General features: G+C 39.9%; 7 protein-coding genes across 20 annotated transcripts in view; 3 read left to right on the plus strand and 4 right to left on the minus strand.

Moving 5' to 3' along the window:
- The window catches only part of LOC111251762 (cAMP-dependent protein kinase catalytic subunit alpha-like), a 1,999-nt gene extending 263 nt beyond the window's left edge, over positions 1 to 1,736 (plus strand). The window contains exon 1 of the mRNA XM_086990242.1: positions 1 to 1,736. This exon is cut by the window's left edge and continues 263 nt beyond it. Coding sequence (XP_086846368.1) covers positions 1 to 953 — 953 coding nt within the window. The 3' untranslated portion in view covers positions 954 to 1,736.
- Positions 1,737 to 2,181: 445 nt separating this feature from the next.
- Positions 2,182 to 4,310, minus strand: LOC111251746 (cAMP-dependent protein kinase catalytic subunit alpha-like). Its single transcript, XM_022808676.2, has one exon. The coding sequence runs from the start codon at positions 3,836 to 3,838 to the stop codon at positions 2,711 to 2,713; it is 1,128 nt and encodes a 375-aa protein (XP_022664411.1). The 5' UTR covers positions 3,839 to 4,310; the 3' UTR covers positions 2,182 to 2,710.
- A 19,244-nt stretch (positions 4,311 to 23,554) lies between these two features.
- Positions 23,555 to 42,629, minus strand: Tsf2 (transferrin 2). Of its 5 annotated transcripts, none has more exons than XM_022808041.2 (15): positions 41,084 to 42,610; positions 36,600 to 36,866; positions 35,866 to 36,026; positions 35,554 to 35,647; positions 33,989 to 34,172; positions 33,297 to 33,441; positions 32,719 to 32,891; positions 32,404 to 32,442; positions 31,168 to 31,426; positions 29,951 to 30,037; positions 29,385 to 29,553; positions 28,608 to 28,768; positions 27,206 to 27,501; positions 25,639 to 25,822; positions 23,555 to 25,368 (listed from the first exon to the last, which is right to left on the minus strand). In XM_022808041.2, exons 1-15 carry the CDS (start codon positions 41,151 to 41,153, stop codon positions 25,156 to 25,158), a joined length of 2,502 nt encoding a protein of 833 aa, XP_022663776.1. In that variant the 5' UTR covers positions 41,154 to 42,610; the 3' UTR covers positions 23,555 to 25,155. The 5 variants fall into 5 exon arrangements, 4 of the variants coding, with proteins under 4 accessions (XP_022663776.1, XP_086846466.1, XP_022663778.1 ...); XM_086990340.1 differs by having other exon boundaries at positions 41,375 to 42,608; XM_022808043.2 differs by lacking the exon at positions 36,600 to 36,866.
- Positions 42,630 to 48,870: 6,241 nt separating this feature from the next.
- Positions 48,871 to 54,636, minus strand: sotv (exostosin glycosyltransferase sotv). The gene is made up of 5 exons (XM_022808856.2): positions 54,221 to 54,636; positions 53,103 to 53,264; positions 52,460 to 52,648; positions 51,650 to 51,832; positions 48,871 to 50,975 (listed from the first exon to the last, which is right to left on the minus strand). The coding sequence occupies exons 1-5, from the start codon at positions 54,343 to 54,345 to the stop codon at positions 49,553 to 49,555; spliced, it is 2,082 nt and encodes a 693-aa protein (XP_022664591.1). The 5' UTR covers positions 54,346 to 54,636; the 3' UTR covers positions 48,871 to 49,552.
- Positions 54,637 to 55,206: 570 nt separating this feature from the next.
- On the plus strand, positions 55,207 to 63,978 carry Rif1 (Rap1 interacting factor 1). 4 transcript variants are annotated; one of them, XM_022808709.2, is made up of 5 exons: positions 55,207 to 55,396; positions 58,157 to 58,202; positions 58,329 to 60,017; positions 60,235 to 61,814; positions 61,977 to 63,978. In XM_022808709.2, exons 3-5 carry the CDS (start codon positions 58,339 to 58,341, stop codon positions 63,020 to 63,022), a joined length of 4,305 nt encoding a protein of 1,434 aa, XP_022664444.1. In that variant the 5' UTR covers positions 55,207 to 55,396; positions 58,157 to 58,202; positions 58,329 to 58,338; the 3' UTR covers positions 63,023 to 63,978. The 4 variants fall into 4 exon arrangements, with proteins under 4 accessions (XP_022664444.1, XP_022664445.1, XP_086847297.1 ...); XM_086991171.1 differs by lacking the exon at positions 55,207 to 55,396 and adding an exon at positions 55,423 to 56,236; XM_086991172.1 differs by lacking the exon at positions 55,207 to 55,396 and adding an exon at positions 55,423 to 56,236 and having other exon boundaries at positions 60,241 to 61,814.
- A 1,710-nt stretch (positions 63,979 to 65,688) lies between these two features.
- On the minus strand, positions 65,689 to 96,697 carry LOC111251051 (putative serine incorporator). Of its 7 annotated transcripts, XM_086991177.1 has the most exons (8): positions 91,957 to 92,241; positions 87,921 to 88,095; positions 72,612 to 72,699; positions 71,687 to 71,882; positions 71,231 to 71,379; positions 70,312 to 70,755; positions 69,818 to 70,115; positions 65,689 to 69,463 (listed from the first exon to the last, which is right to left on the minus strand). In XM_086991177.1, exons 3-8 carry the CDS (start codon positions 72,668 to 72,670, stop codon positions 69,197 to 69,199), a joined length of 1,413 nt encoding a protein of 470 aa, XP_086847303.1. In that variant the 5' UTR covers positions 72,671 to 72,699; positions 87,921 to 88,095; positions 91,957 to 92,241; the 3' UTR covers positions 65,689 to 69,196. The 7 variants fall into 7 exon arrangements, with proteins under 7 accessions (XP_086847303.1, XP_022662970.1, XP_022662973.1 ...); XM_022807235.2 differs by lacking the exons at positions 87,921 to 88,095; positions 91,957 to 92,241 and adding an exon at positions 95,235 to 96,697; XM_022807238.2 differs by lacking the exon at positions 87,921 to 88,095.
- On the plus strand, positions 77,129 to 86,913 carry LOC147755333 (uncharacterized). Its single transcript, XM_086991181.1, has 2 exons — positions 77,129 to 78,369; positions 86,418 to 86,913. Exons 1-2 carry the CDS (start codon positions 78,285 to 78,287, stop codon positions 86,687 to 86,689), a joined length of 357 nt encoding a protein of 118 aa, XP_086847307.1. The 5' UTR covers positions 77,129 to 78,284; the 3' UTR covers positions 86,690 to 86,913.
- Positions 96,698 to 102,468: the final 5,771 nt, after the last annotated feature.

Here is a 102,468-nt window from a genome sequence, read left to right on the forward strand (position 1 = left end):
ACGAGCCAAAAGTTCCTGGGGCACATCTCGATGACTTCGAGATCCTGGGCTTTCTCGGCGAAGGCGGCTACGGTCAGGTCTGGCAGGTGCAACATAAAATGTCGATGGACCTCTTCGCGTTGAAGGTGCAATCAAAAGAAAAAATTATGAAAAATCGGAGACAGATCAGACGCTTGCTCAACGAGAAAAATATCCAGGGTGTGCTTGATCACACTTTTATCGTAAAGTTGTATTACAGTTTTAAGGATAACGCCTGCGTGTACTTTGGTCTGGAATATGTCTCTTGTGGTAATCTCTTTCAAGCGAAAATACGACACGGACAGTTCTGTGAAGATAAAACAAGATTTTTTGTTGCCCAAGTCGTACTAGCTCTCGAGTATCTTCACCGCTCAAATCTGATTTATCGCGATTTGAAACCGGAGAACTTACTAATGGACAAAAAAGGTTTTTTAAAAGTTGCTGATTTTGGTTTTGCGAAGCGCGTCACAGGGCTAACATACACTTTCTGTGGGACTGATGAGTACATGGCGCCAGAGGTGCTCACGAAACGAGGATACGACCGAAGTCCCGATTGGTGGGCGGTTGGAATACTTACGTACGAACTCATGCTTAAGTATTCACCATTTTACAGTGACGTTCCCGAACGACTTTATTATCGCATTAAAAATGATCGAGTCAGCTTTCCTGTGGGAGTCACCTTAAGTTTACCCGTACAGGACTTTATGTTGCGTCTCTTAGAAAAAGATACGTCAGAACGATTGGGGGTACTATTTGGCGGAACAGACGATGTCAAGCACCACGATTGGTTTCGTGGTATAAACTGGTTGGCATTATACCAGCAAAGATGCGAGGTCCCGCACACGCCGGAACCTTACGAGGCCAGGTATGCCGATATGAGTAAGTGGCCTCGGGCGAAGAAGGTCATGTACGAAAAAGAATTTGAAAAATTCTAGTAGAAGTAGCAGTATTAACGTTTCGCAGACGGAAATAGTCTTCACTTATATGACAAGTGGGAAAAATACGGCAATTCTAGGGTCTTCACGTTTCGTATGATCCGGAGGAACTGCAATAGGAAAACGCGAAGCTGGTCAACTGATTAATGGAAAGTCTTTGAAAATCAACTGCTAGTATCGTCCATGAATAGCAGTTCATAATTCGTGCACATCCATATATACATATGGGGTTCCGCAAGTAGTGCCTGCAAATATACTCTAGCCAACAGTTACCGACTTGCACAGTTAAATCAACGAAACTCACTGCTCCGATGATGGGGTATAAAGAAATTCGAATCGTACTAACCTCTGGATACGTTTTTTCCTCGGCTAATGTATATTATCAGCGTCTGGTGTATATATCGACAAGCGAGCTTACTACGGAACCCTTCTCCAGGGTATTCGAAGTCTAATGTAAAGTTAAATCTCGGAATAATGTTATACAGTAACGTCGCAAGTAGCTCAAATTATTATATGTAAATAAAAAAAAAATAGCTTATTTGAGTCAAAATAAGGATGTGGACTGAACAGGTTTACTTTTCCGCTCTAACCGCCATGCGCGAATTATAATCTGCCACTCAAATGTATGTTCCATATGGTAGGCATGGCATAGTAAAGCCTAATCCGCTCTCGTTGAAAACTTATGGCAGGGTCATACAACTGAATACCTCGAATATATAGAATAAATAAAAATGTGTTGCCCGCTTGTCACGATGGGTTTCGTTTGCAAATAGTGCGGATAATTGTCTGTGAAATGTTACGCGTTTCAGCTGGTCTGGGGTCGACACATACGAGAGGCGCGCAGTGTTATGTTATAACAATGATTATTAGAGGATCCAAAAATCAGTCAAGCAGTCCGCGTAGTATAGCAATAGAGATACGTCGCGTAATTTGCTCACGAGTGCTTTTTTCCAAATAAATTTCTTTCAGGCGCTATATTCGAAACGTACATTATTGTTAAATCGAACGGTTCACATCTAGAGCTTTGTTCAGGAACAAACTTCGCCAAGCGTTTTTACTACGTACGCCCTCCGACTAATGCAGAGCACTTATATATAAAGGCAATGTGTTGGACATGTTGCATTGATGAGGGTTAGGATTACCTTGAAACAACGATGCTTACATTTATTACTCTAGCTTTTCCTATAAACTTCAAGAAGTTCATACTGGAGAGCGCGACTGAAGCCAAAGCAAAGCACGTCAACTTCGTTGATACCCGAAAGTGTTACTTAATAGGTTTTGCTTAATAGATGAGAGATCATGAACAGAAATACTTTCAATAGGAACTCTAGCCATTTATTGCCTGCTTCGCAAATCCGACTGGAATCCGTCCTCGGAAACGGATGTTGTGGTAAGATTGACACATCCCTTCTAACCGATGCGGGTCACTGCAGTAAAGCACGTGTTTATCACTCATAACAAATAACTCGTATGACGTAGAGCATTTTTCATTAAAAGCACAGCGAAAGAAATCTAACGATGAATGGTTTCATCTATGTGAAATGTCAGCTATGTGAAATTCGTTTTCAGGAAATTTGTTCCGGGCTACAAAAATGGGACGGGGCTTAATCCGTGCAGGATTATGACCAAGCGTGTCGTTTATCTAACCTCGATAGATATGCACTCTGTGTGTCATGTCATATCGCTGATCTAGTCGTATACAGTCAAGCTTCTTATTATATCGAGCACCACGTAATTGGAATTGTTACGACATTTGGTTAAAATTTTTTAAACTCTTGTTCATACAGAACTACTGGTGAGTGAGGCAGTTTTTTTAGATCAAAAGATTTGGGCGAATACATCGCGGGCTCCAGCGGCGCTGGGTATCGTCGTTCATATAAGGCCATCCAGTTCATCCCACTAAACCACGGATGATCCTTGACATCGTCAGCGCCATTACGTAACACGCCTAATCTCTTGGTAAGGTCCTTTTGAAGCAGTCGTGTTATGACACAATGTGCGTCTGTGGTGACCCTAGAATCCAAAGGGAACACTGCAGTTTCGTTCTGAATGCGGTCGTAGATAGCTTCCGTTGAACGAGCGTAAAAAGGTGTAGTTTGATAGAGGATTTCATAAAGAAGAATTCCTAAGGTCCAGTAATCGACGGATTGCGTATATCCTCGTTTCGTGAACACTTCCGGTGCCATATACTCGGGGGTGCCGCAGAATGTGTAGGTAACGTTCTTTAAAGGTTTTGCATAGCCGAAATCGGTCAGTTTGAGGTAGCCGTCAGCAGCAACGAGGAGGTTCTCCGGTTTCAGATCCCGGTAAATGATTCCGCCAGCGTGAAGGTATTCAAACGAAAGCAGAACCTGCCCCGAGTAAAATCGGGTCATGTCCTCATTGAAGTGACGGTATTTTTCCTTTAGATCGAAGAAGTCGCCACAGGGTACCAACTCCAACACGAGATAGACACACGCGTTATCCTTGAAGGTGGAAAACAACCTTACAATAAACACGTAATCCGTCGCGGCCAGAATGTGTTTCTCATTCATTAGTCGCTCGAGCTGATTTCGAGATTTTATGATGTGTTCCTTTGACTGCACCTTCAAAGCATAGCTTACCCTGCTAATTTTGTGCTGTACCTTCAGAACTTGACCGAAGGCCCCCCCGCCCAAATATCCGACCACGATAAAGTCGCTGAAACTTGTCGTCTGTATCCGTACATTTTTTAAGCTGTTGCGCAGATTCGTAACTTTATTGGTAAGAATTTTTTTGTATTTTACAGACTGTTTTCGGTCGCTTCTTTTGAATCCAGTGCGTGAGCATGATCTACTCGGCGTGTCATTACGACAAAAATGTTCGATACCCTGACCGCGTGACCGCGTCGAACTGAAACTTCCCATCGTTGTTGCCGACAGAAGAATGATTTGATGGAAGTCCGAGATCACCGAAAATCGATATCGTCAAAAAACTGCAGCTATAATGGAGTGACTGAACGTTGAGCTTAGAAGCATTTCAGACTCACTGCCCGGCTAAGAAAAACATGATTCGATTCACGAGCGTATTAGGTTATTATGCAATAACGTTTGGCGGGATAGAAAATCGCGTTACACATACTTATCAACATGTATTCCGAAGTAGTCACTTTACGGGCAATGGGTGGATGTCGCCTATCACAAACAAATCGTGTTATTAGGTCTCAGGCCTTACAAAAGCAATAGCGCTAATAGTCTTATAAAGACTTTGATCTGCTGTTGCGGCAAAACTGCTCACTATTCGAAAAAAAAAAATCACAAATTATTATCAAAGAATTCGTCTCTACCAAATCAGATCCACTAGGTTCAAATTTTGTCTATTAAACTATTCAAAGGAGCAGTCTCGATAAAGGCGTACTTCTAGTAGGTTTAATAACGGCATGCTGCTTTGTAAAGTTCGTTTTATCCTTAAAACGCTACTCCGAACCGCGCTAAATTTAAGCTATAATAAGATATTTTTGACAAAAAGCTGAGCCATATTTATTTTTTTTATCGTTTAAAAGCGCTGCTTAGAGTAATGCTCAGATTTAAAGTTACGTTTGTAATGAATACAGGCTTAAGAATTGACGGCGTTTCATTCTATACGATTAGCCTAAAAACCGATGGTGCTCTATTCAGCATATGTTTGTACAACGCCCCATTATACCTCCCTTGGTTTCGCCTTCTCGGAAAAGACGCGACCATTAAGTGTTACCGTCAGAGTGTACGTGCCTTCGACTAGGACTATGGTTAAAAAGGTTAGTTCTTGCAAAAACGACATTGTTTTTCTGTCGGTTCTATCGTCCTTAGAGTTCTGCATCTGCAGTAAAAGTTTTCTCGTCGGAAAGCAATCGAAGATGGCCGGGTTGTTTGTACTTAAACTTGCTTTAAGGAGTTATGCAACAAGTTTGTTTCTTGGTTTTTGTCCCTTCTGAGAGTATCTGCGTAACGTTACATAGTCACTCTTTTGTTCAAGCGGCGTGTTTTTTTCGTCGTTTTTAGATGATCGTTGAATCTGCATTTTTGTCGTCATTGAGACATGCTGTTGGCTCCTTTAAATCTTTTTCGCTGACATATGTTAGTATCCTTTGGACTTTCCTGGAAATATTGGGCAATGGCTGATTATAGCAGATGTCCCAAAAATGAACTTCCAACATACGCCATGGCGAGTTTCTGTAATAGTTTTTTTTTTTCTACAAACAACTACAAAGAGCCAAAGATAGTGCAATAAGAATATCGAATGAACGCATGCAGGGTTGTCAGGATATGTCCTAACAGCCTGCTACCCGGGACTAAAAGTTATTTTTGAACATATATGCATATTTATGTCTATATATGTGTACAAAGTTGAAAATGAAGCTTTTGCGGTTGTTTTATTTAATACCACATTTTTAATCCGCCATCAAAAGATTATTACGCTACGTATGTTCCATTATTGTTCACGATTGTCTTACATTTTTCTACTAAACTATATGCTGTCTCGCCAGAATGTTCTACCACGTTTTGAGTTGTTGGCCCGCGTCGAAGATAGCGACATGAAGATGATTTTTCAAATAAACGGAAAAGGCGAAACTCCGTTAGCGTGAGGTCTGGAGAATATGAAAGCAGTAAACTACTTATTGGAAGTCAGCTTTGACGACATTTGCCGTGTGTGGCCTTGCGTTCTCCTATAGCAGGAGGATCAGACCTCATTTATCGAATCTGCCCTCTTGAACAGCCTGGCAGGTTCGATACAACTGGGCCGAGTGACTGTTCGGACCAATTATTTGGTTCGCGAGAAGTAAACCTGAGCGAATCAGGCCCTTGCAGTGTAAGCAAACGTAAGATATAGCGCTTCTTGAACCAAGACCTTGGCTCCTTTTGCGGAACGACCCATTCCGATCTGTAACAATCTTGTGTCAAAATTGGTTATTGCGGCCGCGCGACGCTTGATACCGAGCGAGATACAGCATCAAGCGATGATTTTTTGTGGGGTGCAAAAAATTTAAGGTACCCAAGCCCCAAGTTTTTGTGTAGATCCAAAGGATTCAAAGCGGTTAACAATGGTTGGATGGTCGCAGCCCATCTTTTCGGCAGATTCCCCTACCGTTTGTCGGCCATCTTTTTTCAAAAGTGCTTTAAAATGTTCATCATAAAGGTCAAATGGTCGGTCAAAGCAGGAGGCCTTTTCTAGGCACTGACTGTCATTTGTAAATTTAGCAAACTACCTTTTAGCGATAGCGTCACTAGGGTGTACAAGGAAAATGCCATGTAATGTTTCAGCAGCGTATCAACGAAATGAATGCTACGCAAGGTGCCAAAAATGCATTTTCTCCACCTGGAGCACCCATCTTCGAATAGCTCTTCCTGGATAGGGTTCAAATTTCACTCATAACACAATACATATAAAATATATGTATGTATGATATAAGGATGGACGACAGAAAGCCTCCAACAAAAACTTTAGTATCTTTTTTCTATCGTGATGCTTGCGGCACGTTGTCTTTCGAGTGTTGTCATGTAACAATAGTTTACCTCCCTAAACTTAACTGGCTGTTCAATACAGAGTTTTTCATAGTCCCCTTCAATTGATAACAGCCCTGATTAACAAATTAGTATTTATGCAGCTGTAGTAAACAACACCTGCATTGAATTACCGAAGAAACACCACAAGCTTCCGAAGCTTTACGATTGCTTTAGGGGTTTGCAGCTGTGACGTGTGAACAAATAGGACAAGCTTTGTCGTCTCTCTCTCTTTGATTTTCGTTAAAACGACGGGACATGCGTTTGCTCAGTTGTCTACTTTATTAATCTGACTGACATACATCAGACCTGGGTGCTAACGCTTGCGCACTCTGAAATTGATCGGCTTTGACTTTCAACGCATCGCTTTTGTGAAGGGTATTCAGCGAAGTCCACGTTCACGTTAAAAATCTCCTTTCTTCTTCTTCTTCTTCTTCTTCTTCTTCTTAATTCTTAATTTTTTACAACAGCCTACGGTGTCTATAGTGTACATGATAGGCGAAACATGAAATTTATCCCGCAGACCATCCTCACCGCTGCAGTCACAATGTAAAAGTTATTTTTTTGAACTTTTTCCATTTTCGAATTTCCCATAAATAATTACATTATATCGCTACATTATGCCTGCTAGAAATCCGAGTTATAATATCTGTGTAAGTAGCCTCAAATTTCAAAGTGTACAGAAACATCTCGAATACAGAAACAAAATATTGCTAAACGTTGTATCGTAAAATAGTGTCATCTTGAAATAGGAGATACATTTTTGTCAAGTTCTATATATATATATATATATATATATATATATATATATATATATATATGCATTATCGGAGATCTTTATATATATAAAGATCTCCGATGATACATGTTTTCGGTTGCACAGTTGCAACATGTTTGCTTACTAACAATAGGAACACCGAGGTGATCTATAGCCGAATCCGAGGTCGGACCTATGTTAATCGTTTAGTAGAAATAGGAAAGGCAAGAGAGATAATAATCCCCACACTTACCCAGTTTCTCCAAGTTTCTCTTAATGAGGCTTCTGTCTTAACAGGTCCCTGAAGCAATACGAAATAACCGTACTAACGTCTTTTGCAGAAGGAACAATTGATAGCCAATTATGGAAAACGTTTTCAATGACCTTAGGCCTAAAATTTCTTAGATCTAATAAGTATCTAAACTGAAAAAGCGAAATTTGATTTATACGTTGTCTGAAATACAACGTAGATTAGACGCTCGACCTGATTTTCTATAGCCCTCTACACATCCTTAGGAATCAGCCTTATTTATGGAATTCTGGTCCTCATAACTCGACATTCACTTATAAACACACAAACACATGGGTGCTAGATACATATTAAAGGCTGCTACAGGGTTCAGGTCACGGGTGGCTTAGCCTGACGTCGATGTGTACAACCTCTATCCACCAGCGATGAAGGATGGATGTGTAAGCATCTGACCAAGAACCACACTTCTAGAGTTTGGCATATTGGCACAAACAATTTTTGATTGGAAACGCATCGATCTGGCAATGTTTGCTACCGATAGAAGAAGTAGCAGTAGCATTAGTACGGAAACTATCGTATCCCAGAATCTCTGACCAATTCAGTGTTTACTTCAGCGATTCAATGTCCGGCAACTATTGCTGTCTCGCTGGTGACCTTATCGTCCGTTCAGTGAGAAATGTGTGTTGCCTCAACCGAACAAGACAAGACTGTTGATACTTTACGGTATCCAACCGTCATTTCACACTAAGAACGCACACAGCCCGAGTAGGATCGACTCCGTCGGTATGAAGGACGACGTCGACGACGGCGGCGTGCCTTGCCCTGATACGTATAATGCGAGCAAACTCCATATCTGTTTGAGGAATATAGCGATTTTATTCGATAAATATACCTTATTAAGTGTTATTGTGATGGTTTACAAAGTTAGGAATATAATCTATAAATAATTAGGCAGAACTGAAGTATGATCTTTTTAGAAACATGGGTCGCTACATGGTTAGTCCTGAAGCCATCGAATATTTCAATGCAGTGCGCATAGGAGAATTGGACTAATGACTCCGATTCTCAGATGCTTGTAATCAGAGTAAAAAAACAGCATTATGCAAACTTTGTTCATTCAAACTTCTAAGATCTAGCATGTCGCTCCGTCTGCGTAACGGACCACCTGAGTGCGTCTCAAAGGTGAGCCTCTCCCACGACGGATAGCGCGCTAAAGACCTTCGTTATGCCGTTAGAAACAGGGCGAGACAGGACACTCAGGAGCCCATATAATTTCTAGCTAGCAAGTCTACGCCGTTAATGACCACTCGATCTGTATGGACGCACTTCAGCATTCGAGATGCGCATTGATTCCTCGCTAATATCGCGTCTTCTTGTTAAGTTACGTAAGAAGTACTTCGAAAGTGGAACTTTTATGTCATTATTTTCTTGATTATTTAAGAAATATTTGCTTTTTTACGGGACGCTTTGACTTGAACGAGATGGAAAAAAAATTGTAATTACATGTTACCCATCCCGTTGCATAAATCCGAAAGAAGTAAAAGAATTCTACTCTTCAGAACGCCTCCTAGCTCCCGTTAATGAAAGAGCAATACTTCGTTTAGGGGTACAGATGTAACCATCTAGGCACTCCGATCCGAGTTTCGGGTCCAGTATCGCTTTTCCATCAGACGACTGGCTTCTTTATCCAATTTTTAAGCCACATTAATTTTACGCCAAGTATATACATACAGTTTAAACGTTTACACTATTCTGAAATATAGAACGATACATTTTTTTCACGAATACACAAGTAATAATTTTTGCTTTATACATTTTCCTTAGAACGCTTTCGAAGTTATTTCTACCAGGACAGCATCGTTACGGATAAGGTTAACTTCGTAATCTCGATGCACTGTTCTATGAAGTGAGTTTTGTGCCGTGTGTTCACATTATTCAATGTATTATCTAGAATTAAGCGTACCTTTGATTGTGCATCCAGCAGAGATTGGGGTAGTTATATTTCAATATCATTGAATAATCTATATACAGCAACTACGTATCGTTAGATTAGATTCAATTAAATCTGTGCTTATTTCCCCTTGGGTAACGGCTACTGTAAAGGTAGCCCGTACCGACAATGCTGAATGTCCTATTGCCTGACGCTTATTAATGCCGGTACTGCAGATAACAGAGGACCACTTTTAGAGGGTTGGCTAATGCTGAACGACCCCGTGACTGCACGTTAGGGTTACTGGTCCGAATGCTGTGTCCCATAACGAGTCCATGATGGATGAGGAACGATGCCGAAAGCGACCTTGCTACATCTGGCATTCCTCGATGGCTATGTATTAGGGGTCTGCCTAACTCAGTGTGGGCTTTGCCAGTGAAATACAATGCTTTGCTTCCCAGAGAGCAGATCAGGTGGCAATTGCGTTAAAACCAGCTAATCTGACTAGGTTACATCGAGTCGTTATCGGCTATCGTTGCAACACCTAGCTAATTGCAACAGTAACAACAATCATAGCAATGATGCGTTTATCAATTTTCCTAAAAAATTAGCCATGAAACACGGAGCCGCAGGAGTTTTCTCGAAGTGCGAAGCACGAAGCAATTGCTGTAGTAAACCAGCAGCAGGACCAGCGTGGCTATGTATTTGATTAACTGTTACGGTATCGGCTTAACGCATTTCGGTCGACGGAAGCTGTACGTTACGTTAAAAAGAAAAATATTGGTTCAGCACTACAAATATCAGAGCGTTCAATTCCCCTAATACCATGTTATATTATGATTTAATCAATAAGACCATCTAAACAATCACAGCAGTCACTGTTAATTGTCGCATTTTAGACATATGCTAACGCTGCAGAATGATAACATAGAGCTACAGTAATATAGAAATAGTGTTAGGATACTTCTGTGACAAATGCGTGATATAATTGGATTCGCTTTTGCTCTAATCATCTGAACAAAGGCCGTGATCGTCACCAGACCTTCTTCAAACCCCACCCTGTATTTGTACAACGTATCAGAGGTGGGGATAATTAGGCTAAGAGTTATTTATATTAAAAAAAAAAATTATTATGATTTTCCGTTGTAGTACCGAAAACTCGGACGCGTAGATACTGCAAGCGGCCATCCTCACCTCGCACATCCTGTTAACCAGCTGTCAACACTCAAACGTACATAAATTTCTATTGCTATTAATCCTCCTACATGTATTTGTAATATATAGTGCGAGTTGATCTCGTCGAAGAAAACCTCGTGCTTTACAAATATCTAAATGAAATACCTGCTGGAGTGGGATTCGGTGAGTGCGGAAACCACAACTGCTTGGCCTGATTAACTTAGTCACAGTTGCACAACTTTTGCCTATTGAAATACGATAGCTGACGGCAATAGTCAGAGAACAAATGATTTTGCCAACGTTTAAAATAGGCTTAATTGTACCGGGCAATTATTTCGAATACCTGATAACCCTGACTTTGATCAGTGTGTTACATTTTGGAAACGACGGTCCGACAGACAATTGAGTAGGAACTTACAACTTAAGTCAGGCTATATCATTTGGAAAAAAGGCTGTTCCACTACCATATATACACATACTTGCTCATAATTCTGTGTCGATATGTTGCTCAGTACTAACTCATTGCGATAATTCACATAGATTTTACTTATTGTACTCAAATGCATGTCAGGGACTCGATGGCGCAAGGTCCTACGGGGCGCATAGAATGAATGGGGCGAGAGGATTTCAGTATGGTCTATATTTCGCTCACTTTTCGGGATAAATGATATGCCTAGAAAAGTTGTCCCTGGTTCAACATAACGGCGAATCAATGTTTGTTTCGTTCATTGTACATTTCGTTATTTTGCTCAAACACTCCGGATCCAGCATCGAGCTGATGGTGAAATTTTTGAACTTTTTTGGTAAACGCGTGTGTACGGATGGTATCACCGGACGATCGTCAACCTCTTCTGGTATAGGGTCGAGTCGACCTCGTTTCGTTTGATCAATTTCAGGCGACAGATTTCGACAAGGCCGTTGATCGCCCATTGCGTCCATAGTTTCGTCGTTTGATGCTACTAACAGCAGTTGAGCAAATACAACCCCCATAGTTGTTGTGATGAACTTAAATTCACTTTGTTATTGTCCTGTATAGCCCCAGTTTTATTTCGTCAGTGAGCAGAATTCGTGAGAGGGCCTTTCGCGTACGTGGGCCATATTTTTATATCGGTCAAGCGAAAGCAAACGATTGTAGATAGATTATCGTCAAAGTTCCCGCGCTATGCATCTTGAACAAAAATCATTTTTTGATAATCAATAACTAAGTTCAATGGTCTTTGGAAAATTAAACACCGCCAATAGGACGTTTTAATGTCAAAATTAGCAACACCATTCTGCTACAGAGTGTTAATACAATATGATAGATGGTAGAATAAATGGCGACTCCTGTTTGACGAAAAGCACATGATTTGTTCTTAGAAATTGCATCTTTATATGTCTTTTACGGTATTTGAATCACCGACCTTTAGGCCCGAGTACTGCTCGTGTTGATATTTTTTTGGTCGACAAAATGGAACAAGCAAAAAATGCTTTTCAATAATATTAATAAATAGCGTAAAATTTGAAATACTAAATTAGTGCCAAGATATAGTGCCGCTTGTTCGTTTCGTAAAGTTAGACGTGTAAAGTAGCACAAGTTTCTAAAAGACCGCACGTTTTAAAAACCACAGACCTATCCGCGTTTACGGAGTAACTATGTAGTCAAAACAATAAGCAAGATAGTTTATGTCGGAAAAATATTCTAAAGAAACAACAAATGAATCAATTGATTCACTTCCCTGTACAAATTATATTATACTTAAATATCGATAGCAAAATTCAAGATTGTAACCCTTTCCTCCAGTTAGACGCTTTACTGTCTAGGCCATTACATCAGTTAGAGATTGGTTCATTTCCAACCTCAAGCGACTTTGATTTTCCTACTCGGGCTGTTAGTACCAACTAAATCCAAAAATAAATACATTGCTTTGGTTCGACATTAATAGCTAAGAAGCTGTTAACGGTAAGGACATGGTATGAGAACGTTCGCAACTTCGATTCGGCCTGCTAACTTTCGCATATTTCTTTGGGTTTAAAATCTCCTGCAGTTTTATACTATATTCTTCAAAATATTTATACGAATGTACTGAAACAATAAAACGATACTCAACCATTAATTCTGCCAAAAAGTCAGTGATAGCAATAGAATCCTGTTTGTTTTTCCCTATCGACGCTTCACTTCCTGCCAAACAGGTAATTCACGCGCGTAAATATTTATGTGCCACTCTATATGGCTAAGCAACTTTCCTCTGGCCCTCTCACGGTAATCCCTACCTCGACGGATGCTTTTTTCCTTCCAGAATTCACAAGCAATCTCACACGCCAAGCAAACTCATTTGGTTTTCTGCAGCCAGAGTTCTGTGAAGCATCTAAGGGCCGAACAGAGTTGCGGGCAAGGGGAGGAAGGCAACCCTTCCTTGTCTTCACTTACATTTTAAACATTAATAATGCTGTAACTAGCCAAGTGGAAAATTTTGATCCTACTCAGCCTTGCGTCTAGACCCTTTTCACTGATTCATTGATTCACCCCGGTGTCCTTCGTCCGGTTTGGGCAGAGTAGCATCTCACTGTCGTCGCCGCCGTCGCCCGAGAAATCAAATTCCAGTTCAAATTAATTAGCTAACCTCTGTCTCCTTATTCCTAGGACCTTTTTGCCTGCCCTAGCAACTCCTGGCCATGCTATCAGGATTTTACTTCTCTTTTTTTCCTTCCTTTGTATTCTTGTTGAAAGTTCCTGACGCAGACGAAGCTATATATAATCATGTATCATCCACAGTGGGTCAACACAAACCAGTAGTAAGCTACGTATCTGTAAGCGATAGCGCACTGTATGCTATGTATACCGTTTTATAGGCATCAGTCCACGAAAACGACTCACATATTTTTTAACTGCTTTTTCCATATTACGTACACAGTGCAAAGATCATAGCTACAGTTATTAAGCTGCTTCTGTTTATTACTATTTAAGACACTAAATAAGCCATCCGGAGGCATGATCTACATCTAAGACCACATCTGTGGGAAAGCAAAAGCTGCACAGACAAACAGAAATCTCGCTTGTATGTATACATAGCAATTGTATGAAGAGCTAGATTGCAAAAAACAATTTGGCGATGAACTGGCTCCAGACGGAGTCATAATAACTAGAAAGGAAACGTACTGATGATACCGAGAATGTTAAATTCACATTTTCAACACAGGTCACAAAACAATTATCGCAGACAGGCCGCGTATCGGTAAGGGAGGCATCTTGAAGGTATTTTTTAGAGTCTAATTTGAGACAGGTCACTATGCCAGTCCTACTCTATTTAACCTAACGCAATGTGCGAGACGGACATGAAATACTTAACGAATTTAGAACTAGGTCGAGTGCATTATGCAAGATACACGGTGAGGTTTCACCAACAGTTAGCGATTACTTGAGGTTCGACCTAATCAATGAATATTTTGACGGTGCTATTTTATTTCTTTTCGAGGCATTTCTCGAAGTAAGGAAATTCTTTTTTATGTTTTGGCTTATCTCTAATTTTCTTCTCATGAAAGTCAACAAAGAGAGAAAAACATTTCGAGCACCTCATGTACTTTGAAGTTGTTATGTAGTCGATAGCATACAAGGTTGTTCCTACATAAACTATCAATGAACTAACTACCTTTTCGATGGCTTTGCTGTCCGTGCCTAGATAAAAGTAAGGAAGATCACGAAATGATATGTAGTGCTTCTGTATAAAGATTCTGTGAAGATTTTTTCAGATGTAGGTTATTTCTTACTTTTAAAATCCCTTGTTTTTCTGCAATTAGCCAGTTTATTTTGGTGAAATCAGTAGCGGGAGCATGTTAACAGTGGATTATAAATTGTGATTAACCTGCCAAAGAGCTCTAGTCCAAAAAATTTCCATACATAGCTTTCTACGGAATCCTTCCTTCCTTCCTATCCATGTTAACTTTCTGATATTTTCGAATATAATGCAGCACTAAAGGGGAATCTGAGTATTGGCAAAAAAAGTCAGCGAGAGACCTATCCTACAAGTATTGCCGTTGTCTAAACAGCACAAACGTAAATCTATAAAACTTGTTTGTTACTTATCAATTAAGCTTACCAACAAGCCAAGCTTGCAAAGGTCTGACGTTCAAAAAAAGCAAAGCGTTCGAAAGGTTTAGACAGGTAAGCTGCTAGGGCGTGTCTAGGCAATCGACGAACGAAAAAAACGCCGAATCCGCGTGTCCTCCGTAACCATAATGATCAACCAAAATAGCCACTAATACCTGCACCAGCGGTTCAAAGCAATGGCATTGTTTTCGAGTCTGATGGACTTCCGGGTCTTTTGAGTGGACACCCAGTGTTAAATCTCTCTTCCTTAAATTATGCGGAGTCCAATAACAAGCGGCTAACACATAAACATTAGCTTTGGCTGACCAAGAAGCTAACAACTGGTTTTCGGTGATTCCGACATGGGGATTCCAGAGCCTGTTTTCGGAGCCTAGAGAAAATACAATGTTTCTGCCTTAGGTATGACAGTACTACGCTTTTGTTGTCTTTATCTGACGCTTTTCTAAGAAGCATCCATTTAGCGGCTATTTGCATTCTCATGTTATTGTATTCAGGTTCTAATCTTGGGCATCTGTATACAGTTCCTCGCTTATAACCTCCCAGGTTAGTAAACAGCTGAAACAAATATTTATTTAGCATATTATAACACAGTCACGATAAAATCCTCCTCCATATTTAGTTTATAATAGTATTGCGAAGTACACAATGCTTCGCATGGTCAAAGAACGGAATAAGCTAGACTATGTCTATTACCATGACGTTGCATCATTTACAGGCTTAATTAGCCCACATATTTTTTGCACTTCGATAAGGTTACAGATAGTATGCATAGTATGCATATAGACTTTTGTAACGTGCCTGAAAACAACTGTTTAATAAAAAAACAAAATGAATAATTCGTAACCTATTTGTTTAGGTATACACATTGAGAAACATGCTTAGTACAAATTGTTATGCAGATCCTTCTTTTTGCTCTTTACTGTTTTAAATTGTGGTAGGTAGCATAGTAGTACAGATAAATACTGCATGCTGTATCGAAGAACTCAGCGTGCCAAAAAAAAGAGCGTAAAATAGGGGCAAGGCCATCCAAATACACGAGAACGGGCCCGAGTAAGCTCGAGAAATCGACGCTAACAACAATTGTATAGAAGCAACTTGATCGGGCAGCACTGTTTCAACTATAAGACAGCCCCCTAGAGGCCTTCGCCTAAATATTGCCTAGAGAATGGCAAAAAAATCTACAAGGACTAACCGTAAACATCTCAGAAATATCGTCTAGCGTCCCGGAAAGGTCGTCCTTGTTCTTCACTAACACCTTAGTTTAGCCAAATATACTTCTGTGCCTTTCTGTGATCGAAAGTGAACCAAAAGACGTTAGCGTTTTTATAGAGCCTTTTCACAGATAATTTCGTTATACTCTCAAATTTCAGTCATAAACTACATATATCTGTAGCTTAAACGTTACTGTCTTTCACACACAACAGAAAGATAAGCAACCAAGACATACTTTCTTTATAACTCAACAACAGCATCGTTCCTGCACTGTGTCCAGTCCAGCTTTATTTGAATCTATTGGAACATTGTTTATATTCTATGTAGAGATAAAATAACGTTGTAGCAATGTTTCTTAGTTCGAAACGAAGAGCTCGATTTGAAAAAACTATCGAAGGATTCTCGAGATGTAAGGAGGCTCTGAATACGTTCGAGTAACAAGACGCGCCACCTCGAAAAATTTTATTTTCTCATTAAGTATTGGCGACGGATTAGGTGAAATACACTGTATTAAGTATCGAAATCGAACGCTGCTAACATTTTCGGCGTTCGGGAAATGCGTTTCTTTCAATTAATCTTCATTTGATTCTGTGCGCCGAGAACGCTGAGGTCTTGTTTCGAAAAACCCTTTCAGCCAAATTATGACACCCATTTTACGGCTGAATACATAATGATTCATTCCATTGGCGTGCCACCGGAAAAAGGTAATCCGTACGTGCAAAGTGCGGAGAATATGGCTGGTGCGAAAGAATCTTACGCTTGAGTTCTCACAATGGGACTTTCATCATTTTTGCATGCGCAATTTGGCATTGTTGTGGAGCAAGATAACTTTACGCCATCTATTTGGGTCTTATCTTGTTCGATCGATAAAACTAAACTGGGTACTGATTCGTTCCGTATTTCCTTTGCCTAGTTCATAGATTTTCGCCAAACAACGAATGCAGCGTTCTGGTCGAAGATTTCATCTTTGATCATGGAAAATCTTTTTAAACAAGGAAGAATCCTTGATGCGTCAAATAGCCCAGGCTACGTCGACAGCTTTTGACTTGGACAGAATGCAGAGTGGGTTCTGTCCCACTCTGTATATATTTTAGGTGCCTTTATGTCAATTTACAGCTGGTCGTATGATTTGTACTCCTGATATTTTACCAAATGTGAGCTGAAGATTCTCAAACTGTGTTTGCTTTACCTTGTGACGAAAAATATTAATCTGTCTAGAGTTACTTAACGACTTGAAGAAATCGTAAAGCTTTCAAATCTACGTATCGTTAGGAGACACAAGTTCGTAAGTGCTTATAATATGTCTATCGGCGACTACAAGCTGCTCGTCGAGAACACGTTTGTGATGATGATAATTTCTTCGTATGGCACCTAAGTTATCACATCGATAGACAGAAATCTAAAAAAAAAAATGGAAGTTTACGGTATAGTTGCTCAATGTACGATAGCAACAGTGCGTTAGCCTCCTAGGCAAGGGCACCGTTGCATAGTATTTATCACGGTTTCCCCCGCATCTATTGCAAGCGCACCTTTCGATCAGTTGATGGAACTACATAACTTATAGTGGAAAGCGTAGATTACAAAATGAGTGATTACACGAGGGTTTGTTTGCTTCGCTTCCACCAGTCATGGTCTTGTGTCACTTCCGCACTGGCTAATTTGGCGACTTCCTGCTCCTTCCTGCCAAAACGCCTACCTTGCCTGGGTTCTAAAACAAGATGTAAGATCCTCGATAAGCAGTGAAGTATCAACAAGGAGGTAAACTAGTCGATTTCTTGATCTGGTGAAGGCCCAGGGTATGCTTTAAAAAAGAGATATTCGTTAAGCAGTGTAAGATTCCCTGCATTGAGGCCTTACGCTTACATTTATAAACTATAGTTATTCCGTAAGCCACTACTGGTGCCTCTTTAAAGTCTGAGTATTACGAGAGAATATTAAATTTAGGAAAACTATATCGTTTAGTGCCCAAAAATGCTCGTGCAAGAAAGCTTCTGAACAAAGTAGAGCACGTGTTGGCTGTCTTTATGAAGCATGTGTTACGAACAGTGAGATCCAATACAGATTGAACCATGTTTGATGCAATTAAAGGGTAACCATTACCAGCAAAAAAAAACTGGCCCAAAGCACATCGTTACCCTATGCATTTGCCAGGCTTAAATGGTTACGAAGGCTCACCTGCTAGAAAGCTGTTTTACTGAATTGACAGGAACTAATCAAAGCTTTTGAAACACAAATATATATATATATATATATATATATATAACGTTAAGCAGTTTTAGCGTACCGTCAGCTTTGGTGTTGAGTTGATCAATCGCGTATTGTCTCTTAGTTTCCTCAGATTTCTCTTAGTTTCCTTATACGGATAAAAGGTGGCCAATAAATAACTAACCGACATAGCTCAAAAATCAAAAAAAAAAACACTAATGTTCTATGCATCCATAGAACCCATCCAGTTATGCAAGATAGTTAAACAGTGCTCTCTGAGCTACAAGTTTGATTGTGCTGCTAGCTCTGGTTGCAGTTCAACCGCATACGTTGTTCTTACATATGCTTTCATTTTTCCCTACTGCCAGTTAACATAAAATGACGACGGTAATTTTTTACATCAAATAAAATTATTCCTTTGTACAGCGATGCTCCTTAGATTTGCCGCCACCTTTCGCAACGAGATAATTACTGTTTGGACCAACAAAAACACGACGTTTCACTATGACGTCCACGGCAAGTCGAACTAATAAGACTTATTAACTCGGGCCGCAGAATGCATAAAGGCAGTCGTTCGCTTTCTATGATCATTTGCGTGGCCAGCCAAGACCACCCTGAGGTTCTTGGCAGTACGTAAGATTCAACTCGAATGAAGTTACTAATGTTAACTTTCACATTGCGCTGAACAAGGTTATCACACGCGGCGGAAATGGCTAGTCGGTCACTTTGGAAGATAGAGAAGTCCAGCTGCTGATACTACTACTCCATCTATTTTATATTATGGAATATAATGAAAATACGAAAAGGAAATGGGCGTCTGATTGAAAGACTATAAACGCTCGTTGATTCTATATTGATGCCTACTAACAACACGTTTACTAAGTATTACACCAATCCGGTTTGAGTTTGGGAAAGAATTGGGAGTTTGAAAAATTTGAGAGAGAGAGAGAGAGGCAAAGGGAGAGAAGTTTTGAGGTTTTGTTTGCTTCCCCACAGTTGTTGGTGTCTAAAAAATAAACATGTTATGTAAAAAGATCTAACTGAATCCCCACAGAAAATACTTTGGGCTTTGTACGTTGTAAAGCGCAATTCTTTTTAAAGAAAAAATCAAAATTGCCGTTAGAACATCTCCAAACTCTGTCGAACATTGCTCTTGTCAATACTGAGCAATTAAGATTTTAGGATGTTCGTTCTATGATTAAAGGTATCTTCGTCCGACGTTTTCATTATTGTCATTCCGTCGGGTTTGTTGGCAGCTTCAGCTGGCGAAAAAAATGCTTCGCACAGTCGTTATTAACGCTATACATATACAAACAATGACCGTCGAATCACTACATATAAAAAAAAGTACAACACAATTTTACTGGCTGAGCTTTTTGGTTGATTGTCCGCGTATGCAGGTCTAATAAGATGCTGTTAATTACTGATATAGCACAAATGGTCAAAAACAGACAGAAAAAAAAAAGAAGACTTTAACACCTTAGGACAACTCCTAATGTAATTCTTTTCTCTGGGATCTTCTCCCTATGGCCGCAGCAGTGCCGTTAGTTTTTCACAATAGGTACCAATCGTGATAACGTAAGGCCCACCAGGGGCCCCCGCCTATCGACGACACGCTCATTACGTGATACGCATGAAATTCACAATGCGTGGAGGTCGTGTCGTTTTCGTACAAACGGTTACAAACTTCAGAGATTTCACGTTATAGCCTGGCGGTTAAAGACATATCTCTCTGATTTAGCAGCCATATACTTTTGTTGCAGCGTGTTGCTATTACAGGTATTATATCATAAGAAATGTATCTGTTACTCCTTAGCAATTAATGCCTTTAAGAGTTCGGCGGTTTTACAAGCAGAACAAAAAGTAGGCTTGCTTCGATTCATTTTATATATCGTGTTAGAACGTACCCTTCTTAGTGATAAGATATTTGCGTAATGCTGAAGGCCTAAAAATAATGGCCTAAAAAACATTATTTAGTCAATGCTAATTTGATTATAGTATAGGTGACGTCTTTTCAATTGGGCGACCTGCAGGAGACACATCCTACAACAGCTGAGGCTTGTCTAGCCGTGTTGCATTTCGTCTGTTAATTATCCCAGTTCAGTAGTCGGGTTAAAGCTCAAGCTGTAAGCCATATAAATAAGCAGTAAGGTTCTTAGTTGAAATACAATGCCTGATTGCGATCGGAGATACAAACCCAAAATTTCGCAATGAAACATTTGATGCAAATGATCAGGTTGTGACGGCTCAAATTAGGAGCGGTAATAATCGACGCTTTTCCTTATCGCAATAGCCATATGCCTCGACGCACATTATCTCCTCGAATCCTTATCAGCGATACGAAATTGTTTTAACAGGATGACCTTGACCTTTCTCCACAAGCTTCGACGAGACTTTGGCCCTAGAACATTTCATGGTGGTTAAGTTGACCAGACATCCTTGTTAAATAGAAAAACAAGGCTTATTTACCGTGCAAATTATTTTCAGCCTTCTGGATCCTACTTGAGGGGCCACTGAACACGTCACTAATTGTAAATGCGTAAGCATTGTGCAGACGCGGCCGCAGATATTCGAGCCTCAAGTTAGTTTATCTACACGATACCGAAAAGTTACATGAGGTGCAAACAATGTGAAATTAACCAGTGCTGCAACTGGTTAGAGGGCTTTAACGAAGCAGCAAGTTAAACCTAACGGTTTGGCGGCTAGTTCAGACCATCCTCGCTTAATTAACCAAGTACAAATCCGTCGAAACGATCTGATTGAGGGGTGCGAAGCCAAATACGTGTGCACAGATTCTGAACGCCCCGTACTAGTACCATGTTTTTCATCAATGTGCAACTTATATTAATGTGGGCATCAATTGTAAAGATGATCAAAACTAATCGAACATCTATCTACGAAACACGTAAAATTACATATGTAAAGGAAGTTATAAACTAACAGACAATCCACATACCCGGCTGCGCCGTAAACAGCATACTAGCTATATTGTCATCGATGCAGATTAGATGGGATATGGGCCGTAAGGTTGCCCCAGAATTTCTGTCTTGCAACCAAATACCACTTACACACTGAAAAGTTGTCGACGTGTTAACATACAGGAGAATAGTTTAAGGGGCTCAGCGAGTCAGCGTTTGAACAACAGAGTCTGAAAATAATCAAATGAATCAGCTGGTAGCGATCTTTCGCGGCAAACTGACAAAACAATCAACATCTATCTCGTTGCAACAATTGCTTTAAAAGGCTCTTCGTCCCACAGAGATGCCATGTCTTGACTGTAATTACGTAATTATCTAAATTGTGCTAGAATTAATCCCGCAAAGCACAGCGAAATGAGACGCTAAAAGGCCAAGGCGAAAATCACCGTTGCCAAATATAATTATCTTTATTATCTTTTACCCAAACAGCTGCTGAGGGTGGCCAAAAAAGGAATGCAAATAGGTTCCGCCGTAAAAGTTCGTTTTCGTAACATCTCGCTAGAATAAAGATCAACCGTAGGTTAATGGATAAATAAATTTTAGCTTCAATGTAATGTTATACCTTTCAATGATCTTGCTGTAGATTTTATCAGATTTCCAATACAATCTTTTTTAAGAAATAAAATAGCTCCGAAAATGTTTGTCACAGAACATGTATAGTACACATTCAATATGCCTGAAAATATTTCAGACTCACACTACTATACGGTGTACTAAGTCCTTGATAAGGGCACATTTTTGTGTGTCCTTGTTCACAACGAGAGTCAATATGGCGAACCCTAGGCGTTACACTAACAATTTAGTGCGTTAATAAAATTGGCCTCGAAGACAGCGAAAAAGTCCGGCTGGACAAAGTATGGCGGTAAAACTCTACATACCATATGATCACTTGCTTAGCTTTCTGAATTGGTAAACTAGGGGCACGTAGTAGGCGGCTTCGTTTCGCTGTTGTGCCTGACCACAGGATCCTTTTTACGCTTACAGGCTTTCTCTGTGATGATTTGGACCTTTGGCCAATCGAACAGATGCGACGCATTTCGGTTAATTTAACTTCGACACCTAGGTTTTCTGAAAGCGTAGGTAGAGCCACAAACGAGAAAGCAGGTTCCACTGACTCTGCGCAATATGAGCACCCCTTGAGGTTTGGCATCCGTTAGCTACAATTTTAGCGATTCGGTAGCTGAAATAACTATGCATACCTTCTGTACCGAGACCTTGACTATGCACGTAACTCACCGTAAACATTTCAAAACAAATGTGCATTCGCTGCAAAGATCATAACCACAGAATACCAAGCTGTACAATAATTCGTGACCACCGAGAATATTTAGGAATGGAGAAGATTTCAGATCTTACAAATAAATCATATATTTTTATGGAGAGACCAAGAAACCACCGTTGCTATATCGCCCCAAGTTTATTTAGCAAAAAGACATTTCGGACGGCACTCTATATTCTTAAAAAAAATATTTGCCGTTCAAAGATGTCAAGATTGCGAAAGTATATCATCTCATCCTTAAGCCGCCGGCGAGAGTCCGCCGTGTTGTCGCTGGCTCGAGGATCAGTGACCTGTGTCTGTGTGGTTAAACTTGGAGGCTTTTAGATTCTGATTTAGACTGGAGTAGGAACTTGAGTTCGTTCATGCGGTCGTTGGCGTCTTTGTCTAAGCAGAAGTACATCACAACGCTGGATATACATAAAAACTATATTTGATCAAATTACCTTTGCTTTGTGCTATATACATACATACATAAGGGATTTTTTGATCGGCACCTCTTTCAGGCGCTTTAACGTTAAACAGTAATAACGTCCCGTGATGGCATGTGAGGTTGTTCCTTTGAAATAGCATTGTGTTTTTGCTCAAAGAAGTTATGCTTAACCTAACTGTAATAACGACCTAACGTAAGCTTAAAGGCTAGCGGGTAATCCTTAGAAATTTTTATTTAGACTAACTTTTTTATACAGTTAGGCATACTATATATTTTAATCGAAAATCAAGCTCGTATATCACTTAGGTGATTTTGACATTGTAATCAATCTACACAGGTAGATCCCTGCCGAGCCTAGTTGATATCCTTTATTGTTTGTTTCGACAATTAAAAAAGAATAGCTGAATTCAATGGTTTTCGCTTGTTATAAGTTCTCAAGAGTTATCTACAAACTTCTATAACGCGCAACTTCTGAAAAGTATCGCGTTGCTTCTACAAGAGCTACCAAGGTGAGCACCAACGTTTCGTTGCTCCTACATGTATCGACACCACGGACAGTTGAGTTTCTTTTTTGCATGTGTCCAATTGGCTAAAAGTGCTCTGATTTTAGGTTTATTGGAATTGTCGCTCGTTTCATGATGTCTGCAAGTTTTTTCTAGCTGCTATTACTATTACTAATAATATTGCTGAACGTCCTCTAAACATCAAATGAATATTTATTATACCGTACTAATATGAAATTCAATAATTATTAACTACGGTAGCGTATTATAGGATGAAAAACGTATCATAAGGCAACTGACTTGGTACGACGGACGAAGAGTTCGTTTATTTACATTTAAGATCCGATTATGTATCAATACCTAAATTTAAAAAAATCGTACCGAATTATTTTAGCTTTGCCAGAGTTTATCTTCTAAATGATCTTCAATCATTTCTCACCATCCGCACTAATCCATCTGCTCTTTCAGTGTCACCTAGTATCGCTACGTTGAGATGATTCCAGATATTACTACCTGATTCTAATGAAACAGTGGTACGTCGAAGGTTAGTTTTTACATTTGAAAAATATTTGTAGTGTCATAGCAATCTCATCAACACGGTATCATAATAACATTTCTAAAAAAATATTTTTCATAAAATAAACACATGGATGAAACACAATTTACCTTGAATCTTTTTCCAGTGATAATAATTATATAACAGAGTCTCGTAATGTTTTTCTTAGCTTAGACTGAGGCCAAAGTTCTCAAGCGCGACAGTGCTGGACATAACGCTTATGATAAGATAATAACATTCATGTATTATCCTTTTCTTATGTAAGAGACGCAGCAAGAAAGAAAAAAAAAAAAAAACAGGGATTATCGCTAGACTCTAATGTAGTAGGATAATTAATTGCAAAACGTTCTTTGTTATAGCTTTGCCGCTCTTGCGAGTCCCCGCAAATGTATATTCTGTGTTCTCTAGTTCAGCCCGACAGTTGGAAAATTTCCAATCGTCGTTTCGAACGAATAGCAACTAAACAAATAGAATGAAAAATCAAGCACAAAAAACATCGACGATTGCGAAAAAATCCGCGTTTGCTCCTTTCCACAATGGATGCGTCATTAACTTAGTTCCGATTTAAAAATAGGACGATGATATTTTATACGGTGTTTACTGGCTCACTGTAAGCACAGAGCTGATGAACAAGTTAACCATTTTTCTACTTAAAGTTAACCAAGTTCACCTTGCAGGACCGGTGCTTACGTATTTGACAGTTACGTCTACATCTTACGCTTGCGCGTTAAAGAAACAATGTACGTGCAACTGCGTTCTACAAAAATACTAAAAATTAATGGCAATCAAAAAAGTATGGCGGTATATCGTTTTGTTCAGACTTTTCATTCTAAGCGTGTTCCGTATTCGGTATCGAGCGGCGCGTCTGTACTAGAAAAACAGTTTCAAACGCCGCTACGGTTTCGTGCAGTGTTACGGTTGCTCTCAAAAAGATCACAGCGATATAGAGAGAACGTGTTCTAGAAAAACTCATGGTTCTGGCTGAGTTGATTTGTCTGCTGATGGGGAACATGCGTAGAGTTCTGCATTTGCCTTTCCAATAAATACAGTAGCATTAGACGTTAGATTACCCGATGAAAGTGTTAATCAATCACGTTTTTTTATACACTCTTCATAGCGGTACATTCACACAAACAATTTTCCTTTCTTTAATTCTTTCCATTTCATCCCTATGAAAGATCAGCTAAGCAAATGCTCTCAACTTACTGTATAACTTTACACGTACACGTTACGATGGGTGTGTATTTCTACAGCACTGGTAGCAACGTTATATTGAAATGGAGAGGTGATTGTCCTTCTGCGTAGTTTTCCTATAGAGGCGCCTATAGATGGACGGTGTAATTATGCTATCCGTCCCACTGTGAGCAGTAACAATTGTACGAGGATCAACAGCGCCGTGATCAAGTAGGCCGAAGTTCCCTTGTAAAGCGGGAAAGCCCCGTTAATTATAACGTTGCAATCGACAACTCGAATGGCGCTAAGGAAGTCAAGGCCAAGATATCTTCTGTAGTTGCGCTTTTGCTCAACTATCGGGAGAAGCTGTTGTGTTGAGTCCTATGACAAAAACGGAAGAGGTTTTTGAAAATATGATTAATATATCATAAATATCACTGTCGTGCCCGGGGTATTATTAACAAACAAGGACAAAAGCTTAGTATAAGCACGATTTCTTACTCGCAGTATTTAACGGTAATAGCTTGTTTACGAGCTCTACATATAAACCAAACTGGAAAACAATACAACATTTAGGTATACTGATAGGTCTACAGCGTTTGTATCGGATTCAAGGGAATCTGACAAGGATATGATTCATGAAAGTTCTACCTGGAATATAAGGTCACGATGATTGTACTCCGAGACGAACATCTTGAAAGTAAATTCTTCACTATATTTCGACCCGTAATGTTGTTGTGCGTAAACGAACAGCGCGATATAGGCTTCGATCTCCTGAGTGAGTTTGTGTTTGGACGTCATCATAGCGTTGGCAGCGACTTTTCCGAGGTTACAGCTGAAAGTATTTAATGCGTACACTTGAAGCATAGCAAAGCAGGTGTATCACTATAAAAAATAATTACAGAAAACTCATGATCTTAGGCTTTGGCGATATTGACGTGTCTTTTTTTTTTTTTTTTCTATTAGCAGTGACATGTTGGATGATGTTTGCATTGTAAACAACAGACGCGCACTACCGTCCTTGTCATGCATAGGCTATCTCGCTACTGTATCAGAGCAGTATTTCAAAATGGATCCGCGTACAAATGCTTTTAAACCTACTCATTTTTAATCTGTTGAATATTGGATTTGTAAAGCTTAACATGAAAACTCAGCTATTTCTTCTTGTATAAATTTAAGCTTCATTTGGCGATTTACTTAATACTATCCATTACGTTATTATTGGACCAGATAAATAAACTACAATAGAAATGATCCCACATGCTACACAGTTTGTGTGAACGCTACTTATATATGATGTTTCAGTTTTTTCTTTTTGCAATCCTCAGACAGAAAAAATCGTTGTCAGCTAAACGTAATAGATCATGACAATGCACGTCGCCATGGCGGGTTCAGCGCGCTGGTGTTTCACAAGCGGCACGTTTAGTAAGCCATACATTTTCGACCTCTAATGGATGTTTGCATACGGGAAAAGCGAGACGACGATTCAAAAAAACAATAGCCAACGGCATCGCGTGATGCGCCCATGGTGGCGGTGTTGTTTGTTTTGCCTCCTTTTCGTAGCCTTATAGGTGATTCTGCGCCAGGTTCTGACACGGTACGCGTTTCGGTCACGTCTCAGGCCGACTGTACTCTGGACAGAAATCCGAAGGTATCCATTTTCGTGTCACCCAACTCATAGAATGATAACGCCTTTTCTATTGATGAAAGCCGTAGTCAGAACAAAGCCACTCGTTCATGAAAGACTTGAACTGATCACATGAATGACCACTGCTGGCCGTACGGCCAATTAGAATCAAAAGCACCTTACTAAAAGCATTTTCAACGATAAATTGTGCTTTACGTTAGAGTTAGTAAAGGTGTCACACTGGCGGACGGCACGTTTAATGAGCAGGCCCGGTAGCAGTATACAGGACACATTAGTATACGCACTGCTCGACGTTGATCTAAACGATCTTTCTCTTTAAAGTACTATGTTGAATAACAACAACGTTAGTAGGTAATATGTTAATTGTCAGGGCACAGGTTCCTCGAATATGCTAGATTCATCAAACGTCATGAACTCAAAAGTTTGCCTGCGCAACACTTGATTCATTTTTCCGAGTTTATCCGCGCACCGATGATTTCACTTGCGTCTGGACTATTGGCCATTTGGTAAGTGACTATCTATAGATAGTAACTAGTTAGACTGAAGTGTGTCTACAAAAATGCTACTCACTCTTTGTACTTGTCGAATGTTTGACGACTTCCGTCCCGGCATAGCAACTCAAAGTCCTCCGGAGCCACGTTTCTAGCCCAGGGCAATGGATTGCGTCCGGCAGTATTCTCAAAGATGGTTGTATGCTTTACGAAAGCGATCTCCCCACCGCCCTCGACCAGGCAGCGGAATGCCCCGGAGTGTCCATAGAATTGTTCAGACGCGTCACGGCTACAATAGTTTCGACTCTCGCCATGGCAAAGATCACATAGGTTACGATAGCTTTTGTACTCATTTGAATGCGGCGCGGCAAACTCCTACAGAAATAAAAGCAGAGGAAATACGAAATCTTCGCAAAGAGTATGATTGATATATTATGCTTGTATGATACGCGTTTCGAGGTACAGTTTCATACGATGTTGTTTGTCTCGAGATTCAATTTAGACACGGGATTCTATAAAAGAGTATTCTATCCGGATTAGCTTGCGGCTGTAATACACATGTAAAAATGAAGATATCAACAAATGCACAAAACAAATATAGTTCCATTATTTGTAGGCAGTTCGTTACTTGAAAATAGACTGCATGTTGCTTTTTCATGAACAGCAAGATCGATGGACAAACTCACGTATTCTGCCCGTAACTCACGTAAGCCGTTCCGTCCATTTGGTGTGTCAGCTCATTACCCCGTTTCAGTTATTTAGTCTAGCTATATTAGTAATTTTGTAAACTTTCCATTATTTCACTTCCCTAGCGAACGTATTCCTCTACCATGTTATAATTATCATGTAGCAGGTATTCAAAGCCACGGCGTCAACTATGTCACTATTGCAGGTCCAAATTGCTTGATATAAAGGTGAATTTGATCTGGGAAATTTTACGTAAATATATATATATATATATATATGAGACACGAAGAAGTAAACAACGTGGACGCAGAAATATTTTTCAGAAATTCTTAATCTTTTCCCTTAGACAAGCTCAATACGCATTAAAAAATGTAGTTCTTTTTTTTTGAAAATCCAATGTTTATAGTCTGTAAAAATATTCTACAAATTCTCAACTATTGCTGCGATAATTATCGAAGCAAATGTTTTTTTAACTTGACTCAAGCTGACAGAGGTAACAAAGACGTGCTTCTACTTTCAACAGAAATAGACTTCGTTTGACAGGCCTAATTCTCCACAGCGTTTTTCTATCAGCAGAGACTTACATCCTAACAGAGATACAAATATCACTGAAAGCCTTCTTAGAGGTGGTTGCCACATATAAAACAAATCACGCAAAGGCCTTTGTGTCTGTCTATAGCAGTATCAGATTTTCTGATAGTTCTGACCTTCTACCTCGATGCTGTATACGATTACTCCTTGTACACACAGGCAATCCCTTCATAATCCCAACGTTCGCACAGCGAGACCCATACCTTGTTAAGCGCGCCTGGTACGCATCCTTTAGCGAAGAACTCAGACATTGCCCGGGCGGAGTCGCAGCCGTAAGACCTCATGCGGTCGTTGGTAAGCAAGAACGCCAACGGGATCACGTAACCAACTGCAGTAAACATTCCCCCACTACAGACTCGTTTACCTTTGTTATAATAGACGTAGGCGGGAGAACAGCGATTGACGACAGCCGATGGTCATAACGGTACGAACACCATTGGACGTTTATATTGCACAAACAACACAGGCAAAGGTTAATAACTAGAAACGCTTAGAAAGTATCAGTAAATAAAAACTGGTAGTCTTAGATCAAACGCAATCCTGGTTCATTCCAAAGAAGCCAACTAATTCAATCAAGACGCAGAGTCAGACAATTACAACATTGAGAACAATATAAGCGGAACCATTCGATAATAATACCGAGAACAGAAGTCCTGGATGTCTGTTCTCCTAACGTATTGTATATATTTATTTGTTTATTATCAGCTTTATCATTTAATATGCTTCAGAATTCACATGTGACCGCCAGACGGCCTGCCGTTAACAACAACAGAGCCATAAGGTGCACGGAGAATAAGCTCGTCATTTTATATTAACCAATAAAACTATGTTCAGGTCACTCTATCAAGGACTCGCCAGTAAAGCCATGTTCACAAAGCGATTACCCGTATACGACGAGATTTGAATACGCGTTATTACTTAGACAAAAGCTTTACTCACACATCATCATCATCACACATCGTAATGCGATTCTTTCTTACCTTTAAGGTAAAGCAGATCTGTGTCTTTGTCCTTCTGCTGAGCAACGCCAACAGCGTAATAATAAGGCTCATCTAGGTTATACTGTTCAGCAAGGATAGGCACGAGACCAAAACGAGAACCAGCACGATAGATGTCTCCGGCTTCGAACATGGCCAAATCAGCATTACCCTATTATTTTTTTAAGCAAAAACACAGCCCTCATAATTATTAATTGGGTTTAGGAAGTTTTCGTAAATAGGGGCTGGTAGCTCTAACGCGTCAAGAGCGTCAACGCATTCTCTTATTATTTTTACATAAGTGCTTTTTTACGGTGTGTCATTTCGAACGAACAAAGTGCCATGAGATAAACAAAAATAAGCGTGATCGTAATTTTTTTGTTGTTCGCTGCAAACAAAGAATAGTAAATGCATGGGGAAAGGCCGTAACATGTACACCAATATACGCCTTGAACTGCGTGTCTGCAAAAAAAAGTCCATAGAGAAATATAGGACAAAAACATTCTCGTATACAATAATGACTAGTATGGGTGTCCTTGCACAAATCAAAGAAGCTCAATGGTACCTACCTGATGTATCATGTGCATACAGACGAGTTGGGTAGGTGCCAGGACACAGTGGATGTCCGGCTTAAGGTTCTGCGCCTTGAAAGCCGACTAGAAACGGGTTAATAATCAGCACGACAGATAGAAACTGATTGAGTTACGTAGAAATGTACACAATGTATAAAACAATCTATCGAATTATGCGTACACTTATAAAATGAATGCATAATAAAAACAATGTCATCACATAGCATACAAGGATTGATAAATTTATCGACCTATCTATTGCAGTAATCCAAGGTCTATAAAAAGTTTGTTTCAACGCTCATATTGTCCAACATGGACGTTACAAATAGACTTTGTTGTAGATTTCATAAACTACACTTACTCTACCATAGGAAGATCAATGAGTACAGGCCGAGACTGGCGACAAAATCTGGTTTTACATATAAAACATACAAAATGATAAAGGCTCATCGAAGCCCATAATGTTTAGATTTTGCAACCGATTTTCAGCAGAAATCAAATAGTCGAACTTGGATAGTTATTGGGGGTCATTGAACAAACCCAAAGCGAGTGACATAATGATTAATATAATTAAATACTTTGGATACGCTGAAGTCTGCTTGGAATAAGTTTCTTTTTTGTGAGATGTCAAAATCGTAGCATTTAAACACGTGTTCGGCTGGTTATGTACCATAATTTCACATTTGCATTTGCTTTTTCCTTTTTTTTTTATAACGCAGAGTAGTTGTTGGTCAAGTAATACTTAATAGCTAAGAAAAATTTTCCAGTTGCCTATTTTGTGCAACGACGCCCTAATTATTATTGCTCTCAGCCTGACCTCAAGAATCTATCTGCAAGGTTCACCTCGAGATCAAATAATAGTTGACTGTACTAGAAGATTAGGTTGCTTGCAATAAGGTCTAAACGCAAAAAATTAATACACGGATCTGTACGACGAGATACTATAATTTCGCTATTAATTCACTTAAGATTGCTTCGAATGAAAATGGTTACAGCTTTCAAAGACATCATTAGCGGCCGTAGCTTTTATTATCAACTGGCCTAAATCCTGAGCACCAACACTGCCTTTAGCTTTCCAGGGTTTCGCTACAAATCATCTTCGAACATATCTATAGTGTACATATAGCTAATGTTCCGCGCACAGTTGACACCGTTTCTCTCTTTAGGAGAAAGCATCCGCGACTTTCACTGCAGTTTTTATTGAGCCTACTCACTCGCATCCGTTGGCATTTGTCGTACTCCTGAGAAGACACGACACAAAATCCGGCGGATGGTACGGGACATTTCCCCAGCTGCTGGAACACCTCGATGTGAGCGCCTAAAAAGCCTGCGTAGGTCTGCCTCTGACCATCGAGACGTATAAAACGAGTCGTACGATCCTGCAGTAGTAGATTCGATCCGTTCCCATACTTCCGGAACAGATTAAACTGTGTTTTTGGCAGGCGTGACTCCCAGGGAGGTCGGAATTCAGATCTACTCATGACAGGGAAACAATAAGGAGTAACAGTTTGATATTGGCAGGACGATTGTAAATTTTCAACCAGATGGGAAACAGGCCATCGTACGGTACCAGTTGAATAGAAAAACAACAAATATAGAATGTACGATGTGAGTGTTGGAATCAAGTTATAAACACAGACCAAATGAGCACATCACTCTGGTAGGGTCATGTAAACTAACGTGACATAATTCATAGGCATGCTTGCGTATCTTGACATTGGCGTGGACTATAACAACAGTCATCAACAACCATTCGGACGAAGAAAAGCTCAAAAAGGAAAATCCTTGCTTAATGTGTACTCTCATAAAGTTGTTTTCATTTTGTTGTCTCGGTTTTCTTTCATTTGAGGATCGTCAAGGTAAAATTGAATACTAATCGTTAACAGGATTGAAATAATAGCTGCCCGATACTAAAGTTAACAAAATCCATGCATAACGTGATGCGGTTTTTTTAGATGACTTCAATATATATATATATATATATATATATATATATATATATCACAGCGTTTTAGCGCTACATAGAAGCAGCAGAGCACAACATATAAATATCTTTTTCTCTATTCAACTTATTAAAAGTACAAAACAGATAAAGTTTTGGTCAAAATAGGTCTGGAAGCAACATCAGAACAAAGTAGTCGAATGGGCTCAACTACAAACATTTGTCTACTAAGGTAGGACGTAAGGTCACAATCCAAAAACGTAGGTTCACGGGTTGCCACTGGACCTGCTATTGCAGAAACCTTCCAACTGACCATTATTTCCCTAATGACTCTCACGTCGTTGCCAACCATGCGCGACGCTCGCGTTTCTGTCTCTACAATCAGGTCAGATCTCATTGGGGAGTTGAACCTTTACTTGCAAATTGCAATGACTACAAAATGATGTCTTTATACCTAACGTATAGAATGATATTTGCTATATATATTAAAACATTGAACAGTGTATACCGGTGGTGTGGCGCTCGCCGAATTTGGCGATTCCGTAAGCTTAAAAAGAAACACGGGATTTATTGCCGTTAGCTATTCGATCTATGAGGCAAGTTTTTTTCAACTGATGTTTGTAAGAGCAATATCATTTCCTAATGTGTTTTTTTTTTTTATTATACTATTATATATATAAACATTACTGGTAGCTATATTTAATTACGTTCTACTTTAGACAAACGATACCATTGTGTCCTAAAATCCACTTGAAAAGTCAACGTTATTATTAGAGCAGGCGAAAGGTACAAGACATTCTATCTCACTAGATTTTATACGTACGAATTTATCGATTGGTAAAGGTTGTTGTTGAGCTGGTTTTCTGTATTTGTATACGAAGTAATACTGTCGAAGCTGGAGTCTCTATTCGGATTACCGTTGAAATCACCAGGGTTGAAACCTGACTGCGAGTTAAAGGCGTTCGGCAAAGGTTTCCCGAACAACCGCAAAGCTTGCTGGAATTGTATCGGTCAAAGACAAATTAACTTACTTTTTAGTTAAACTTAGCCGCTGAGAGCATGCAATGCTTTTTCATAAAGTAAAGTACATATTTCGAATTGCAAAACCTGTCATTATGTACAACTGCTTTACTATTGAAACAGAGCGCAAAAATAATCGTTGAAGGGTGCTTTTTTTTTCTCATACTCTCATGCTTTCTGTCTATGTGCAGCGGTAAATCCCGTCGGCCTGAGACTCTTTTTAACCATCCTAAACATTTAGCTAACGAGATCCTACGTAACTGAATGATTGGCAATATTTTACGCTAAAAAACACAGCTTTCCACTTTTCCTCCGTGCTACATATAAGCTAAAGTAATGTAAGAAGTTGAAACGAATACTAGTCTCTTGATAGCTGCTTACGATCATAAAATCCTGTATAATTTTTCGCCGATCACTCGACGTCTCGGACGTCGTAGCGATAACATTCGGCTGGACAAAGCCCCAGTTGCAGTTGTCGTGACGATCTATCATCTCTACGCGGCCATCAGGACAGAGCAAGCGATACCTAAAGGCAAAGACCAAGCAAAAAATAGACAAATACACGATTTTTATGTGGTGCATTGTACACACCTATATCTGAGCGCCGATTACCTATTTGTTGTTTTTCGCTAAATAAGTCTATGTTAGTAAGACGTTCGAGTGCAGTTTATCATAGTTACTGCGCTCGAAAAAACTCGTTCTTACAAATGATTGTGTTTACATCATGCGATAACAAAGCAGTCGTTCTTTTAATAGGGTTAACTTGCTCACTAAATTCCAATGCCTAAACGCGAACAGAGCCCTCGTCAGATTATAGCAGCAGGACGTATTCTAAATGCGAAGCCCTGAGACAAAGTAACAGACTCAGCTGTTCCGTGCCATTAGCGAAAGCAAATACCCGAATGCTAAATAGTCACATTAGACTGAAACAGCACGTGCGTGCCTGTTTTCCGTCTATAGCATCTAGTTCGTCATTCTGATCATTGACGGCCTTGACAACCCACTCAATCCGACGCAGATTGCCCTTCCTAATACAAGTGTCACGCTTATTTACGTGTAAAACAGGTACTTGCCTTGATTTCAGTGCAGGATTGTCAAGGGTAGCCTCATGAATCGTCGTGTGTTTAAGGAAAGCAATTTCACCGTCTTTTTCAAGACAGCGAAAAGCTCCATCGTAATTAGCATACGGGTCATTCCCTGAACATCGGTCTCCGCCCCGACCCGCACAGATCTCACACATTTTCTGCGGGTTGTCGCCTATTTAACAATCGTACCACACGAATCATTAAGGCTTAGCTATTTGAACCTTTCTTCTAAACAGCATAGTTTCCTGTATCACGGAATAGTCTCACTGCTACTACTACTACCATTAGGAGTTGCTAAGTTAAACCAGCGAGCGGTCAAGTAGTACAGGTTTCGATTAGCAGCTCAACTATTCTCGGCAGTAGCTCCCTCTTTTAACGTAACTGAAGTTTGGAAAAGTTGTATCGATTTGACGATAGTATAGAATCTTACTGTTCGCCAAGGCTTCGTTAGGGCTTAGCAAAGCGATTTCTTTTTCCACCTCTAAGGATGCTCTATGTATGAACATTTTTCTCGAAACACACGGGAACGTATTAATAGGTTATGTAAACAGTGATCAGAAAAAACAAACAAAGACAACGACAAAAAAAAGGTCACATTTTGACAATGCGAGTTCACTCAGTCGACGACGCTTGAAGTGGCAGAAGGTGACTGCCGCTACCGGAGCGAACGGCCTATCATTACTTACAGATCTGTGCAAAAAACCAAGAAGCAGCTTAAGGAAAAAGAGACGAAGGGGGCTGTTAGAAAGCGTCCATTTTATCCGCGCAGGCACATTAGGTCCTTTCCAATTTGTGGCATTTTTTTTTTGTGTACACCGGCGAAACTGGCCCTTCTAACGACTATCGAATGAAAAGCTGACTATAGGGAGTTTGAGTCGGCAACATTCAGAAGCTCGTTTCTGAATAAATTCAACCAGAACGTCCCGATGGTTCCTGTTGAACTGAGATTTATAACAATCATAGAAATCACCCTTGATAAAAAATCCTACATCATCTTTTGCTATATATAATAATGGAATACTCATTTAAGGTGTGTGTCTGTCGCGTGTCAAGAGTTGTTACTTCGCTCAGTGTGAGCGTGTTGGTACTGGAACGTATTATTTCTTATGATATAAAATAAAAAAATATTGGTTGTCCTTTTTCGCTTCAGAACGTGTTTGTTCAGTACTAAGTTAATCCAAGATCTTGGATATACTAATAAATGTGTCAAATCATCGCTGTTTAATAATTAGAGGGGAATAACCTCCGTCAAATTGTTTGCGACTATTGATCCGTCGGAATTATTACGTAAAGCGTCATCAGCTAAAGCCATATATTACATATTTTTATCTAACTGCACCATAACTGCAGAGAAGATCATGTGCTTCGAGTCACAGACAACAGAGGTATCGAGAACTAAATCACATCTTCTAAACGGAAAGAATCATTACCGATTTGTTTTGCCAAAACGAGAACGGTAAATATGCACTTTTTTTTGTCTGTTTAAAACATATCGAAGACCAGGCGGATTCACGTCTTTGCCTGTCTAGCTCATAACAATATGGGTCACTTACCCGTCGGGTTATGCTTGTCCAGAAGGGAGTTGGGTGCACAACTTGCCCCGAAAAAGTACGAGGCACTTTTGACGAGATTGTTGCAGTCTAGAACCTGAAGCGAGAGCGAATATTTTAAATTAATAATGCACAAGGGTAATTAAAGCCAATTGAAACTACATGATAAACACAATAAACTTATTACCGGAGTGTAGCTTCTACACAGAGACGAATTATGAACTTGTCTTTTACAAAAGCTGAAAGAAATGTTAAAACTCTTATCGATTTGGAAAAGTGATGGTGGAGTAATATGCTTATTTCGTTACTGCTTACCTCAAGGACACGATTTTCAATTAGATGTGCCATTGGCACCACCCATCCGGCCATGTCTCCCACTGACGAGAAACATGCTCTGCGACCTCGCAAATGAAGTAGATCCGAAATATTAGCAAATTGATGGATTGCAGCTACCGAATAGAATCCCGGCTCTTCCTCTAAGGAGCGGAAACAAAACGCACACACAATGAACAACCGAATTATCACATATACAATATCTTTTCTATAGAAGATTGAATATAATTAATATTTAATATCCCTATAAGCGTGCCCTAAGGAAGAAAGAACGCACAAAATATACTTTATCAAAATAATTAGTCGTATTGAAGTTAATAATATGTTTCGACAAAACGATGAAAAACTGGCGCTTTTATGGGCTGCTCAGAAGTGAGTCTAAAATAATTTAAAACACAAACAGAGCAAGGCATAGGCATTTATCTATATCGCGGCGTTTAACGATCATAAAAACACAAGAACCCTAATAGTCGAATTTGGAAATATGTATCCTACACTCTAAGATGAAATGGTCAGAACAACTTCAAGCACGTATGTTTTACTCATACATACGGGCTCTTCTAGCCCGTTCTGTGGCTTAATATAGTAATAGATGGCATCATGTCTCGGAAGTGCTTTGAACGTGACACAAAAACTTCTATTACAACCAATCTGGAAAAATTAGCTCGATTAATGATGATTGCGAAAGTTGAGCCTACGGTATTCGTTCAGTTTACCTGGTCCATAAAGTTCACTAAGTATCGGGATTACAGAATGATGTCCGCCACCCTGGTACATTTCGCCGGGATCGAGCTCAACAACGTCGACCTTCTGGTTGTCAAGGAAGTTCATACACTGATCTTTTGATGGAGCCTGGACGCAGTACATATCAACGCTAAATTGGCGCGAAGTTCTCACCGCTTCAGCAAATTCTGTGCATTTCAGTTGTTCGGCATCGCTTACGGAACACCAGGTAATGTTACCTAGGAGAGCGGCGTGTGCCACTGAAAACAAAACCAATGATTGTACACATCAGTAGCGTTGAGTCTCGTCATTATCATGCCGCCATTACGAGATGTATCTATTTCCATATCCAGACTCAGAATTTTGAGCTTCAATTGACGGCCCTTTGGGTTTCCGCATTGCTTAGACGCTGTTCTCTATGCTACAGGGGATTTTCTATTCGCAGGCTTCTGTACGTATGTCCTTGAGAGATGTCAGATCTGCATTATGGTAGACTCGGATCTAAGCTCCGGCTTAAATCCTGCTTAGTCAACTAAGGCAAGCGTAATCTTTTATCTGACAATAAGTATGAAAATACTCGAAGCCATACGTACGGTTTTGTTAAGTCAGACCGTTAAAAAATGCAGTCGATTCTAATTTGGTTTGCAAAACAATCGTAGCACCTGTATTTCGTTTAGTTTCCGAATAAGAGCCAATATCTGATAGCCAATTTCCAAGAGCCCTTTTACACTGGCAATCAATCCCCACGTACGGATGATCGTCTGCGTGAAACTCTCACTATCCACATAGAAAAGCCCTCTCCAAAGCTTTGTGGGAACTCTTGCTCAAAAACTCCAGCCCAATTCTGCGGTGAGCCCATGTCGATATTGGTACTGTTGCAGAAGTAGCAGTAATAGTTGGTGTTGCTATCGGCGGCACCTGAGCCTAACAACAGTCAGTTGCGGTACCTTCATAATCGCGCATGCACATCGTGCGGTCGTTTTGTGTGCTAAGCAATACTCTTATTCGTGTGCGTATTCAATGGCGACATCAGGTAATTATATATGCGCCGGCAGCAGCCGGCGCCAGTTCAGCAGGTCACACTATGGACTTATAGTGACTATATATAGTATTCGATCGCTAAAACGAAGGTGGGACTGTCTCCGTACAGCGTCCCATGTAGGCGTTTTGAGCCGGTTAATAGTCTCAGATCAGCTGTACTTTAAACATGCTTTTTTATCTTATCTCCATATTCAGTCGAGATGAATAATTAGCTGCGCGACCTTTACATACTCTCTCTACATTACAAGCGACAAGCGGTAGGTCGTACCTGCATGGACTAGCACGGGAAGCTACGATGCTAACTAATAAATAGCAATTGTTACTCTATAGTCACAGGGTTTATTTTGTTGTCGCTGCGATGTTCTATCACATATTACGTACTATTGGTGGACGCTCGAACTAACGGGCCCCTTACGATCACTGCTATTGGTGTCAAGGGACCTATGTCGATATCTGGGAACAGCGAAGACATTTGTTGAAGGTCATAACTAGAGGGTTTCAAAGGCTATTTACGATCGCTAGAACGAACGTCTGCTATCCGACGCCTGCGAAGTTCGCGTCGCATAGATCAGAAGAAACACCTCGATGCGGTTGTAAATGCGAAGACAAAGCTATCACCTAGTTTAAGACAGCCTGTTATCCTGTTGTAGTCTAATATAAAATCGAAGCTTTAATCGAAGCGCTCAAAGGCGAACATATGCTGCTGAGCATTTCTAGGAAACGAGGAAAACGGTTCAACTCAGGACGAACTATTTTATTATTCACTAAAATTGCTTAAATTAAAATAGTAAAAAATGTCCTACTAATAAAAGAGACAGTGTTTTCTAATAAAAATATAACTAGCCTAATCGAACACTACATACATAAATCTAGAAAGCCAACGATATTTTTTAATATTCAGAAGAAAATCAGGCCCTACAAACTAGAACGACTGAACTTCTAAGTAGATAATTTAGATCATTATGTAAGTTCCGAAAACACGGTATTCTAATCTAGTAAATGCCCTTAAGGTCCAGTTCGCATTACGACTTAAGACGAATATTTTTAAAGCGATGGGAACCGTCACAGCAACATAAGCACCGTCAGTTATTAAGTATGCTGCTTCCGGCTAAAAATTGGCTAGTTCACTAGTATCCTTAGACCTAAAAGGTGACCGTTGTCACCGATCGGTGTTCCCGACATGAATTGTCGATGACATCCCTGTCGGAAGCCAACATCCAAAATATCCTACATTGTATTGTCCGAGCTGTTCAGTACTTAGGGCTGCCTTTCCTGGTATCTATTTCGGTCTATAAATATACTCGTTTTTATTTAATTTGAGTAACGGACTGATTTATGATGAAAATTTACCTAGAATACCAATGCTACAACGCGATTTCTTCTATAGCGAGAATACACAACGACGTACGAACGTTGGAAATAATTTATCAATGCAGCATGGACGGGGACGCACAATCTAACACGACAGACATAATACGGTAGTTTTAAGGTCACCCTAATACCAGTTCAATAGAGAGATATCTGAAAAAGTCAGATTAGAAATCTAATTTTCCACAGAAGTACAATGTATTCCTTCGATTTCCGAAACACCGACTCTGCACAAGAAAAACGATCGGCACAGGTATTAGTGGCAGCCAGTAAAATTTCTGTCGGATTGCGTGTGCCCCTCCGAGTTCAGCAATACTGGTATTATTAAAATAAATTGAAAAATGAATACAATGTCGCCACATAGAACACGAAAAGAGACATAATCACCAGCAAATAGGCCAAACAGTTAATGGCAAATAGTTAAAAATATTAAATACGCCATGGCTGTACGTTACTTTCACCTGTTGACAGCCACCCAGATGGTCTTCATCCCAACTCTATTAGTTTGGCTTCTTTTCCCAAAGAGCTCCTTTCTGATACCCTCGGACATGAGTTATTGGGTTGCTCGTAATTTCTCATTTACCGATGCTCAAGTGTACTGCACTGTTAAAAACCTCTTTCATAGCGTAGTCGTCGTCGTCGTTGTATTACCAGAAATCCAAAATCTAGTGCGGACTTTAACTGTGGCTTGTTGAATAAAAGCGAAGTAATATATCAGCATTGATTCGTCGTGGATGCAAAACAAATTGCGACTTGTTTAGCGTGCGGTGAGGACTTCATCTGAAGATTATCCTTTTTCATAAATGGCTTACGGCAGAGGTGTGCTCGACGAAGGGTGTATCAAAAATACAAGTCGCTTTTGGATAGCGTTCTCGCCCTTCAAGTCCCTCTCGTACGCATCACACATGTCCGGTGCAATTTTTACACTGAATTTGCAAATTTTTCAAGTCCAAAGGCGAGATTGCATTTTGTAAATATACAAAGCGACACCACGACTATCAAAAAACGAAAACCAAACTAATCAAAAACCACAATTACTCTCTAAATAATCGTAGGAAAATTATACTTTTCATAGTAAGTTTCAGAGTGTCTAGTGTCTTTTAGATTAAAATGCGTCGCATAAACGTAAACCTATCTTATAAATTTTCCTTATAAAGGTTCTGTAAACGAAATAAGATGAGTTCCTTTCAGATGAGACAATTCGCACTTGCCAAAGGATGGCGGTATTTCCTTTGAGACATGAATCCGCTGACAAGATGAACCGTTATGTATCAATTCGTTAATTATACCTTATCTATTAGGTTTGATTACGGATCGAAAGCTTAGATTTGCACTTATGACAAATAAGGAAAATGTTCAAAAAATCAGACTGCTCTACAAACAGTGAAATTTTGGGTAATAGGCTAAAAGACTTGAAGCATCTGTGAAGTCATCTTTCAAGACTGTGAAGAAGATATTTAATTAGAAAGGCAATCTATCCTTGGAAACCCAATCATGTAAACCAGAAGCAGAAGCTGTTGGCCTCGTGCGATCCAATCTGTTCAATAGGCACGTGCCTGAATGGCCTCATTCGCAAACAAGATTAATTTACGCATGAGGCGCTTTTGTATGTTAACAAAGTTGTGCTCTCCTCGTAGTTGTGTGCAAACCGGTTGGTTTATCACTGAGGCGTACGTCAAAAGACGATGCCGACGTTACCCGGCCAGCTTGTAAACATGTTTTCTTCTCTAACCTAAAAAACACATTCAGGTATTTATGCAGAAAAAAAATGTTTACATTACATGTAATACAGTCATCAAACATTTGCTCTCAACGGTAACGGTTGCTTAATGTACGATCTTAAGTCACTCATAGCTATTATTTCTACGACTTTTGCGACAAACTAGTAATCACCTGGCTCATTCGGGTAACTCGCGGTACCATCATACCCGACTAAAAGCTGAGATGAGAAATCTATATCTAACAAGTTCGGTTTGCGTATGCACTGTCTATTGCACAAGCAACTGTACAGACGTAATAACTTTTTAAGCGCTTGACCAAACAACAGGAAAGTTCTCTCTTTTCTTACCTGAAACAATAAACAGGAACATATATGCGAGCCTCATAGAGCGTGCTATCCGGGGTGCGGCCGACTTCATCTTCGCACAAATGTAACCGAGAGTGATTCAATCAGCACCAGTACCTACCGCCTCAGGAAAACTTAAACCCAGAAAACTATTCACGGTACCGCTAACTGCAATTTTTCATTCGTGCACGACTCACGAAGTCATGCTCGGCGCCCACACTACCAGTCAATATTCACACTTCGTTAATTATCAAGTCATTCTTCTACGCGCCTTGCACCCGTTAATTCAATTACCTTTATAATATCGACTAAAACATTTTCCAGCTTCGTAGCTATGAACACCGACGATGTAGCTCTGAGACGAGCACCGCAGCCATTTGCTTTTTACGCTCCGTCCATTACATTGTTGTCGTAGTCGCTCGCCAGCGAAAACTTTGGCGGCGTAAATGTACTCTCCTAAGTGTTCCTAGCTGAGTTTGTGCTTATATCCACATTCAAATAGTCTCACAGAGACTCATCGGTATCGTTTCTGTAGTGGTTACAACGCCATTGGCACGTTAATAGTAACTGACGCTTCTGTTGTTATTTCTGTTGTCGTTGCTGGTGCTACTTCGATACGTTGGGTCGGTTGCCACAACAACGGAACAACGCGCCTGTGGCGACGACTCAACCAGTGTCGCTAGCAGCGCGACGATTCGTAGAACTACAAAATAGTGCATGCAGTCGCCGCGGCTTCTGATTTTGGAGCCTTTGCCTTCGGCACTTGCCGCCTGTCTCTCGTCACTGGGTCGTTGCTGCCGCTGGCGAGCAGACCGTGAGTTAGAGAAGCCGTTCGATGGGGAACTGCAGCAAGCGACGTTCGCACTGACAAACGGACGAGCCGGATAAGATGGCAGGAGATGGAATGGCCTGTAGTGGCTGAGGCGCTAAGTGAAGCACTTCTACCAGACGGAAACGAGTCATCGCCGGTACGTGCAGCAGGAGCGTCGTTGGCTTCGTCCGTTCTGCTGGCGTTCACGTTGTTTGTCCAGAATGTTTTTTTCACATGTGTACATAACACATTGACGTCAGCCGCCGACGACAGTGGCAAAGCGGAGAGGTATAAAAGAGAGTATTGGAAAAAAAAGAAGTAGCGCAGAAAAATCGGTCTGTGTTTGATGCTTCGTCGATTCCATGCTAGTATTAGTTGATTGTTTTACCCCTGAACTACTCACCACGTTAAATACCGCAAGCAGAGGTTACCTAATGATAATGTTTGCTGAAGCGAGCTTGGGAGAGAAAAGTTGTGAATCGCGATGCAAAGACCGCATGAAACAGCACCCAAATCACGAGCACTAAATGAACGACAAATCGAAAGTTACTGCTATCGTAGCAGAATGATCCAGTAGTATGGTGCCCAAAACAAACGTGGCACGGCAAAGAAGCTCAATTGCAGTTTATACACACTAAATAAACGCTGTCCTGTTCAACGTTCAACGGGTGATCTCGTTTGCTACTGCTGCTGCATGTAGAAACAAAAGCGCAGAACATGTCTCATAGGAAACGATGGACACATTTTCGCGGGCTTCCTACTTAATATCGATACTAGAGTAAGCACATCTTTTTCACCGCGAACAGCCACCCCTTCCTTCTCCCCGAGTCATTCGATGCACTGTTTTAGAAACGGTAGCACGTTACGTGACCTTTTGAGCGTCAGAATAAACCTCTAGAAAACATTAGGTGTAGACCTTAAAACTACTCTAATGAAAAATCAAATCAGTTCTGTTATAAGGTTGCCTTGATTTTCCATTGATACTGATTCAGCGGTCATACTCATCGAAGAGCGCATGAACCTTCTGCCTAAAGAAACTATAGGCAATTTATTTAGGTACAAGGCCTAAATAGATTACTTCCAACGCGTTAAAGCGCTAAGCAGGTATTACGGAAGTCTGTTAAAGAAGAAGGGCGGCTTTGGTATAACGAACATAATAAATGCTAATGTGCATAAATAAAACAGCGCGCGCTTTGCCGAAATTCTAAGTAATTTCATAAACTACAATTCATCCGATATATCTCAAATATTATTGTATGTAAGCTATATTAGTTATATATCAGTTCATTTAGGCCAGAACCGAATTTCACTGACTTGTAATGTTTTTGGCAGAATATTAAGACTTGATGACAATAAGACTCTAAGCATAAAATCTTACTGGCCTTTGTTGCGCCTATGTTTATCTATTTAGGGTAAGAAGATTTCGATAAAATTATTTCGCAGTCCTTTATGCACTTGCACTTTAAACTGATAACTAATAACGTAACACTAAGTAAACCAAAGTCGACTATTGTTATTTGCCTGGCGCGGCTTTCAACATAACCAGAACATTTAAGATGTTGCCATAAAGTTGGGTCTACGGACTCTGCGAGGCTAGCACTATCCGGGTATCTAACCAATGTATCTCTAAGCTAACTCGTCTAATATGCCTTATGTACTTATTCATTTGTCGCAGATTTACCAAGCTTTGGACAGACGTCATAATAAAATCATTTAGGACGAGTAATCAAACAAATAAAGGATAAAAATCAATTTATTTCACGTTAACACTAACGGGATAAGGACAAATTGAAACCTTATAGAATTGCTTCGGATTTGCAAGCTCGATGTATATCGTGCCACCAAGACGTGGCTGGCCAATCATGTTTATACACCGCTGTTCATGAAAAACTAACAACTATGGTACAGCTTTATAGATCACTTAAATTAAATTTATTGCACGATAGCCTTCTATTGTTGATCACAAGTTCCCTTCCGTTGAGCGTCAATCTAGTAACAATCAAATCCAGGTCTTCGCACGATGTGTGATCGCATATTCAGATGACAATCTTTTTGCTTGTTCCAACCAAGTACCTTACGCTACCGGCTACCCCAAATTTTTGTTAGAAAAACTTGTTATCGGAGCCGCTTAGAGCTGTTTTTTACTCTTGTTTTTTTTTATCCTTTAACTCCTAGCGGCAATTTTGCAGTTGCAGCGTGTTTGGACTATCCAGTCATACTTGATAACAATAACTAAACTTGAAGTTTTAAACATCTTTAGCCTTCCGGACTGTTATCTTTTTGCTGTTTTCGCCGTTTACTTACCCAGTAGCATAGTATCGTTCCAACTGCTCATCTTTCGGCTGTTCGTAGGCCCTTAGCGCTACTAATTAGGCCAAAGTTCACCAATCTATAAATATCGAGTCCTGAAAGGAATTTCTGTTGGCCGTCGATACCGACAAAGCTGATGTTATTTCGCACCCTACTCTTGCTGACCACTAAATAGTTCCCCTCCCCCTTAGTCCACATGTTAAATAACTAAAAAAATAACGTATTAATATAATAAAATAATAATAAAAAAATCTTGTAGTAGACCCCTCAATTTGGCTTAGTAGTTGATCGTGCAGCCAAGAAGCATTTTGTTATTATAATACGGTTTCAAAATGTCATTTACTATCCTTTTGTACTAGCCTCAAATAAATTTTCTTCACGACAAGTTTGAAGAGATTTGATAACTGAGAGTTGGACAATCATAAATTTCCTCTAATTAATTATGAGACCGCATTCGTTTGGTAACTTTAAACATACACAAGTTATCTAGGTTTGACTTTAAGCGTAAACACGTTTTCATCCTCCAGTGAAAGTCTCAACCATAGGAAAAGAACAGAACATACTCATTTTTTCAATTTAATTCAAATAAACTTTAACAAAGCCGTATCAACTGACATCAATCAATAATTAAACGACAGTCTCATGAAACTTAATTAGCACACAGTAAAACCAAAATCAGCGTAGACATCAAGATATTGCAAACGATGCCCAATAAATATGAGTATCTTTGAGCAGAATACTTGAAGGTCATCTATGCAACGGGTATAGGGTAGTAACGGGTCCCACATATATCTATGTTTAATTAACAATTAGGGGAATTCATTACGTAGTTGCTGGGCTCACTTGATTGAGCTAGCAACGTCCTATAATAATAATTTTTAAAAGTGTAATTCAATTCGCTCTAGGTATGTACATTGATTTGTACATAAAACAACAAGGTTGAAGCGTGCGTTACGCTGAAACAATAAAAATTCGGCGTTTATTAAAGAAACTATACGTACGAGTGGACCTTGATAATTTAAAGATTGTCCAAATGGGATCACGTTAGGACATTGATACCATATTTAAATGTCTCGCCCTGAACCCCGATAGCGTCACAATAGAATGTCGGTTCCAGAAGGAATCTATAAAGCTAAGGTTAGCGGGAAATTTTTGGCTGGAAGACTACATAGCATAGCATTTTATGTGTAGTCTAAGGCAATGATTAGCCTGACCTAATCTTTATCCACTTTCTGAATTAATTTAATTGAATAATTGTCCGATCCGAATTGATTGAGTTGCTAGCTATGTTGATGAAGCATTAAAAAGTTTTCGAGAGGACACATTCTAGCCTAAAAAGGTCTATAGGAAGCCGAGTGTGTCATAGTTACACGTAGAATTAGCTAGCTACTTAATTCTCAAAGACACAGATGTCTGCGTTTGCGGAGGGTTTCTGAATTTGTACTATGAGGGTGACGTTGTTAGCAAAGCAGAGAGCATAAACTCTGTTTTCATATTAAGGATACATATAAATTGGCCCAACTTAAACCTTACGTAACTCTATATTTTTAGCCGCACTAACAACGCGTATAGTTAAAAAACGGTAAGTCAAATAAGATTTAAACATATCACAAACCACAGCAGAGGAAATTATCTCCACAAAAAACATTAAAGGTAATGGTATGACAAGCCTTTTCGACATCAATTAGGAGTACAAGGGAGACGTTTCCTCTATCGTGATGTAGCTATAAGTTATGACAAAGAGCTAGATCACAGCAGCGAAACCGAAGAAAATCATATTGCAAATTCGGAAAAAACATAATGTCGAAGAGTTTTGCATTCAAGTGACTTATAGCTATGGGTTAATAGTTTGCTGGACTATCGTAACTACCCTTACCATTAAACAAAGGAATACTTTGGAAGATCTTGGAAAAACGATATAGATTACGTATACGTGTTAACAGGAGGACAATTACATGCAATGTTTGCTGGAAGATTTTAAATGGAATAACAGTAAGCCATTTAGATCGGTTTCCATTGAGATACCAAGTGGTAAAGCTAGTCCCTCGGTAATAGGTAAAAAATTTAAAAGAAGTTAGGACGGACGTTCTGGAAGCAACGTTGCAGCATGCAGCAGTAATGAGCCTAGCTAAAATGTCGTATTCGAATCCACTTTTGAGAAACAAAGCCACAAGTCATTCAGCTACCTTGTTGTAGCCTTTGAAAGTGGTACCATTATAGTACGTGATGGATAGCTTTTTTCAGTACGGCCACAGAATTTATTGATAAGGCCCCACAGCGATTTAGCATAAATACAACGTATACAATTTTTCAATAGGGACGTAGCATTGTAAATAGTATATAGGGTATCACTTAAGAAGTTAACAACGGAATCCACATCTGTGAACTTATTATCTTGATGATCGATCAACAAAGAGAAAAGTACTGATATATTGGCCCTATTGCTTGTATTAAATATTCTTTTCGAACTACTCGAATCAGCGTCAGAAATGGTAAGAAAATTAATGGCCACAAGAATAGGACAATAGTCAGAGAAGGCATAAATTCTAATGACTGTTTAAGTGACCTTAACGAGAAGCATGCCAAATGGCAAAAATATGTCATCTAGGCGCGTTTCTCACCTAAAACTAGTAAGTTAATGTTCGTGTCACAAAAACGAGCGCGGGTATATCTATTGAGTTGACGATAACACTAAGCAATCCAGTCAATGCGTAACAGTCCTGTCGATTGTGTGGTCAATTCTAACGCCAATGCATTCGGTTGATGGTCGCCTCAAACAGCATTTCGGCTTGTTAGGGCCTGGTAACAGCATACTGACCGTTTGCCTCATTTTCTGCTCTTATGCAGAGACAGTAGGTTGTCTGACTAGATCCTGTGTAGTCGGTCATCGTTCTCTCGTCGTTTCTTTTGCATAGCTCCTCCAAATGAGTCGCATTCGGCCTTTTACTTTGGCAGGTTCCCGAGTCAATGCTAAACTGCGATATTGAGGTCTGTTGTTGGAAAAGTATTAAAGAACCAACCATTAAACGAGTTTTTTTATAGACAGCTTTTTTTGTTTCTTTTCCCTCCATAGCTCTCCTACGCCTAAATTTGACAGACTCTGATATGGCTTCCCATCTGAGCAGTTACTCATCATCTATTCCCTCCAATTCACCTACCCATAAACCTATAAAGAATTTTAGCCAGCTATAGAGCTTTTCATAAAGGAAGAACTTTAGCAACCTCTTCGATGTTGTGAAGTTTAACATATATTCTCTAGCATTTATCCCAGTTTTTATCTTTCATTTCTCCTTTTTATTTGTACACTTCTCACTGGATTTAAAACATCTACTGTAACTACTATGCACCCAAGCAAAAACCCAAAGAACGAGTCCAAGTGCTACCAATTCTTGGTATCACCTCATTTCTTGCAAAAACTTGTGAACGATGGATACGCACCCAGCTTCAACTCTCTCTCTAATTTTATCTTGGCTACTTCACTGAGGATGTTCTTCGAGTATCAACGACACCAAACTGCGAGTTCCCAGTGATAACGCGATGATTTTCGACGCGGTCTAGTTTTTCTCACCTTAGAAAAACTCCCGACCTCGATTGGTAGTGACCTCACACTACATACCTATCCTCCATAATTTTGATTGTCTCTCTATGTTTTGAGTTTTACATCCGGTGTAGTTGTTAGATATTCTATCAGGCTGCTGGCTCCCTGTATGAAACAAAGCATACTTGTGCTCGGTTTCAAACATAGACCACAACTTATCTCTAAATTTAGCAGGCATATACGTTACCCATTAAGCTATCACAAGGACTGCGTAACTTTCACGAACACTTAAACTCTATATTTCTACCGTTAAAACCGTGGCCATCCTTTTCAAACACACCTGATGTCTCCTCATTACTTCAAAATTTCTCGCCTTAAATAAGCTCTTGCTACGGTCAAAGACCCCGTATAAATATGTCACTATGTATTCGTCCGCCACTACGATGATTGGCTTTGTTTCTTATATTTCTTACTGTATGATAACCTAAGACTGGTCGTAGTATCTGATATATAGATCCGAACGAGATGTTTCCTTTTGAGCAAATTCAATGTTTTTCTTTATGTCTTCTACGATTAGGGACACGCTTATCTCTTACTCCATCAGAATCTCGTATTCTCTAGCTAAAAATTCTCTGTCGATACACGTTTTACATCCCCGGACACCTCAAGTTTAGCTGTATAAAGGTTCACAATTATCATTTTCTAAAAACAAGAACCCGGTTCGCGAGTACTTCAAAAATACGTTGTCATTTCAGTTACGAAGTATTTCGTTAATGATCTCTCAGAATAAACCCATCTATTCCTAAGTTCTCCTTATATTTCGATGTGGAGGTGCCTCTTTAATATAATTCAATAACTCCATAGCGTACAGTCTTTTTATTAAACCCCAGCACTATTACTAGCAGCTGAGAATCATAGAATATTGAAAAAAACATTTCATTACTATAGCAATTCTTGGATTATTCCAAGGCGTTATTACAGTATTATTAAAAAAATTTTCTATTGACGCATTAAATAAAGTTATTCTAGAATTACTACTCACACTGAGAAAATGCACGTGGAGTTCTGAAAAAAATGTAAAGCTGATTTAAAAAAAAAAAGGTAAAAAAATCGAATACAAATGAAAACGCCTTTTCACGTTTGACAATGAAATTTATTAACAGCAAATATGTACATTTAATTAGGTTTTGACATTATCTTCTTTATGCTTCTTTCAGACTAAAAATGCCGTATTTTGTATTAGCCATGGCACAGTGCTAATTATGTACGGACGAGAGTTAACGACAGTTGAAACCCCCTGAATAAAGACGCATGAAAGACTGTAGGTGATAATACTATGTTCGCGCTTTACAGTGGAAAAAATGCGACTAACTTTATAGTTATCTAGCTTTTTTAAACTCAAAACTTAAAAAAAGTTCACTTTGGTTGATTGTTGTTGTTGTTGCTGAAACTTTAACGTCATACAAAGGTTTTGTGCCTAAACTTCGTCAAACACAAACTCATACAGTGCTTCAACAGGAAGTGCTACAAATATTTCAGCGATACCTCAGCATTCCTAGTTTTCGATCTAATTATCATTCATTATTATAAAAATATAATCAACATTCTATGGATAATTCAAAGAGAACTAAACCTTTCTTCTTTTACGTCATCTCGACCGAAATGCCGTATAAGCCGCGCAGGTTGCAAGAGCCACCATTAATTCGCAAGATTAGAAAATATAAGGCTATGTTTTTAAATAGTATTACTTAAAAGCATACGGTACGTATTTGAACTTCCTACTGCCTACAATAGTTACAATGTCGAATAGGGATTAGAGAATACCGACCTGATTAAACCGTTTCAATCTCAGCGGAAGATTGTCTTTAAACAATACCGGGTCCGCCCGACACTGCGATATACCAAGCGGCATACCATCGAACGCTTTGACAAATTCATTAATGCATTCGGACCGTGCCTGCATATGATCTAAGCTCGCTGATAGCGAATTCGTGGCAGTTGCCGCCGTATCGGGTTTGAATTTTTTGCGGGGTGCCACCTTCACTGGAGGTGCACCGCTGGTCAGGTTCGCTACAAGGAAATTCATCAGAATATCTTCACAATTGAATTTGGAATCCACATAGTCTCGGAGATACTTCGGCATTTTGAAAAAGTGTCGGCCATACTCAACGTGGTAGAAAGCAGCACCAGTCAATACCATACTAATATCATTAAGCCACTCAGATTCATATCGCCACCTTTTTGTCTGATTGTCCCACACATGTAAACGTGATGGGAACCCAACAATCTTATTAGAGTTTTCACACCATACTTGAAAACCGAATTCGAGCTCATCTGGGGTCAGCATTAAAATATCGTCATCTAACGAGAGGACGGCCTCAGTTTCAATTTCTTTGTATGGGTAAAACCGGTTCGTGAGCTTGTTCTCTCGAGATCGAATGATTGTAACAGGCTTTACGGATTTTGCCAATGGTGTCGGCGGATCAAGATTGGGATTGTTCCACACAACGATGATTTTTACAAGTGACGGAACACTTTGTAGAAGAGATATGAGCTTTCTCAATGAGTCCGGCCGATTGTAGGTGAGAATGACGGCAGAAAAACCTCTTCGTTTTAACGATACCTGTGAGATACGGTCTAACGCATAGGTATCGGCAGTACGCTGGGCAAAAATCCGATCATTTAGAATATCCATAACATTCGAGATGATAGTCACTGGTGAACTCATGTATTTGCCATAGATACTGACTAATTTTTCTCGGCGAAAGCGAATCTCAGCCGCGCTAAAACTTTCTAAATGGCTAATGATGTCAGGTTTTCGTTTAATATTAAAGTGAACTGTTACTTCAAGCCAGTCGATTCGTTCTGGAAATGGTAAAATCATTCGCTCTTCATTATGCACAAGAACGGGAATGCATCCCGCACTAACGGCCTCGGTAAATACAAGCGCTGACTCAACGCCTACCCCACTCAGTATGAGACAGAAGTCGGCATTTTCAAGCGCTTTCGGATACTCCACGATGTTGTGTTTCTTCTGCTGCTGCTGTTGTTGTTGCTGTTGTTGTTGTTGTTGAGCCAGACCGCTGCTATAAACGCAGCGTTTTCCGCGATGTTTCGTGCACGGTTCGAGGAGTATGACTCCTGCCGAGGATCTGGCTAGCTGCAGGACAACCTTTTCCGCCCACTCCGGAAGCTCTGCCCATCGAGAAAATACGAGTTGCCACGCTCGACTAAACCTGATCGAAGAGAATAGGAAAACACAGAAAGACCTTTGTCAAAAATGGAACGTTTTAAACAAGCGATGGCGTTTATGCTGGGGAAAATGAACGACCTTGTAGAGCTTATAAATTGAATGTGCATGAACATGTGAACTGCCAACTATTTAGTTTTTAAATCTGTCTTAAAGTATTTTCAGTATTTAATTGTATATATTTAATTGCTTTTCCGTTCAGTTCGGAGCGGGGTCTTACTATATTTGCTACTTTTCTTGCCGTTTCTCAATGAAGATAATGGAACATGACTATATTCTGTCTGAAGTTAGTGAGGAACTGCCCCCTGAAATCGTGCGTTACAAACTAATCAGATATATCTCAGAAGTAAGAGGCGCAGGTGGCGACTGTTGTGAATCTTCTGCGAATGATACGCCAGTATGGCTCCCACATAACAAGTCTAGCGTTCAAACCTCAAATTAAATAATTTAACAAATTATTAAAGGGACTGGCAATATCGACATCCATTAGGTTGGTAATAACGTAAGTGTTAATGGCCAAAGCTCGGCGGGCAATATGCTAGCTTAGTTAAGCAGCGCTTTGGGCATCAAAATGATTTTAGAAAAACAAATAGACCATTATGGATTTTATCATCCATGGAAGTTGATTTTGTTTTCTTGCCGATTTTCGGAAGAACTCACCTAAGCTTTTCTTTATTATCAGTGATCCTGTATCCAGTAACGTAGGGCATCATTGGTATTGCGACATCAAAACCCGGCCGAAAAGTTCGATCAGAAAGTGCTGCCGACACATGCATGGCAAAGCCCGTCCGTTGAGTTGCTTGTAGTTGATTGAATACGAGATGATTCGTTCCTTCGTCCCAGCTAGAACATCACAAATGAAAGCGTACGCAATGAATAACACTACAAATTAACGAAAGTTCATAATGTGTTTTTTTATTATTATATATATTAACATATTGATAAAACATGTTTGCATCTACCTGATCATGATTACAATTTGAAACATAGAATAACAGCGGTATTATAAATAGAAATATATGAAAAACTCTTACTGGTAATCACTTCATTATTGTTTGTTATGTATGTTTCTAGAGAGCAAATACGTCGTTTGCGTATTATATCGTTATGATCGACGGTCTGGACGTTATTCAGAAATTTTTTCACAAGAGTTAATAAACCACTTTTACGAAACATACTGCATTGAAACCCAAGTTCGTATTAGTACACTTTATTGCCCAGTCATCAGTATACGTCAAGTGACGCTCCATTTAAAAGTCTATCTTACTGGCATTAAATAGGAATAATGCGTCGTAACACGTGGAAAGATTTCGAAGAAGTGAGCACAGTTTCATAACCGCGATTTTCTCAAAACGCGGGTCTTGAAACCGTTAAGATTTAGGTTGTGATTTTTTGTAAGCCTATATAATATATATATATATATATACAGTGTATAGGAACTCTATTCTGCAAAAGACTATCCGTACGTACAATGCTAGATTAGCTAACACTTCCGGTGCCAACGCGTGCTGCACGCCAAGGGTGTCCACACTGGGAACGAATAGACAAGCCATCTGTGGGTCTGCTACGAAATACGGAGAGCGTCGCAGCCAATCTAGCATCCGCATGTATTCCACGCTCGTCTCTGGTACCACCTGCCCTCCATCTTCGTCCACGTACCTGATCAAACCCAAAAGCAAGATCAATATTTCGTGAGCCGCGAAAAAAACTTTCGACACAATCAATCTTCATGTTGAAAGGGGTTAAGATAAATACATGTCTATACGCCTCTAACTCAATTTAACGTTTAAAATCGATGCTGTTGTAATATTTTTAGCTGCTCATTAATTAGTACACTGTGTTATTCCCTCTATTAACTATGTGTTAAATCATATCATCGAGTGCGGTAGGATCTTCGAGATGGTATACCAAGAACCTCGGCAGGTTACCATATATATATATATACCAAGAATTGCACCAAAGTACAAACCTAGTACATCCCAAAAACGTAGTATTACATGTTTTAATCAACTCTTATTTTCTATTAAAAAATTCAGTGATCCATGTGCACATTTGTCTGTTTTTTTTCGCTTTTCCTACCAAAATACGGTTTCAATAGTAAGCAGTTGCTCACCTTGTGATTGGGTAAATATAGACCGTCACCTTTTCTCCGAGTCTTCCGCACCTATATACATCCACACATTTCCAGTGAGTACAGTGCTCAGTTTTAACTGCGAGGCCAGTCGTCACATATTCTTCGTGATCCGTGTCACGAACCAATAACGGCTCAAAAATCCTGTAGTTTCAAAATGAACAACATATAACAAATAATCCTCTTGAAACTTTCCATCTTAAAATTCATAAATTATACGTAACGGACATGAGATATTTGTTAGTCAAGGTGTCTGCGGTGGGGTATTTTTGTTAAAGGTCATTTTTCCTCGATAGTATTCAAATGTATTTGACTTGAATGAAATCCATCATGATGAGTCCAATACTGGTTAATAGAACTGTAAATATTAAGCGTGTGACCAAAGAAATTGTGTACCCAAGTAGTGTAGTAGTCAACTCCTATGAAGTACTTTTGAGTGATGTCCGGAGAACACACCTAATGCTGTAGATCTTCCTATAGCTGAGTAAAAGATAACGCCCTTGGATTACAATACAATACTGCGAATACATATTATACACATTGATACATACATCCATAGTAAATACTGCACATTATACAAACATTCTGGTAAGTTCTTAAGTGGTTTTGCTAAAAATTGTTTAGAATTGACTGTACCTATGTTTTATAAGCTTATTACATGATATTCTGAGGGAAAAGCTAAGCTGAATGTAAAATATTTAAAAAAATCATGCTTTTAAAGATAACTTAATGTTAGGATGGCAAGAGTGATATTTAACAGAGATGTGTGTTTCAGGTATACCACAATCAAACTAATCTTATAATTTCATTACAAATTAGTTTTGCATAAATCCCCATAAACAGTGAGCTAAGCACCTCCTTATATCAACAATAGATGCACCCGGTGACAGTAAAAACATACATGCTTTTACAGAACAGATACGATAAACTCTAGTTTATATTAGGCATAATACAAGACGGTCAGAGGATTCCTCTGGTAAATTATGTGCCTATTGTGTGCAGTATCAACATATAAAGGATTTTTAATTGAATTTTGTTTTGATCGCTTTCATTCAGTCTGCGTATTTACTAGTACCTGAAATCGGCCATTTGTTACGTACCGTTTATCGTAATCGTGGTCGGGTTTTCTCGTGAAGTACATCCAAATCGCACAGACAATCAGTAGCACGATACTAAATTTCGACCATAAACTCCAACCACGACAGCTCGACTTCGTGTAAGACATGCCCGCAGAATCCGATCTGCGCTGCAGTCCTCTCTAGAGACAGTGTTGCCGTTTGGGAAACGTCGCGCACTCAATCATCTCTAGAAAGAAGAAAACCCACATTTTGACAGAATGAACCGCTGATCTGCGGTATCCAAGAACGACGGAATAACATATTATGGTAAGCGCACCATAGATTGCTTTTTTATGTATGACAGTACAATACGAATCAATGGAACACCGCACTGTCTAGGTGCAGAATCCGCTTAGCTCCTCATTCGCCTATTTAATGTACGTTTGAGTCCATGTTTACGTACGACAGCGCCCTCTATTACAAATTAGAAGGTCAGCGCTCAACGACAGAAAGGGCAAGGGAACAAGCGTTCTTTCCCTCATCGAGTAGCGATGGTTACAGAGTCTGACGCTAGCTTCGGCTGTACCATCCGAGCTGACCAGGCACTTGACCGTTTTTCAAAAGCCAATAGACCTCAAAATTAGACTAGCCGATGTTGAAAATAGTCAGAGAACTATATGGCGAATTGTATGTGCTAAATATATATTGTATATATTGCTGATCAAGTCAGCTTTTAGGCCAACACAGGCTGGGCATGCAGTTTAGCTGTCAAAGCTACAAATCGTTGTAACACGCGAGAAATCTAGTTAACACCCAACACAAACCACACACAGTAGCTAACTCATGCATAAGTATTCATTTTCGTGAAGGTCTATAATTTGTTTGGTCATTTTTGAGCTTTTTAAAATGAAATTGAGTATGTGCACAAATGTACAGACAAGCTAGTGACATCGGGGGTGCGCTGTCCGATTGGAAGCACCATCCTTATCTGCAACCTGCTCGCGCCCGAGGTGGCGCTGCGGTCGTTTAAAACATGAGGGCATCAACTGATTTGCGCGCCAACTGGAAGGCCGATCGCCGCCGTCAGTAAATCTTAGGATTTCGCTATGCCATCTATCCAACGGCACGTACTGACTGAAAATACGACGTGAAACGACCCAATTTCGCGTTCATACCGATAACTTCTGATTTAAATTGTGTTCGGTCACTGCAAGGCATGTGAGTACAAACGGCCAACAATACAAAGACAAACAGCCTCTCAGCTGAGTTCGATTTTTGCTAAATCACGTGTCGTCCCTTTAAACCTCAAGGATACTTTCTCAGTGAATCGTACTGCCGGTTTAAAAAAGGAAGTTTTGAGCGGTGAATTTAAGTCAGCTTCAGCTAATTGCGCCAAATCGAATTGTCATAGTATTGCAACTAAAGTCGCAAAATTTCTAGATAAATAAATCTTGTGAGTTTATCCGGATACGCGACAATCCTACTCAGTTTGCCACAAATGAAATAAAGGTCTCCATTCAGGTGTTTTTGGTAAATTCTGACTGTACGCTGTGACTGTGTATATGTGTGGCGCGAGTTGGGTAATGCTCTTTGCGCAGTAACCATGAGACAGAAGTACAATAAATGCAGTGCTTTGCATTCGAATGCATTGTCCCGTAATTACACCATAGGACGGCAGTTTGTCAATAGAGACAGACAGAGAGAGAAGGAGAGAGGGGAGACAGGCTCCTCGAATTTTAGTTCCTCAGAATCCATAACATCTGCACAAAGTTCAGTCAAAAGTCTCATGTTTCTTCCTGAATAGGAAGAACCGCTATACTATCCAGTATGTTACTTAATTATAGTGGTTATTCTTTGTCTACGCAATGGTATTTAAAGCGCGATTGTACAGAAGTGGACAACCTGCAAAAAGTGGTGCTAATAAAACCATGGACACCGAAAATTGGCCGATACATTGCAATGTGGGCAAGGAAACTTTCTCGGACCAATTTCAAATACAAAAATCGTTTACTTCTTTCGGGTCTTTTCTTAAGACAAAAACACTGAACACATTGATCTGTATGCATCGTACCAGTTTATGTTTACGCGTAACTTACGATCGTGTTATTTATAAAAACTATATAAAATTATAATGTAATATAAACATTATCTAGCAAGTGCATCAGTAAGTTGGTTTTTGATAACTTTCAGGCGCGCAGTTACTTCTAAACGTTGTTGCCGTCGTTAGTAGCCTTCAAGTTAAACTGAAGTGACAAATGATGGATTTTGGATTTTAAGAAAATCGATTTTTAAATCAAGAAGGCATTCATATAATAACAAATGCTTTTTTGGTGTTGTTCTAAATAAACTATATATGTTGTTTTATTTCAAGCACAATAAACATTCATTAGCTTAGCCATTCTTCAATGCATGATACGTATGCACTTTTAAGTATCCCTAATACGTACTCTATATAGCCACGTTGTTACTCTATCAGTCTGGAAATGCAAATTGAGCGTAAGCTTGAAAAGCAACTATCGCGGTGAAGATTGCATAACCGACGAAATTCAGTTAGATAGTGAAAATCTGGCAGGCAGACGGACTCATTTAGCGACAACATAATTGCCATTATTTGGGCGGACATAGCAACCTACACGAAGTTTTGAAATTGATTGGAACTTGTATACTTATTAGAGTATTTTCAACGGGCACTCAATTTTCCCCGTATGCCGAAGGTATTGTTACGTCTTTATAATGGAGCCACACTGACATTACTTTTGTCCAGTCGTGCGCCTCGAAAACTATTGGCTAAAAAACCCAAATACCTTTAAATAAAATTTAAATAAGCATCTTTTACTGCCAATATATTGCCAGTAGCATAGTTAGGACCTACTTTGAATACATGACCAGATCGTGTATAAATATTTTCGCCCTGTTCAAACATAACAGCTAGACGAGGTGACAAAGAAATTGAAAAAAAACAGTGCTTTCTGAGCAATGTGATTGCTTTTCTTCCAAAGCTCAACGCGTATTCTGTGTGGTCTTATCCCTCTGTTATTGATGTTTCACATATGATATGAACTGAGCCTGTTTGTTTTATTACCTCAGGAAATTCGGTACTGCAGTATAGTTCTTTTCAAATAAATTTTGTGGATATTTAAATAGCTGTTGATGAATTACCTCCGCTCGATGCTTATTTGTTAACTGCTGATGCCATAAAACCCGATATATTGATAGCTCGCATTAAACAAAACTCGAAGAACTATGTGTTAGTAGTAATTGCCATTACGATTTCATATATGATAAAAGGGGTGTTAGTGGGCATCTAAAGCGTAACTTACGACAAAATGTCAATGAGCTGCAAAAAATATCAAGGTAAATTGCTTTTCGTGCTTCAATATTACGCTGGATCGGGTTAATGAATCAGCCTTCTAGCAAAGATGATTTAGATGACAGCGCGGGACCGGGTCAAACGCGGTAGCTGCCTTGAACAAAAAAAAAGCTAAGTGTGAAACCAAATTTCATTAAAAAGAATTAAAAAGATACGCTCGTAGATTTTCTGAGGCCTCTCTTTCAGTGACTTGAGTATCTAGGTTCATGCGCATATCTAATTCGTTTACTGTGTTACCTTATTGATGTGTAAAAATTACGATGGTGCGAAAGACCCGTCGAAATAAAGCGCAGTTTTGCTCACGTACATGGTTTTGTGCAATTTTGTTAAATTTTTGTAGTCTATTTTCCCGTAGATTTGACTTGGAATCTCGTGGTATCTGCTATGCTGATGGCAAGTCTTTGTTCTGTCATATTTTGTTAACTGCGGGGACAGGAAAATTGAAATGTTCAAATGACACTTTTGTATGGAAGAGTTTCGGGTGCGAGGGTTTTAGTTCATACTGTAATGATATTGTATATACTAGTTATGTGAGGTAATGTATTTCTGCATACGAACAAGCTTAATTTTCTTAAAGTCGGTTGCATGATTTTTTTGTATTATTTCAGCAATCATTGGGAACGCGCTCAGAAAATCCTTCTCGTGGCTCCCAAGGTACTTTGAATCTATACAGGGGGTAAAATGCTATGAAAATACCTTCCTTAAGTTTTTATCCGCGTACCAGTGCAGTGACATGTAGCCAACGTGATGTTCCATTATTTTCTTATATTTTTATTTCAGTGAGTCGGAGATGGATTTTAAAGAGCCGAGTTCGCAGGCGGAAGCAACAGAAGCCCTGACAAAGTTTCGTGAACAATGGGCTGCTTCACTGGACACAGAGCGGGTGGTAGAGGCCTTCGAGTGGCTCGAAAAGCTTGACGGCAGATGGGAACAGATGCATGTAGACATCCTTTGTGTTATGGGAGAGCTTGCCGCAGGCACAATGGAGCTTGTATCGTGCCGTCGAATTATTGAGTATCTTAAAAGAAATTCACATCGCTGTAAGGGTGACGCTGGAAAAGCGTACGTCGGCATAGCCATAATGGTGCATTTGTTGAAGGACGAGTCTACTGCGATACTAGCAGGAAATGTACTTTCAAGTGTGCGGACGGCAGTTTACAAAGATGAGGCAACTTTGGCATCAGTAATTGATATGTTTAAGACGAAACTTGTACCGAAAATGAAAGAGCTGGCTGATAACAAGAAATTCCTAGATGCCTTAGCTCTGTGGAGGGCAATGGTTCGTTTCACTGGATTCGAAAAGGTGCCGACTGCAGTAACAAATGGCGTTTTGCATATTGCCACACTTGCGTTTAAGGAGACTAATCCTAGCGTACATGCCGACGCGTTCAGTTCTTGGCGAATCCTTGTTGAGAGTTTGCCCCGTTATATGTTAAAGAAGCCGGCATACATAAAGCTTCTACTCAACCCTTTAAACCGTGTGTATCGGGACACAGATGCAGCAACGACCCCGCATAAGTTTGGCGCATGGTGGCAAGTTGTCCGTTCGCTTGAGGATGATATTGAAGCACATTTTGACGACGTAGTGTTCCCGCTTATTAATAAAATCTTCAGTATTCCATCGGCTAAAACAAGGCAGGTCAATCCCACAGCTTTCGCTAGTCCCACAAGAGAAATCCCACAGGAGGCATATGCCATCCTCGCTTTAATTCTCTACAAGGGAACTATTGAGATAATGACAGAAATGTCAAAACTAAATGACAATCTACCCATAAATGAGCATACTATAAAAGATGCCTGTTTTGTTAAACACCAAACATTGCTGACAGAGGTGTTCACACTTGTACTGAACAATATTGTTCACGGCGTTACTCCTCCGCCTCAAGGTTACCCATACCTGCTAGCGAAAATACTGCTTTCTCGAATAAGCTCCCTCTATGACAATGGACACTATGGTTTGGTGCGTGCGTTTCTCTCTATGATCTACAAATTGGTTCAAGCTAGACTGTTCGACACCGAGCAGATGCTAAGCGTATTTAGCGATTTAGCTAATGGCGTTCCTCACAAGGTAATGGTGTCATCACAGTTTAACTTGCGAGATGGTTCATCAAGTATGCATGAATGCCCAATCATGTCACTGACTGCCTTTTTCGTCCAGCACGTACCAACTATGTGTGAAAAAGAGAGGCACGATGCCCCGGCGTTGAAGATTACCAAAAACAAGCGTACCTACCGTCAATTACTTAAAGCGTTGCTCGAATGCGGGAGCGCGGGTATGAACTTCCTACATTTTGCCGATCATGCTTCCAAGAGTCTAGCTCAAGCGGAGGGTGTTCTTCAGACAGACTCCTGGCTCGAAATAGCCGATCATTTGTCCAGCTTCATCAAGCACACGCATGAAGTGAATCAGGGCGGCAGCCTAGAACATGATTTTAGCGCACTAATTAATACTCTTAAATACCCATTCAGGTTAGTTCAATGGCGTGCACGAGTAGTATATACATGACCTTTTATGAGCACTAATTTGCTTCTTCAGCGTGTTCTCTTATATTAAGTGCATATTTTTAACGTTTTCATAGTTTCTGCTAGCCTGTCTAGAGGCCTTACGAAAAGCCTCAAAAGCTATTCACTCATAGGCAACTGTCTGTAATAATTATCGGCTGTGTTCATATTTTCTTTCCATAAGTTACAGGCCGAACCTGAGTCTGACAAGTGATGTAATAAAAAAATGGACGGACCTGTTTACAGTATTTGCGATCGATGCGGCCCTCGTAAAGGATGTCGGGGTAAACCAACACATTGAAGAACTATGCGCACACCTTTTGGATGAGCTCTCTAAAACCGAATTTGACCTCAATAGATTGATGTTCTGCAGTCAAGCTTTTGAAACTGTCACGAAGCAAGCATGCTTAGAAACCGTCACGATCGGTAAAAAAATCCCATTGGGAAACCTCCATTCCCTTGTGAAGTGTGTATCCCTGCTCGCTAATCGTAGCCACGAGTTTATTCAAAGTAAGAAACAACTGAAATCAAACTGCCAGTTCTTTATTAATATTGTCCATATATGCAGCGCGCTGATCCAACGCACCAACGATGTGTCTCTATGTAGACATCTTTTGCTTACGATCGTTCCTGAAATTTTACCACTTCTTGAGCATACAAAAAATAAGGCAGCGGTGCGGGAAACTTCATTGACTCTCGTCGAATTGCCTCTGCTGCACGCATTAGCCATGTTTGCCGATGCCTTTGTCGACAGGGCAGAGAAAGTTGGCAGTAGCAGCGAAAATGAGAAGTTCTTCCAGATGGCGCGATCCGCAATTGAACATGGAAGCGGCCACTGGAAGAGTAACATCCGGGACCCCTTTGTCAGGTACGCAAAGTTTCTGTCTGTACCTCTCTCGCAACCTGAGCAGGTATCGCAGAGTTTTTCGCAGGATGTTGTCGTTGATGATGTGTCGCCTGTCACAATTCAGTCAAAGACTCCGGTCAAAGCCGCAACACCCACCTCTGGCGCAACTGTTAAACGTCGAAGCTCGCGTAAGGCAACCAAAGAAGACGAAGAGTTCACTCCGATAAAAACAGCTAAAAAGAAGTCAATTTTCACCGAACATCAACTTGAAAAGCAATCTGAATCGAAAATCATTCCTAGCATGTATCAGGATCTATCGCAAAGTATCGATAAGATTTCATCGCAGCAAAACGGTCCTACTAACAATAGTAATAATCAGCTGCTGATCACGGAAACTCGGGTAGTGGCTCCAGTCATTGACGAGGATGCTGTCTTTGAAGATATTACCCCTAAGGAAATGGAACAGGAGAAGGCTCCAATCGAAGACGATGACTCAAAGCGAGCTTCCAAAGTTAAACATAGTCTAGCAGGCAAAGATACCGAAGCTGACGGCGTCAAACCAATTGAGAGCGGAGACACGATCGATATCAAAGAGCTCCACAGAACTCCGATAGAACAGGCTCTTCCGGCTATCGTACCGCAAGAGGTGATACCTGCTACATCGCCAGAAACCCCAATCGTAGTTACTGATAACAACAACGAAAATGAGGAGCCTCTAGTAAAGAAGAAAAAGCGGTTTTCGTACAGCGAGACTGATGATATGCCGGAGCCTGTAGTCGTCATTGATAACCAGCCATCAACCCTAAGCAAAATGGTTGAAATGATGCAAAATGAACAGCAGGAACGGGAGAAAGAAGAGACGATACCGGTCAACTCTCCGCTCAGACCCCAGGGCGCTCGTAAAAGAAAACTTACAGGTAAAATAACACTGTGGGGCGGAAAATTATAGCAGCCGAAGTCATGCCTTATAGTGCGTATGATTCTATACTGCCTAATGTTTTCTTAAAAATTTGTCTCTGCCCCTGAGGCTATCACTTTTGAAGTAACATTATGCTGATTGAATTAAACTATGGTTGCAGGTCAGCCGATCGAGTCTCCAATCACGGCAAAGCTACAACAGCGTAATTTCATGATAAATTCACCCTCATCGCGATCACGTATGATGCTCGAAGCTGCGCAAGCGCGGCATACTATGAATGCCGGTCCTGTTGTCCAATCCTCTACCGTTCATTCTGAGGGTCGTCACGCTCTCACAAGCTCAACGCCCTGGCGAGAGAAAGCGGTAGCGTTTGCATCCACAGAAAGGACTGTGGATAGCGGCAGTCCTCAACCCAGCTCGAACGGCGGATTTGCAACACCGGTGAGTCCAACAGTTGGCCGAAGTATCCTTAAGCGGGTTTCGACAGGTGCCTCGGTCAAAAAAGTGTCTTTTAGTCGCGCAAATGAAGTCTGTGCCTACGACAAACATCCACGGGTAAGTACTGCGAAATCACTATTCCCACCAGTCATGGTGCAAAGTGATCAAAATTCAAGTACCGAAACCAGCCACAATTCGCTCAAGGGGGTTGACCTTGACCAAAGCATGCATGTGTCTGATACCAATAAACTTGCCAAGGAAGAGGAATCAACAACGATTTCAGCTACAAGTTCTGTTGCGCCAGCAGCCGTAGTAGACGCACCCACATCTGAATCAATAGTCGTCGAATCCATGAGCTCGGACCTTGCAAACGATCCCAGTAAGTTGGATGAGTCAAGCATTGTTCTGCCGGACATCACTATACCGGGTCAGGGCGAATCCAAAGCTCCTGCCTCGGACCCGCCTATCGTTGAATCAAAAGCCACAATGACACTAAAACCATCGACGCCAAAGGTCACCGTTTCTGAGGAAGTGTCGCTTGTCAGACGGATTGAGAATGCCGCGGATACATTGCCTATTGAAACTAACAAAATTGCTGAGTCAATCAACATTGTAGAATGTATAAAGTCCGCCCACCCGGAACAGTTGACGGCTGTGCTTGAATTGATCGTGTCAGATAAGTTCATCCAAACACTTAGTCCCGAAGTTCGGGGAACTTTTTTCTCTAAGTGTCTAGCAACAATGAGCTCTTACCAGTGTCGCCACTAATGTGTTCTTCAGTTCTAGTGTAAATAATAAAAAAAACATGTTTTTTGTGTGTGTATTTGGATAATTGCTGAGTATTATTTGTAGCCGACATTCGTTTTGAAAGTGAGAAATTTATTATTCATATTTGTCATGTAAAACAAGTCGAAAATGTTGTACTTCAAGATGGATCTCGAAACGCGGAGGATCCCGAATACTTTAAGCAGTTTTCATTACATATCATATGATTTATTGATTGAATATGATTATGCTGAAGTTGACGACCAATGAATGAGCGTGCGCTGTAGACCAGCACACGTTTCGACAACTTGCCCGCTATCATACGAAGAAACTGCTTCAAGACAGGTGTATATTTATGAACGCGGAGATCGCAGTCACCAACTGAACCGTTATCTGTTTGCACCGATGCTGAAAATTTTAGAAGACAGCCTTAAAACGTAGGCTCACAGTATTAACTGTTGCGGTGAAACTGAGCAGAAATTGACAGGCTGAGCAGACGCTGCCCCGAAAATTTATGTTATTTTCACGTGTCCACATAATTAATGGTGGCAGTAGATGAGAGTTATCGCCGTATACAACTAACGGCAATTCTTATTCAATCAGGTATGCGTACGTGCAGTACACTATATACAAGTGTCTCTGCGATTATACATTCAATACGTCTGCATCTTGTTTAATTGTATACGCACCACAAGCTAACGGGCCTCGTCATAAATGTCAATCGCATGGAATCGCTGAATTCTGAAGTTGCAAAACACCTGCGTTTCCATTTGCATTAATAGATATCATCAATTTGCCATGGTTATCTACAGGGATCACTGGGAAATGAAGTAAGAGTAGCTTCATTTGTCAAGCGAAATCATTATGGGCAATGCTGAAACGTACAGCAAAAATTTCATATAGGGCATTGATTTGAGATTCTGTAATGAATGGCAAATAAAATGTATATACAGGAACAACTATAGTGTGATAATTTACGAAATATACATTTATTGTAGGGGGGTCTGAGACGCTTTTATGTTTTACTATTTGTTCAGCGGCAAGGAAAGTAAAAGCAAATCTTTGTTTGTCTTTTTGTCGGAACGTAGCTCACAAAAAGCTCAAAACGCCATTGCTTCGCAAGGATACGATTTACACGATTACGGTAAACTCTACCTGAGTCTTCGATACTATTTCCCTCTCTTTCTCTCTCTTTTTCATGGTAAATTGAAAAGGAAAGTTCATTGCTTTTATCACAAATACTTGCATGAAATATCATTGTAAGGTATAAACATGAAAAACGTAAGCATAAAAGTACAGCCAATTTTTGACAAAATTAGGGTACCTTCGGTTTGGGAACTTTCGCCAACTACGCGAACCAAAAATTTGCTACCTTAATGTCCGTGTGTATGTAACGTTTATCCCACATTTAATTTTGAGACTTCGAGGACGCTAATAGGCTATTACCGTTTAAAAATTTCAATCTCATTCAAGCTAAATGTTTAGTCCTTTTCACTTAGCATCAGTCCGCTGTGACTACGAGTTATCGGATATATTTCACATGGAAAAGGACCAAGACGAAAGGGTCGTTCCAAATAGAAGTCAAAAATCCATGTTGTGAACAAATTTTTCTGATCTTTGAATGCCTTTGAGTTGCCAAGGTTTGTCTGAATTATTCCCATTTACTTCTTTTAATTAATGCCGCTTCAAGTAAACATAAGTGATTGTTGTTTTTCTTGTATTTATATATTTAGAAAAACACTGGTGCTAAAAATAGCTTACAATCTAAGACTAAAATTCGAATTATGCATCCTCTATTGCCAGCCAAGTTTATGTGCTGCTATTATTTAGAATTATGGTCGATATAAACGCTTAGTAGATAGTCAGCACCGTCTGTCGTACGAGCGGATCAGAAACCTGTGTGCGTCAGACAATAACTTATTATTTTCCAAAACACGATTTTAAGTGCGCAGCTTTGAATTTATTTTGTTGCAAGATGGGCCATAACCTCACTAATAAGCAATATTTCTGAAAATGATCGTAAGAAGCACAGTTCTGCGTTAGGGTACGATAATCTATTTTTCGTCTGAATCAAAATCTACACGTTTGTTGTTGTATATATTTGTACGCTAAGCAGCCTATTTGATTTCTCGCCATTTTATACCTATCACAATTTTTTGTTTAATTGTGTTGTGTGAGAATTAATTATATCATTAAAGTAAAAAGGATTGAAGCATTTAGATATCTATGTAGAATGCCATCGTCTATGGGATCTAAAGATACGCAACAGCAACAGTTTAGCCTATCTTTATCAGAAACTTCTCTGTAGGATATAACGAAACGACAACGTAGATGAACATGGCATAAGCCATATCGTGTTACCTCTGCACAAAAATGCTCGCTAACAAATTGATTAGTTAGATTGTTAGGAGTCTACCTTTAATCTTCGGTACCTATAGGAAAGCAATGACATCGTTGCTTCGGCTGTGCCGACTCCAAAGCTGATGTACTAATATTTGAAGCAATCAACAGTCTGCCTTATTTTTTGAGAAGACTGCTATCGAAGCTGACGGGATCACACCAACAAACTAGGTACTGTTGTATACCTTACGTCCAGTATCTGCTTTTTAGAATACAATAAGAACAGAACGCTTACGGGTTACACAAATCATTCGATAAAGACGAGAAAATTATACGGGCACATGCATTTCTATATTCATATTGTAGAAGGCGCATATGTATCCAACACTGTCAGTTTTGTCGGAAAATTCTGCAGTCCAAACATCACGCAGATCGACATCTCTTCTCGTTTAAATGAAAAAATCACGAAATTCGCTATATCATATGTTCATGAGCCTACTGACTACAATAAAAAACACAGTGAATTTACATCGTAGATTTTTTGTAACTATGTAGAATAAACTTTATCAACTCCATCAACTGATATGCTACATGATTGTAACATTTTTCTTCATATATCTATTATTATTGTTTTTATTTGATTATTTCTCTTTTGTATTATTCACGAAATATCTTAAATAGGAAACGTTTGGAGCAGCATTGTTCTGTTATTTTCTTTCAATCGACTGACGTCTCTTTATCTGATTCTGTCACTTGTACACCATTATTAATAGGAAGATTATTATAGCTTTGGTTGTTCTACTAACATCATTGTTACTGTTGGACATGTCACCTAAGGCGTTGCTATACTATTCGTTGCGACATGTGATGGCAAACATATAATAATAGTGACAGTTCGTTCGGCCAGTTAACTTGCTGCGGTCGCACTCTACTGTCGCCACCCTGATCAACGTCATCGTATCCAAACGAACATTTCCAAAAAGACGAGAACTTTGAAGAAAATCACGGTCCCTCACAACAACCCAGCCTCCATGTAAGGGATGACACGCCTGCCTGCAGCGTTCGTAGCTTTTCTTCTATTTAATTTCCTTCTTATCGACACCCCCGTTCTCCAACAACCCAGAATGGCCCGATTCATACGTTATTATATCTTGCTTTCTTATAATAGTTTGCTGTATTGGATTAATTGCTCTCAACACTATGGTCTGCGTACGTATATATATATATATAGATTATTACTATCTCATATTTATTAATATTGTCATCAACTGTTATCATAATTATTACCAACTATATATATACGCATGGCTTTTACTCTATTTGCCTAGTTTTAGGAGATGCATCTGTAAGTGGTCACTTCTGGAACTAGAACCAGTGACTTCACACGTAACGTATTGCAGTATCTGAACATTGCTAATATTGATTTGGTATCATCATTTACGACTGCACTCAGCTTTAAAGTAATGTCCACACAGTATTTTTGGGCTCCACGTATTTATCGTCACCCATTAGTACTACATCGATTCAGATATAATCAACGTTCGACATTCTTATCTGTCTCTTTTACGAAGGAGCCTGTTGTCCGAGTTTATATTTTTGGCTTTGGTTTACCGAAACCGGGCGCGCGCGGCCTTGTTGTACCTTGTTTGACTAAGACACGAGAAAACCTTCAATGATTGGCGCGAAGAGTGCCGCCTCACCTGCACCTCATTGGCATTATTATCATCGCTTCCATCCGCATCGTCCTCAGTTTTTTTTGATTCGTATTCGTACATATTTTACTCATATATATATATATATATATATATATATATATATATATATATATATATATAATGAAAGGTTGTCGGACCGAAAGCGCTAAAAGGACCGGCACTAGCATTACCAGCAAGGCTGGCGTTAAAATGACGAGAAGCCTGCGGAGTGTCCAGCGGACCTTGATGCTCTTGGTGAGTGATTATGATAACATAGTCTGCAATCCATTTCAATAATATAATTTTTGCACGATTGATATCATGCATAATGTAGAGCAGTGATATCAAACACTCAAACCACCATATTACATTACATGTGTATAAGAAATAGCAATATTGTATATTGTTGTGAGCCTCTATTTTAGCAGTTCACGGATTGTTTTTGCTCTACTTTGGCTAGTTACGTAATCAATAGATATAACAATATGTGTATTTTGTATTACTAATACGTCTGCGTTGACAGTGTGATCATGTTGCGTATGTGTTTGTAGCATATATATATATATATATATATGAACGTGAATAAAAGATTGACCATGTTTCTCGGTCAATGTCAATGCTGAACGCTCAACGCATCCTAATTTAATTCATACATCTTTAACTGTCCCTTATTGTAATCTGTTGTGATATAACGTCACTTATGAACATTTTTGTTTTCTTTTGATATATTAACATAATTTTTTTACTTCTGTTTCTGTTTATTTGTCTTTTTTTTTCTATAAATAGAAGTTAGTATCTATTGTAGTCGCCTATCACTGGTGGACGATGATGGTGGCGGTCGCGCAATAAGCCGCTAGAGGGCTTTTTCGTCGGTTGCAGTAAACAAAATCATGCCTAGCCCGTATTTTCTGAGAAATATCGCCATTTTTTGTTTTACTTCTTTCTCTCTCGTTTCGTACCTTGATTTCTTCTCGGTTTCGTTTTCTTTTTCTCCAGTAGTAATAGATTTATATGAAAACACACACATATAATCTACATATATAGAATACTATAGTTTTCTTTTGAACCAGATAGACTTCATACTTTTTTCTCATTTTATTGTGTTCGTATTTCTTCAACAACGATTTATACCTACGATCATGATCTGTCTGAATTTTTTTTGTCTGCCACAGGAACAGTTGTTTTTGGGTTTTTCAGTCCCACTAACGACGGTTGCTCCTTCATTTAGCCACGTATTTGATCTGCGTATCTTGATTGAAGTTCGTTTCAGTCCATTCAGTAATCGCGTACTCCATTTCGCTACTTCGGTGCCTCTACAATTCACCTAATGCTTTCAAGTGTCTCCAGAGAAATGAATACGCAGAAATACATTGAGATAAATACAATCGGTCGTTGGCGGTTCTTGCATGTCAAGTATTACGCATATACTTTTGTTTATCTAGTATATACGGAGCCGCCGGCAACGTGTCTCCTCCAGGCGCAAATGGGGTGTCAACAAGCAGACCCGCCTATAGGTCACATGGTCAACCTGTGGTCGTTCCTCGACACCCATTCGTCTATATCCCGATAGCATTTTAGTTATTCGTTCAGTCCAAATCTCCTCCTACGATAAGTGCGGCAACCTCTCAAATTCTGCCTTCTTTAGAAGAATCTTTCTAGGTCGATATGTGTTCATTTGCCTCTGCATATGCATTATAATAGTTTTTTTTCCATATGAACATCCGTTTTGCCGAAAGCTAAAAGTGGTTTAATTTCTATTTGTGAAAGCAACCGTGGCTTTTATAATATAGACTGAAGCTTTTTTTTATTTGTTTGTAAATACCCACGAACGCCCAATCTCTTTTCCGGGCATACCAATGGAAATAGACGCGACGAACGTTATCTTCTTTGTCTCCGAATGATTTTTTTTGCAGATGTATAGAACTGAAATCCACCGTCAAGGTTTTCGTCACTATGATATGATAAAATCATTCTACCAACATCCAAAACGATCCGGCTGCATAGGATGAGTAACACAATCTTACGCAAGCCAAGTTGGGCTTTTAGGCATTGATTTCTTTCTCATGTCGATCTTAGAGATATTGGTGCCGGATTTCAACCTCGACATCTTTCGCGGGTTTATGTACAGAACGAACATTCTGCGTTATACCGCGCAATGGTCGCTCGTGTTATTGTTATCATTAGCATTGTACGAATATGAGTATTGCTCGGCCTTAGATTGCTGTTTTGTCGAGGTGGTCGTTTCCAGCAGCGACCAGAGATAAAGCGCTGCGCATACCCACGAGGCTATGACATGCATCCACAGCAGAGGAGTGGCATGCGGGTCCGCTGGCAGCGGAGACGCCGCCGACGATGACGATCTCGCGTCAGTCAAATGCTCGGGTATTGCCATTAGCTCGTACCAGCTTGCCTGAAAAAAGTACACAGAATAACAACAAACACTAAAATGTAGGTTATTTCCTAGCAATTGTCGAACCCTTCCAGGGCCCATAAATCTGCTAGGAATTCATTAACCTTATACCAAATTATTTACTAGTGAAATATTATCTCAACACACATGAAGCACAGAAGGGTTTTATCTGCATATTCTATAGTTGATCTTGGTCAGAGACAGGCAATCCCAAAAGTCCCGAAAACATTTTAATTTGATAGGGTGCTTAGGGAAGAATAAATGCCGTTGGTTGTAAATAGGTATGTACACATGTCGCAGCAGTCAGTACGCTGTTTTCCCACTTGTGTAGGCTTTGTTTTTGAGTTGACTTACTTTGGTGCTCCTCTTGGGGTAGTAAAGATTAGTTAGCGTGAGCATGACGAATAGCGCCGCCCCGCAGAGCACCAGATGGAAGACGCACCACGAATACTGCAGCTGATCGACTTCGTCAAAGATGTCATCGCAGTTTCTGAACTTAATTCGGTCCACGTCTCCTGTCATGATTCCGCCCCCGTGTACCTGGTGTGCGCCGACGCCAGCCGTTACGCCGCTCCCGCGGAGGTAGATCCGCCGGTAGAAGCGACCCAGGGCGCCCGTCGACATCGAACAGGGCGAGTGTTTGTCGTTGCGTCTGCACCGATAGAAAAAAACATCATACACATATGTAATAAGAGGGTTATTTGAAATAAAAGGGGCTGGACAAAATGTAATTCGCAAGAAATGCTGCTGCATTTCAATCCGTGGAGATTACATTGTATAATGAATGCTCCATCACGAAACGAAATATATATATATGATATAATTGTTAGTTGTGGTTAGGCACTAACCTCACAAGCAGGTAGAGCAATGTGCTGAAGCATAGATACAAGCCTAGAATGAGCGTAAGCCCGTCCCACGTATTCTTGTCACCAAACTCGCCGCATACGTTGCTGCGCGAGATGAGATGTGTGAGGAAGGCAAGAAAGTTTAGTGTGACCGCGCCTGGCAGCAAGTTACGACATGGCCGACTATGTGCATCGGGAAAGCCGGCGACCAACGTCATGGCCAATACGATAAGGTAGAGCGCCGTATTGAGCCGCATCATCGAGTGTTTGGCCACGCACTTTGACCCCTGATCCGTGTTACCGCCACCAGATCCACTTTTCGAATCAGTACCGTCCGCATCGCGTTCGAAACGTGTCCACATAATAGCGCCTGAGCACAGCATCGCCAAGACCCCCATTACAATCACCTTAACCAATTGTCCATTGCGCGCCAAGCAGTCTTCGTATCTGAAGCGAGTTGGCGGAAACGTGGGAACGTGGGAAACAATAAAAACAGAAAGCACACAAAAATTATAAAATATAAACATTATTGTACCAAAGGTGGTAAATCGGTGGCCGTGTCGCTAGCTGATCTGTTCGTATGTTGACCAGTAGTCTACGTGAACTTAGAAAGCGCTTAGTGAACGCTGTGAACTTTGAAATTGGCACGACTCAAAAAACTTTCAGTTATTTTTTTACTTATTATTCCATCACTACATTATGGAATTGGATAGCTGCCGCAGTGCAATAACGGAAAGTATACGCAAATCTCATTTTCAGTTTGTTTAGTCTAATGAAAAGCACAGAAATAGATACAGCAACTTAGAGACATTCTCGAGGCTAACGCTAGTACCAGAGTCATAACTTAATCTTGAGGGGGTAGCCCCCGTGTATCAGTTATCACATTTTTATGTCAGAGCGATGTAACGCTGCAGTAACTTACTTATAGGCGCTCTCAAGCATGACTAGATAAGCAAAGACCATGAATCCGAAGCCTCCCCAGAGACCGGCGTACTTGACAATGCCGATGAACACACCTGGGGGCAGTCTCACTCGGATAGACAGCATCACCATTCCTACCAGAATTATTACCTGTCTCAAGTTATAATAATATTAGTACACTGTGTGTCTGAATTGTCGTATATGCTATTATGACCTTTGTAGACGATAAACATAAACGTCTTTGCGTAACTGTTTTGCAATAGGCGATTTATGTGCTATCATAAGCACTATTACAGCTATGATATCCGTATAAGAATATACTGTAACGCGCGTGTGTTAAAAAAAAAAAGTAAAATTGTTTTAAAAGGTTACACCACCTCAAAGCGACATATCTGCCTCAACTAGTTTTAAGATCTCGCGACTGTGTACGTAGTGAAAACGAAACTCATAAACGTACCTTAAACGCCCAGAAGCCCTGCTGTGCGCCGGATACGATGTCCCGGGAGTTCTGGACACCAATGGTAAGCACCGCCATGGCGAGGTGGAATAGCGCTACACAAAGCAAGGTGCGATATACAAGAAGGTAACCCGCATCTGAACCGCAGCTTAATGGACGGCACATATCGAATTTTTGGTCCGCCCACCGCACCACGCTGCGTGTGCGTGTATATTTACGGCACAAACAAATGAGGCAAAAATAGAACATTTGTTTTTTTAGTTATTGTTGTTCTTCTTTATGCTACCCCGTAGAAAGATGTGTTTATTCTCCACATTATATACCATTAGGTTATAGTAGTAATGCTAACTGCTCGAGTCTTCTAGGCATATCGCTAAAATTGTGACACTTCAATGATCAAATTATTAGATTATATTATAGAGACGACGCCTCGGATTTGGGACAATGCAGTACTCGAGACCAATTCTATAGGACGTGTGCGAAATCATACAGTCTCGATTTATAGACTCGTCATCTGTCGTTTGGCTGAACGTCACATGTGCTTGTCTTATCTAAGGTCCGCTTTCAAATAGCATTTTAACTGAAGACTATATATCATTCGGATAAACCTATACAGCTAGTAACAAATGCTACGCGGGTTTATATAATGGAAACTGTCTTCGGTAAGCTGAGCTGAAGCGCGAAAAACTCGTATTGAGGTAGCAGTAAACGAACTCGGATTTATTGTGTCACCTATGGTCATCACCCTATACTTGTCACCTAGTATATTTTTGTTCTATCTCGTTAGAATACTATTTCCCGATCCTATTCGAGGGCTCTCTCCTTCTAATGTACTGTGGAAAAGAAAAAGCAACTGATATTACATTTGTTATGCTTAGGTAAAATAAGTGAAGAACCCGTTCTAAAGTAAAAGAACGATCCGAACCTGTTAGATAGCATGACACAGCACACAAAAGAGATCACCGTAAAGATAAGCAGGTACATTAGACGCGTCGATGTCGAACTCTTCCATGCTGAAATAGCAGAAAAAAATCCAATTGAAATCGCTTGGCATCATTGAATAAAATAAAACAATTCAATTAGTTATTAACAAATCAATTAGTTATTAATTATTGAATAAATTCATTTACTGGATACTTAGTTCGACTCATTTGAACGCCATTGTTTGAACGCTCGTTTTTATTACCATTGGCTCGTGACCTTTGCTTTGCCCATTCAGTCCCAATCGACTCTGTGTTTTTGTCACAAGGGATCGTACTATGTTTGTTCAAATATGTTTTCTCTTTTTGGAGCTCACATTACTGAGATATACACTCGAATTCATTGTTCATTAAACATTCATAAACATTGTTTCTACAGGGAATATAAAAGATTATTAATATAAAAATCTATCAAATAATTTAAAAAATTTTACTGGATGCGATTTTGTCAAGGTTAAAGGTCAAAGTAGACGATGAAAGCCAATGTGAAATATCATATACATATATATAGAAATGTACCATGTTTCCCAGCATCTTTACTATTCATATTGTTTTTCTTGAGATATCTATTAGTGACATCATGCGTATTTTGGGTATTTCGATGCTCACCAGAACGGCTTTGTGATGATAGCCATACGATGGCACTCGCCGCTCACAAATATGCTCCGAATCGACCAGAGCCATATAAAACTGTTTTGTGATTACGAAACTATGGCCTGTTTGTTTTGTGTAACAAAGAGAACTTTTGAGCAAGTCGTGGCTCTATTAGATGCCTTCGAAGGACGCTTTCCTGTTTTTCGTTTAGCTTTAGGCTTAGCGGTTGTGGTTATTGCTTCGGGCAAGTTTCAGGGAGGCATGCGGATCGCTTGCGCGAAACTGTCCCCTGTCTAAAGCCGTTAGAGTGCCTGAATCGATGGGCGAATGCAAGTAGGTATGTGCGACACATGACGTTCATTGATTTTGAAGAGAGAAGGTGAAACAGAATCAAGTTTTCGTCGTTACCTTCAACACCTTATTTTGAAGATGAATCTCTTCATTAAAATATAGTAAGCTTTCTTTTGCTAACTATATTTCTTTGAATTATCGACCATTTTTTTTATAGAAAAATGATACATATTGCTTTAAATCATTCGAAATGATTTTACATGTTTGCGTGAAACAGATTATTGCAATTCGTTTACATAAGACTCTTATCAGACGTGATATGAGATACATGCTAAAGTAACCCCGCGAACTTTGTATATTGTCATATACCTTATCATTTACTACGCGGAAATACATTACACACTTACGTGACTTTACTGTGTTCATATGTGTGTATATGTATATATACGTTTTTGTTTTTGTTTCACGCATTTTAGAATGTGCGTAAGTGTTCAAATGTTTTAAAACCACCTTATCTAATATTTGGTATTTGCCGAAGAATTTAGATGGATGTTGACAATTTTTTTCTATATAACTGAATTTATATATTACGTTTCGTGATATCTCCCCGTTCACGTAATAATTAGGCAGCGCAAGGCAGAAATTAGAAGACAATACGAAGAAGAACATCAGGGGCAAAAAATTGTTTGGATACGAAAGCAAAATAATGATAAAAGTTGAATAGAAAGAATGGCTATTTATTTACAAAATAGAAAGAGGTATTGTGAATTTTTTGCTATCGACAACTGTTTCCTGGGTAGCTGTTTGTATTGGCCATAGTTGATTCAAACAACCCTGGGCTCTTCCTGGGCTTAGATGTGGTTGTGACCAAATTGTGCTGCAGATTGTGTGAGCTCGTAATAACTTGAGCGTACAATTCTCTTGTCTCATAATATTCTGTTGCGCGTACGAGTATTCTTTTGATATTTGTCTCGTAAACAGCGCAATGCATAAGCTTTCAGTTTCTATACGCTTACGATATTCATCTGCTTCAGGTAGTCAGGCTAACAATAAACAAAATAAGAGAGAAGTAACTGATGCCAAAGTTGCCGAATTGATCGTTGGCCAAAATCCGATGAAATATTCTATTATTCTGCTAACGTTATTTAAGAGCAAGCAAAATGATTGATCCCCTTAGATCAAAGAATAGGTCCCCATACCTAGGGGCCTTATATTAAAAAAAGATGAAGCACATTTCCTAACCGCTATTTTTTGTCGAATTTTGCCGTATTGCCCAAAGAATGGCCTTGTTAGAATTACTTAGTGTATTCTTTAAGTGTACCGAACTAATATTACGTTGCCGGCTTTTTTGTGAGGATTGACGTAAATAATCCTCTGAAGGGATCGCAATATAGGGGCTAACTTTTTTTTTTTAATTTCGAGTAGAAGCAGACTGCAGTACGAAATACAAAATTAAAACTTCGCGAAGCCGATTTTCATTTATGTTGCGGCCATGTTCATGCTCTTTATGCCGTAATAATATTGCAAAAAGACTCATTTGAGCAATTATTATACCGCCGAACAGCACATATGTAAAATATATTTCAGCAGTAAAATCCTGACACAACAGTTAGACTGTCTTCCGCTCATCGTCGTTAATAACCGCGCAGAATTTCGGTAAAAATATGGCCAGACATGTTAGACAAAGGACAAAATACGGCCAAATGTTCGCAGACACCAAGAGATCTCACACTAATCAATTATTGCTACAAGATCTGCACAAAGCTAGCTTTGGCAGGATCGACCCTAGGTTTCGGCAGGCAACCGGTGCACCCAACAACAACAACAACAGCAACATCAATCGACCAGTCAAATTGAAAGTATTATGGAGTAAATGCCTCGTAGTGAACGGGGAAGAAAGCTAAAGCGGTATCAGAAAATCGAAGCGGCGATAGCAACGACAGAGGTTTCGGTTTGCTTAGACATGTCTTGGTGAGAAAAACGATAACTTTTTTTTTCCTGAAAAACAGGCGTGTACTTCGCTTTTGCTGAGGAGGCTATAAAGCCATTCGATATTAGGTCTTAGTTGATAAAAGAAAAAAAATGGCAATAACATGTTCTCTGTGACGCATGGCCTTGCCGTTACCTTGTCGTTCGTTCCAACAAGCAGACGAAGTGCTCTTCAGACGTATTCCTACATACGGATAGTTAGATTTTGAGATTACATAGTGAACGTCTGACTTCGACTGGGCATGTCGTGGTCAATAATGGTAGCTTGCCAAAGAATATTTTGAAATAGATGGACATTTTGACGTATTTCGCCATTGTATTTTGCTTAATTATAGCAGAAACTAACGAAGAGAGCTATATTAGAGGTTCTTTAGTAAATCCGATTAGAGCGCTGTGTGGTCAAACAGGCGGCAATGATGCCAAAAAACCAAACCTGTCGAAAATACCAACATTGAGAAAATCCGAGCACCTCCTGTCTTTAAATTCAAGGAAGGTCTTTAAAATCAGGTGGAATAGGTTTAAGGTTTCTTATTTGCAGCGATAAAACTAGTTTCAAAAGCAGTAGCAATTAGAAAACGTAACTATGCCAGTAGATGTGCATTCAAATTAGCAATAAATAATGTTGTAATAGTATTTGTAGTTAAATGTTTTATCTCGAGACCAATATGAAAAACTAATTTTTAAAATTAAATTTTATTCCTATCCACAACAGCGAGGCTCACAGAAACAAGATGACTAACGCTTACTCACAATTACTATGAAGTGCACTCATTGTAGATCTTTTAATACAAATACATTTGGTAATTTACTCCGTGGTTAATTTTTAAATGAAAAACGTATGTTTCTGATAGCTCAGCTTTAGCTATTGCTTATATGCGCAATAACTATGTTATAACACTCCCAAGGATATCAGGTGAAAGCCTAAACAAGATTTAAAATTCGACATACTTTTAGAAAGCGCGAAAATTCTCGAAGTGTTAAATATTTTGTCGGAATCCGTCGTACTAATAAGATCCACGAACATAATTTAAAAAAAAATAGCGAGTAAACAAAATAAATCGATATTATAAAAAAAAGGATAAAGAAAATCAAATAGATAAACGAGCCAACTTATATTACTTTTAGGTAAGTATAGAAGCGGCTATTAAATGCAGGTGTTATATATATATATGATAAATGGATCAATCTCATAATGTCGTTTCTTGACCTACTCGGGCTTCACATTTTGTCAAGCCATCTTAGCGCTCTTCTATCAGAGCTCTCCTGTTTACCAACAGCTCGGTGGTTTTCGTTGCCGTTGATCTTATACAAAAAGATTAATCCTGATTAAACACAAAAAGTCTTTTCGAATATCGGTTCCGATATACAGCTATAAGATACTCTGTCACTGGTTTTTTCGTAGCGCGTACGTTGACAGCTGTTTCGTTCGTCCTAGTTTATCGCGCCGTTCATCTGAACCACTTGTCAGGGAGTTGTTTAGGAGATGTTTGTGGTCTCATCAGTCCCAGATCGGCGCCACTGTGCCTATACGCGTGTCTAGAATAGAGGATTTGCTCCCTTTCCCCTTGCGCGACCAGCCAGCGCGGTTTGAGAACATCGAGCAAAACAAACCGAGTTATCGGTACTAGGTTAGGGGATGAAGCCTTGCGATCGCTTTCGCATTGCTTCAACTTACCGTTACTACTGCTACTACTACTACTACTACTTAAAGCATATCAACATTGCGGCGCAGCTGACATAATCTATTATTAGATCGAGTCAGCTCGTAGTAAATTGGCTTACAGGGGATACTGGATAGTGTTTGTAAATGTGCAAAAAATTCACAGCGGCGACAGCATTAATACACTGTATATCAAATCGCCGATGCTTCGTCGAGATATGGATCGAGAGTGATTGTGTGTGGCGTGTAAACTGTGGGGTGTCAGATCGCTTGCGCTTCTGTTATTCTTATTTGGGCGAGTGTTGAACCTAATCAAGTAATGTAACTCAGTTGAACGGTTTAAGCCCGTTGAGCGTATACAAACGGATTAGTAAAACTGTTATTATTGATGCTTCAATTGGCCTTATCCGGAAACCGCTTGATAAAAGGGCGTAACTTGCTTTTGTTAAAAAAATGTTCATAGAGTCATGATAATAAAAAGATAATCTTTAACTACGTTTTATATTTCGACGTTTCGGTTAAACATCTGTTTGAGATACGATTAAATACGTTAGAAAAATGATTGGTTTTTCACTTTTACTACAGCAATCGTAGTGTGATGATACCCGCCGCATGCAGAAATTGCTATCGGTTTAGACCCAGTTACGCTGCTCTATTGTTACGTGTATTAGAATTTGTGTGATTGAGTAGAATGTGCGGTGTTGCTATTGTTGAGAAGGAACCGAGTTATCGCATCGAGGACTATAGGACCTAGAAATTCATGGATGCCGTTCCAGGGACTTCACATGACCTAATCAAATTAGAACAGAATCGTGTGCGATTGAATTGTTGGTCAACTAACAGTGTCAGAAGCAATTGTTGTCGGTCAGTATACGAGGAAAAACGCGTACCTCCTCCTTCCGCAACGCTTATTGTACATGGAACCTGATTTTTTTTTTATACCATTAACAAAAACAGCTTCTAGTAGTATTACGTACCGTACTAACATGTTAAAATAAGCATATTCAACCAGGTGCCGACGACTTATATAAGTAGCTTGAAGTACACTTGGAGTCCTAAAGAAGCATTTGCGAAAGAAGCCAACATGCTCGAACAATTTACATCGTTCGCAATTTACACGGCCTCGGCTGTGTTCTCCATTCTATTGCTCATAACCCTTATAGCAATTGGTAAGTACGTGACTTCACACAATAGTTGACTAAATGCTTTTGTCTTACCTACGAAGTTATTAAATAATTATATATATTATAACTTAATGTACCGCAATTCTGGTTATGAAGCCTATATTCATAATTTAAGTTTAACGTAGATTGCTTACGTTCGTTTTTCAGCTGGCGAAATCCAGTTTGAGCATCGTTCATTCAATGACGAATTGTAACAACACGTATCTAATGAATCCCAGTAATTAACAAACATGTAGTAAAAGGGCGTTGTATAGCTAAGTAATTGATGTTTTTTATCCCATCCGTTTTGAATTGGGCATTGCATGTTTATGCAACCTATTCCCGCAAAGATATACGCGCCGATTCATATAAAGGTCGCATCATTCCCCTTTTCACCATAAAGCTTTCAGCATTCTATTTACTGTGCTTCACTACGTATGAGCCGTAGTGAAATGTGATAGTAGATATTTACAATCCTTTCCAGTTATCGTTAAGCAGGTAAGCTCATAAAGACATAAGCAGATATAGATTCAGATCAACCAATTTGGCAAACTCTCTTTAGCGACCAAGAGCCCTCCAGAACATGTCAACATATGCCACACACCATTCGTAGTTTCATTATTATTCCTATTTTGATGGATTAACGAAAGCGTCTTTTTTGTATATCCTACATCTTTGTTTTTCTTTCTAGATTGTCGTTCAATATCAAATCAGTTCCGACCGCCATTTATTTGAGATATAATTCATGCATCGACAGTTTCAGTTACCTAACAGCACAATAGTGTAGCAGTAATGGTCGGTCTTCGGACGATTTCGGTGTCGTTATTTTACGTTAAGCAATTTGTTCTCTTTAGTGGGTATACCTAGAGGTTATGCTTTGCGAGCTTCTACTCATCAGATCTGCTATACGTGTATGCACAAATTTGCCAGTACAACAACGCTTTAGGCTGTGTGGGAAATTTCAATTTAGAGACGCGTCCTTTGGTACAACCTGACCATATCAGACGTGTTACTTTTGCATCAAACCTTTACCTATGAAATTTCAGCATATTGAATTTCTAGTTTTAACGTGAACCGGTGCATTATATGTCGTATTTGGGAGATGACAAGATGTTATATTTATTTTCTAGAGACGTGCTCTCGGCACACTGAGGCGTTTTGACTGGGCACTTCTTTGCGCCAGGGCGGAATAATATTAGCGTATCAAGCTCTCTATCGTTACATATTTTTTGTTACATGCAAGTGTAGGTGACTAAATACAATTTTATTATATTTTCTACTACATATTAATGATAAAAAGCGTAATCGATATCAGCTTTATTTAAAGGGATCCGCTTTCCTGGGTCACAAAGTACCGAATTTGTATCTTATTTTTATTGCAATATGGTGAACTTAGCTTAGTATTGGACTGATGTAGCCAACATCCCTGAGTGTATATCAAGAATCCTACCTTCATATAGCAGGATGCATTTTTTAGAAATTGGGATCTTTTATACAGCTTAACATTCTTTGCCAGCATGACAGCACTTAGCCGGATTTAATCGATGATCCATGCATCATTTTCCATAAGCCTATCGCCACTTGAACATCATCATTGTGATGTTTTCATATGAATGTAGGTGATTTCAACATACCTTCAGCCTCAGTTGGAGTTCGATTATACACAGTATTGCATTCGTACCTATGTATCTGTCGAGGCATCAAAAATAGATGCAATGATTCTCAGAACAGGTGCGAAAGAATGGCTTTTGCTGCTTGGACTGCATACCGCGGTATCGCCTTCTCGACGATGAGGGTTCATTATTGGATGTCAGCATAGTTATTTGTTATATAATCAGCGCCTCTTCTATTTTCTCTTGAGTGTATAAGTCCTCATCTCATTTGATCACTAACTGAAGTAGAAGTTACTCGGAATAGACCATACCCTCCAAAGATAACTCAATAATTTGTTGTCATTTGTATTCTAAGTGCTGTTCTCTCGCTACCTCTCTCCCTCTCTCTCTACATATAACGTAGTATTTTATTAGGTTAAAGTAATATATTACGTTATAATGTACGACGATGTTTAAGCACGAAGTGGTGTAGTGGCACGGGTTTAGTTTAGCTCGAGCAGCCAGTTTGTGCTACTATTTTTCGCGTTGTAAGTATCGCATTTGCAGTCCCGAGAAGCCGTAGAGCGATCAGGTAATATGGCATTAAGCAGTGAACCCTGCTTGTATTTAAGCTAATTTAAATGTTAAAGTGGCGAAATAGTCGAAAGAAGCATAAATCATACTCTCTCCGTTGAGATGTAAAAATAGGAATACCAAGACTTATATTTCCAATTAATCTTTTCTAAACCAGTTTTCCAGTCCTATGTTCTATTAAATCATCTCATGCTATTATCGTAATAACTCACTGCTTTATGCTGCTACACATACTCACTAAGCAAACAGTAGACACAAGACAGGATTTTAACAAGATCTCATTGAATAGTGGAAGTGACTCGTTTTTTCCTACGAGGAGATGGCTCGCAGTTCTAGTAATGATGCAATATGAACAACAGTGAAACTACTGCCACGAACGCGGCACTCGGACATTAAGCATCTCCTACAGACCCTGGCCCTATTGAGTCTGTAGAAGATGTGCGACTGCCATGCGGGAAAGCTGCACCCTGTTCTGTCTGATCTGCAAGACAACGCGTCAATGAAAGAAGCACAGTTCTCGGTTTGTGAAATAAAACGAAACTTATTCCAGAGCATGTCGGGGCCATATGGATGTGCGTGTAGGAAAAGACAAACCATATATTCCTTGACGTGTTGTCTTTCAAATATATGTCGCTATGGTCGAGTCTATCTTTTGTCGCAGAGATTGTTTAACGATAACGCTGGCTGACATCCGGGATGACGCCGGATATGGAACATTACTACTAGATGAGAAATGAATTAAAAGATTATACGTCGTTCGGAAGGAAGGCCCTGCTGCTATGAAAGCATCAAAGGGCGATATGTCACAACTATACAATTTTCTCTCTCCACCACATTTTGCGTATGATAGCACCTTTTAGGGCGACGTTCAAAATTAGTGTGAGATTTCATACTGAGAACTCTTATATGAGACCAGGGGAAATAAACAATGTCAAACTGCTGAATCGCGCACATTCTTGCGTTTGGACATTTTTGTTTGGACATATATATATATATAATGTGTGTGTGTGTGTGTATGTGTGTCGTGTATATTTGTGTATAAAGAAAAAGAGAAAATAAAAATCATGCATTTGTAGAGTTACAGACAATTGGTCGATATGATACTTCCTTTCATGTAACTTACAGTAGCATTCGGGCCATTGATGTATATTAATAAATATAACCATAGTTATCTTACTATATGATTTTCTGAGTTCGCCTTAAGAATTTTACTGGAATGGCTAAGGATAGAACTTTATTACAGGACAGCTTGAAGAAAGTTTTATGCAGGAACGTTATTGTTACTGGTCCAATTAGTTTCAATTATTGATAATTTTATACTATTTAACTACAGTGTTGAGTAGTATAATCGGATGTTGTGTTATTGTCAACAAAAATTCGTCATCGTTATTTGGTCATTCATCTTTTCAAGATATATACAAATCCTATAAAAATGTTACCTGAGTAGAATAATATCATTATCCTGTTCTTCTATTCTTTTAACAGCAATGTATATGCGTAATGCTCAAAGGCGCTACTGAGCAACTGCAATTTTTTAATCACAGTTTAAGTACAACTTTGAAGTTTCTCAACTCCAATTTGGTTTTTGTATTCGATATCTCTTGACCAATATTCATGTGCTTTTGTGTAATTCAGGCTAGTTGTCGATGCTTTTATGGTTCATATTTTCCCGCGAACTTATAAATGAAAGAAGCGAGAGCGTGTTGGCGCTAATAAATGGAGGTTAAAAGTAGCGTCGGCGCAAAAAGCCTTCACTGTCGTCAGCAGGGGCGGCATCGCCTCTTGAGGCAACAGGTAATGACACTGCCCAAGAAGAAAAATAACTTTGCAACCAATAGCAGCAGTAATGACAGGACTTTCTAGGCTGATAAAGCAATGTCTGGACAAGGTAGAGTAGACAAAAAAGTACCTATCCGCAACTTTCTAAAGTTGTATTGAATTCCCGGCGGCGCTAGTCGTGATGCCCAACGAACTCAGATCCGCACATCTCGTCGTACCGGTGTACATACATAGTAGGTAGACCTACCAAAAGGTGTAGTGAAGTTAGTGGCTAAAAATTGCGCTAAAGAAGAACAAAAAATAAACTATAAAGCAATAAACGTGAGCACCGAATGAATATATCGACTAGTTGTGCTCCTCGCAAAAAAGGACCTTTTAATACATGTATATTTAATGTTTCGCTTCTCATATCAATTTGACATCATTATACTCATCGTCTCAAATGAGAAGTCTATATAAGGTAATTTAGAAAACCATCTGTATGGGCGACAAGGTCAGTTAGTTCATTTACATGATAACACGTGACATATTCACACATGTAATTGGTAAGAATCATTTCACTGCACAGCTACATATACATGTACACTTGTGTAATGAAGTGCACAAATCTAGGTTCGCCTGTGATCAAAGCAGTGCCGCTCAGAGTTCAGCTTTGTTTCGAATACTTGCGAGTATGAAGCTTCTAGTCGACGCGCGCGACGCTGTTACTCTGCCATTTTGGATGGTTCTGCCCTAGTTTTTGGCTGGAACATATTTCCCTTTACATGAACATTCTTATCACCTGAAATCTAAAGAGGTGATACTGTTCCTTCTGATGACTAGAAAGGCTTTCTGAGAAGAGACTGTTTTTGAGTGCCGCCTGGTGCACTATTTACTAGTTTGCAAAGAAACTTAAATTGAAACAAGAACACCTTTCTCAGAATAAACAACCTGAAATCTGCAAAATTCATGTAAGTGACAAGAGACGTATTTGCAACGCAAAACTGAACTGAAGACGTAGGCCTAAAGGCTGCACTTAATGATGAAACAAATTGCAGATGCAAAGCAGTACATTTGACAGTACTGCATTCTTAAGGTAAGGAGAAAAGAATAATAATTCTTATCTACTCCGTTTTTTTAAGCAATAAAGTAAGATTTACAAGGGTTATGGTGATAATCTCTGCAGTAATTCTTCGCCCCGAGACAAAGTCGAACCAACGTGTCATATATCATACTAGAACAATTCAATTTACAAAAAATAAATAACATCTTCTTTTTAACGATAACCACCATTTATGCTTAAATGAAGAAAGTTTAATTATCATTGACATTTTAACAGTAATTGGATGAACAGCAACTGCTAGTTCGTATTGTTATAAAAAGGCTCGTTTACGGAGGTGCGTATAAAGCAAACTTCCACGTCTCAGTCATTAATAGCAGATGTTCAACCTCAGTCTAGACAATGATTCAGTAATTCAACTATGAGCATTCTGGCTATGTACGTCAAAAGAATATATATCTGTCCTATGTTAGATTGAGAGCAGTGTTATCTTTACACATGGTGTCAATCAAAAGCTTTGCCAATGTCGAGGAGTCATGTCGTTCCTACTTTCGTCTTTCAAATGCAAAATTATTCATAGTTCGTTCCTCCGAATAATAGAATTACGTTGAATTACCGCCGTACGATCGATGCTACAGAGGTCTACCTGTTTGGACAGAAAAAAAGAAGCTGAGATTATCACAGTAGTCATAGGCTCAGCCTAGATCGGTTTCGATCTTAGCTTTTCCTTAGCATTCATGTTGAAATGCACCCTATGTCATCCATGAACAGGACCCTAAGGAACCGCCAAGAGCAGTTGGGGATTAGTCCTGTTAATGTCCTGCATGCTTGCAGCTCACCTTATCTTCGATCTTCCATAATGAGTGTATGGCCCCATTCACAGGAGGTTTGACGGCACCAAGGATGGCGGTAATTTTCTTGTCTTGGTTTACGTGAAAGGTCAAAAGTCCTGAGACTGAAGGCCAGGGTAACCAAATTCTTTATTCGAGGGACTACCAATGTATCTATGAGGCGACTGTAACTACTGGTCGCCGGGGTTCTTGCTCGGCCAAGCATTTCGTTTTCGTTAAAATAAGCCGTTCCACCTCCGTTTTAACCTGTTCAACGCATATAACCGATGTGGAGAATCAGCATCAAACATAAGTGGCGTTGCATGTCGCAATTCGATTTGCAACAAAGCTGGTGCCTAGACTTGCCGTCAGTGGACATGGCTTACATAGAAAACGAGCCTAGAACAGGTGGAATTAACGTTGGCATTTCTGTTGACTTCGATTCTCCGTTAAATAGTGACCTAAACCATCGTGTGACGTATAGGAAAGTGGGTCGGTCAATACTGTAGCTGCGTGCAAAAAAGGAGGCCATGATATTGCAACGACGAACGAAAACATGAGAAAAGGGAGCACCGAATGCCACTTTCAGTATCGATGTACGGCAGCGGCCCGAGAAATGCTTTATTAGGCCGTTCAACGAATTGCTGAAAGAACCGCTGTATGAACTGAAACAGCGATAGTTTATAACCTGAACGAAAAGAATTAACGAACCAAGCGAGATCTCAAATAGAAAATACTATATTCAGTTTTTCTATCGTAACGCTCAACAGAACGCTAAATAGCGCATGTGAATAGAAACTAGATGTCTCTTCAGAATGAAAGAGCTCCAACTTCCTGGGTCTAGCCGTACTCGCTGAGAGCAGAGAAAAGCAGTTGCATAGCTGTTTTTTTTTGCCTTTAATCAAAACAAACATTTGCACTTTAATATTGCACCAAGTCAAAATGTATGCTTGGTGCTTTGCTAGCTTTTAATACACGAACGGACCGCTGACACAAATCCGACAATGACAGCTAACCGGCAACGAAGAACAGACGACAGACTGCGACATTATTCTACCAGCAGCAGCCAGTTCGATTCGTATTTGTGTGTCTAAATTGTTGTCTACGGGGCCTTTAATGGATGAGGTAGACTCCTTTCTACTATATGGCAAAGTAATCGTGAGTTATTTTTTTGTGTCTGTCGGGCTGAAAGTATAGTGAATGATGCTGCTTGAGAAGAACTCCGTATAAGAACTACTCTACTTCAATGTAGCAAGATAACCCATGCTAGGAAGTCGCGAGGGTCTACAGCTACTCTGAGAAAAGCCGATGCGGGTCCTTTTATTCGGGGATGGTCTAGAGTGGAACTCTGGGCTCAGCGTAAACAACAAGAACAGCTTGGCGGCGGCCAGAGGCAAGCAAACACGTCGGAATTGGGAATTAGGTTCCTAGGCTCAATGAATATTTTGACGCTGGCTGTTGCTGCGCTCCTCTTAGGTCATTTACTAACGCCGAAACAAGTGTTACCGGAGTGCTACCCTAATGAAGCTGCCAACAATTAGCTTCGGAGACCACTGTCAATACGTTGTCCACAACCAGAAATAACAGTTTCATTTATCGTCGTAGTAATTTAGCTTTCTTCTCTTGCTCCTAATAGCTTTGCTTTTGTATTTCTCTGTTTTGAAGAAGACTTGCCTCTATTATAAAACGTAAATTTGTAGTGGTTAATAAACTTTATGCAAGTCAGTATATGTAAATCGATATAAGATCGTTTTCGTGATGTTTTTATATGTGAATGTTTGTAATATGTGCGTTTAGGTACGAACTATCCTTCCCTGCTGTTCACTTTTCACATTTAAGATGAATCCTTGAGAGCTACGCAGGTAGACAGGTATACGGCTAGACCTGCATTTAACCCGCCTGTTTTTAGGGCTTAAAGTTTATAAATTTCGTGTATAAATTCATGTTTATCAGAACTGACATATATTACCAATGAGAAAAGCAACTTGTTCAACCGCGGAGGCGTAGTAATTGAATTAAAAAAGTACCAATTCAGCAATTATTAATTGTGTATATCTTCACGTAGGTCTTATTTTTTCGCCAACGCAAAAACACTGAATCATCAAATTTGCAGCTACGGTTCGTGTAATCGTGAAGGATAGCTTTTGACCTTCTCGACAGTTTAGATTTTATTACCATAGGTCCTTTGTTACCTATATACGAGTTTTTGACAAATTTCAGGCTGGTTGTTAGTGTGGAAGGTGTTCCTTTCCCGATTCAAGTTCGTCCGTGAACTGGTAAATGGAAGCACCGAGAACGTGGCATCCCCACCAAGTAGTGGTCGAAGGCAGCCGCCGCGCAGGAGGACTACGTTGCCGTCAGGAGGGGCAGTACCACCTCCGCAGGAGTCGGGCGATGATATTGCTCAGGGACAAGAAACAGCCCCTCAACCCATAACTGGGACGCGATCCTTCACGCTGGCGGGGCAGCGGCGTCGCGCGCGGATCGACTAGAAATTGCCTGCCCGCTAATCTTCTGAAGCTGTTGTGAAATTGCCGCAGCGCTGGTCGAGATAGCATACAAACGGAAATCCGCGCACCTTATCTTACGGACGTGCATAAATATACAATGTATGTAAACATATATAAAAGTGGTAAATTTTCGAAAATTGTAGCAGAAAGAACAACGCAAATACCGAATAAATAGATCGTCTGACGGTTCCTCTCGCGAAGATGGACTTTTGGAGAACTCTTTCGTACATGCCATGCAGTTGAGACAATCCGACTGTACTCAATAGAAGCAATTCACTCAAGGTCCTTGCCTCGGTTGCAGGTTCGCACTGGTGATCATGTTGAAGTAATAGTTGACTGTCTATTTGATTCGGTGCTAACTACAACCAGCGACATATTGAACTGTTTGTATTTCTTATCGGTATTAAGCTCATAGCACCAGCTATCAACTCGAAAGATATTACTCAAAGGTCTGCAAATTTCTTTGTCGTTGTCACTATTGTTCGAAGAGAACATTTAACAACAGCAACAACTGCTGTATAGTATACTGGAAAGCGTACGACATATTGCACTTTTTAACTAGAAACCTACCGTATGATCAAAGGAGCAGTGCTTAGTATGAGCCTATATTATGCCAGTGTCTACTGGGGTTCTGAAAAAGCAGAAAACGATTGCTGGCTATAAAATTAACTTGGTCCTATTTAATCTAGGAAGTAGTTTTACTTCACGTAAATATAGCAATAAGGCGCGATTTCGATAAAAAGGGCTTATGAGGCACGCCAATAAAAAATCATATCTGTACCGGCCAGTGTGCTTCCAACTATATGTTTTATTGTCGCCCTGAATCGGATAGGACCCTGGATATGTTTGGATCGAGTGCGCATTCTATTACGGTCGCGCTTTCGGTACGGGCAACCAAACAAGACGCTCACCTATACATCATAAAGAGCTAGTATATCACTTCTAGGCAAGCACAGCATACGTATTCATATATAGTATAGATATACTGATGGCATATTTGTTGACAAAGCTATATATATGCATTATTTAAAGCACAATGCCACAAAAAATTATCAAAATAGAGCCATTCATTGATCGTTGTCATCTTAACTCAGGAAGGGAACATAATAAGTGTTGTGATTGACACACTGAGCGAACATAATGGAATAAGTTTCTCATGCAAAGGGCCTTATCACACGATATCGAAACTTTTACTGATCTTTTTATCCCAGACCTTGTCAACGAGATCTCTCTAAAGCGACGGCAGTCGATACATAGGGGCGTTTCCGCTTTCGTTGTCTTTCTGGCTAGATACGACTTGGCCGTGCGTTCTCAAACTCGACAAAACGTTTCACACAGGGAAGGTGGAGCGAACTTCATAGTTTTAACATCAAAATACCAGAACGGCTCTGAAATACGTCCAAGCATCCCATTGAAATCAACTAATTAACATTTCAATAACATTATTATGTTTCAATAACTAATTTTATAGTCTGTAAAATCTTTAACAGTTGGCTCATTGCTAAAAAGCGACAGCAGTTCACATGCACAGGAGTATCATAGACTTTATAGAGGATCTTAAGACTTTTACAGCAGGAAATTAGAATCGGACTCGTGTCGCAGGAAAATTATCCAGCGGCTTGTGCACAGCTGCTGTCGCTTTTATATTTGGGACGTCATCTTCAAATAGGACATATTTATTCTATCTATCTATATACCTGAATAATCTATCGGGTAAGAACCCCCTAGGGTGGAAAGCAAGTCTCACAAATGGTGGTCATTCGTCGCAAGCTATCAAACTCTACAAATGGACCGTGCAGTGGTGCTGGGGTGGACCTAGTTAGCTGCTGGCGTCGACTGCTGCGATTTTTTTTGCCAGCAAAGTCTGTCTGGCACGAGGAGCTTACACGTTGTTGGAAATGTGATTCCATTTACAAAAAATACTTTCTAAGACAGGCTTTCTCTCCTTGTCCTTTTTTAACCATATATACACATAAACACAAGTATGAATAAGTGCAAAATATTTGTAATTATTATGGCATTATGCGTATGTTTACTCTGTCTTAGCCTCTCTGCGCACCTTTCTGATTCGATCCGCGGAAACATCCTCAACCTGTGAGAAATAGTATAGTTTTGAGTTTAGGCGAACTCTTTTGGGAGATTGGAAGAAAGGCCGAGTTTGCCTGTTGGACAGACGCTGCTATCTGGATATGTCATGGATAAACAGCAAAAGGTTTGGAAACTTTCACGTGCGTTTATAGCAATCACGATGGCGCTTTGATGGCGGATATTGTATGTGGAATAGGCCTCCCTGCAAGTAATACGGCGATAATTGGTGAGGCAGAAAGCAGGAAGACAAGCACCACAGCTTAAGATAACCACGTGCGGATAAATTACGTCGTACACGCTACTAACGAAACTGTGCCTTTCGTGACAGAAGCACGATGGTTCGATAATACGAGTTGGACGTGGTTAATTTTGTTTTTACAACGTGAGCCTAAACACGCGAACTTTGCAAGCCTGTTGTGCTGATCCCTTTAAGATTCGTGGTAAAGACACTCGGACATCGGACCGCACATGTAGGATACATTATCTACAGAAATAACCCCGTAAGAGCGAAAGGGACTGCTTATTCAGGTCATGATTAAAATTTAGTAAAGCTTCGGCGAATTATCGTGTGCTCACTGGTGTTCCATGACGTATCGCCGAAGTAAAGACCAGTATAAAATATTAACAAATGCAACATTGAGCTAGTTTCGGCATAGGGGTGAATGTAGTCTCGTAGCGTTGCACTGTGCAGTGGTCGACATACTGACCTGGGTATTTTCAACTAGTAGGAGACTCTATTTTTGCCTACTTCAGAATTTCTCAATGATAAGTTCGTAGATATATATATAAAGCAGATTTTCTAAGTTAGATTAGAAATAACGTTTACCTGTAACTCTTAATTTTCTTAAAGCATTTTCTCACGACTCCTTGCATTTCGATACAGTAGAAAACTACAGGAAACGTTCTTGGAAAATAAGGAAACCGTGAATTTTCCATCTTCAAGTCCAAGAATAGCGTATTGTAAAATTTCGTGCTGCTAGTTAATGTGCCATGACTGCAATAAACTAAATATTAAGTTACCAAATAAATATCTAGTGAATTTTATATAAGCTCTAGTTGATGAAAGCATATTTGACTTTCTTGCAAGGCACACAATAAAGGTACATTACCGTTAGACATGTCACTAAAAAGGAAGGGAAAGTTATACTCAGGTCTATTAGCAGCATGACTTTGATAAATTCAACACAATATAAAAATGAATGCAACACATTTTCCGTCATTGTGGTTGGAAACAGGTGTTCTGCTTAGTAAAGCTATACCTAGTTTGTGCAAAGCGGTCGACATGCTACACGCATACTTTCTGGAAAGCTCTCTGAACTTGCAACAGAGAATTTTGTTATTTATTTCAAATCACTAATTCATCTGTATTGAGGTCGAACACACCACTTTACAGAACATGGCAGATAGTTTTGTGTATCGGAAAGCCCGGTGCAAATCTTGAATTTCCCGAACTAGAAACGATAGCACAGGCGGTCGCCTTATTTAACCGAACTAACAAGACTTATGACGCAACAGCGCTGTCGTCGTAAGTTTGCTCCATAAGAGAGCCTGCTAGAGACCCTTTACTCTGCCGGGCGATTAAAACAGAGAATACTATTGCGAACATTTGTTAAGCGGCTCAAATGCCATTACAATGAGGTTCAATTGAGCGAACAATGGCGTCGTATTCTTTCTGATTTTTCTTTGCCCTTTCTATGTTTTCCCTCGTAAAATGTGGTATTACGCTAAACATAGGGCTAGAAGCAAGTAATGCTATTTTAAAGCTTTCCATTTAATACGAGGTTACCCCTTTTTTTAATTCCTAATAAGCCTGTCTTCTAAAATTATCGTTTTAATGAAGCGCAGCGTCTCTCTAACCAATCCTTATTATTTGTCGCTAAACTTGATTTTTATGAGGTTGGACGATAATTATTAGATTTCCGTTCGTGAATACGTGCTTGAGAGAAGCCGTGAAGAACTTAACACGGATCTAGACATATGCGGACAAAATAACATGAGATCTGTCTATTTGATATTTCTATGCACTCCCAGCTCCAGATAAAGGCGCGTCCTGCTTTTGCTTCAAACTCAGACTCTTCGGCTTGCGTCACAGCAGAACATGTGCTTGCAGATGACATCGAGGTAGGCGTTTCAAAGGCCATAAACAATCAATAGAAATGATTAGAGAAATTAGAGTCAATTGAGTAGGCGATGCTGGCTTTTCAAATAACCGCTCTAATTTTATATCGGCGGAATAGCTCGGTTTGTCTTGCGTTGTGATTTCAATGGCCAATATGCTTGCAACTATCGATTTGCCATTTTCGTAAGATCTTTGCTTCACTGAAAAATAATACATTGCCCTGATATATGAGTTCGATCAACCTGCTTCAACTTCGAAGTCCACTTCTAGTTAATAAGGTCGCGTGGTAAATGAGCATTTTGTGGGCGCATGGTGCCTGGATCTAAGTATAATGCTATATATTGATAACAAGAACGCGCATTTTGCCTAAGAAGGATTTTGATACCCTCAATGTATCTGCTGCCCATGTATATAAGACATTAGCAAATTGACCCCCCCCATTACAGAGTATATTTTATGCGGATCAAACTATGATAATACGAAAATCGCGTCGAACTTCCAGAGAGTTATGAAAAAAGTGCGCGAAGAACAACACCTAACAAACCAAAGTTTGTTGCAAGTTGAAGGTAAAATAACCGTACGTCCTCATTTTGTATCTAGATAATGTGGAACAGTTGTACGGTAAGTTTGTCCTTCATTATGCTGCATTGCGATCTCAACATGCTGTATGTAAATCTCGAGACCACTATTTAATTTGTAGACATTACCTAGTATACCAATGGGCTTAACTAACGAGCCAATGTAAGCGTGTTAACAACTTGTTTGATAAGAATCTATCGTCTCTATAAAAGTAAATATTCTAATCTATGCTTTAGAAGATTTGTCAATAAAATATATTCAACTATAATGAAAAGCCCACGATCAAGATAAAATGTTCGTCTATGAAATCATCGTGTATGACATATCCATACTCTATTTTTAGCTAGAAAGTCTATAGAGGACATTTACTCCATCACCCTCACCTCTGCGAAAAGGAAATGCTTATCACTAAGCTTCTCTCAACATCAAGAATTGTTAGCAGCGCAAAACAGGTATCACTTACCATCTGTTGTAATCTTTATAGCATCAATGCTGGCCGAGGGGTCAGTACGTTTCTTACTATATAACGCTCTTCTTTAGTAGCGCTGTTGGTATATCCACGTACACACACATTGACTTCGAATGCAATATGCTTCCTATACTCCTCTGTTGAAGACCTGAGGCCTTCATTAGTATCCGTAAGGTGTGACCGGCTTCTGCCAAGGAGGCCACGCCGAGAGAGATAAGTAGTTACATGTTACAGGCTGGTAAGCATTAGCTATTCGGCCGTGACGCATTCGGTTGCAAAATATAATGTCAGTTCTTCGATGACGCATTTGGGAAGGAAGCCTTCTCAGCTTGGCTCTATGTTTGCTACGCCCAGGGATTTGTCACTGCAAGAGTGATTGGCGATGAGCCCAAAATGTCGCTTGAATAACTATGCATATACACTGAATCATTTTCCTTATTCAAATAAAGGATGACGTGAACCCATGTCGGCGAGATTCGAAGGGACGGCCAACTCATATATTGTCGGTAGAGGCTAACACAATACTTTATTCTTTCCCTTTCTAGATTGGCATTTTTTTGTTCTTTCTATTATTCTATTATTATAAACAGATACTTCTTCTCAGGTATAGTGACAGTCTCTTGCGACTTCCTGCTTATCGATCATAAGCCTGTTGTTGGTGACAAAGTTTCTGTCAAGCGACGTGACAAGGGCAGCAGGACGCCAGGATAGCGTCATCTTATACGGAGTACTCGAATCTTTCTTTCGTATATCTGATAGCGATGACAGCAAGAACAATGGTGCAACCTATTTCAGGCCTGAGGCTCCCGAAACCCACAGCAGAAGCAACGGCTGGGTTGATGTTGTAACAATGTTGAAACTGCGATAATGTTGCGAGATGCATTCAGCAATTCCGGGCTATACAGCATCACGTAGGCAAACGGACAGACAAGCAAACTGGTAGGCGAGGATGCCCTAAGCGGGAAAGATGATGCCCACTTAAACAATTTTTTCTTTCCTTTTCTTTTTCTTCTTTCTTCAGTGCAGTGCCGTGAATAGATATTTTTAACACAAAAGTTACTGCAGAGGACTATTCTAAAAGACTTCGGAGGGCGCTGTGTGGTAGATCGATGGCTAGAAGGATTCTTTTCTATATATTCTAGGAAGAGCGGTAGGATGTGGGGGGTAAACGCGATGGATGTTATGGCAGGTCAGCTGGACCCCTGTCACTATCATTGGTATCAAATTGCAAGTCCTTACCATTGGATAGTAAGGTAGCTTCTACGTAACCAGGTAACAACTTTTATCGATACCTGCAGCAACTGCAGATTTTGTTGAAAGGATTTGGAAGCCTGTGGTTCGCGATTTATGTTTTTCAAAGTCAATGTGTCTGTGTGTGCATGTATAGTGAGTTGTATGCAAATGAGGCCGTTGCGTCCTGTCGGTTTAAGAATCCGAAGACAGGTATGTCGCGTATAGGCATCTTGAAGGGTATGTGTGCCCCATTGACTGCACACTACTGCATGGAAGATCTAGACCTCCACTTACAGCGTGAAAACATGTACTTCATTATTATGTGCGATTCGGGTTAGCCATTTTCGATCAATTTTTTTGGTCAAATGATCATCGGACCATTGTCAAACTGCACGCCTCTATAAAAATTACTAAGCAGCTATTGCTTAGTTTGGTTGGCCTCCCGTCTGAACATGTTAACAAAAGATCTTCTGTTCTATGATTTCTTGATCCAATTCAAAGATTGGCATAGTCTGACTTGTATCGCAATTGGCCGCCTTCATCAATAACCAACTTCGGTAATCACCGTTTATGGTTTCAATTTATCAGTGAGTTAGTCTCACGATGACCTTTAAGTCTGGAGAGTCTCCTGTAATTGTCTGTGACGACAGATGAAATATCTAACCGTAGACTACAGAAGCAGCCAGGGTTGTGCGATCCACGCGAAAACACAGCTTGGTAACTGGACAATATTGTTTCTCATACTAATGGCAACAATGTTATTGAGGCCTTCAACGCTCATTGTAGTTATAGAACATTAGAAGACAGCGGACTTATATCGGCCTAGACAACGAACGTCTATTGGCGAAGTGGTATCTGGTCGCCAACCGCTTGGCTTGTCATCATGGTTTGCATAAAAAAAATTGTGCGACGGCCGCGGCAAAAGGAAAAGCAGCATTAACTTCAAACAATAGCTTTTATGGGCAATGAATTTCTACTATATTAGATCGGGTAGGTCGAATGGAGTTTGGCGATTAAAGTCTTGCCCTGACCTTGTGCGCCATGCCTCGTGACCTCGCATGTCCCGGCCCACATGATCCGACGTCTCCCGTCTTTCTTCTCTCCGTTCACCTTTCTACCTCTTTCCCACTCTCTCCGAATTTCCTTTCCCATGTTTCCTGCTTACTGTTACCCTCTCCCTTGACATCTATTCTCTTGCTCTCGTTCTGTCTTTCTTGTACACACCTATCGCACTCTAAATTGAATCGTCCTATCGCGCACCGGTCGTCCAGGGCTAACGACATGTATTTTTTTTGAGTTCTCGTTCTACACCGTCTCCTTTCTCTCTTTACCGTATTACCATTTCCTCTTTTTCTTGATGGCTCCTTCTCTCAAGGAAACCTCAAATTTCTTTCGTCGACGTCCTCGTCCCGGAATAGAAAGGTGGCGCGTACAAACAGCATGGATGTGCGTAATATTGTACTTCCATTAAAACTGGCTTGCAGCTTGCAGCATGCTACAGAAATAATGCTAAGGGGCGCTAAATCGAAACAGTACCCGAAAAGACTCTGAGTCTAGTGAGTCACAAGCTACAGTTAGTATTGAAGTGTTACTAACAGTAAAAATCGTTTGTTTTGAGAGAACTTTTCGATAGATAACGGAACATTGGTATGACGATAATGGTCAATATTGTTTATTCAGGTAATTTTCTTTTTCTAAGAGAACGAAATAGTTAATTAACTGAAATTTTGGATCATATTAAATTAGCTGTGCGAAGTGGAACGGGTGCAACAGAGAAATAGCGTTTTAATAGTATATTGTACAATCTTTTATCTATCGCCTTGTACATGCTGGATACTGTTTCGCACGCACGGAAACACGTATACAACGATATTTAAGATATAGTCTAAGATCTTTTTTCGTATCGAAGTACAATTTGCATGATATGATCGAGGGAACGCGATCGAATGAACCAACGATCCGCACTGAAAATATAATTTTCTCACAGATATGTAATGTATAAAAAAGAACTATTTCTAATTTTCATCTCATCTACTCACCTGGCCAAGTGACGCAGCAATGCGGGATGGAAGCCGGGCCAAAAAAACATCGTATGCAGGGATGCACCATGGCGGGTGACGGGCTCAGTTAACCACGGTCTCGTCTGTGTGCACGTTTCACATGACTCCTTCTGCCACTGTTGCTACTACAAAGGCCACCACAGGGATCACAGCGGGGCCGCCGATCTCACCAGACTTTATCGTTTTCGTCTCCTCGACCGTGCTTTCCGTTCGCGTTTCACCGTCGCTGCCCACTGCACGACCATGCACGATACAAACAGTAAGATGGCCAATGCGCACACGAAAACACAAATTTCTTTTTGTCGTTTTCTTCGAGGTTTTGTTATCGGTCGCCGCAGCTGACGTTGTGTCCGTTTTTTGACAAGTCACGCCTTTGCTATCCCTGCCACAGCCAACGCGGCTGCACGTCTTCCCTGGCCTCGGCCCGTCGTTTTTTTCGGCGTTTTTCGTCCATTCGAACACAACACCATCCAATGTGCACACCATCACCACGGCCGCCCACCACTGATCGCCGCTGCCCATAGCCTCTTCATGCGTCTATGGCGTCCGTCTCTCACTCGTCACCGTTGTCGTCGTCGCCGCCGCCGCCGCTGACGCCCCTGGCCATGTTCATCATGACCATGGCCGCCACCAACAGCAGCCAACCTACGTTCTGCTGCCCTGGACCTTGGCCTTTTTCTCTCCGCTGACGCTCACGATAGCAGGTGGCCCACTAAGCGAACGGCTGACTGGTCGACCGACCGGCCAACCGTCAGTCGCGAGCGACGCAAAACGTCGTCACACTTCGTTGGTGTCACACCATTATCTGATCATCGCCGACACGCACGATCGTTACTGTTGAGCGTCCATTCGACCGACAGAGGCTTCGTTGTCTCTTACCCTGGTGGTTCCTGCCCGCTACCCAGTACCTCAACATGAAAAAAAAACAGCTTTTGCTGTTTGAGGTTGGCTTCTGCAAGAAAGACCCTAGTTGCACTAAAAATTATGAAAAAAGACTGATTCGGTTTCTGCTGTTACAGCTGCTTTTTGTTCATGTCAGCGATAATACCACTACTATTAGTGGTGTTTGTACTCCTACCCCCGAATGCTACCGACTTTCCCGGTTCTGCTCTTGTTCCCTAGCCTACTACTACCCTCTATCTGCTATTGTCGTCGTCGCTTTCAAAATGTACGCTTCCTTCGCGCGCTCGCCTTTGAGTGTTGTTGTCTATCACCGCTGCTGCGCTCTCTTATGGTTGTAGTAGCAATCAATCCAGCAGCGTTGGCAGTTCTAACTCAAACAGTTCAAGATGGAACCAAGTCTGCAGCAATGTAGTTCTGCTTAGATTGAAGCCTCGATAATTTCTGGTGGCTGTTCGATGGTTTCCTAGACTGGCTCTCTAGTTTTAGCTCGTTCAGTGCCCCAATAGTCGATTTCGCTTTGGAACATCAACAGCGAGCAAGATTAGTGCAGAGGAATCGGGAGAGGAGAGCCGACCTAACTAAAGGGCCGGATGCGGTCTAGAGGGCGCCACTGAGCTGAGCCCCCTCAGAGAATAGGTCCGTCCGTGCCATAGGGCCACACTGCTACTCAGCCGTAAATCCCCATCTTAACCCGTGTCCCATTTTTTCCGCGTTAAGGTATGGCGGTGAAGGCAGACGACCCTTTCCCTGACACCCCGGAGAGGCGGAAAGAAATCTATAGGTTGAGCAAAAAAGGTACAGGGATACTGGTGGGAGCGGGGGCACAAAGCGCGCCGTCTGGAAGTACGTAGAGCAGCGGCCGACTACTGGCATTAAAAAAACGAAAAGGGATTAACAACGTTACAAAACAAGAACAGAAACAGTATAGGCAATGACGCAATCGTTATAGTCAATCCCATGGTCGCCCAGTTTTATCGTATAAGTAGCGGTGACCAAGCTGGATCGAGACCGTGCCAGCTTAAAAATCGAATCGGACGTGCTAATTTAAATTTCCGAGTTAAAAAGGCTAAAACACTAAAGGAAATTTCGGGCCTCGCTGGTTTGTAGCAGCGTTAGTTGTTCAAAAAATATAAAAGGGATGCAGGACGTTATAGCATGGAACTGAAGCCTGCATTTAATAATTTTTTTGATGCACGCAAATAAATATGGACAAACGGTGTATTATCTAAACGTCGTTGGCAAGAGTCGAAGTAGTTAGTCCCTAATTTTTCAATCACATTCTCGAAATTAACGTGATCTTTATATCGTAAATACGTTACGTAGTGAAATTACTACAAAACCCTATTTATTTTATAATTTAAGTAATATTTTATGGTTATAAATAAGATTCAAGATAATTTATTTGAATCAAAGATACTGGAGAATGTCTATCTACTTTTTTGCCTACACGTCGATCCATTTTCTGAGGTCTTAGATTAGATTGTACAAGATCTTTTTTTATATTCTAGTAAAAGTTGGCGTACCTTGGATTGATACTGATAAATTGAAAATTCAGTAATTAGCGTTTTCTATAAATACACTAAAAACGGAAGGATCCCTATAATAAAAGTTCTGGTTCATGTGAATTTTGTGTAGTAGAAAGCCACTACATGGTCACAGTCCATACTTAACAGCCCTGTAGAGTTTTAAACTGGCTATTTAACTAGCTAGTTTTTTGCTGGCGGCTGGTTTTTTTTTTACTATTAGCAGCCGGATACGATCGGACGCTAAGGCAACCAAGCTCGTCGCGCAGTAATATCTCCCGTTAAAGTCTGCGCTTTTATGTACATATACGCTGTACTGATATCTTTCGACACGGTTATTTTACCTGTGGGACACGTTTCTTGGCCAGTAATCAGCTTAACCTCTCGTTCAGTTGTTTTAGTTGGCCTTTTAAGGCAACTATGTCTCAAGGTAGGCGCTATTTATTGCTATTTAACTTTTTATCCGAGCTAATAAAAAGACGTTTTAGCGTCTCGAAAAAGGAACGTTTATTGAAAAATTTTAGCTACAAGCGTCTCCGACTCCCATAACTTGTTCCCAATAAGCAAATGCCAGGCGATGTGAGAAGATCTATATATATATATATATATAATAGCTTCGTATAGACGGTACTACTGGCAAACGGTTGATATATGTTATAGAAAATGATCAGACTGAAAGTTTCCTGTTAAAGAGCAATCTGTAAAAATAAAAGTAAATATATAGCGGTATGATTATTGCATTTGATGAACACGGCAAATAAGTGCTGTCAGACGATTTATCTTCGGATTGACGCAGAGAGCCAATTTCTATACAAAGATAAAGCTTTCTCGACAGCCGGACAGTTGTTGAAATTACCACATTACCCAGTATAGTTTTCAGACTGCAGTTTTTTGTTAATAAAAAAATTATTTTTTCCCGTATGGCTCGCCAGTATTCTAAGGTATTAAGGTTGATTAGCGTGAATGTTAGGCTTTTATTCTATTATATAGTAATAACGAATTTTGTGGTTTTCAAAGCACATGTTAGAAGAAATACCCAGTGACACATCGTAAGTGTCTATGACATGAGAGCTTTCCCGTTTCTAAAATTTCCGTTGTGGCTCTTAATTTCGCGCCTGTTGTGCCAAGACCGTTGCGCCCTTGCAACTCGGTCCGATGTTTTAGCTCATGCGGGTATTACGAAGGTAGCATAACTTGTCAGTTTACTATTTGGACCAGCTTGTCCCAGTGCCTCTACACGTTGTCCTGCTTGACTATTGCGACTATCTTGCACTCTATTTTTCTCTGCGGCATTAGTGACTCTAGTATCCTTCCCGGACCGCCTCGTCGTTAGTGCAAGCTGTTTGTGGGTGTGTGCCAGAAAGCTGGGATAGATGAATTCTACATTGTGAAAGATTGTCTTTTTTCTATCAGCGAGAATTCGGTGCCAACAACTTTATATTACAGTTTTTGGGAATCAGCATCCGTTGTTTTCTATCGTCCGTTAAGTTCTCTCCCGTGATCCTCGGTCCATACCCAACTTGGCTTCCGACGCCCGTACAGTGAAATACCCGAAGTGGCGCACTCAGCGTTGTGACAGACTGTAGCAGCGCTCCCTGCGCTATAAGAGGCAAAAAGCGCCAGCCACGACTACAGCGCCAAAACAATGATAATACGAGATAAAAACAAAGGCAATTTCGATAGCGTTAGCCAGTATCTCAATGACCTGTACGAAAGTCGGGTGATACTGCGTTTGCCGATTCGTCTGCGCCAAAAGGGAAGAGAGAAAGAGAAACTAGTCTGAATCAAAGTCCATATTTTGTCATGTATTACAGAGAAAAGAGAAGCTTATAAATGATTAAACTAAGCTAGGCCAGCATTTTGGTGCGAATTGAAGTTAGAGAAGATAGCTAGCTAGCTTTACCGAAAGAAAAATGTTTGTGATGAATAATTAAGACAAATATGTCATATAGCAGTTTCACCATAATAACTGTCATTATCAGAATTGACCGTGGCAGTTGTTTGAATGGAAATAAGTATTTGTGACCCGTATGAAATCAAGCATGATGAAGTGATAGATATTACGCTTATAATCGATGGTCCAAACAAAATCTGTGTTTATTGCACACAAAGCATACGATCAATAGATTGTGCGTTATACCTTGAAAAGTTACGCTCGAAAGGCTCTTGTTGGTACATCTAAGTTTCTCTTGTAGAAAGCCATAGCTGTCTTTGAAAAGAAAATACCAATTTCTAATTGGGTTATGCAGATAAGCTTTTTGCGCCCTGTTGCACCTTTGAACTTTTCGGTTCAAAGTTCTTCCACTTTTAGAACTTTTGGTCTGTTATCAGGTCAGAATATAATTTTTTGTTAAAATGCTTTTCTATGTAGCGCATCCAGGGGACTTCTTAAGAAGTTTACGCCTACTAATATTGTTTAACGCAGGATTGCTATTGAAAAGTAATTCTCGGATAAAAGAAGAGTATTATTTTGGAACTGATCCGTCAGTGATTTGTTTTGAATAAATTGTGTATATACATATACACCTAACGTCCTCTATTTGTAACCGCGCCCCAAATTGTGTAATAGTTATGTATGTGTTTTTCGCAATACTCGAAATAGAAACCTCTGATTTATTTCACCTAATGATCGAGCAGAACATAATACAGACGTATTACTTATTCCTAGTTAATAAAAATAAAAGCTGATTGTAAAGCGTTATTATTAATGGCTTAGACTTTAATAGGGTTCATGCGTAAATTTCATAGATGACAAAAAGCACAATGTACAAGACCATCTTCGTCAACAATCCCCATTACACTGTGATTCTGTAGCCAGCTAAATGAGGGTGAGGTCATTATCAATCCAATCGTATTCGGCGTAAAATGTCAAAGTAATTTTTCATTTCTTCCAGACGAAGGCCACGAAGACCTCTCTATTCTGAGGACCGCTGCGCAGACTATCGTCGCCCATCTTTTATCGTCCTCAATTTTGTTAGGATTTTTCAGGATAAATAATTTTTTTAATTATTATTTTATTTAAATTACTATCAATATGATTTATATATTTTTAGTCTTCTTCTGTTGCTTTTGTCTGGGCTGTTATATTGGGACAATAAACGAATGACTTGCATGCGAAGTGCAACTTACGCATGGGTTTCATTTGCGGTACTCCGAAGCACTTGATGATAAAAAACCTAAAACGGATGATTATTATTAAAGCTACAGTTTTAGCAGTCAGGTCATTATCACATTAATAGTAATACCACGTAATAATAATTGTACAAATTACGTCATGCGGTCTTTCTCCCTTGCAAAGTTCATGGATCATGAATTTGTCATGGTTTTCTGTTTCAGTTGGTCTTTTTTGTTTAGGCTACTCCTGACGCCGTTATTGTCTCTCGAATATGGCTAGTAAGACTGTGATATGAAAGACTCTATAGCGGATATTAGGGTCTGCTTGAGGTTGCGATTCAGATATAGGCTGAAGGGGTATACAGAGCCTACCAGTATCAGATCTAACAGCAATGATACCTATTTTTTTTTGTTTTTTCTTCTTATAGAGAGTGGCTAAAGTTCAAAATAATATAAAAGCTTCAAATCAAAAAAGCCCTTATAGATGTTCGTAGAAACGGTTCAGCATCCAAAAATGATACTTGCGATCTAATTATCTAGCTTGTTTGAAGACAAGGATCAAGCACGTGCGTAACCGCAACGCGTGAAACAATTACCTAATTTTTTTTAATCTTCTTTGAACTTCTTAACCCCACACTCCCTTCCTCTCTATGAGTGTAACTACATCCCGTCGCGTCCATATTCTGAGCATAAAGCTCTAAGGATGAATCAGACCCTAGGGAAAGCAGCACAATCCGATGTGAGCCACTGTTACCAACTAGTGGGTAATCGAAGCGGCCAGCCTGCCAACAAACCCGCTGATGTATTTTAATGGAAGCTACTTCGTAATTTTTCTGAGCGGCAGAGTCGTCGCATTATGTTTTGCTTCTTATGTCGTCAATTACCTTCCATTCGCTCGGTTGCATTCGAATTAAGGCGATGGCGCTTCTTGCACTCGCGTCTTGCTTCAAACAGATCTAACTATCATCGCCTAAGAAGGCGGGCTTATTTGAAAACTACGTTACGACTATCATTTTTGTTCGGTATTCGTTAAAACACTATTGCAATACAAACGCAACGGCTAATTGCTGGTGTTGCGTCCACCGATTTCTGCTTCGGTGTAGAATCAACTAAAACCGGTGTCAGCGATAATCGCTTTTGATGCTGTTGTATAATCATAGGCTCATATATTTATTTGAAGCTCGGACCATGTCGTTCTTCTATCTCTTGACGTAATTTCGTTATCGCAAATTAAATACAGCTCTTTTTATCATTCAGTAATTAGATATTTTTACTTAAACATTACTCTTTAATATATATATATATATATATTTTTTTTTTTTTTTTTTATAGTTTATAACCTTCTATACAGCTCCCAAATATATTTATTATTGTTTTATAATTAGACCGCACGAGCTATTTCTGCGGTAAAACAACCTTTTCTATTTAGCTAGCTTCGCCTCCCCGAAATAACAACACATAAATTTTTTGTTGGTTAGCTTTATTGGGTAGAGTTTTCGCTTGTTCTAGCAACCTTGCTGCTCACTGGACACACAGCAGCTGTTGGATTTCTCAGCGTCAGTCTGCCTCGTTAATCCTCAGCATTTCAGTTATCAGTGTGTCTCGTCGACCATCATTGACTTCATATTATTACTTATTCTTCCCTCATCCCACCGTCATCTTCATTAATCTTA

This window comes from Varroa destructor, unplaced genomic scaffold, assembly GCF_002443255.2.
Source record: "Varroa destructor unplaced genomic scaffold, Vdes_3.0 BEIS01000005.1, whole genome shotgun sequence".
Taxonomy (NCBI): Eukaryota; Metazoa; Arthropoda; class Arachnida; order Mesostigmata; family Varroidae; genus Varroa; species Varroa destructor.

Coding starts and splice junctions, on each gene's coding strand:
- LOC111251746 (XM_022808676.2), bottom strand. CDS start 3,838: ATGGGAAGTTTCAGTTCGACGCGGTCACGCGGTCAGGGTATCGAACAT.
- Tsf2 (XM_022808041.2), bottom strand. CDS start 41,153: ATGAAGTCGGCCGCACCCCGGATAGCACGCTCTATGAGGCTCGCATAT. Junction 32,443..32,718: donor CTTTACCAATCGATAAATTC/GTACGTATAAAA, acceptor TTTCTTTTTAAG/CTTACGGAATCGCCAAATTC. Junction 30,038..31,167: donor ACAAATGCCAACGGATGCGA/GTGAGTAGGCTC, acceptor ACCCGTTTCTAG/TCGGCTTTCAAGGCGCAGAA.
- sotv (XM_022808856.2), bottom strand. CDS start 54,345: ATGTCTTACACGAAGTCGAGCTGTCGTGGTTGGAGTTTATGGTCGAAA. Junction 52,649..53,102: donor TATATTTACCCAATCACAAG/GTGAGCAACTGC, acceptor GGGTTTGATCAG/GTACGTGGACGAAGATGGAG. Junction 51,833..52,459: donor GTGTTAGCTAATCTAGCATT/GTACGTACGGAT, acceptor GTGATGTTCTAG/CTGGGACGAAGGAACGAATC.
- Rif1 (XM_086991171.1), top strand. CDS start 56,044: ATGGTATTTAAAGCGCGATTGTACAGAAGTGGACAACCTGCAAAAAGT. Junction 58,203..58,328: donor TCCTTCTCGTGGCTCCCAAG/GTACTTTGAATC, acceptor TTTTTATTTCAG/TGAGTCGGAGATGGATTTTA. Junction 61,815..61,976: donor TCGTAAAAGAAAACTTACAG/GTAAAATAACAC, acceptor CTATGGTTGCAG/GTCAGCCGATCGAGTCTCCA.
- LOC111251051 (XM_086991176.1), bottom strand. CDS start 76,564: ATGTTCGTGGATCTTATTAGTACGACGGATTCCGACAAAATATTTAAC. Junction 71,883..72,611: donor TGTGTCATGCTATCTAACAG/GTTCGGATCGTT, acceptor ACGCACACGCAG/CGTGGTGCGGTGGGCGGACC. Junction 70,116..70,311: donor TTGCTCTACCTGCTTGTGAG/GTTAGTGCCTAA, acceptor CTATCGGTGCAG/ACGCAACGACAAACACTCGC.
- LOC147755333 (XM_086991181.1), top strand. CDS start 78,285: ATGCTCGAACAATTTACATCGTTCGCAATTTACACGGCCTCGGCTGTG. Junction 78,370..86,417: donor CATAACCCTTATAGCAATTG/GTAAGTACGTGA, acceptor GACAAATTTCAG/GCTGGTTGTTAGTGTGGAAG.